Source organism: Triturus cristatus, chromosome 9 (genome assembly GCF_964204655.1).
Source record: "Triturus cristatus chromosome 9, aTriCri1.1, whole genome shotgun sequence".
NCBI classification, from domain to species: domain Eukaryota; kingdom Metazoa; phylum Chordata; class Amphibia; order Caudata; family Salamandridae; genus Triturus; species Triturus cristatus.
The window spans coordinates 723545196-723689374 of record NC_140592.1 but is presented as its reverse complement, the minus strand read 5'-3'; the positions used below and the strand labels follow the sequence as shown (position 1 = coordinate 723689374).

The window sequence follows — 144179 nt, the reverse complement described above, 5'->3', positions numbered from 1 at the left end:
TCCACCCTCTTTTTCGTTGGCCTTAGGTCTCCGAGCGCCTTTCCATTGCTAATCAGTGTTAAGGTGCAGGTGCTCTCTTCCCCCAATATGGCTGCCACAGGCCCCAGTTGGGGCGACGCAGACCTGGGGGAACCTACACAGGAGTTTTAGGCGGTAGGGCCTAGTCAGGGACCTATGCCACTGAAAGTGACAGGGCTTAGGTGCTGCCTTTTAAGTTGAGTGAGGGATCCTGAACTAGCCCACTGATCTGGCCCAGCGGGAGGGGAACCCAGGGACAACCTACCAAGCCTGACTGAGAACTCCCTTCAGTCACCAACTCAATCTACCCCCCCCCGCCCCCCCCAAGGAACAAAACTACTAAGGGCGCCAGGACCAACAAGCGCCAAGAGGACCTTCCAACTTACCACCAAAACTTACCACCGAACTGCTGGGGGATCGACCAGGTACCTGCGCTGCGCTACCCCTGCGCTCCCTGACTTTGTCTGTATCCCCCCCTAACCGGGGCTGCCACGGGCGTGTGGCCTGCCCCTTTACAACCTGCCTCCCCGGATCCATAGTGCTCCCCTGTGGGAGTAGGGGGCGCTGGGCACCTACCGAATTGCCCCCACACTGCAGGCCAGACCGTAATTTTCCCCCTCCCCCCCCTGCTGGGGGGCCTGAAGATCTCTCACTGCTGCGGTCCTGTGCCACGTAGACTGCACCCCGTCATCTCCGGGGCCCGCGGGGAAGACCGGGACCCCGCCGCTGCCGTCGCAGCCTCCGCAACGCGGCCCTCCACAAGGAGAGGGCCGCCGGAATTCGAGGAAGGCCTCGCTGGGCTGGAGGCCGCGCACTGAGGACACATGACGGGGGCGGACTGTCAAACGCCGCCTCCGCCGACTTCTGAGGAGGAGGAAGAGGCCGCGCCCCCGCAGGTCGCGCTGCCCACGGCGGCTGCGGGTGCGCTCCAACCCCCGCTTCTGAGGAGGCCCTCGTCCCGGACGTCGCCGGGAGGCCAGGTCGGCTGGCGGGTGGGGCTCCCCGGAGAGCGAGCTCCTGCCCGGCCGGGGAACCATCACCAGGGCCTTCGGAAGGCCAAAGAGCAAGGTAACCCCCCGGGAGGAGGGAGAGAGGCCCGGAGCTCGCCCCTCCCCCGAGGTGATCCATCGTGGGTCTGCTGGGTCCCCTACTACCCAGAACGGGCCCCCCACAACGGCCGACGGCCGCAGATGCTCTTGCCCGGTGGAGGGGCTAACCGTAAGCCATCACCAGAAGTAGGTCTGGGGAAGAAAAGGGGGGGGGGGGGCTGTGTATCGCCAGAGCTAGGCAGATGGCCTTCTCCCGCCGTGACTCTCGAACCTCGGATCTCCGACCCTGGTTACTACCCTAGGTCAAGACTCTGACTTAAGGCTGTGCTTAGCGCGGGGATTTCGTGCCCTAATTAGCGCTGTGAAAACTTGCCATGTCTAGCGCCTCGATGAATTAAATGGTTAGCGCTTTCGATTTGGGCTATGCTCCGACTTAACACTGTGATGACCTGACATGGCTATAGTGCCCTGAGTCCTTGCCCAGTTTAGCGCTTCAAGGAAATACAATGTTTAGCGCTTCAGTGATAGGCAATGTTTCACGCTCTAAGGAATTACCCAGTTTAGCGCGTTAATGAATTGCTATGTGCAGTGCTCTGCTTAAAATGTCATGTTGGATGCTTTAATGAATTGCTATGTGCAGCGCTATGCTTAAAATGTCATGTTGGATGCTTTAATGAATTGCTATGTGCAGCGCTCTACTTAAAATGTCATGTTGGATGCTTTAATGAATTGCTATGTGCAGCGCTCTGCTTAAAATGCCATGTTTGAAGCGCTAATGAATTGCCCTGTGCAGCGCTCTGCGTAAATGCTGTGTTTGACGCTTTCCAGGATCGCCAGGTGCCGCGCTTTGATTCACTGCCAGGTTTTGATGTTTTAACGAACTGCCAAATCTATTTCTACTGCACTGCTTGGATCCTAATGTTGATCTAGATAAAGCTGATTGGTTTTATTTAACCTACCGGTGTGGTGGCAATTATTGCGTACATTTCATGTCTCGGTGGATGTGTGTGCTGTATGGTCACTTTACACGTAAGCCTTTGGGTGCCTACCTGCTCGCGCCACGCTACGCCCATAGGGCCTGGTGACCCCCGGTCCTACACGTAGATATTGAGTTTCAGGTTCTGTCAACGCATAAACTGTACTGCAGGGCAGTGTTGCTCCTGGGAGGAGATCTATGTGGCAATCAAATGCTCTGTGTGGGGAAAGTTGGGTGGCTTTCAAGAGATCAAAAACATCTTGAAAGTCCTGATAATCTTTTGGTAGTTTAAGGTTTACTGTTCCTTGGACAAAGGCACAATGCAAAGGTATTTCCGCCTCTGGAGACTCTTGCTAACAGGTAGTAGTGCAGAATGGTGATTTCAGGGTTATGGTGTGGTGTGGTGTACCCAATCGATTTTTGGATTATGGTGTTCTAGCCCAGGTACTCCCAAAATTACCCCAAAGGTGGGAGTGTTTATTAGATCATAGATAAGTAGTTCAGTATGCCCATCAGCGCACACTAAGGTTAGTTCTTCTGTCTGAAAACGAACTAGTACAGAAGACAACTCTGAAACATCTACTGCTCACACAGGCTCAGGTTTTTCTTTGGGAACTTTTTCAAGCCTGAACTTGGCAGCTAGGGTCTGATCAAAGAAATTGCCCGAGTCAATAAGCATAGATATTATGTGCCTCCGCTGTGCGGATGGGATTACTGTGACTTGGATAGTCAGTTGCCACGGAATTAGTGTTCCTACATTGGTCTGATATTGCGAGATCTGTGTGGCTTCTCTCGACAAGATGATCTCCCTTCTGGTCAAGAGACTTAGTTTCCCTGTTCTAGATTGACCTCTACACTTGCCACAGACTTATTCTTTTTTGGCTTTGCAGAACATTCCTTAGTGAAATGACCAGCTTTGCCACAATAAAGACATAGGTTTAATTTGTGGTGACGTTCCTTTTCCTCATTAGATTGTGGACCCCTTATACCTCCTATCTGTATAGGTTCAGTATCAAGAGTCTTACTGTCTGACTCCTTCTCGGTTTTGAGAACAACTACTTTGGCGTCACTGAGAGATTGTTCACCCTTTCGCTTGCCTAATTGCAGATCTAGCTTAACCACAAGATCAATAAATTCTGCACAATCGTTGGGCAGATCAACGATGTGCGAGAGAGAATATTTAAGGTCATCTCTAAACCTCAATAGAATAGGGATGTTCATATCTCCTCCAGCCAGTGCGTTTCCGCCCCCAGTCGATTGAAAGTAGTGATATAAGTCAGCAGGTCCTTCGAACCTTGTTGTAGGTTTTAATAACTCATTGTCACTTGCTTAGATAAAAACATGTTTTGCAAATAACAGTCATGGCAGCCTCAAAAGCAGAATAGATGTACAAAAGGGGATCGTTTGTTTCTATTAAAGGAATTGCCCAGTTAGCGGATACACCTCCCAAATAAGAGATTACAAACTATACTTTAGCAGTATATTGGGGGAACGCCTGAGGTTTGCATAGGAAATGTAATAGCCACTGACTCATAAAGGCTGCAAATTATTACTGTTGCCATGAAAGCATTTTAGAGCTGCTAGAGCACAGGACTGGGTGTGGAGACAGATACATGCAGAGTCTGTTCAGTAGTTGTAAAAGCCCCTCACCGAAATGGTTCTCCAAACATAGGCTGGGTCAAAACTGGGTGACTATCCTTGGGTTTAGTATCCCTCCATTGTGTAAAATTTGCAACCCCTCCTCAAGTACGAAATAGGTCGCACACTGCTCGTCATACCAGCAAATAGCCGCATAGAACTCTGGATAATGTAGTGGCAGCGGTGAGTACGCCTATGCCACGAGTATGTCAGTATTATGCCATCCCTGGACACGTGTTAATGATTTTAGCAGCTTACACAGCAACCCCACACACTTTCCTACTCCCTGCTGACGAGAGGCAACTACCTCGAAACACGTGTCCAGGGATGGCACACGCCACGCATACTCGCACTCATGACTCGGGCATAGGCGTACCCGCCGACGCTGACCTCAGGGACCACTTTTCATTGGGGGAACACGCTTGGTAGGTGTAGCAGTGTGCGACCAATTAGCTTTAACCCCTCCTCAAGTGTAGTATTTTTTGCTTTTAACCTATTGAGATCTAGATCTAGTTGCAACTGCTGCATTAACTCATACAGATTGTTAGAGTCATTGAGGTCCACCGATAAGGCACATGATAGATCACCCGTGAATATTTGGTCTTGATTGGTCATGGCACCGCCCAAAAGAAATGTTGGAGGTGTGGCTTAGCCTTCTCTCATAAGCCATGTACCTTGATCCCAGATGATTTTAATGGGGCAACGCTAGTTCCCAAAATGCTCCCGAGACTTGCCCTCAGGTTACAGGAGTAGACATTGCTCCGGTGGCAAATCCCAATGGAAAAGGAGTTGGGATGGAAAGAGCATGTAGAGTCAAAGATGCTGTAGCTCGTCTACTCAACAGCAGGCATTCACACCAGTCTGATAAATGGTACAGGCAGATATGGTACCTGTAAACAAATAAGGCTTTAGTCTAGTATTAACTCTATCTCTTAGGGTATCACCTCACAAAAGCTTTTCAAATCTTAACCAAACCTCAGTTTGGTTTTCATTTAGATTTTCCGATGAAGCCTCTTCAAAGTTCTTGAAACTGTAGTGAGTATGATTTGAGCATCAAACCAGAAGCAAATTTGGATGGTGTTCGCCTCAGCCAAGCCCTCTTTGGCAGAGCTCTGCCAACAGTAAGTACAAGTTGAACAAAAACACTGGCTACCTTTGTTTGCAGCACAATGTTGTGTCTGAGCTCAGCATGTAATAAAATTAAGTCTGTTAATGAGTCTCTCAATTACTTCCTGATTTTTTTTCCATTTAGGTGCGAGACTAATGCGGGACGTTCTCTGCAGTGAGGTCGAAGCAGGAGGATATAAAGAGCTAGCAAGACTAAGTCATGTAAGCCAGGAAACAGGTAAGTGGCAGGCGAAGGGAAGGAGTGTGGACTGTCTTTAAATAAGGCTGCTTTAGAACGTTCATAAAATGTCACATTCTAATGGTTTGTAACAAGGAACAGGTGCGGATAATTAACTTGAGGCTGTCTTCTAGAAGGCGTTTTAGAATGTTCACAAAGGGCGTGCTGTAATTGCTTATAGCAAAGAACAGGTGCAGATTAATTGGATGGAACAGATGCAGGGCTGTCTTCTGGAAGGTACACATTAAGGTCATCCATGCCAGTTGTTTGGGGATTTTCTGGATGTTTCCATGGCGCCTGAAACCCGACCTTGAATATGCATAGTAAAACATTTGTAAAAGCTATTAAGCCTTTTCTAACAAACTGGGGGACATGAGCAGCAGCTAGCTATTACATACAGCATGTAATATGGCCAAACGTAAGGGTACAAGATGTTTGTTTATACAGAAGTGTTGGGAGGAATGATACGAGTCATGCCAGTATGTTGTGATAGTCAAAAGAGGTGAGCTGTGGCACGAATCCAAGCATACAATGTCAATGTACACCATCATCTATGCATGCATAGCAATGTCAATACCAGTAAAAACAATGTCGATGTACAGTATGGCAAATGTATGCATAGTAATGAGAATGTTGGGAAATATATCAATGACCACCAGGTTATATGTACAATTAATAACGAACTTGTATCATTGCTGTCACATTCATGCGAGATGACCTCCTCATCAACCCAGAGTCAGAGATACGTGGTCAGACATGCCCTGCAAACCAAGCCCACCGGTTGAAAGGTCACAGGAGGGATTACACTTAGCCTGAAGACAAACTCGCAAACAGAGAAAACTCTTATCAATCCCACAGATAAGCAATTACACAACACACGGGTATGAGGCGATTGGCCCCAGTAAAACCTGTTTGGCCAAAGGTGCACATTCCCAAAAAAAAAAAAAACACAAAGTCAGATGCCATGTGTAGTTCAGAACACTCAGCCAATCAGGACACGAGAAAGCAAAAGACACACAATTGATGGACGGAATGCAGAACAAATCAAAACATTCACCCCCAGTCAAGAGATCTGGGTTAAATCCATCATTCTTTTGCTCACCATGCCACCCCAGTTTAGACCTGGCCATATGCAAATCAGTCTTGACCCTGTGCCTCATGGGAACAGTCCAGCCAGAACTGCCAATCAGGACACAGCATGCACACCACACATGCTCCCCATGCTCGATATCTGGGGATACACACACACACACACACACACACACACACACACTGGCCCACACTAGCTCTCCTAGAGGTCGAAAGCTGCCTGTGTCCCCCTTATCAGATGGTTGTGTTTATTACTAGGCCCGGATCTACATACATTACCAAACGTGTAATCGTTTTATTGTACCTCACAAACTGTATATATTGCCAGCCAAACCGTCTGTACATGGAGACTGTCTTCAATCATGACTCAGTTGATTCTCTGCTGGCCACTGTATTTAATTAAATAAACATGTTCCTGCTTTGCCAGACACCTCTTGTCTTTTTATTTTTTCAAGGTAAATTCATATCTGAGCAACACATCCATTACCGCTGGATATGAGCCTTCTTAGCAGAAAGAACATAAGTTATCAGCCTGGCACCTTACTCCTCTGAAGCCAGCAAACTTATCTGCAGAGTGCCTCAAGGTTCTTCACTCAACCCCACCCTCTAAAGCATGGGTACTCACAAACATTTTCCTGGGGCCCGCAAAGTTTGCTCTATGATGTGATAGAGGGCCACACTGTTGCCAGCGTGGGTGTAGGGAAAGCAAAGAATATATATCTAGAGCCGGTCTTTAAAAAAATTAAGGTGTTCCTAAAGGTAAGGGCCTAGTTACTTCCTTTCCCTAACTGAAAATTAACCTTTAAATACGTCCTTGCTGTATATTTTAAAAAGAAAATTCATGCTAGTGCTGAGTCAAGTAAACAGCAGCCCAGTGCTGCTGCTGCCCAGGGGGGTCACATGTAAAGGTCAGGACGGCCGCATGCAGCCCCCAGGCAGTACTTTGAGTATCACTGCTCTTATGCATATATGATCTCTCAACACACCACTCATACTCTTCCCTCTCGGTCAAGTCCCCCAACACAAGAAACAAGTTCACAGCCTGCATGATGGAAGTCACTACCTGAATAAAGGCCAACTGTCTCAAGCTCAACAAAACAGAAAACAGGATCTTTGGCAAGAACACCTCACCATGGGACCCCAACTGATGGCTGGCCAAACTCTGCTCCACACCCAGAACGTTAGAATAATCAACAGCAAACTGGATCTGATCGCACAAATCACAGTCATTGTATCCTGCTTCTACACCCTGAAGATGCTGAGGAAGATCTACAAATGGCTTCCAAGCAACACTAGAGATCGGTCAATCGCACTAGTTACCAACAAGTTGTACTACAGGAACATCCTCCAAGCCAGAATCACCAATAACTCACTAGAAGACTACAAACCATCCCAAACTTGGCTGCCTGACTCATCCTCAACCTCCCACACACAAATCACTAATATCACCACACCTCCGGGAACTCAACTGGCTACCGATGCACAAACATACTTAATTCAATCTCAACACACACATTCAAGGTACTAGACCACTCAGAATCCACCTACCTCAACAGCCACGTCTCCTCCCACCTAACACCTCGACATCTCTGCTCCGCAGGACTCCTGCGCATACAGAGAACCAGATCAGGAAGACAGGCATTCTCTTCCATCAGTCCTAAAGCCTCCTCCCCTCTTAAATTCTGCAAGAAGCTGTAGCCTGGCTTTTCAATTATCCACCCTACCACTGGAAGGGCTAGTAACACACCTGCTCAGTGCCAGGATACCCTCATAAGTGATCGTGTGTGTTACAAGCACCTAAAATATAACTCTAGGGGGGCAGAGTGTATTGGTGATGGGCTGATTGCCCTTTCACTAACCCTTTATGGAACGAAGGGTGTGACTTGCTCATAAGAGCTGTTCTTTAAAAGTAAGCCTCCTTTTGGTAGGGATTTATAATGGTGTATGGGTACTCTTGGGAAGGTGTGGGGTGAGGATTTTCTCTGAAGGCAACTATATAAAACTATTCTTTTGTTTAGAGTCTGGGACCTCAGAGCTTTAAGATAATAGAACCCTCGCTCACATCTGACCTTATTGTCAAGGGTTCCTTTGAGGTGGTCCTGGGTGGTGGCCCGACTACTTCAGATCGGTGGTAGGTTTGTCAGTGCATGGAGTTGGCAGTGATCGGCACAGCACCCTTAGCATGGGTTTGTGCTGAGTAAAAGGTGGCTCTTGGGGGGTCAAGCAGTTTGAGCTGTCAAAGCAGGACCCAAAGGTTGGTGCCATTTGAGGCTAGGCCGTGTTAGAAAATATGCTATAGGCCACATTTAGTTTGAGCATTTGCTCCTCCATTTTCCTATGCGACGTGTTCAGTGTACATCTGTTTCACACATTTTGTTGTTTGCTGGGTTGCTGTTCTTGGTTAACCAAAAGCTAGGTCTTAACATTTCTTGTAAATCATGTGACTTCCGTGAGACAACCCAGCAGCACTTAGCCTAGAGAGCACTCTGCTCTTTTCAAAGGTGCAGTGTCGGATACTGTAAGAGCATCTGTGCTGCATCTGCAGATGTCTGTAAGGAATGACCAAGTTTGTGCTAACTGGAGAAAACCGGTTCTAATCAGTCTGTTACCACCTTCCGGTTTGTTCACTACTATAAATGTAGCCCTCAGATACCTTACATCAGAACACTCCTGTACACCTGTACGGACCTGGACCCGCTCCAGTGTATAAAAAACATTGCTTGTTATACTTTCCCTCCGACTACCTGGTTATTTTTCTATGAGTGGATTTGGAACCAGATGAGATGGTCTCGCTGTGTTATTAATAATTTCTAGTCTCCACAAATGGTGGCCAAACAGGGACCTCTTCGAAAAAGATCCATCAGACGAGTCCAGAGACAGGCTGAGGAGCGACAACCAGAGATGGCTGGATTACAGGGGTCCTTCACAAGGAGACTAGTTTCTCACATCTGAAATCCAAAGCTTCAAACTGAGGCTACTTGGCACTGGGTCATCCCAACAGAGGTCCTGAACCGGTAAGCTTGAAAAAGACAGTTTGGTCCCAGAACAGGTGGTCGGTCGGAGAGAAGAATCAGGAGACATTATCAGACAAGACTGTTCTGAGGAAGGAACCCCAGCATGTGACATGATAAAGAAAGGATATAATGCAGTATTGTTTAATTTTGTGGGACAAATACACTAAAAAGGATGTCGAGTTGCAATGGTCTATAGATGGTAGTTATCAACAGAAGCTGGATTACCTTGAGCAATGGCTATTTGATGGGAAGTCTCGACAGGCTATGTTTGAGATTCTGAAGTCATAGCATGATGAAGCAAATCCTCAAATATATCCAGACATTCAAACACTGACTGAAGTGGGAGCTGTAGGCAGGACTTCAGAGTCCTCTACAGCATCTCAAGGGAAGGTGGAGAGGAAATGTCTGAGGTATGGTTAGGATGATGCAGTTGCAGTTAGTTTTGACTCCGGAAGAGGATAGAATAAGGGATATATCCAATAATTGGATGGATTTAGATATCTGCACCGTTAAGGACATTATGCAAACTGTGGGAGACATGCCTTTAGCATCCCAAAATTGTCAGCGTGCACGGCTGTTAGAATAGAGAGAGGGTTTAGAGAGGTACAGGGAATATTGTCCGAGAAATCTGGAAAAGAGCTAGTGGGTGTCTTTGTGCACCAGAAGATAGAACAGATAGTGGTTGAATGTGTATGGCATAGGGAAAGGTGTTTTAATACCTATCGATAAGTCGAGAAACCCAACACTTCCCCTTTCAAAGTGAGGTAATACCCTATGTGGGTAGTACCTCTCATTGCAGGAGATCCTGCTGCAGAAAATGAGGCAGACAAGCAAAGTAAGCCCCGATTCATTCTTGTCCCTTGGAAACGCAAAGAGGTTATGTCCATAAAAAGAGACCTACCTAACCCACAGAAAAACACATCTGGGTTCTATAAAGAATTTAGAATGGCAATGTCCATGACCACAATGACCCTAGGAGATGTTGATTTTTTTTCAAGAGCTTATTACCCACTGAAATATGGAACTTCATTAGGACGAACAATGACAACTAAACATGGGACCAAATTGTTCAGTTTGAAAAAACTGACCAGCTGGTGCACCCCTAGAAGCGGATACTGTTAAATTACCAGAACGTATTTTGACAAAATTACAGACCATCAAACCTCCACAGACTATTAATCGGGATAAGTTAGCAATTTGCAAGCAAAAGCCAAATGAAGATGTGTGACTATTTTACCAGATTCAAAGACCCTTTCAGTGACCAAGACGTAGCGACGGAAGCTGGGAGAAGACAGTTTGTGGATAGTTGAAAACACACTGGCAATGTAGGCTATAAATGGCGCAGTAGTGTGGAATTAATTAGGGTTCTGTTTCTTCCAGCGCTCTACTTTTGTAATTCCACTGCCAAGGAGGGACCCAAAAACAAGGTCGGAACAAAAATTGAAAAAGAGCGTCAAATTATACCAGATTGTCAATTCAGAAATCACAGATGAATATAATCTTCTCCAGTAATAGATCAAATAATCATGATTCGGTATAAAGTAGATATTCTAGAGTCTTGCATGTTTCTTAGAATCCAATTTTATTCAACAAATGCATATGGACAGTAGCAGTCCACTGAGCTGAGCCACTCATTTTTTACACTCCTTTTCAATTTTTGTTCTGGTCGTAGATAGATTTGTTGGCGGCTTGTTGAAGGAGGTACATAAGTTAGTTCAGTCGGAAAGTTCTTGGGCCGTTAAGACACCTGCAGAGATTCTGCATATTGTCCCAGTATTATGAGAAGTGGAAAAAGAATGAGAACGAGAGGGCAGAGAAAAAGATTACGGATTTGTAGATGAAGGTACTCTTGCAACAAGCATTTCCCGATAGGGGACGCAGAATGGCAAAAGGCAGGGGTAGAGGGCAGGGCTATTCAGCCCCACAAACAGGTGGTACACTAGGACCTAACCAATGTGCCTACTGCAAACAGAAGGGCCATTGGAGTTCCGGGTGCCCTCAACTGGTTAAAGGAAAGGTTAAGTCAGCGCTAAGAGGACGTGGTCTGCAAACGTATTAAAGAAATAAGGGTTCAGACAACAAAAAAGCGAACATTTTTGACAATAAACAATACTACCAAGAGGACTATTTTGAAGACTATCACTGTTACGATTGCCACAGAAAGAGTAATGGTCAGATCAAAGTACCTGTTGACCAGTCAGGACCCTATGTGGATTTAGCAATATACAGACAGCTGCAGAAGTTCCTATTGGATACTGGGGCCAACAGAACGTCAGTAGCTCACCACTTTGTTCCGGGGGCTCCGCTTTCTGGGCATACAAATGTTTCTGTGGGATTCTCTGGGATTTCTTTAAAAAGCCCCATTTCTGCACTTATGACAGCAGCCATTGGTCCCTTTACTGTAGATACTCCTTTTGTGTTAATGACAGACTGCGGTAAAAATCTACTTGGATTAGACATGTTGAAAAGGTTCTACGCTAAAATCTATTGCACTCCAGATGGGGTTTATGTCACCATGGGTGCTACTGATTAAACCATATGTAGGTTTGTTTTCTAAACCAGACTCCTTGCCTCCTGAATTGCATGCCATACATACAGACCTCTGGGCAAAGGGCGAAAATGTAGTCCAAATGGATTTAGACCCTGTTCATATCAAAATAAAGGAAAATGTTAAATTCGCACGTATACCTTAATGTACCATTTCAAAAGGAGGAGAGGAAGGCCTAAAACAGGTGATGTCTGATCTAGTCCATGAAGGCATAGTTAAAAAAAAAAAATAACAGGTAGTACCTGTAATAGTCCTGTACTGCCTATGCTTTAAAAAAGGATAAGGAAAGAATGATACATATTGCCTAGTAGTTGATATGAGCCTTTAATAAAATAGTTGTTCCAGACATGAACACTATATTCACCATGATCCCTCCCACTGCACAGTATTTCACAGTTATAGATCTTAAGAATGCCTTCTTCAGTATTCCTATTGCCGAAGAGAGCCAGTATCTTTTGGGGTTTTGCTTAGCTGGTCACCCATTTACATTTTGTCAAGCCCCTCATAGGTACACGGAAAGGCCCAGTATTTACAGTCAGGCCCTGAAGAAACAACTTGATCAAATAAGTTTACCGAAGAATTCCACTCATACAATATATTGATGATATTCTGATAGCCTCCAACACTGAACAAGATTGTAGAGATGACACTGTGTCCTTCCTCCAGCATTTGTTTCAATTAGGGCATAAAGTGTCTTTCAAAATTGCAGTATTGTCAACAGGTCACCTATCTCAGTAACCTCCTGTCGAAGGGGGGTAGACGTATACATCCAGACAGGATACAATCTATGCTCTGCTCAAAAACACAATCAGAAGTACGTGGATTCATAGGCATAACATTCTTTTGTCGCCAATGGATCCCCAACTTTTCTTTAATAGTTAAGCCTTTGATAGCCTTAACCACAAAGGATGTGTGCAAACATTTGCCTTGGACAGATGAAGGAGAGTGTGCCTTTGTTCAACTGAAACCAGCTCTGTGCTGTGCCCCAGCATTGGGAAATCTGGACCTCAAACCTTTCACTTTGTTTGCACATGAGAAGGGGGGGCTGCGCACTCAGTTTTTACACAAGAATAGGGTGGGGAGAATAGGCCATGTGCATATTTTTCCGCAACCCTGGATCCAGTCGCTAAAGCTTTGCAGAGTTGCTTGCGCGGAGTGGCTTCAGCAACAACGAAACAAAGTAAAGGTTTTGTGGGAGGAAATTAACTCACCTTAATGGTGCCCCATGCGGTGAATAAACTATTAAATAAGACACAGACACTGCACCTCACCAGTGAACGCCTAACAGGATATGAATGGACTATATTTAGCTCTAACATCACCCTAGAAAGATGCAATGTCTATAATCCAGCTACATTACTACCCCTCCCTTCTGACTAAGAAAAAGTCGATTATGATGGTTTATTCACAATGGAAGAGACTAAGGGACGGGTAGACTTGACAGACACACCCTTATCTGACCCCAGGGCGTGCTCTTCGTTGACGGTTCATGCTTTAAGCTACCCGATGGAAAGACCACAGCTGCATATGCAATTACCACACTTCAAACAGTAGTTGAGACTTAGAAGATACCCCACAACTCCGCTCAGGCTGCAGAGTTGATAGCTTTTATTAGAGCGTGGGAATAGAGTAAAGATCTGGGTAAACATACACAGAGTCACAATATACCTTCGGAGTGTCACGTAATTGTGGGAGATTGTGGGCAGAACATGGGTTTCTTACATAACATGCGACTCGGATACAACATGGAGACAATTTTAAATCTGCTAGATGCACTTACCTTGCCTGCAAAAGTAGCTATAGTTAAATGTAGCGCTCATAAGATTACCGACGATGTAGGTCGAGGTAATTCTTTCACTGATGAGACAGCAAAAACCACAGCTAGTACTAAAAAGAACGGCATGTACATCTTTGAAACCGGTGGATCCCTGAAGACGGAATATGTGAAACTACAATGAAAAGTGAAGGGACATTCAGAGTCATGCATCCCCTGAAGAGCTGGAAATGTGGAAGGAGACAGGCAGGTTAAACAATAAGAATTGTTGTGTGGATCGCACTGAAACTCAAAGATGGCTGCTACTGAATGCTTATGTCCATGGAGTTGTTTCTATGGCTCACGGGCCAGCCCACATAAGTGCGAAGGGCATACAAAAGTTTCTAGATCCTGTTTGGTGTAATGCAAATATCACTAGAACAGCCACTGCTCTAGTTAAGAATTGCATGATATGCCTCCAGTATAATGCAGGGAAAGGTATGCAGACACCCTCAGGACATGTTGCTCCCCCTGACATACCATTTGAGGTTCTTCAGATAGACTATATAGATATGGAAAGGTGTAATAACTTGATACATTTTGGTGGTGGTCTGCATGTTTAACAAAGGCATCGAAGCCTATCCCCTCAGACAATACGTCTCTTAGCGCTGCTAAAGTATTGCTTAAAGAATATTTTTCTAGATAGGGGATGCCCAGAGTTATTTGGAGTGACAACGGGTCACATTTCATTGGTCAGGAAACAGACAAGGCGTCTTCTGGATTGCAAATCAAGCAAAAGTTCAAGGCTGCCAATCATCCTCAATCTGCGGGATTCACTGAATGGTATAATGGAACATTAAAGCACAAGTTACTTACTTGTGTAACAATATGTCTGTAAGACATTAGTTAGTGATAGATTCTTTACCTTAGAATATCCTCAGGCATCAGACTGGATCCGTAAAGTTTGTCAGCAGTACCCCAGCGTGTCGGTAGGCGTCTTCGTGCGGCTCCACGTAAGTCGCTGGCGTCGTATTCGCCGAGATGATGTAATCGGAGCTAATCAGATGCACCCACGCGTGCGGATGTCAGTTTGTACACAACTTTCCGCGCCAGGAACGCAGAGCCATGCCAGAGACTGACTACTGGTGCAACAGAACTAGGGCCCTGAAGCCTAGAGAACAGTTCGCAGAACGGGGAGGATAGGCGGGCGGTAAGGAATCTATCACTAACTAATGTCTCTTACAGATATATCATTACACAAGTAAGTAACTTGTGCATCTGAAAGAGGCACGTTAGTGATGGATTCCTTACCTTAGAATACCTACCCCAAGCAATACCGACACCGGAGGTGGGTCTGCGAAGTGAAATGACACCAAAAAGTCAGAGAACCGACCTGCCAAAGAAGCAGTCTCTCCAGACTTGACTGTCAAGGCAATAGTGCTTAGTGAAAGTATGCAGTAAGGCCCACGTGGCTGCCTGGCATATCATGCAGGGGGACACCGCGTCCCAATGCTGTAGTAGCTGCTGTTGCCCTGGTAGAATGGGCGTGCAGCCCTACTGGAGGTTCCATTTTAGCCAGAGAGTAACAAGCTTTAATGCACAAGACAACCCATCGGGAGATAGTCCACTTGTGCACAGCTCGGCCTTTCTTGGCGCCCACGTAGCCAACAAAGAGCAGGTCATCCACCCGGAACTCTTGTGTGCGGCTGAGATAGAATGAAAGCGCACGTTTTGGGTCCAGACAGTGAAGCCTCTCCTTCTCTTGAATTGTGCGGAGGCGGAAAGAAAGTGGGCAAAGTGACAGTTTGCCCGAGATGAAAGGCAGTGACTACTTTCGGCAGAAAATAGGGACGTGGTCGAAGCACAACCTTGTCCGGATGAATCTCCAGGAAAGGAGGTATACATGAAAGAGCCTGGAGCTCACTCACACGCCTAGCGGAAGTGATGGCCACCAGGAAGACAGTTTTCAAAGTTAATAACCACAAAGGACAGTTATGAAGAGGCTCAAAGAGAGCGCACATTAAGTATGCGAGAACCAGGTTCAAGTCCCACTGAGGCATCACAAAAGGAATAGGAGGGAAAAGGTGAGTAAAGCCTTTGAGAAATATATTGACAACAGGGGACTTGAAAAGAGTGGGCTGATCAGGCAGCCTGACAAAGGCTGAAAGAGCAGAAAGGTAGCCCTTGATAGTGCCCAGAGAAGACCCCTGCTGGGCCAAAGAGAAGGAATAATAGGACTACAGAAAGAGGGGCAGAAAGGGAATCTACAGCTTTCACTGTGCACCATGCCACAAACTTGTTCCATCAACAGGCATATATAGTTTTAGTTGAGGGACACCTGGCTGCCAGAATCACATTAGATTTCAGGAGGCAAGTCAAATGGAATCAACTGTCGCCGCTCAATCTCCACGCAAGGAGGTGGAGGCTGGACAGGTTCATGTGGAGGACTGTCCCCTGTTGCTGCGACAGAAGATACTCCTGAAGAGGCATTCGGATCGGGGGATCCACGCTCATACAGAGTAGCTCGGGATACCAAACTCTTCGAGCCCAGTCCGGTACCACAAGAATGACTTGGGCCTGGTCGCGTCTGATCTTCAGCATTCTGGGTACAAGTGGTATAGGCGGAAAGGCGTACAACAGACTGCAACTCCACTCGCGACGAAACACGCCTCCGAGCGAGTGCCACCTTGGAAACTCCAACGCGCAGAACTGCTGACAATGCGCATTCTCTTCGGTGGCGAAAAGATCTAACCAAGGTTCTCCCCACTGCTGAAAGACTTTCTGCAACTTCCGATTGAAGACGCCATTCGTGATCCATCAGGCACCGGCAGCTGAGTTCGTCCGCCCTAGCGTTCAACGAACCTGCCAGGTGTTGAACCGTCAAGGAAATGCCTTGACGTTCCAGCCATGTCCAGAAGCGCAGAGCCTCCTGACATAGGGTCCACGACCCCACCCCGCCTTGTTTGTTGCAATACCACATGGCGGTGGTGTGGTCTGTGAACACCTGCACAACCCCCGTAGGCAACGCTGGTGGGTCGGCAGGATGGGGATATGAAAATAAGCATCCTGCAAGTCCAACGCTACCACCCAGTCTTGCAGGTCTAGGGCAGACAAGACTTGAGCAAGCGTGAGCATCTTGAACTTCTTCCGGAGGAAGCGATTGACGTTCGAGGTCTAAGATAGGACGCAGGCCCTTGTCCTTCTTTGGAACCAGGAAGTAGTGGGAGTAAAAACCACGACTTACTTCTGGCATTGGAACATGCTCGATGGCCCCCTTGGCCAAGAGGGCCGCAACTTCTTGCTGGAGAAGCGCCAAGTGATCCCCGATATGCGGCGGTACTGAGGTGGCATGGCTGGAGGGGTAGTCTCGAAAGGAAGGGAGTAGCCCCTTCGGACTATCTGCAGAACCCACCTGTCTGAAGTGATGGTGTGCCAGTGAGGGAGGTGAAGGCGAATCCTGCCGCCCACTGGCGTTTGGTGGGCCTGAAACACCGGACTAGGAAGGTTTCGAGGCAGTGGTAGCAGGGGCGGTGGTGGACTGATCCGTCCGCTGGCCCCGTGTCCCACTTAGACGGGCCCCGACCGCGGCTGCGTTGAGACTGTGGCTGTACAGGCCGGCGGCTCTGAAAGGAACGTGTTTGGGCGCCTCGCCCCTAACCGCGAAAGGAGCGAAAGGCAGACCCTAAGGGAGCACGTGTGGTGGCAAGACCCAAGGACTGGGCTGTAGCCCTGGAGTCTCTAAAGCGTTCCAAAGTGCTATCCCCTTTGTCACCAAAGAAGCGCGTGCCATCAAAGGGCATGTCCAACAAATTGTTCTGGACATCCCCAGACAAGCCAGTTGTCCCGAGTCAGGCATAACGGCGTAGCGCCACTGTTGTGGAAATTGCTCTGCCGAGGGAGTCGGCTGTGTGAAGGCCACAACAGATAGTTAATTTTGCAGCATCTCTCCCCTCGGTAATGGCTTGGGAGAGCACCGCTCGAGCTTCCACTGGAAACTGAGGCAGCACCTGTGCTACAGTGTCCCACACAGTGAGAAAGCAGCCCAACAGGCATGCCGTATTCACCGCTCGCAACCCAGAACTGGCAGAGGTGAAAATCTTTTTCCTAAACTACTCAAGTTTTTAGATTCTTTGTCCTGAGGTGCGGAAGGGAATGTACTGGGAGAGGCAGAGGCCTCGACAACAAGACTCTCAGGCGTTGGGTGTTGCGTGAGAAAACTGGGATTGCCCGGGGCCGGGCGATGGCGTCGTGCCACACTGCTATCCACAGGAACCAGTGTTAGGCTTGGTCCTGGTGCTTAACAGAATGTTTGTAAGCGCGTCATTAAAGGGCAGTAGTGGCTCCACCGAGGAGGCCCGCCAGCTGCAGCACCTCAGTCAGGAGATTGGTCCGGATAGGCACAGAAGGGAGCTTGAGGTTAAGAGCCTCAGCTGCCCTACGCAACACCACAGAAAAAGTCCCAACCTCCTCCGTAGCTACGGAAGAAGGGGACAGTGTACCAGGGTGCGGAGAGAAATCCAGATCGCCTGGACCTTCCATATCACCCTCCCACTCCTGTTCATCCTCACATTGAGCTGCGAGAGGGTCCTCCGACCTCTTCCAGTACTCCCCTTCGTCCACCGGCTGTTTAAGAGGCCGGTAAGGGTGAGGGGCCCGGGGAAAGGGAATAAACTCCCCACCTGGAATAGGAATCAGAGGATAATAGACCAATCCAGGCTCGACGTACTCCGGCCCTAGAGGCAACGGCGTAGTGTCCAGCGTCGGCCCAGATGCCGGCAGCAGCGCAGAGGCCACAGCCAACGGCGCAGAGACTGAGTCAACAGCGCCGCAGGGTATCGCGCCGCAGGGTATCGTGCCCCGTGCCGCTGTGGCAGAACCACCCAATGGGTCCACGGGGCCCAAAGGCACGCCGGAGGGGCCAGATGGGGCAAATAAACAGCCCATGGGCGACAGGAATAACTATTTCTTTCGGAGTCACGTACCGCCCCGGGAAAGGCGGGTAGGCCGCAGGCAACAGCGGAGGCTGCACCAAAGCAGCGGGGGAGTGACCACCCGTCCCCTCCACCGCATCCCGCGACCGGTGAGGGAAAGACGAAGAGCGATATCGCTTCTTCAACTTATGGCGCTTTGACTTACCGGTCCCCGATTCCGATGACCTGTATTGTCGGCCCCGCAACCTGTCCCTTGATCTCCCACGGGAGCGGAACCTCGAGCATCGCGGAACCGATTGCCGGGCCTCCAACAACTTTCAGGAATGCTCCCACAAAGCTTTCGGCACCATAGCCCGACAATCGGGGCACGTCTCTGGGTCATGGGCGTGCCCCAAGCCGAAGAGACAAGTCATGCGGGTCCGCCACCGACATGTTCCAACGGCACCCGGGCATCTCTACTGCACCAGAAGTAGATACTCGACAAGCAAGAGAAACAAGTCTTAGAAGGAATATGCTACTTACCAGTATGCATCTGTTCTTGGCATGTAGAGCTGCAGATCTATACACTGTGCATAGATCGCCATCTGGTGTTAGGCCCGGATGTTTGCAGTTTGTTTTTCTTCTTGGACAATCTTTGGAAGTCACGAGTTCGGTGACTCCTCCTTCGGTCCGTACTGCGCATGAGCTTCGGCTCCATCCTCAGATTGTTTGTCGCCAGCAGGGAAAAGATGGAGCGTAGTGATAATAGTAAAGAAACCCATGTGTGTTGTATCTAAATAAGATAGACTGGAACGGATACAGGTAACCGGGGAGGCGGGTGGGCGTGTATAGATCTGCAGCTCTACATGCCAAGAACAGATGCATACTGGTAAGTAGCATATTCCATTCGAGGCATATGAGCTGCAGATTATACACTGTGCATAGATTATATAGCAGTACCCAACCCTAGCGGCGACCACCGGTATCCGTTGCAGTGGTTTGAAACATTGTCTTTAGTACAGCCTGGCCCACACTAGCTTGTTGTTTGGAGTGCACGTCTACACAGTAATGTTTTGTGAAGGTGTGCGGTGTTGACCATGTGGCTGCTTTGCAGATGTCATCTAAGGGTATGTTAGCTAGAAAAGCCATAGAAGCCCCTATCTTTCTTGTAGAGTGGGCTTTAGGTGGAACAGATAATGTTCTTTTTGCTTTGTGATAGCAAATTTGTATGCACTTTACAATCCACCTAGCTATCCCTGATTTTGAGATGGGGTTGCCTTTATGCGGTGGAGAGAAGGAGACGAACAACTGTTTAGTCTTTCTGAAAGGTTGCGTTCTTTGTATGTAGTAAAGTAAAGCCCTTTTAACATCAAGTGTATGTAGAGCCCTTTCCGCAACAGATTGAGGTTGCGAGAAAAAAAACGGTAATTCCACCGATTGATTGAGATGGAAGGGGGAAATGACCTTAGGCAGAAATTTTGGATTTGTGCGAAGTATCACCTTGCTGTGATGCATCTGTAGAAAGGGTTCTTGTATAGTGAACGCTTGTATTTCACCAACCCTTCTAAGGGAAGTGATAGCTACGAGGAAAGCTGTTTTCCAAGTAAGGAACTGTAGCTCACATTTATGCATTGGTTCGAAAGGTGGACCCATCAGCCTTGTAAGAACTACGTTTAGATTCCACACAGGTGAGGGTGGTGCCCTGGGCGGAATTACTCTTTTAAGGCCTATTAAGGCTTTAATAGCAGGCACTCTGAAAAGTGATAAATGCTGTCTGTTTTGCAGGTAAGCAGCAATTGCTGCTAGGTGTAGACGGATGGATGAGTATGCCAGGTTACACCGTTGAAGATGGAGCAGGTAGCATATGATGTGCTGTATGGATACAGCTAAAGGGTTGATTGTATTGTTACGGCAGTAAACAACAAATCTCTTCCACTTTGCGGCATAGCATGCTCGAGTGGTAGGACGTCTGGCTTCCCTGATAATGTTCATGCAATCAGGGGGAAGGTTAAGGTATCCAAATTCTAAGATTTCAGGAGCCAGATCGCAAGGTTGAGCTGAGCTGGGTCCGGGTGCCTGATTTCTCCATGGTTCTGGGTTAGGAGGCATGGGGACAGGTGCAGTTTTTGGTGTGGTACCACTGAGCTGTAGTAGTGTGGTGTACCACGGCTGCCTGGCCCATGTTGGAGCTACCAGAATGAGTGTGAGGGAGTGCTGTTGTAGCTTCCTTACCACTAATGGAATTAGCGGGAGAGGTGGAAAGGCGTATGCAAATTTGCCTGACCAGTTCATCCATATCGCATTGCCTTTGGACAATGGGTGTGGGTATCTGGCGGCGAGGCTTGGGCATTTTTTGTTTTCGTGGGTGGCGAAGAGGTCTATCTGAGGATGCCCCCACTTGTGAAAGAATGGGTGAAGAACTTGTGGATGCAGTTCCCATTCGTGCATTTGCTGCGTTTGTCTGCTGAGCAGATCTGCCATGGTGTTTTGTATACCTGGGACGTGTTGTGCCAGGAGAAAGATTCTTAGTGGGATTGCCCATCTCCATATGCTCTGTGCTAAGCGAGAGAGCTGGGGAGTGTGTGTCCCCCCCTGTTTTTGAATATAATACATTGCAGTCATATTGTCTGTGCGAATGAGGATTGCTTTGGCTGAGATTTGTTTCTGAAACGATTTCAGGGCTAGAAAGATCGCCAATAACTCCAGATGGTTGATGTGGAGTAACCTTTGTTGTGGCGTCCATACACCTTGCACTGTGAGGTGTAATTGGTGCGCTCCCCAGCCGGAGAGCGATGCGTCCGTCGTTAGAATCACCTGAGGAACCGGGTCCAGGAACGGTCGCCCTTTGGAAAGGTTTGTGTTGTTCCACCACTGCAGAGAGCGATGGGTGCGACCGTCCACCAACACCAGATCCGTCAGCTGTCCCTGGGCCTGGTTCCACTGGCGTGCTAGGCACTCTTGGAGTGGACGCATGTGGAGTCTTGCATGAGGCACTATGAAGATGCCATCATCCCTATTAGCTTCATAAACACTCTTGCTGGGAGAGAGTGCTGAAGAATGAATCTTTGGCGCAAGGCTTGTATGCTTGCGATTCTGGCTGAATTGGGATAGGCTATAGCTTTTGAGGTGTCTATAGTGGCACAGAGGCATTGCTTTGTGTGAGACGGTATTAAGTGGGACTTTTGGTGGTTCACCGTGAAGCCTAGCTGGTGGAGTAGTTGGATGGTAGTGTTTGTATGTTGCACATACTGGTTGTAGGACGTGGCTTTTATTAGCCAGTCGTCCAAGTAAGGGAAGACGTGAATGTGTTATCTTCTGAGGTGTGCCGCCACTACTGCTAGGCATTTGGTAAACACTCGTGGTGCGGTTATGACCCCGAAGGGGAGAACCTTGAACTGATAATGTTGGCCGTCCACCACAAATCTGAGGTACTTTCTGTGAGAAGGGTGTATTGGAATATGAAAGTATGCGTCTTTCAAGTCCAGTGTAGTGAGAAAGTCGCCCTGGCAGAGGAGTGGGAGAACTTGTTGGAGAGTTCCCATGTGAAAATGGTCTGAATGTATGTATGCATTTAGAGGTCGGAGGTCTAGAATGGGCCGTAGGGTCTAGTCTCTTTGGTATCAGAAAGTACAGAGTAGACCCCTAAATTTTGCTGATTGACGGGGACCTGCTCTATAGCTTGTTTTTGCATGAGGGAGATTACCTCTTGTTTCAGCAGTGTGGTATGTTCTTGTGACATTGTACGGTGCCTGGGTGGAATATTTGGGGGGTAGATGTTAGTTCGAGACAGTACCCTGACCGAATAATTTGGGTCACCCATTTGTCTGATGTTATGGTCTCCCAGGTTTGAAAGAAGTTTTGTAGTCTGCCCCCGACTGGAGTGGAATGGTCTGGGGGGAGCGGGGGAAAGTCATTGCGTGGGCGGTGTGGCAGAACGGGCGGTGTTGGTTTTGCCCCTGCCTTTATTATTGTTCCCTCTATATCCACCTCTTTGATAGCCCTTTGAGAAGGTAGTCTGAGGAGGGGACTTGTAGGACGTGGAGGCGTTATCGGAAGAGTAACCTCTGCCAGTGCCTCGAAAGGAGGAACGGCGAAAGGAGCGTCTAGGGGTGTGGGATTGTAATGCCCCCATAGACTTCGCCGTATCTGTATCCTTCATTTTTTCCAGGGCTTCGTCTAATTATGGGCCAAATAAGTGTTGTTGGTCAAAAGGGTGGTTCAATATAGATGCTTGGACCTCCGGCTTAAAGCCTGAGATCCTGAGCCAGGCGTGGCGGCGAAGCAGAACACTTGTGTTTATAGCCCTGGAAGCTGTATCTGCTGCTTCAAGGGCACATTTAATAGATGTGTTGGTAATGATCTTTCCCTCTTGTATCAGTTCATGAGCCTTATTTTTATATTTCTCTGGGAGATGTTGCATGATAGCCTCCAGCTCATCATAGTGCGCTCTGTCGTACCGTGCCAGCAGCGCTTGCGTGTTGGCGATGCGCCACATATTGGCAGCTTGCGAGGCAGTGCGTTTGCCTGAGGCATCTAAGAGCTTGGACTCCTTATCGGGTGGCGGAGCCTCACCCGATGACTGAGAATTGGATCGCTTCCTAGCTGTGGATACCACTAATGAGTCTAAGGGAGCAGGTCCTTTAATATAGGCAGGATCTGTGGGGGCTGCCTTATATTTCTTCACTATTCTGGGGTTTAAGACCCTAGCCCTGACTGGGTCTTTGAAAACCTCTGCCGCATGTTTGGTCACCCCTTTAAGCATGGGTAATATGGCAGTAGATTTATCTGCAATGTCAAAAGTGTCAAGTAGGAAGTCTTCCTCAACTGGATCCCTGTGTAACTACACCCCATGATAATGTGCCGCCCGCTGCAACAAGTGGTGGAACCCCAGGGAGTCCTCCGGTGGAGATGGCCTGGATGGATAAAGATCATCCTGAGGCACATCTGGGACATCTGGATTTTGATAATCCTCCTATGGGTCTGGTATTCCCGGAGGAGTGGGGTCCTGTGGGACATCTGTTGGATCATAATATGGATCCCCTTGGTCATCAGGGTCTGGAGACTGGGTTGGAGAGCGATGAGGCAAGGGTGGAGAAGGCAGAGATGGGGGAGGTGGTGGGGAGGGTACTCTGAAGGGGGATGTGGCAGAGTCCTTCCGTTTTGGCGGCAGAGGAGCTGGTTTGTCTAAATGTCTTTTCTTGGAAGACAAAGTCAAATGTCCAGTCTTTGGATCCTTTGTTAAAGTCTTTTGACGAGGATCTGGCGTGAAGAGCTCCTCCGGCGCCGATTCCTCTGTCGGTGCCGATGTTTTCGGAGCAGACGGCTTCGTTGGTTTATCCGTGCCATGCTTTTTCAGGGCCTCCGATTTTTTGTTCGGTGCCGAGGCAGGCTTCGGCACGGGAGAGTCGGTGCCGAGGGATTTATGCTTGGTCAGCACCGAGAGGCCAGGTCTCGACACCGATAGCTTCGGAACGGAGCTTGGTGTGGTTTTCTTCGGTGCCGAAGGGTGTTTCTCGGCGCCGCTAGCAGGCTGGCTCAAGCCCGAGCCGCCAGGAGACTTATGATGCCTCTTCACCGGGCCCGAAGGTGGGGTGATGGAGGCGGTATGCTTGATTTTCCCTAGGCCCGGAGGCGAATGTGTAACCGGAGTCTCTTTCGGTATGGGCGCGGGAGTGGGAGGGGGTAGAGTACTCACGACCCTCTGCGCCGGTGTGATCTCCACGTCGGCGTCGCCGGCTTCGGAAGCGCGGACGACATCGTCCTCCTGTTCGGTGTGCTGCTGTCCCGAAGCTCCGGTGTCTTCTCCGAAGATGTCAGGTGGAGCAGAGGTCGATGAGTGCGCCATGGTGCGTCGAGCTCGTCGATCCCGAATAGTTTTTTTCGATCGAAAAGACTTGCAGGCGGGGCAGTCTCAGGCCTCGTGTTCGGGAGAGAGGCAGAGGTTGCACACCTGATGTAGATCGGTGTGGGGAAATTTAGACCCACATTTTGGGCACTACTTGAAGGGAGTCCTTTCCATCGGCCGAGACCGGAGTCGAGATAGGCCCGAAGGCCGCTGCATGGAATCGAGGAAGTGCCGAAGAGAGAGATGAATAAGAGGATTCCGTCTGAAGAATCTCGATGGACGAGGATTTTTCGTCGAAGGTCGAACTGGAAAGGTTCGAAGCCGGAGCACGAAGTATTACATCCGAGCCCGATGGTGGAAAAAAACAATCTGAGGATGGAGCCGAAGCCCATGCGCAGTACGGACCGAAGGAGGAGTCACCGAACTCGTGACTTCCAAAGACTGTCCAAGAAGAAAAACAAACTGCAAACATCCGGGCCCAACACCAGATGGCGATCTATGCACAGTGTATAATCTGCAGCTCATATGCCTCAAACATAAAGTTAAAATATTAACTAGGAGTACTGCTCTCTCGGATCTGCGCTTGCTGGCGTGGAAAAAGAACTGAAATCAGCGCGCGTGGGCGCGTCTAAGTAGCTCCGATGACGTAATCGGCGAATAAGACGCCAGCGACATACGCGGAGCTGCACAACAAGGCCTACCGACGCGCAGGGGTACTGCAGATGAAAACTTTCCAGATCCAGTCTGACGCCTGGGGATATTCTAGGGTAAGGAATCTATCACTAACGTGTCTCTTTCAGATACTGAAATTAGCAAAAATATGTCCTTACAGGATTAACATGGCCAGATGCTTTGCCAATAGCCCTACTCCATAAGAACGACTGTAAATAGTCAAATGGGCCAATGAGGTGGTAATGGGTCAACCAGCAAATGTGTGGGGTGTGGCGAGACCAAAGCCATTTACAGAACTTGAATATCCTTTGCTTGTCGACTATTGTGAACAACTCACTAAAGACTAGTATTTAATTTATCAACAGGTCAGGTCCAGTCTACCTCCTTGTTTGGAAAACCCGGGACACAGCATGAGGCCCGGGGACTGGGTGCTGACGAACGTTCAGCGATCCAATTGCCTCCAACCCAGGTGGAAGGGCCATGCTCAGGTCCTCTTGGTGACAACCTACTGTGAAGGCAGATGGAAGGAAGAATTGGCTCCACGCAACACATTGTATGAAGGTGCCTTTGCCCCTCCCATATGATCAGTGGGTAAAGAATGGTCTCCCAGACGAGGAGTGGGAGAAAAGATCCACCTTTGTGCCATTCAGAGATGGCGTTTTGGTTGAGCATGCAAAACCGAGAGGCTCAGAAGGAGCTTCAACGGCCTTTGCCGCTTTCTGATGACACTTCGTTGTTTGAGGACCATGAGTACCCTGGTCTTCGGCATTACAATTTGAGGCCACATAAGTCAACTGCACAGAACACTTAAGTGTGAAAAATTGTTCCATTGCTTTGGACACCACCTTTATCCTTGTGGGATTCATTTGGGAAGAGCTGAGGGCGAAACAAGCTCCAACTGCCAGGTGCTCAAGAGCGTCAACTTTAATTGACTAACTTGTGCAGCAGGGTTAGTAAAATAAGTACGCTGTCAACATTGGTTCTCTTATCCCCCTCCTTTGGTACTCATATACCCTCCTGGTCCTTTTTCTTGTATGAATCTTGTGTGTATTATAATATCTGAGTTGTAATAGATGCTATTAGTATAAATTGTAAAGACCACTCCTTGCACCTATTCCTCCAGGAAGTGATCTCCAGAGAGCTAATGGAGTTGTACCCATTTGGCAGAAACGGGAATCTGGATAATGTAGGGAAAGGTGCCCCATTGATCCGACAAGTACCTCTTAATACATGGTCCCGTAAGGAGAAATGTGCTTCTGTTTTTATCTTACCGATAATAGTTTCCGGAATATTTGATAGGTCCTGGTTTTTAGAATTGAATTTCCCTGTTTAGACCCTTGTCAATCCCACTCAGACACCACAGGAACGCTACCACTTGACTCTTAACCCCACCCACGCAGACTCATAGGTTGGGTTATCAGAATAATACATTTATCCAGTCACTAACCACTATCAAGTTTTGGGTTTGGGTCAGTTGCCTGCCGCAGGTAAGAAGAGCAATAGGTTTATTACCATTTTTCACCCACAATGGGTGCATGGTTTCAGATTTTTTCCGGTGAGATTCAGCTTAGGCACTTGTACACTACTCCAGCAGATTTGATCTACAATAGTTGTTTTGTTAATGGGTCTGTATATGGTAATGAATTAGAGAATGAAACAAATATAGATTGGAGTACAACATTCAAGTATATACAGTGGTTTAAGGAAAACAGGACATTCCAGTTAGGGAAAGGAGTACCAGTAGTCTCCTCCTTAGCACCCCTCTGTATTAAGGGACAGGGATCCATACTAGTGGGTGACTGCAAATGTAAGCATGTACTCATTGTACTTCACCAATTAATTTGCATTCCTATCCATGGGAAATAGTTATTTCATATGCAGTAAAACAGCTTATACTTCTCTCCCTTTCAATTGAACAGGATACTGTTATTTGGTTTTTCTCTTGCCTTCAATATATGTTGCCCCTCTCAATTATCACAAAATACATCATCTCCAGAGAAGAGAAAGTAGTATGTCCAGGATCACTGAGCTAGAGCAAACAGATACCACCCTACAGCAGTTTGACGCTATGAAAGGCCTAGTACCTTAGTGGGGTCCTATGGCTAACAGTGTTCAGGTTCGTCAACTGAGTTGTTGACGCTGTAATAAAACATCTGGAGCCCTCGCTAATATTACTGCAAAAATGCAAGCTAGCCACATTACGATGCTTCAAAACAGAATAGTTTCAGATGTCATCCTTGCTGACCTGGGTGGAGTTTGTCTGGTAATAGGTAGCTCCTGCTGTGTTTATATTCCTGATAATGTCCCCAATGGTTATGCAGCCATTCAGAGCTTACACCTCATTTCCGATGAGACATCAGGATAAGGGGGCCTGGTCTTGGTCCGGATGGTTCATTAAAATACTTCATGGGGTTGGAAAGTTTTCCTGATAGCTGCCGCCGTGGGTGGGGTGGGGGGGATGGCGAGTATACTAGCTTGTTGTTTATGAGTCCAATGTTTGACTGTTGTTCCATGTGTTTGTCTACATGTAAATCAACTCCCTTTTTGGTTAAGGACACTAACAGCATGTTAATACAGCTGCAAGAAGTACATGATCTGGTGAATATTGATGGAAGGGTCCTAACATATGACCCCCAGCTAGGCGTGTTCCATATCCAGCTTTGATTTATGAAGTATGTGAGTTAGAGGATGTCACAGAGATAATGGTTGGATTCTCTTGCGAGCCAGACTGATTAGGACCTTGGCACGGTCTTGGGATAGTCAGCTCACTCCTGTAACCTCTTTGGAGGCTGTACGGACCTGTGCCTGCTTAAATGTATAATAAACATTGCTCGTTATTCTTTCCCTCCGACTACCTGGTTATCTTTCTACAAGTGGATAGAGTGGTTTTGGAACCAAACGAGATGGTCCAACTGAGTTACTAATAATTTCTCGCATGTGGTGAGGATTTTCTCTGAAGGCAGGTATATAAAAATATTTTGTTTAGAGTTTGGGACCTCTGAGCCCTTCAAGATAATGGAATTCCTAACTCACATCGGACCTCATTGTCAAGGGTTCCTTTGAGGAGTTCCTGGGTGGTGGCCTACTACTTCAGATCTGAGGTAGATTTGTCAGTGCATCAAGTGGGCGGTGATCGGCACAGCACCCTTCGCATGGGTTTGTTTCGAGTAAAAGGTGGCCCGTGGGGGGGGGGGGGGGGGGGGGGGGGGCGGGAATATAGTTTGATCTGTCAAAGCACGACCCAAAGGTTGGTGCCTTTTGAAGCTTGGCCCTTGGCTTAATGCTGAACTGCCTCTGAAGTGGTGCTCTGCCTAAGCCTTTGGATGCTTTCGAGTTACGAACCATCTTGGTTTGCCTGTGAAGTTTAAGTACAGAAGCTTCACAGTTCATGGCATGTTTCCTTAATGTAGAGCGAGAGATTTTATCTTTGTAGTTCGATTGTTGGGCATGAAGAGCTGGAAAGTGGATCAGCCTAAAAGATCCCTTGCCCTCTTTCCCACAACACTTATTTCAGCTATGATCTTCAAGAACAGACAGCCAGTTTGTGTGTTGGTTTTTATTAATATCACATCCATTTATGCAATTTTACATGAAACCAAAAATTCTGCAGCTCCATAGAATGCTGCTACTGTAGTTTGCTGCACGAACAAACATGTAGAATACAGATACACACAGCTTATTTAGTAAAAGGTTTCTTCGTTCTCTTTCTACAATCAGTTATTTAATAATAAAAGAAATAAACAGTCTGGTGCAGATATCTGTCCTGAAGGAAATTCTAGACACAGCAGTACCAGAACAGACTTGAGAGCTGAGCAAAAAAGTTTCCAGTGCAAAAGAAAAAAAAAAATCACCAGAGACAACACAGGCCTTCAGTGCATTTCTTCCATTAGGGAGTGGGGAAAGTGTGTATTGGGAAGCTTAAAATCTAGGGAATGAAAACTAGATTTTTATGGAGAAAACTGTGAATAATAAAAAGGTAGGAGACAAAGGGCAGACTATGATGTTAAACAAGGCAACCTATTCCCAGCTCCATATTAGTACCGTTTGGTCATTTCCTCACACAGAGAATCCTAGTACTGCACAAATTGGATTAAGAACATTGTCAAACCAGAGTCCCATATTCAGACTAATACGGCAGACTGCATTCTCTCTGATAATGGACCCCAACGCCATAGTTCTTTTCTCTCTGCAGCTGTGGAAGCCCAAAGAACATTTGTCTGGCATTACATGTAGCGGCACTAAAGTGGTTAGCTAGTACATATGAGCCAACTAACTATTTGTTCCAAAAAGAGACTCCACAGCTGCTGGAACCCCCATAATAGCATCCCAAACTTTATTCACATGCAATGGAGTGGAGACCACCCCTCATCTCCGCCAATAAATTTTTTTTTTTTTTTTTTTTAAAAGGGTTCCATTGTGCACAATCAAAATTCAAAAAAGGCATTGCAAGGATACTTGATAAAAAAAAAAAATATGAAGCTTTGGACAGTGGCTCTATCGTACAAACAATCCCTTACTTTAAAAAGGTGAAACTTAACAAGCTTAAAACTCAACTCCATTGAAATAAGAAATAAAAAAGACTGCCCCTTCTGTACAACTTGGGAGATTATCTTACTCTGAATAACGACTGGTAGCTGTGTTACTATCATTCATGTAGGAAGTTCCACTCCCTCAAATTAGAGAAGAACTAAGGATTTAGAAGACTAGCAGGATTTTCAGTCTCATTCTTTGATAAGAATCTTTACAGCAGTTAGAGACTATATGTTAACATTTTACAATTAATAGGGGGAAAAACAATATCACTGTATTAAATACTAGAGGGCAATACTTTGAAAGAGACGCTATCTAAAGCAGAATTGGGATGAGGCAAAAGGACAGATCAGGCCTAGGTCAGCATTAATTTCCAAGAAGGGCAGATGAGAGGACGGCACCTTCCATTAACTGTTTTTCAGTGGCTGGTTATTACTTATAAACGTACCATTGTATTGTGTTAACTGGGGCTCAGCCAAAAGGAGTAAAGGTTTTGTATTGGTTGCTCCCCAAAAATGTACCAATTTATGTGCTCCCTGGAAAAGGAGTAATTCTGTGCATCATAAAAAGCCAACAAACCTATATAAGGTGGGTAACACGTCATTATCCATGAAGCTATTTTGCACTCTCACAAATGTAAAATTGTTTTCCCAGCTCTGTCATCACTGTAGACTCGTGAGGAGCTGGGTACATTAGGTAGGTTACTTAAGCCACATCTGTGCAAACAGGTATTATTTACAGCCAAACTGATAGAACATAACAGCTAGGTGCTTTGTGAAAGGAAACCAGCCACTACATGGTGTTCGCTGGTGTATAAACACAAAAGGATGGTCTGTTTGAATTTATCATGACAGCATGTAAGCACAACAATTAAAACACTTCATAAAACTTCACAAAACCATGAGCAATGTTCAACTGTTCTAGTACAAATGCACATTTGTTGTCCTGCGATACGTGTTCACTGTCTGCAGCTGCCTTGATCGTCAACCCTTTCGGTTCTATGGTGTTGTCACCTATAATGTTGGCATACAGAAAACTAGAAGCAAAGGCACTCCATCCAGCAAGTAGCAGCATGCATATGGATAGGATTAAAATGTTGTGTGTTCCGCTTCAAGCAACACAAGGTGTCATCCAATCCTCAACTTATAGTCCATTCCCACAGGTGACACTAGGGTTAATCCTGGGGCAGAGCAGAAGCCCAAATGAGAAACAAATGTGAGGAAAGGGACACTGCTAACAAAGGAATGGATCTAGTACTGTCGAAACCTGGCCTGCCCCTCCCCCTTTCCAAACAACCCTCTTCCAAAGGTTGTTATTCTGCCTTCTTCTTTGCAAGTCCGGGTAGTTTTGCATGGACTCTGTAAAAACAAGAAAAGTAACAGATTAATAACCTCACTATGTCAATGCAGAAAATGGTATGTTATATACATGCTTATATACGCTGGTACACTAAGACAAACTCACTTAGAAACCCAGTATTTCCACTGTGAAAGCCACCCAATCTGATAAGCATCAATATTGTCTGGCCAGAGATGCTCAGCTTTTTGTAAATTAAATACTGTAAAAGCTAAAATGTAAATGCTTTAGTATTGTTTTTTTTAATCAAGTATTGTTTGACCAACCAATTTAGATCCACGCGGTCATTAAATGCGCCTTCCCCACTTGCTCCTCCTTACCCCTAGATGCATTCAAATACCACCTAAACTATTTTACCTTTTCTAAAAGGGTGGTTAAGGATGTCTTCCCAGTTTGGACACGTAAGGGCTATCTCCTATCACTGGCTTTACTCCGCAGAGCCTTCCTTCAAACTTTTTGCAATAATATTTTGGTCACCCCAAGTAAAAACAGTCTGCATTTAAATGATGGAACCTGAGGGCATCATCTACAGTACACCAGTGATCCCTACATGCTACTTAATGTATTCACGGACACTTTAAGACAAACAGCAGATGTGTTTTTCTATATAGATGTAATGTCTTAGAAAATAGTTTTTTATGATGTATGTGTTGTCACTGCACACGAGTTATGCTGATGTGAGCAATATATTTTTTGAGATACTAGATTAAAGCCATGTATATTTTTTGTAAAATTCTGATATTTAGTGTGGGTTGTGCTTTATGGATAATTGCTAAATGCATAGGGACTGTTGTGTGAATGATTGCTTCTGAATTGAACAATCACTGAGGGGAGTTTTTGATTTGTTGGTTTACAAGATGCACAGCAGTTCTATTGTTGGCTGCGGTAAAAATAACTCCTTCCTTGCAGACTTTCTTTAGAAGCAAATCATTCAGGTAAAAAACCACCTTCACTCTTTCTAATCAGATAAGTTTGCTGCTGCCGCCACCCACACAGGGCATGTCTCTGGGTTGAAAATGCCTACCAACCACCCCAAAATGCAGGCATTTTCTATGCCAATAAAACTAATGTGGACATTTTAGATATATCTTATTGGACACCATTCAGCAGCCTTCTATTGGTGTCATCAGGTTTTTCAGCAGATAGACAATAAGTAGCCCTAGTTTTCACTTTACAAAAACAAAAAAGGTCTATAATCTGCTTCCAGCCATTGCCTCGATATTTGACAAAACGTAACACTTAAATGATCACTGGGCAAATCAGAGTATGTATTATGTATCTTTTGAGTCATCATTAAGCAACATCAAAATGCAATAAATGATCAGGTGAAACAGACACCATAATAGTCCAATACTTCCTTAGAGCTAATCGATCATGGCTTTTGCCTGATGTGGGAAACCGGAATCTCAAACACTTACTGGTCTTATCTTTAAGCCAACTGTGCAAAAGGTCAATAACCTTAGCATGCAAGATGGAATTCAGGGTAGATGGTCGCTGCACACCCAAATAGAATAAAGTAAGTGCCAAAAGTACAACTTAAAAACCGAATGCCCTGCATGTTCAGTACAGATGTAACCAGTAAACAATATAACACTGATTTCTCAAAATGGTAAGATCTCTCAAGTCTCTAGGCAGGAACTATCATCTCATTACACTGCTTCGGCCCGAGAACCAAAAACTCCGCCATGGGTGTCAGTAATCATGGAATTTCCAGAGGACACAAATGAAATGCCACAAACTGAATGCTCCACCTCCACTTCCCAAAAGACGCTGATCAAATAAAAGAGCAGACACCTTTACAGTCCTGTGGTGAAGGCAATTTCCTTTTCCCTCATCCAGTTAAGTCTTTCTTCCCTCCATCCATTGAACTCCTAGGGGACATGGAATTTTATTAGGTCACTATGGAACAGAAGGTTCTTTGGGTAGTCAATCGGTGAAACACCCCGACTGAACAGGCTGTTCTAGGACAAACATTTGCTGGATTAAACAGCTTTCCCTGCATCCTAAATCAGCAACTCGTTGTTGGCATGACTTAACATGCTGTCTCACTGCTTGTGGCACCTTTTCCTTGTCTGTTTTGGGGAACCGGCAAGGTGGGGATCATTAGGGCATATAATGTTTTCAAATGGTTTTAAAATCCAAACTCACACATTGGCCATAGCGGAGATCTGCTCCTGGGTCATCTAGACTTTGGGGCAAAGTTGCTTAAGCAATTTGCAATTTTCTTTTAAGGTGCTAAGGCTTTAAGATTAGAGTTTAAGTCTTGCACTATACTTTGTCCTTTTCAATGCGCAGGCAGCACATACTCCAGTCAGCAGATCAGATATAACAATACCATGGTACACTTGCTCCTACTATTAAATCGGACTCTTTTCCTCACAGTGAGAAAAGATTTATAAAAATGCCAACATGTAATTTTGACTTTTGCAATCCTAGGAGATGGTTCCAAGTATGTTTGAGTCAAGGAATTTGCAACAGGGACAGTATATACTAGAATGCTTGATTAACTGGGCAACTTTGATCAGCAGTATCTGAAGCCACCACAGATGCCAGAAGTTTCCAAAAGATGCAAATAAAAGGAAGCTAGACTAGCTTTCACAGACAGCAGCACAACTCTGAAAATATAGCCCAACCTTCAGCATCTTTGCTGTTATATTACTCGAAACCTGCAACTCATTTGTAGTAGCAACTGCCATCACTACCTTATTTTCAAGAACCCTCCTAGAGGTACAGAATAAGCAAACCCACTCCCAAGACCATATTGTGTCTGCATTGACACAGGTCTGAAAATCATATCTTGGTCTACAGCTTTTCAAGAATTAAATTCATACCTAGCACTGCAAATTTAACTGCATTTTAGTGTTCAGTAGATCCAACTTCCTCTGGCAAAAAAGCTAATCTGCAAAATACACCTCGATCATCGGTTCCCGCTCAGAGAGGTAGAGGTAACCCAGAATTATAAAACCACTGACCTATGGCACAAACTTCAATTTGGAGGAACTCCGAGATGACTACGGCCCTTAAGTGCATCTTCCAAACTAAACGGACAGACTCAGTCAATTTAATTTAAGACCTGCAGCAGGCTTATTTTAAATGTGGCCTGCTTCACTTATTTCCAAGATTGCAATTACTGAACTGATTCAGTACCTTGAGCTAAATCTTCAGTGCTGCAGTGGATAATACTCACTTTGCTATGATTGCCTTGCTCTGATCACGAATGATGGAGACATAGTGGTCAATCTGCGTCTGAAAGAATAAATAATGTAAACATTTTAATATACATGGACAAATCCAACGGTTTCAGTATTCACGCAGCAAAAACGTTATCTAGGCTTTTGTAAACACAGAACCTGTATCAGAGGCACATGGGCACAGAGTCCAGATGGATGAGGCAGGGCACTGAAGGCACAGCTCGGTTGGCACTAGAGTTAAGCAAGGGAGACCATGCAGGAACACAGCAAATGGGACAGATGCACGAAGAGGTGAGAGGGGCACACAGTTGCACAAGAAAGGCCAGCAGCCAAAATCAAGTTTGACTGGCATAAGTACACATAGGAACAGGCCCACATAGCTATGGACTTAGAACAGGGTAGTAAACTTGAGGACATAACATTCAAGAAGAAAGCATGGAACCCGACACTTCATCCAGTAAAAAAGTAAAGTAATTCAACATCACTGTGAACTTCAGCCTGGGAGATTAGCAGAGGTAGGGAGAAGAACATCCGGCCAGATGAAGAAAAAAAAAAAAAAGACGACTTGGAAAGGGTTGAGACAAAAGCAGGGAGCAATAGAGGGTATTGAGAGCAGAGGCAAGGACTGGCCAGAAACACGTAAAAAATACAAACTGAAAGGAGGGGAAAATGCAGATGATTAAGATCTTGAGTGCACGTTTTAGAGGGCAGTCACAGAGAAGGTGAGGTGATAAGGGACATGCGGACTAAAGCAGCTGTTCACAAGCACACCATGGCGCATCCATATTCATGCACAGCTTTAATCCCTTAACAGCAGACACACCCAACAGTGCTGAGCCCTTTCTTGGCTATTTTGCGCTTGGGGCTCCATAGCTTTTTCTTTCCCCACATGATGTACCCACGCCAAATTTGTGTCCCGGGACGGAATAAATAGGCAAAATATAGCTACATTTTGAGTTCTCGGGAAAACAATAGGAAAAAAAGTGCTCTGGATAAAGTTGTGTGTTTTTCCCCCCTAAAATGACATCAACAAAAGGTTTGATGTGCCAAAGTCACTATCGTCCCAGCTTCAGGGACATGCAGACCTGAATAAAAAAATTAATTAAAACATTTTATTTTTTACCGCAGTTTTGACATTTTTTTTTTTAAATCAGTAGCCCATCTATCCTATTTTTTGTGCTCTCAACCTACTTCTAGTTTGGAGGTGGAAACCAGTGTGAAACCCATGGATAATCCAGAAAATCTATAGATTTCTGGTAAGTGGACAAAAATCTGAATTGAGCAAGGGGTTCGGCGTAGATCCAACAAGGATTTCGCAAAGAAAAGTACTGTTGAAATAAAGAAATAACTGAAAAGAAGTAGGAAATCTGCCATTTGGGACAACGTTTTCATCTGTGACAATAGCCAATTTACAAAAGCAATACAGCATAACGACCGATACGGTTCTTGGGGAATATATATATATATATATATATATATATATATATATATATATATATATATATATATATATATATATATATATATCCAGGCTCAAACTCCCTCCAGTCGCAAAGGAAATAGGCACTCACGGGAGATGTTTAGAAGATTATTTATTCCGATAAATCAAACAGACGCGTTTCGGCGAATTGCCTTCCTCGGTGTTTGATCGCACACCGGGAGGACGCCATTTTAAGTGCACGCAAAGGCTGTCATCATGAAACAACAATCATAGAAAGCGGACTTGCACATAAACAAAATAAACGTCCGCCATTGCTAAATACGCAATGATAACTCTTTCAAGTGGTACATACATATCAATTTATACCATTGAATTATTGAATATGTTATAGAAAAAGTCATATATATGTTTGCACGCACTTGGCCATATAACAAAATTACGCCATATATTGGCTGCGGCTCCTACGCAGCGTTGCTAAGCACAGATTCTGCAATAGATATTAGAGAACCCGTCATCTATGCACGAGCAAGGCTATAAATCAGGTAATATTTGAATTTGAGACAGTGCATTGCAACGTGAGTGTCATGGGTCCCAATATTAACAAAGTAAGCATATAGACCTCCATCCCATGCGTGGCAGATATTTCATCAGATTTGGCCATATATTGGCTATCATTGCCACCTCATCATACATAATTATAAGGGTACCTAATCAAAATCACGTTATCTAACATTTCATAACGCCGTGTATCGGCTATAGTGCACCATACTAAATGCAATTTATAAAACCTTGTCATCAAGCAATCCTGATACATTGCATTTTTCAAGTTAGTTCGTTGGAGATAGCTCTACTGTCAATACGACAAAAAAGTACCGATGCTACAGTTGAAACACTACATTTACTCTCTAATGACATTCTCATGTGCCTAAATGTGATGCCAGTTCCTCCCCACTATTCAAACCCTTCGGAAATTTGGTTTGGCAATCTACTATGTACCGAGATTCTAGTCTGCGTAATTTTCTCAATCTATCGCCTCCTCTTACATTGTCTGGTACAGAGTCTAAACCAAAACATCTGAGTAGATTTCGATTGCTAGAATGTTTCTCGGCATAGTGTCTAGCTACAGGATATGCCGTATCTTTATTGGCAATTGCCCTTTGATGTTCCAATACCCTGATCTTTAGTGGGTGCAAAGTGCTGCCTATGTACCATAGATTACACGGACATACAAGACAGTACACTGCATAAGGAGTACTGCAGGTGATGAATTTGTTGATAACTCTAGTTATCTGTGTTCCCGGTAGATTAAACGAAAGGACTCGTCTACTATAGGAGCATGCTTTGCACTTTCCGCAGGGAAAGAAACCTTTCATTTCCTTAAGGGTTCTAACCACCGATGATGCTCCCTCAAGATGACTGTGTACTAGATGATCTCTTAAGGACCTAGCCTTTCTGAATGTCACTTGTGGATAGTTTGGAATATCATCATTTAGTACCGGATCAGTTTTCAAAATATGCCAGTTTTTCCTCAGTATACGTTTTAATTGATTAGCTTCTGCTGAGTAGGTAGTGATCATCCTAAATTTACCTTGATCACTATCCTCTAATTCATTGACTGGCTTCTTTTTGTGGGCAAGCAGAGTCTTTCTAGGAATGCTTTTAACCTTGTGTAGTGTGTTATTCAATAGAACAGGGTCGTAGCCCCTTAAGGTAAACCTCTGTAAGCATTCACGTGCTGACACTTCAAAGTCGCAAGGACGTGTGCTATTACGTTTAAGACGCAATAGTTCCCCATATGGGATACTTTGGATCAGTTGCGGCGGATGATTACTGGTGGCAAACAGGGTGGAGTTGCCTGCAGTATCTTTGCGGTGCAGTGTTGTGTGTAGCTGATCTTCCATTACAAAAACTTTCAGGTCCAGATAGTCCACTGCCACTGAACTAACTACGCCTGAAAATTGCAAATTAAGATGGTTGTTATTCAAGATACTAATGAAGCCATGAGCAGATTCGATACTGCCTTGCCACACTATGAATAGATCGTCTATGTAACGATACCATTCAACCACCCTTCCTGTTAGATTTCCACACTTGTACGTTTTCGGCACCTGCTCCTCCCACCAGCCTACGAAAAGATTCGCATAGCTGGGGGCAAAGCAGGTGCCCATCGCTGTCCCTGATACTTGTTTGTAATAGCTGTCCTCAAACAAAAATATATTATTCATCAGACAAAATTCTGTGAACTGTATGATCATTTCATTGTGTGCAGCGAATCTCAACTGCCTTCTATTTAGAAAGTGCTGCAATGCTTTCAAACCATCATGATGATTAATGCAAGTGTACAGGCTAGTAATATCTAGCACCATCATTAGATACGATGAATTCCAATTGATTGCGGAAATTTTGTTCAGAAAGTCTTTAGTGTCTCTTATATACGATTTCAGTTCTATCACAAAGGGGAAGAGGAAATGATCAATGAACATTGATAAATGTTCCGTCAGACTGCCCTGTGACGAGACTATAGGTCTTCCAGGGGGGCAGGCAGCATCCTTGTGTATCTTTGGGATGTGGTAAAACGTAGCTGTCACCGGATTAGGACACCTTAGAAACAAATGTTCGTCTTTACCCAACATTCCTTTCGAATTCCACGTTTTAATCATGTTATACTTTTCCACGCTTTCCAAATATACTCCTCGTGTTGTCGGTATGTAGTATTTAGTATCCGTGAGTTGTCTTAATGCTTCTTCACGGTATTGTGATTTTGTTTGCAACACTACATTGCCACCTTTGTCTGAAGGTTTTATGATGATCGATTTATCTTCCATCAAATTGGTTAATGCCAACTTTGCTTCTTTGGATAGGTTGTCTCTACCAGTAGTACGGTACTGTTTGCCTCTAAAGTTCAGTAAATCTTTGACCATAGCTTCAGAGAATACATCAATTGAATCAAAAGGCATTTGCGGAACAAACAACGATTTGGGTTTGAATGGACTCTCTTGCATCCCTTGTTCAATGCCAGCTTTCGTTGCCCTTTCTGCCATGGACAAACTTGTATTTGCCAAATCAGATGTGCTTAAATTTTGCAAAAGTTCCACTGCATTGATATCGTTGCAGGTCAATGCGTCAGTTGCCGTTATTCTTGACGGGATGCCTTTGACATCTTTCATGGTGGGTCGTAGTTTAAAATATTTGTGCAATTTGAGTTTTCGCACAAAGCAAAACAAGTCAATTCTGGTTTGTGTAAATTCCAAGTGGTTTGTGGGACAAAATGTAAGTCCCAATGATAGGACTTTTATTTCATTGTCAGACAGTTTTCTCTGGGTAAGGTTGACGACTGTGAGATTGCTCATATTAGTTATTTCTTGTTGTATCTCTTCCTCCGTGGTGTCCACGTTCTTCCACCTCTTGCCCCACCTTGACCTCCGCGTTCTTCGGTTGCTCTTTCTGGTGGTTTGTTCTTGCCACCCCTTAGCCATGACTGCCTGATAATTTTGAACTCGTCGAAAAAAGGAGTAGTAATGTTTCCGACAGTGGCTGCAACCCGTTCATCTTCAGACTCATTTTCGGTGACTTCCGATTCAGATGTTATCAACTGCTCTGTTTCCGGTTTCCTTGTTTGCAGGGACAGTTGTTTTCTGGGGATATCAAATTTGCGTGCAAACGTTAGCACTCTTCCATGGAGGTAATCCTGTTCGTCCCTTTCGTATTTCTCTTGTTTCCTATTTTTGATTTTACTTTCATACTTTAGAAGACGTGTCTTCATTTGTCCCATAAGTTCTTCCACTTTGTTTTTATCTTCTTCTTTGACTAGCATGTCTTCAATTTCTTTTATCTCTTGTAATGCTTTGTCTCGGTCACTCCATGCGTACTTCACTAGGATCTGCAGTGTGCCTTTGCAGTAGGAGGCTGTGTGTTCTGCCCATTCCGTCAGCAGTGCCGGATCCGGGTTCTCATAGGAGGGAATTGTATACACTCTTAAACCTCTTGGTACCCTGTCGGCCTCGATATAACTCTGGAGTGAAGTCGCCTCCCACCACTTCCTTGTTTCTCTTTCGTAGAGTCTCTCCAACTTAACTAGCATGGCATGCATTCCACTCGTCGATTTTCCATTAGTGGGTGTGTCTGAAGCATTCGTTGCTTTCGAAGCCTTGCTTTTGAACATGCCTTGGGCGGCCTCACGGCGTTCTGAGTCACTAAACATCTTAGTGCTCGTTCGGAATATTATTACTTCTGGCGCGTCTCCCTCACCCTGCCAAGTCTTTACTTAATCACGTAGCGCGAATGTAACGCGCTCACATTGCCATTGGTTACGCGGCGTCTTACTTGTATTGTTGGTTTCCGACGTCCGCGTTCACTCGGCAATACTTGTGACGCTGTTCACAGTTGGCGGTGCACTCCCATCAATAACAGCTCAGCTTGCATCCTTTCAAAGTCGGGAATTCACTCGCGGGTGGGTGCCCTCCCGCGAGTGAATTCCCGACTTTGAAAGGATGCAAGCTGAGCTGTTATATATATATATATATTCTGTAGTTTCTCCAAAAATACAAGGTATCCAGAGCCAACAATTGAGCTGCACTGTACAATGGTTTTTCATTGTATACAGAGTACAGACCAATTCATATGGTGAAATATGTAGAGTGAAAAATAGTAGTCAAGTAAACCTATGCATTTCTGAAATGGGCACAAGATACGGAGTTTAGGAGCACTGGTTATTTGTACATCTCAGAATTTCTGGGTGCCCGTACTAGCATAGGATTTAGAGCAGAGGTCTTCAAGCTTTTGGAGGTTGAGCCCCCCAGCTGAATTGTTTTAAATGTCAGGCCCCCCACCACCTAACAAATTTCTGGAATCTGGTACACTAAATAATCGACCGCCACCCGCATATCCCATGCCATATCCGGCAAATAATGTTCAACGCAATAAGAGTGTTTAGTAAACTGCAGGTTTGTGAGTGGGTGTGGTTAAATGGCACAGGCTTATTACACAGCTCAAAACAGTTTTCCAAGATAAAATGTGCACAAATTGTTTTTACTAGGATGCTTTGTTTTACACACGACGTAGATTGAAAGTAACGCAACCAACATTAATGTGACAAGTGTGCCTGTTTTCCGCCACAGAGCCGGTCAGTCTGTGGATGGATTTTTGCTACTGCCATCCTCAGGTTGTGCTCCACATCCAGAAATTCTAAAAGTGTTTACATCCAATATTCAGAGATAGTGATGTGCGTTTTCACTGTTGTAACAGCAGCAGCCCACTAATTTTACAGCAAATATCTGACATCCTTCAATTTCTCATATGTGAGGACCCGTTTTGATCGAAAATAAACTTTATGGTTGTTGCATCAAACAAACATTTCTCTGCACATAGTAATAGACTCTCACATCAATCACATACAAAAATTATGGTATTTACAAGAATCTGTTTTGGGATTATTCCAGGCCATCAGGGCAAAAACAGAGCTGTTTCTATCAAGGGGACCGCTGAAATGCTGGATTGCAGTGCATGTAAATGTGTACTTTTGTAATTTAGGACGCAAACTTTGATGGCGCACGACATGCCAATACGTGTGTACAGGGGCGCAACTAGACCTGAACTTCGGGGGGAGCTAACACTCAGCCAGGGCTGGCCCTAGCACTGGTCGCACACAGTGCAGTCTTTTTTGGCGCCCCATCCCCCATTTCATCTTTCTCCATGAATTCTCTCACTACTACTAACCAACAATGCACCTTATCTCTCAATTGCCCCTTTCTGACTAACATTTCATTTTTTTTTATAGCTCTACTCAGTTCTTTAATCTGCATGGTACACATACTTTGTAGCAGGCACATTAACCTTCTGCGCTGTGTGGGGGTGCAGGAGTGCCCATGTGAGTGCACGGTGAGATGTGAGAGTAGGGTAAGAGGAGTGACTGCAGGGTGAGTGAGGTGACCATATGAATTTGGGTGCCGATGTAAGTGCAGAGTGGGACGAATAAATATATGGTTAGTGAGGGGCTTATTTGAGTGAGATTGCAGATTGAGCAGTGAGGGGGACAGGTGAGTGAAGTATCACATAAGTGCAGGGTGAGTAGTGTGCTCGTGTCACTGCAGGGTTAAGTACAGGGTGACCAGCGCAAGTGCATTGTGAGTACAGGTGGAGGAAATAAATGTGCTGATCTTGCAACAAACTTCCAGTCTTGTGATTAGGGTTGCCAGCTCATTAGATCGATGTCCCTGGCTGTACAAAAATAAACAGTCACCTAAAGAAGTATTTTCAGCACTTATCTGTGCATACTTCCAACAGCAAATATAAACAGAAAGCATTTTCAATCATGATCTAGGGCTGCCTGAATGATCCATGACTGATAATTAAAGGGAACAAACACAGAAAAGTCACATTACAAATTAATACATACTATTTTGTTTATACCGCTATCATTGTCAAGATGAGGCATTTGCAGGCTCTTTAAACAACAAATTGCTGGTATTTTTCTTTTGGCAACCCTACTTTATATTCTTTTTCATGAAAAGCATTCTCACACTACAGCAGTAAATGTAAAATACAAATGTAAGGAATAGGCAGAGTGGGAGCCCAGGCGGTACTGGAACCAGAAAGAAAAAAATTAAAAACTTTGCCTCAGTAACCAGTTTCCAAAGGTATGTAAATGGTCTTTAAAGACCTGCGAAAAACTGGGGTGTGCGGGAGAGAAGGTTCCAGACACTGCCCAGCCGAGTTCACAGCAGTTTGAGCTGTAGCAGCCCAGAGACACGACACGGGGGGGGAGGCGGGGCGGTCTGAAGCCCTTTTAGCCCTATGGACTTTGCGCGCCTGATGGTGTCCTACTGCTCCAAGAGACAGCACAGCTCGAAGGGCCAGGGGCACTGATACAGAAGCGCAGACATCACATGTAGGACATCACCTGCAAATGTGCAATGCATTGTGGGAATGGCATGTAAACCATGTTTAGGGCACATTTTACAACAAGAGTCTATGGGTGTTGCTGCCCCTCTGTCCTATATTGAAGGAAGATGTGCAGTAACAGAAAGCAAGACAAACCATCAGTCTCACTTTTACTCTCCTCCCCTTTTCTCCCAGTATTTCTCAGGTGCAGGCCTTGGATGCTGGTAATTACACCTGCATTGCCTCCAGCCAGGTGGGCGTATCCTAGAGGACATTCATCGTTCTGGTCCAGAGTAGGTGCCTGTCGCACTTCATTGGATGACATACTTAAGTATGAAAGTCGTACGAGTAGAATAAATAGCAAGGTTATAGAAACCCCAGCTAGAAGCAGTGGAAAGGATGGGGTTCTCTGCAATTGTCCAATTATTCCTGTAGAGCAGGCAACCGATTTACCGTTTGGATACATTTTGAAATCCCTGGGTTTCGGATGGCGCAGGTGTAGCACAGTGGACGCCTCGACTGATGTGATCTACCTGTTTAAGTATTGTATTTCAGTGATGGGACCTTTTCACCGTTTGGCACTTTGAAGCACTTCAAGACAATGCGAGAAACAAAAATGTGCAAACTGAGATGGAACTAGGTAAATGTAGACATTCATAGCAGGCAAACCGTGCATGGCGTGTTGAAGGTGGACGCAGAGGACATGCATTGCAGTATAATCAGTGGAACTCCAGGGTGTGGTTTATTTTAAGTGCCCTGCTGGAATTGAAGTTGTTAAAATCTGAGGTCCAAGCTCTTAGTGCAGAATTCATAATTCTAAATTTGGCACAAATACTGTTTTCTGCAGATTTTGAAGTTACTACAGCCCTAGAATGAGGCTAGAAACAGGGGCATTGATACCATAGGAGATGCCTGTATAATTTGAAGACTGACTCCTTTCTGGTAAAGGAGTCAAACCTTTCCAGGCTAATCGTCCTTGGACAGGGTTAATTCCTAGAGCTGAAATGTTATTTGCTTTCGGTTTCATAGCAGACGAGACTACTTAAATCCCACTGCAGCTGAGGCATTTCGGCCCTAGAAATTAACCCCGTGCTGGGACCATTAGCTCTTGATAATACAAAAACTACATCGTGCCCCATCGAATTCACTTCCCTCCCCCCCCCCCCACCTCTAAAGCCCTTCGTTACTGCCGAACCCCGCTGATTGGTTGCTGCTCCGTAGTTCTCTAATCGACTTAAGACCTGGAAAACAATGGAAAGAGATTAGGGTGAGAAAGCCCCCCCGCCCGGATGTCGCGCGTCCCACATATTGATAGAACTCTGATTTAGAGGGTATTTTTCAAAAGGTCTTCTTTCTTGCACACTGGCTTGCATTTGGAAGGCACAGATGCAGCACAATCGAAAATAACAAATGTTTTACTAGTCTATGATCCCACGTGTGTGCCTATAAAAACTTTAACTCACTTGTGTGTGTAGGATTAGTGCCAGAAACATTTAACGGCCCAAAACACAACATGGAGGCATCACAATTCTCCGCTGAAAACTGACTTTTGCAAAGTGGGTAGGTGTGCATTTTAGGCCCTAGTTCAGCCAGCATCTAGGGAAACTTATCAAGCATGCACATTTTTTAAAACTAGACACCTGGGGGAATTCAGGATGGGGTGACTTGCGTGGCTCACCAGGTTTCTTTTTTACCGAGAAGCCCTTATCTAACAGATTTTTTTTTTTAATCTTCACATTTCATGAAACCCCTTGACGAAGAAGTGGGCTGACCTCCAGCAGAGTTGTCATATGGAAATGTTCTGATATGATGCAATGGTTGAGGGCCCGGAGATAGAGGATAGGCCAGAGCTGTCCTTCGCAATAAGGAAGTAGGACTCCCCTGCTGTTGCAGTGGTATAGCCGCTAAGGCCCTCTTTTGCAGAAGTGCATGTACCTCTTTATTGGAGATGGAAGAGATGCTAGTTGCTATTGGAGTCAGTAGCCATGCCGTGTGATCCCTAGTACTTATCAGTTTACTGTAAATGCCTGCCAACAGATGGAGGACATCGAAAATCTACCCCAACAGGTGTGTGATACGGGGAACAGGGTGGGCCAGGTTGAGGAATGCTGGGCATTAAACTACTTGGCTTAAGTTGGCCCCTTGCTGGAACCTCCTTCGTCCTCAACCCCTGTTCCGTCTGTAGGATCTCATTTCGGCTCAATCTGGATCGTGTTGTGGCACCTTATATTTCTTCAATAGGCTTATAGTGGAAGCTTTTATATTGGCAGGGTTGAGGAACTTTTCCTTTGCAATGTTATAGCCAGATACTAATGGCAGCAACGGTTTTGGAATGTCTTGTGGAGGTAAAGTTCCTAGAATCACGGAAATTGTCAGATCTGGAGCCTCAAAATGAATGCTCAGTTAACCACTAACCTGGCTAGTACTTTGCGAAAGGTCATAATGTTGTCAATGGGAGGGACACGAAATGGTGATGCAGCTGACAAAGTCAAAGTATAGGATGTATTAGAATAAGAGCCTGACAGAGGAGACCCGAATCTGGAAGGAAACCTATCTTTTTCTCCCTCCTAAGATGATAGAGACCTGTGGGGAATACCAAGTACTTCGAGAATAATCTTTGACTCACTTTAAAGAATGGATTTTCTAGTTGAAGATTTTCTGTAGGCTGTAATAGCATCCAGACAAACCTATTGATGTGAATTACAGATTGGTTTGGGCTTAACAAAGCAGGTAAGGCAAAGGGGTTTAGATGATGCCCTTATAATCGTTTCTCTCAATGGATAACAGCCTTGTGAAGGGGTGTTTTGTATCTTTCAATATTTCCATACAGACTGGTGGAAGATTCAAATGCACGTACAGTCTGAATTCAGAAGCCTGGCAGCCAAATTCAAGGCTTGCAAGGTTGGGTATTGAATATGTCCCTAAAGTAGGGTCACAAGATCTTGTTTGCACTGAAACCTACTGTAGGGATCCAAGGACATTTGAACAAGGTCTGGGAACCACCACTGTCTCAGTCAAAGCGAAGCTATTAATATAATTTTCACGAGATAATTCTGCAGCTTCAGTATTACTAAGAGGATTAGTAGAATTGGCAGAAAGGTGTACAAAATGGACTTTACCAACTGATCAAAAGGTTATTTCCTACAGACCCCCGATAGTCTGGATGCAAAGACTCAGCATTTTAAGTGTTTGGCTGTTCAAAAGATAAGTAACTAGAAGGTGTTCCTCACTCCAGAAAGATGCATTTAAGACTTCGTCATCAAGGACCCATTTGTGAGACTTTTTTAGCAGTAACTTAGAAAGTCCGCTTGCTGATTCATTGTCCCTGGAATGTGCACCACTGAAAGGGTTTGTTCCCTGGCCAGGACCAATGACAGACAGACTGTGCTTCCAAGGAAAGAAGACTCGACAGGACGCCTTCTTACCTCTTCAGGTAGAACATGTTGGTGGTATTGTCTATTTGTACCTAGATTGATTTTTACAGGGATGGTAGAAAAGCCTTGGGGACCAGGTGAACTACACGCCGTTCCACATAGTTTGTGGTACAAGGCTTCTTTGAGTGTCCACCGCCTTTATACCTCCAAATGTTAATGAGCTACCCATTCTGACAGGGACTCATCTGCCACTATGCTCTACAATGGTAGCTCCTGAAAATAAACTCTTAAGTTGTGCGTCTTGCACTACCATGCTAGGGATTGTTTTGGTGCAGGGGGTAAGATTAATTTGTCTTTCCAACTGTTTCACTTTTTAAACCATTGGTACTCTAAACAGTGCTGCAGAGATATAATTTGCTGCAGTGGCAATGTAGATACAGGATACCATAGAGCCTAGAAAGGAGGCCATTTGTGTTGCTGCTGGAGATCTTCTCCCAGATGGATAACACCCTCTACTCTTTTTTTTGTTTATATATGGCATGTAACGTGATCCTCAAATAATATAGTCTTTGCACCTGTGTTTATAGAATGATATTTGATGGTGGACCTGAAGACCAGGACTGCACAACTTCACCTTTTCCTGACTGAGCTTACAGTATCCAGTTGTACAGGTAAGGATAAATTAGAATTCCTTTAATTTGCAAGTGGGTTGCAACTACTACCATACATTTGGAGAAGGAGTGGGGAGCAGACTTGAGTCTGAAAGGTAGGACTGTGTACAAGTAGTTTCCCAACACAAAATGGAGGAATTTTATGCAGGGCTTTGCTACAAGAAAGTGGAATAATGAGTACACATCTATTCCCTGTGCCGCAGATATGGATAGATCTGATGTAAGGTCAGCACCCGAAATTTTTCTTCTTCATAAATTTGATTGTGAATCATAGGTCTAATATTAGTCTATATTCTTCATTTGGTCCTTTTTACAATCCATGTTTCTTTTCTGGAGGATGGATATCTGATTCTTCGATGTTTGTTTTGGAGGTACCAGTGGTGAAATGGCTTTGAAACGTAGAAAGCATGCAACTACAAATTTAACACTAGTCTCTTGTTATTGAAATCTACTGTACCAGATGCAAGGATCCGTGGGAAAGTAAGGGAGGGGTGTGGGTTTGGTGGTGGTGGTATCAGATTGTCACTGTTACCAGAGAAATGTCTTCTTCTAGAGGTGGGAGGATTTCTCGATCAAGATTTAGAGGTCTATGACCTAGGGGGTATTATTGTTGCCCAGGTTTTAAAGTTCTTGCAAGGTGATGGAACCCTGCATTGATAATACCTCCCATCTATCATCTTGAATTGCTGCATAAAAAACTTTTTTTCACAGCCCACTGCCCTTAGAGACTCTGCTGCATTCATCTTTAGTACCTCTTTCGCTGTGTTGCTCAAACAAGGCAGACCCTGAAAAGTGGAAGTTTATCATTTTCAGCAGTGCCTCCAGCTTTAAGGTGGTAAGGCAGAGCATGGAGGGTCTGCGAATGTATATACTATGATAGTATCCAGTAGCTACCAATTGTGCTGAATCCAATGCTACTCCTACAATACGGTTCGAGGCCAATGAACTTTCACGCAGCATTTCATCCAAGTCTCGCTGCAGATGTTAACAGGTCATCAATAAAGCTTTGTATGCCCCCACATATTTCTCAGATACCTTTCAAGAAGTGCTATCACACTGACAGTTCAAGTGTGTAGGTGTTGTACCACTTACTTTTCAGCCAGTAGCACCCAGACCTTTGGTTTTTAGCTTTGGCAGTGCCGTAGTTTTCAAAGCTGAAGCTTGCCTGATTCTCAGAGATTACTATAATTGAATCCTGTTTCGGCTCTATCTGGATCGTGCTGTGGCACCATACATTTCTTCAATAGGCTTATAGTGGAAGCTTTTATATTGGCAAGGTTGAGAAACGTTTCCTTTGTAATGTTATGCAGGCCAGGTACTAATGGCAGCAACGGTTTTGGAGTGGCTTGTGGAGGTAAAGTTCCTGGAATCACAGAAATTGTCAGTTCTGGAGCCTCAAAATGAATGCTCAGTTAACCACTTACCTGGCTAGTACTTAGTGAAAGGTCATAATATGGTCAATGGAAGGGACACGAAACGGTGATTCAGCTGACAAAGTCAAAGTATAGGATGTATTAGTATCAGAGCCGGACAGAAGAGACCCAAATCTGGAAGAAAACCTATCTTTTTCTCCCTCCTAAGATGATAGAGATCTGTGGCGAGAGGATGGAGTGGTATTTTCCATAGCAGAGAGAGGGATATTGGCCTTTATATCTTGGATGAGACAGCTGTAAGGATTATTGGCCTTAAAGGTTTGAAAGGTAGTTGATGCGGAACGGAAGTGACAGCATGAGGCATATTTTGAGAAAGCTTAGATAAGTCCTCTACTCCATTTTCAGAGAATGGGTGAAAGAGGTTGAAAAGGAATATGCTACTTACCAGTATGCATCTGTTCTTGGCATGTAGAGCTGCAGAGTTGTACACTTAGCATAGATCGCCATCTGGTGTTGGGCCCGGATGTTTGCAGTTTGTTTTTCTTCTTGGACAGTCTTTGGAAGTCACGAGTTTGGTGACTCCTCCTTCGGTCCGTACTGCGCATGGGCTTCGGCTCCATCCTCAGATTGTTTTTCGCCAACAGGGAAATGATGGAGCTTGGTAATCACAGTGAGAAACCCATGTGTGTAGTATCTAAATAAGATGTACTGGAACGGATACAGGTACCCGGGGAGGCGGGTGGGCGTGTACAACTCTGCAGCTCTACATGCCAAGAACAGATGCATACTGGTAAGTAGCATATTCCGTTCGAGGCATATGAGCTGCAGATTGTACACTTAGCATAGATTATATAGCAGTACCCAACCCTAGCGGCGACCACCGGTATCCGTTGCAGTGGTTTGAAATAGTGTCTTTACTACAGCCTGGCCCACTCTAGCTTGCTGCTTGGGATGCACATCTACACAGTAATGTTTTGTGAAGGTGTGCGGTGTAGACCATGTGGCTGCTTTGCAGATGTCATCTAAGGGTATATTCCCTATAAAGGCCATAGAAGCCCCTAACTTTCTTGTAGAATGGGCTTTAGGCGGAACAGATAATGTTCTTTTAGCCTTTTGGTAGCAAATCTGTATGCATTTTACAATCCACCTAGCTATCCCTGATTTAGAAATGGGGTTGCCTTTATGTGGTGGAGAGAAGGAGACGAACAATTGTTTAGTCTTCCTGAAGGGTTGCGTTCTTTGTATGTAGTATAGCAAGGCCCTTTTTACATCGAGTGTGTGTAAGGCTCTTTCTGCAACAGATTGAGGTTGCGAGAAGAAGACAGGTAATTCCACCGATTGATTGAGATGAAAGGGGGAAATGACCTTGGGCAGGAACTTCGGATTTGTGCGAAGTATGACCTTGCTGTGATGTATTTGTATGAAGGGTTCTTGTATAGTTAACGCTTGTATTTCACCAACCCTTCTAAGGGAAGTGATAGCTACGAGAAAAGCTGTTTTCCAGGTGAGAAACTGTAGCTCGCATTTATGCATTGGTTCGAAGGGCGGACCCATTAGTCGTGTAAGAACTAAATTTAGGTTCCATACAGGGGAAGGTGGTGCCCTGGGAGGAATTACTCGTTTAAGGCCTTCCATGAAGGCTTTAATAGCGGGCACTCTGAAAAGAGATAAATGCTGTCTGTTTTGTAGATAAGCAGCGATCGCTGCTAGGTGTAGGCGTATGGATGAATATGCCAGGTTACACCTGTGAAGATGGAGCAGATAGCATATGATGTGCTGTATGGATGCATCTAAAGGGTTGATTGTATTGTTACGGCAGTAAATAACAAATCTTTTCCACTTTGCGGCATAACATGCTCTAGTGGTAGGACGTCTGGCTTCCATGATGATGTTCATGCAATCAGGGGGAAGGTTAAGGTATCCGAATTCTAGGATTTCAGGAGCCAGATCGCCAGGTTGAGCTGAGCTGGGTCCGGGTGCCTGATTTCTCCATGGTTCTGGGTTAGGAGGCATGGGGATAGGTGCAGTTTTTGATGTGGTACCACTGATAGTTGTAGGAGCGTGGTGTACCACGGCTGCCTGGCCCACGTCGGAGCTACCAGAATGAGTGTGAGGGAGTGCTGTTGTAGCTTCCTGACCACTAATGGAATTAGTGGGAGAGGTGGAAAGGCGTATGCAAATCTGCCTGACCAGTTCATCCATATCGCATTGCCCTTGGACAATGGGTGTGGGTATCTGGCGGCGAAGCTTGGGCATTTTTTGTTTTCGTGGGTGGCGAAGAGGTCTATCTGAGGATGCCCCCACTGTTGGAAGAATGGTTGAAGAACTTGCGGATGCAGTTCCCATTCGTGTAGTTGTTGCGTTTGTCTGCTGAGCAGATCTGCCATGGTGTTTTGTACGCCTGGAACGTGTTGTGCCAGGAGAAAGATGTTTTGGGGAATTGCCCATCTCCATATGCTCTGGGCTAAGCGGGAGAGCTGGGGAGAGTGTGTCCCCCCCTGTTTTTGGATATAATACATTGCAGTCATGTTGTCGGTGCGAATGAGGACTGCTTTGCCCGAAATCTGTTTTTTGAAAGATTTTAGGGCTAGAAAGATCGCCAAGAGCTCCAGATGGTTGATGTGGAGCAATTTTTGCTGTGGCGTCCATAGACCTTGCATTGTGAGGTGTAGGAGGTGCGCTCCCCAGCCGGAGAGCGATGCGTGCGCTGTTAGAATCACCTGAGGAACCGGGTCCAGGAACGGCCGCCCTTTTGAAAGATTTGTGGTGTTCCACCACTGCAGAGAGTGATGTGTGCGGCCGTCCACCAACACCAGATCCGTCAGCTGACCCTGGGCCTGGTTCCACTGTTGTGCTAGGCACTCTTGAAGTGGACGCATGTGTAGTCTTGCATGGGGCACTATAAAGATGCAAGACGCCATCATTCCTATGAGCTTCATGAACACTCTTGCTGGAAGAGAGTGTTGGGGAAGGAATGTTTTGCGTAAGGCTTGAATGCTTGTGATTCTGGCTGTGTTTGGATAGGCAATACCTTTGGAGGTGTCTATAGTGGCCCGAGGTATTGCTTTGTGTGAGATGGTATGAGGTGGGACTTTTGGTAGTTCACCGTGAAGCCTAGCTGGTGGAGCAGTTGGATGGTGCTGTTTGTATGCTGCACGCATTGATGGTAAGACGCGGCTTTTATCAGCCAGTCGTCTAAGTAAGGGAAGACGTGAATGTGTTGACGTCTGAGGTGTGCTGCTACTACCGCTAGGCATTTGGTAAACACCCGTGGTGCGGTGGTGACCCCGAAGGGGAGAACCGTGAATTGGTAATGTTGCCCGTCCACCACGAACCTGAGGTATTTCCTGTGAGAGGGGTGTATTGGAATGTGAAAGTATGCGTCTTTCAGATCCAATGTTGTGAGAAAATCTCCCTGACAGAGGAGCGGGAGGACTTGTTGTAGGGTGACCATATGGAAATGGTCTGAATGCATGTAGGCATTTAGAGGCCGGAGGTCCAGAATGGGCCTGAGGGTCCCGTCTTTCTTTGGTATTAGGAAATATAGGGAGTAAACCCCTAGATTTTGCTGATTGATGGGGACCTGCTCTATAGCGTGTTTTTGGAGGAGGGAGAGTACCTCCTGTTTGAGCAGTGTGGAATGTTCTTGAGACATTGGGCGGTGCCTTGGTGGGATATTGGGTGGGGTAGATGTTAGCTCGAGACAGTACCCTGACCGAATGATTTGGGTCACCCATTTGTCCGATGTTATGGACTCCCATGCGTGGATAAAGTTTTGTAGTCTGCCCCCGACCGGAGTGGAATGGTCTGGGGGGAGCGGAGGGAAGTCATTGTGTGGGCGGGGTGGCAGAACGGGTGTTAGTTTTGCCCCTGCCCTTATTGTTGTTGCCTCTGTAACCACCCCTTTGGTTGCCCTTTGAAAAGGTATTTTGAGGAGGGGATTTGTAGGAGGTAGAGGTGCTATCGGAGGAGAAGCCTCTGCCTGTGCCACGAAAGGAGGAGCGTCGAAAGGAACGTTTAGAAGCTTGTGTTTGGAGTGCCCCCATAGACTTTGCTGTGTCTGTGTCCTTTTTCATCTTTTCCAACGCTTCGTCTACCTTGGGCCGAAAGAGCGTTTGTTGGTCAAAGGGGTGATTGAGTATGGACGCCTGGACTTCAGGCTTAAACCCTGAGATCCTGAGCCAGGCATGGCGACGAAGCAGGACACTGGTATTTATGGCTCTAGAAGCAGTGTCGGCTGCATCGAGGGCACACTTAATGGAGGTGTTTGTAATGAGTTTACCCTCCTGTATTAGCTCATGAGCCCTACGCTTGTGTTTCTCGGGGAGGTGCTGCTTAAGAGCCTCAAGTTCATCGTAGTGTGCTCTGTCATAGCGCGCAAGTAGCGCTTGTGTGTTTGCAATGCGCCACATGTTTGCAGCTTGAGAGGCGGTGCGCTTGCCAGACGCGTCTAGGAGTTTGGATTCCTTGTCTGGCGGTGGGGCTTCTCCTGAGGACTGGGAGTTAGCCCGCTTTCTAGCTGTAGAGACAACTAGGGAATCTAAGGGAGCAGGGCCCTTAATGTATGCAGGGTCTGTGGGTGCCGCCTTATACTTTTTCTCTATTCTAGGGTTTAGTACCCTGGCCCTGACAGGGTCTTTGAACACCTCTGCGGCATGCTTGGTGACACCCTTAAGCATGGGTAAGATAGAGGTGGATTTGTCCTGTATGTCGAATGTATCCAGTAAGAAGTCGTCTTCCACTGGTTCAGTGTGCATGTCCACCCCATGGTAGTGTGCTGCTCTCTGCACTAAATGATGGAACCCTAAGGAGTCCTCTGGAGGAGACGGCCTGGATGGGTATAGGTCGTCCTGAGGAATATTTGGTACATCAGGGTTATTGTAATCCTCCCACGGGTCTGGGGTCCCTGGTGGAGTGGGATCCATTGGGGCGTCCGCCGGATAATTGTCCGGGTCCCCGTCGTCCGGATCTGGGGCCGGAGAGTAGTGAGGTAAAGGTGGCGGAGACCTGGGAGGGGGAGGGGGTGGAGGAGGTGGAGGAGGTAGGGGAGGTGGTAGTGGGGAGGGCACTCTGAGGGGAGAAGTAGCAGAGTCCTTTCGTTTGGGTGGTGGAGGAGGAGCCGGAGTATCAAGGCGTCTTTTCTTGATAATTAAAGTCAATAGTCCAGTCTTTGGATCTTTGGACAGAGTCTTTTGTAGAGGGTCTGGTGTAAACAGAGCCAGTGGCGTCGAATCGTCCGTCGGCACCGGTGATTTCGGAACCGAGGACTTCGATGGTTTGTGTGCGCCATGCTTTTTTGGGGCCTCCGGTTTTTTCGGCGTCGAAGGAGTTTTCGGCGCCGGAGCGTCGGTGCCGACAGATTTATGTTTGTGTTTGGTCGGCACCGAGAGTCCAGGCTTCGGCACCGGTGGCTTCGGAGTCGAGCTGGATATTGCTTTCTTCGGTGCCGGATGCTGTTTTTCGGCACCGGGCGTCGGCTGGCTCGATCCCGAGCTGCCGTGAGACTTTGGATGCTTCGACACCGAGCCCGAAGGTGGGGTGATCGAAGCTTTGGTCTTGGTTTTGCCCAGGCCGGCAGGCGAGGGAGTAACCTGAGTCTCTTTAGTTTTGGGCGCGGGGGTGGGAGGGGGCACAGTACTCACGGCCCGCTGCGCCGGTGTGATGTCCTCCACGTCGGAGTCGTCGGCCTCGGAAGCGCGGACGACGTCTTCTTCCTGCTCGGTGTGTGTTTGCCCCGAAGCTTCGGCGCCGTCTCCGAAGATGTCCGGTGGAGCTGCAGACGATGAGTGCGCCATGGTGCGTCGAGCTTTTCGATCCCGGATGGTTTTCTTCGATCGAAAAGACTTACAGGCGGGGCAGTCTCTGGCCTCGTGTTCTGGAGAGAGGCAAAGATTACACACCTGATGGAGGTCGGTGTGGGGAAATTTAGACCCACATTTTGGGCACTTTTTGAACGGAGTCCTTTCCATCGGCCGGGACCGGAGTCGAGGAGGGCCCGAAGGCCGGTGCCGATGTACGGGATGGAGAAAAGTGCCGCTTCGAGAGATGAAGATGATGAAGAAACTCGAAGAAACGAGGATTTTCCGTCGAGGCTGGAACCGTAGAAGTTCGAAGCCGGAGCACGAAGTATCACATCCGAGCCCGATGGCGGAAAAAAACAATCTTAGGATGGAGCCGAAGCCCATGCGCAGTACGGACCGAAGGAGGAGTCACCAAACTCGTGACTTCCAAAGACTGTCCAAGAAGAAAAACAAACTGCAAACATCCGGGCCCAACACCAGATGGCGATCTATGCTAAGTGTACAATCTGCAGCTCATATGCCTCGAACATGAGGTTTCGCATCAGGGGACACACCTTGATGACCAAGAATTGTCAAAGTAGAGGGGATATGCAGGCCAAAGACATAAGTGACTGAGACAGAGTACTCGTCATAGGTAATAGGTATCCACAACATAGGTTATTGTGACAGTCTTAACCTTTTCAATGGGAACTTAGACTCCTATGGCGCCTCTATTTTGATGTTAAGATGCGACATCAATCTGTGATCTTTTAGATGTCAGTGATAGTAATACTATAGACCTGAAATATTGGCCAGTGTAGATACCAATTTCACTGGCAGCTTTGTTGATTTAAATCGCCAGCTTTCTATATTGAATGCTGGAAGTAGACAATGAGGATCTTTTAGACTAAGGGTGTTTGGCATGCTAATCATTACATCGTTGGGAAGTAGAAAGGGATCAATAGAACATGTCGGAGTCTATAGTCTTGACGTTGACTCTTCTACCTTTTACAACACTCTAAAGATGTCGAGAATTATGTGGTCTATGATTTCCTGAAGAGCTACCATCTCTGCATGGCCCTCTACTTGTGTCCTTCTCAGGAGCAGGAAGCATGAGAGGATGATTTCTCCATGCTTTTCCTCTTCCTTTCCCCCTCATGCCCTGCATCATTCCTCTATTCTGATGCCTTCTCACCATTCAAAATACTCTTGAAAATTTTCTTACAGATGTCACAGTCCTGTATAGAGGACGAGATTCTACCTTTTCATGCACTTTCACACCTTTCTTGAAATCAGAGTCAACAATGCAGGCTTGACCCTGCTCATTAAGGGCTCAAAGGTTTACCAGAAAATATTTAGCCCTGGAAGCTATCACAGTGTGTTGGTCATAATAAGGACATATATGCACTAACACCATGTTTGACAAGTCAATAGGAAATGTATGCATGAAAAGCGCTAACCGGTGCACCCATGCAGCAGGGAATTATTCTAGTGTTTATGACTATCATTTAAGATCTGCAATGCAAACTCTACCTTCAACAAAAATTACATCCAAGCTGAAGTCTGTGGCTTTTGTAATACCCGGCTCACCCTTAAGTCAGCCATGCACCAATGCTCCACCACCTTGCCCTAGTTCTTTAAGACCGCTTCTGTGTGCTGTGGTCTGAAACAGAAGTACAACTTTATCAGTGGCTCAGAGTCAAGGGCACAGTAACCATAGGGACTTGGTGGCAAGTACAGAGCATCCATTGGAGTGATTGTAAAACTATTCTCCGCTGATCAGTGCCAGCTGTGCCCTACACAAGCAATGCCTGTATCCCTGTATACCCTTGACAGGCATAAATATAAAAAACACCACTGTTACCTGCCATGTTCATACCTTACTGGGGGGAGCAGTGGGGTACACAAGGGCTTTAACCTTTTTCGTCATGGCTTTCTCACTGAATCAAGATGGAAGAAAGTCTATGTATGACACCTCAGGTAAGTTCGCAACATTTTAGCACAGCGGATCCAAAAATGAAATAAGCCAGAAATAAAAAGCAGAATGACTGAGCTTCTTGTATATTAAATGTAAGTATTAACCATAAAAGCAGTTTGTATCCCCAAAACCTTGCAATATTTAAGATTTTCAAAACCCCTCCAGTAGTATGTGCTCCATTCTCTCACAACCAATTGCTCAATAACAAGTACTTGGCATCCCACAAACTAATGAATACATATGCATGATCTGTGTGCAACCTCTACAGAGCGCTCAATTTCTTACTCTACCCAATTAGGTTGTCTCGCACAAATCAGACATCTCAATATGTATGCCGGTGTATACATGAGCTGTGTGTGCATCACTGTACTCACTTAATTCTGTATTGCTCATTTGTACTAGACAGCTTTATTTGCAACTCAATTTACTCACAGTTCTGTACACTTTTTTTCCTGATGGGGCCTTATTTGAAGCTCTGCAAGTATCCCTCTTAGTGATATGGATTCTGGGTCCATATTACAGATGGGTCGAACTGTGCTGGTCTGCAATGTGGAACACCTTGAACTGGATGCCGAGGTTGCAGACAAGATCAGTGCACTATAGCAATGAATGCGCTGCTTCCAGCACAGCTGTAAACACACGTTTGCTCTTGGGAAAGAGTATTCGAGAAAGAAAAACTGACCAGCCTTATAAAGCCACCAGTCTGCCTTTCACTGCAGGCAGCAACCTGGCCTGCCTTTGAAAGGGAGACTAAGATTCTCACCTTACTCCCCCAGGCACGTGCAGAGAGTGACTGAACTGACCTGCAGGAGGGTGTCTGGTGGTTCAACAAAATCCTCTTTGCCGCTTTCCAGTATGCTACCTGACCGCTCCTTTCTCTCTGCGTTCAGCTCTAATACGGTGCAGTAAGACGGTGTTTCCCCATTTGCATGGGGCAAGGACACCAACCAAATAACCCCTTGAGAAAATGTGAGCATGATCTGTAATACCAAAGTGGCTTGGGAGCACAAACAGCAGACAAGCTCATTTTAGACTTGGAGCTCCTCAATACACAGACTGGTTATTGTTCCACAAGATAAAAATCTCCACTCCATATCTAAGCAGAGTGCATTTTTCTCGTGGTTGATTACCAAACAATATTACACAAACACCCAAAGCTTCTGTTACAAAGTGTTTGGTACTATCCACAATAGGCCATAAATGTGTCAAAATACTTTGCCAACCAAGTACCTGGTATTTTTCATAAATGACTGGAACTGTGAAAGCCAGCAACAGCCCTGGGGGGGGAAGAGGAAAGAGAAGAGTTTATCATCAGTCACATTTGCTAACCATCAGACAATGTTCAAAAAAGGTTTTCAGAAAGGTAGTGATGCGTAAATGTGAAATACAGAGCGATGCATAAGAAAAGTTTCATTGTCAAAAAAATAAAAGCTTGGCTTCAGGATCAACCATTACATTTGTAAACACTGAATATCTCAGCCTAGGTGTGGCAACTGGAGGCACCATCTTAAGATAAAGAATTCCAAAGTCTAAAACAACCCTGCCTCCCAGGCCTTTGCTTTTTTTTCCTAAAATCAGTTTGTTAACTTTGGGTAAAAGGAAACCGTGCACTATTTTAATCTCTGGTCCAAACTTCTAATTTAAAATTATATGTAAAAGGGAAAAGCTGGTCAGTTTAAGTCAACAAATTGGCAGTCTTGAAGCGGACTGATCAAATTTAAATCCTTACATAAAACATTAAGCAACTGCAACACAAAATAAAAATAAAAAATAAAAAGGTTTGGGGCCCTAGCTAAAACAACGAAGAAAGGAAGCAAAGAAGATAAAAACTAACTATGCAACAAGAGTTTTAGGCAAGTTTGGCTGGCTCTGGATTTAGGTTCTAGACACTGTCAAGAAACATATGGATCAACCCCCAAGAAGCAGCCATGCAATTCCCAAAAGAGACACTCTTGAGAAAGTCAGCAGGGTATGTTTTCACAGGTTCACTAGAGTGGTTTGTGGACATTCATTGGCATTTAGTAATGCATAATACTATCAACAAGGACATGCTCTATTAAAAGTGGATAATTGTGTCAATACCCACAAAGGTTACAAATAGAAGCTTGGGTTTCCTTGTAAAGAAAATAATCCAGATTCCTGTACTTTGGATCTAAATAGATCTCGTCTGGAGATTGCAAATCAGGAAAGCAGACGGAGGAAAATTAGTTTAAGTGAAAAATATAAGGTTGCCTCCATCATTTCCTAGGCGTGCACTTGAGGCAACGTACATTGATGAGCCTACACAATAACACAGCCAGCAGCCGCATCATATCTTTTTTTTTCCACGATGCTGCACAAAGCCAACAATATTGTGCAAAGCCAACAGGTGACAAGGACAGTCCTATTGGCTTTGCCAATGCCAGTTTCTTTGAGAGTCTACCACAGAGTCTACGACACAGAGCATATACTCAGTTTCTAATGCAGTTTGATCCTCTCTCGATTCACAAGCCTTCCACTGATAGTGTGTGCCTCTTTCCATTTATCTTTAATGCAAGATGGGTGGGTAGTGCTATATAGAGGTCTTAAACATGGACTACTCCCTCTTGGGCCAGATTTCCTGTCTGAATGTCCAGAAAAATGTCTGACAGTGTGAAAGACATTGTATAATTATATTGTAGCTGTGCATTAGTCTTTCGGAAAAACATAACCAAGATATGCTAGGGTTGCTCTTTAATGCGCTTTAGGTTTTCCTTCCATTTAATGGCATGTTTGAATGGTCTGTATCATCCTTCTGGCTCTAGATGCTTTGGATACTGGCTGCTCCATGGATTGTAGTGCATGTCACAAACATTTAGATTCTTTTCAATTTTCTTTGTAGCCTGTATCTAATATATTATGGGCTCCCTAACATTTAGTGTTTGCTGGGCCCTTTAAGTTGGATAGGTTAATTTACAAAGATGTCAGATTTAATTTCTAGGGTTGAATTTTGGGTTAACTCTTTACCAATTTATCTTTATGTATTTGAGAATATTGTTCCTGTATCATAACAGCTAAGAGATTACTTATCTTGCAAAGCAATGCAATTGTTACTAAAAACCCAGTTTTTAAACTGTTTCAAGGTAGCTTTGTGCAACTGTGCAAACGGAGCTTTGAATAGTTTTACTAGAAAACTGTGCTTAGTTTCAAAACTGGTGGTTGAACAGATCTTCAGGGTAATTTTGAAAAGCCCATACAAGGAATGTATTGATAGCTAGTAGCATGAACAGATGTCAGTTATACTGTCCTTCTGTTGCCTGCTGCGATTGCGGATAAACACCGGAGTGATGTGCGCCAGACTGCAATCTAGCCAAGGCATTAGGTATTCAATAACACTGGTTGTATTATTTCCAGATCTATACTGTTTGTGGCAGATGAGAAACCTTATGCATTTAGCAGCAGATCATCAGGTTTTCTGTCACTACAAGGGACTTTAAGGTGTTAAAATTCTATAGGTTTTTGTGGTTTGGATGCCTCTCTACCAGTCCCCTAAACAGTAAGTACAGAGGACTACCATGGCTGCATTGCCCATATTGGTGTCATCACAATCATACGCATTTTTAATGTTTTACATTGGTGGATTGTGGTTGGTAATACTGGTGTGGGGAGACAGGGTAGTAACAGACTTCACCGACAGTCTGTTGCCATTTGACGATGCAAAGTTTTATCATTTTGCATTTTCTGCTGTTGCAAACAGGTTCAGTGTTCCCTATCCTTTGAATATGTCCTAAAAATATTATTGCGATGGAGCGGTCCTTAGTGAGCGATGCCCCTCTGCCCTTAATCCATCTGCTTGTAGGTTTAGCTGTCCTGCCAGTGGAGTGCTGCAATTGTGATGTTCAGTACAGAGTTATAAAACGTTTATGCGTTGAATCTCAGCCACTGGTAATTACATGGTACGCAGCCCTGATCCCACTCTAACTGAACAATGCAGCCAGAATAGTTAGGTTAGAACGCCTTTGACTGGGAGCACATGCAACCCCAGACCGATTTCAGCCTAGTAAATAAAATATAGCTTCCTGCCTGTGACATAGTGACCATGTGCCCCAAATCTCACTCATTGCAATTAAGACAACGCACAGAGGAGCACAAAAAAAGGATCTGAGGAATATTTCAATTATTCTCAGCCACTAGCACTATTCGGCTCACATTCCAGTCCATTGTTTTTTTTGCCTTCATCACCGTTCTCTAAGTGAGACTGCCATCTTCCGTAGACTAATCTATTCCTGCAATGCCAGAATTCTCGTCGTTATAAGTACTGCTTGGGTAGACATGTCTGGAAATATTTCTGCTGATCTGGCACCGGGGATGATTTTCTTTTGATACTGAATCTCAGTTTGGGTAACAATTGGATCAATGCGTTGATGCTCTTATGGCATTGCACAAACTTCCTCTCTCAGACAATGATGCGGGTATACATAGGACCACTGCCACCTAACTTGGGTAGCTACTATCACAAGAGATTTTGAGAGCACTTGTAGAGTGAAACATTTTTCACAGGGTAATACCTTGAATAGATAACTTATCTCCACCAGTACAGACCATACCCACTTGCAGTAATTTAGTGATGCAGTGATAGAGATTCACTGGCATATAAAAATAGGGAACTTTCAAGTAGATAGTTGCTAAGTAGTCTCCAAATTCTTGCAGGGTCATTTTGATCTTTTCGTCCTTTAAAAATGGTTCAGTAATCAGAGGTCCAGTATTAGTATCAGAGTTCGATCTAATTTCAGTTAAAGTAGATAGAGAGTAGGCCCTTGCTTTTTTTCTTTTTTTTAAAAAAGCAGTACACTTTCTAAAGCTTCCTATACTGAGCCTCCTTGTACTTCAACACAGCTCTTTGAGTTTTGTACATGTTTTTTTCTTTTGTGATGTACTCTCAACTGGTTTTCATGAAAAAAGGTCCTGCATTTCCAATTTTCCACCCTAGGGTTATGTATTTCACAACACAAGGTTCTCCCTTGAACAGTAGTCATATGGCTCTGTCAGCTTCTGGAGTTATTTTTATCTGAAGACCAGTCATTATTTCCAACTGGTTCTGGTACATTAAAAATGGGCTGTTACTTAGGTTTACTTCTGCAACCATCTTGAAACCAGATATACGACTCCTTCAAAGAACAATGCCAGTATACAACTGTCTCCAGTCGATATTGCGTAATCTAGAATGGATTTTAAGGACAGGTTGGATATGATTTTCCCCTCCTAGGCTACACACTTTTTGAAAATATTTAGGGAGGTGTTAAGATTAGACCCATCTGATCTCCTTGTTGATGGCCATATCTTGAAAAAGCAGTAAAGTTTGCTATTCTAAGTCTGGTCATCACAGAACACTCCATTTTCGGTACCAATGCAGCCAGCATCTCTGTAGTCGGAGTATACTAGCAGCTACATTACTACCCCACTTTCTGGCTGGCATTACTATTACTGTAACTGGTTCTTCATGTACTATGGTATATGTGGGATCCAGTGGAAAGGATCTATACTTCTCCACTCTAACTGTAGTAATGTGTTTCCAAATGGCTAGTTTCTTGAAAAGCTCCTTAACCTGTGGTAAGTAACACTTGGCTCCATAAGGAGCTAGACGTTTTTCCACTTCTTAACAGACCGCATGCCTCTTCCACTTCTTCCTCCAGTTGTACAACGTAATTGTTGTGCTTCAGATAATAGAGAGTTAAATGAAAGTATCATCTATAGGGAGTGGCGTCAATATGTCCATTTCTTTTTATATGGATCCTGTGTGCCGTCTCCCTCACCGAACCCCCCTCTAGCTATACCTCTAAGGCGTTCAGGTCAGTCCTTCATGGAATTTTGAATGGAGTCATTATTATTCATAAAAAAAAAAAAAACCTTTGTCTATGGGCTGTCACTTCAGTTTCGCAACTTTGCTTTCATTTTGTAACCTCAAACCAGCTTTTATCATGGAAGGTCTTCATGGCATTCAGTATTGCAGAGAAGCCGGCTTTTTGCCCCCAACGTTTCTCCCATTTTGATTCTTTCAAGACCATACCAGACGGTTTAGGCTTCTTCAGCACATCAGGACCTTTTGATTTTGAGCTGTGTGTTGAGTCTCTACTGGTTTGTCATTATCTTCAATAGCACTGGTTTGGCCATAGGTCTAATTTTCAGCAACAAAGAGTTGTACTCCGGATGAATTTGTTGCTTTTATAGCATACAAATAATTTTTCAATGGGGTTTAGACTAAATCAATGTCTGCTGGAGTTGTATCTTCAATGTCCAGATCATGGATTTGCTGTTGTGCCGTATCTGTACCCTCCAAAGTGTCTTAGCCCTCTTCAACTAAAAGTTTGCGTGGAGACAACCGACACGCATTTTCCTGGGCCATAGCGGTGCTCTGCTCTTAATTTCAGAATCTGAGCTCCAGTCTTGCATTTATGTTCCTTTGGTAGGCAGATTACAGAGGCTGTGACCATTCAGTATGAGCTAGTTTTTAGAGACTCTGGGTAAAATTTAAATGGGGTGCTTTCCATGTGATAAGACTGAAGGCAAAGTAGAGACCAAGGAATCACCCTAACTTCCAAATAGTATATTCTGTGATACCACGTGGATCGAAGCTCTTAAAAAAACAGGATTTCCTCAGATGCCTTGGGTGTCTCCTCTGTCGAGGAGAATCTTTTCTACTGGTTCTGGGATCAGACCTCATGCCCTCTGGTGAATCTGGACCTGGTGCACAACAAGTTTTTTCCTTCCAAACCCAATAGCGGAAAAAGAATATCAAGTTGGAAAGAAGGCGAAGGGGTACGGCAGGCTTAAACAGGTCAGACTTCACTTATGTTCATCACACAAAGCTAAAGAGTTTCTCAGTCAGGATTTTCCCAACCTAACATCTGGATGGTGGAGTAATGCAAACCTTTTAAAGCTAGAAGAGGCTCACGCCAAATAAAGTTGGCACCCAATATAACCATCTAAGGTAGAATAAATCCTGTTGTTTCTAAGAAATTACCTCACCCACATTTGAGCATTCTTTAACATAGGGAAAATATAACACCCAACAATTATTCCTGTTTAGGTGGAGCTCATTCCATCCTTAGGAGCACAAGGTATTATAATATGAATCAAGAAAACTCCAAATTTTTTGATGTGTTCTTTAGCTCCCTTTAAAGGATTAAAATAACAAAGGTAGATGGGCCTGGTTTAACACCCTACCATTTGGTCAACATCAATAGGTTTTGGCTGGTACCATGCGCCCAGTTTGGGTCGACTGCCTCTACCAGGACTGTTAAATCCTTAAATTTATGTCAGTTGTTCATAACATAATTCAGCATTTGTTAATAAGACGTGAAATATTACATGGACTGGATGTGCTAAACCCCTATCTGAAATAACCCATTGTGTTTTACTTTACTCGGGCATACAATAGTATAATATGTTGCAGTCTAGTGTTTCTAGATACCAGCCATGTTTTTTATGACAACATATGACACTTCCTTATGTGACAATGAAGTGATTTTAAATTTGGAAACCCTTCTATTTCAGAAGAGTGGCAGGTTTAAAAATGATCAAAAACTCACTTTGGCTCATCAGCAGAGGATCGGAGACCATGAAGTTTGCAATAACGATCACTTGACATACGTCTGGCTCTATGATGCGTAATGGGGGCTTACCCCTATGAACACTCTTTAGGAATGAAAGTATAACTGACATTTTAAAATGGCTTGTTCTCGCTCTTCTACTCATGTTATCTAGATAGCAGTATAAACAGATTTTGCATGACAGTTGAAAAACCCTTTATACAAGGGATTGTGTCACCAGAAGTACCCTTTCAAAACACAGCGTATTAAAGAGTTGATCTGACAAATGCAGGGCCAATGATTACAATTAGCCAATTAAACATCAAAACATGTAGGAATAATCACCTCGGACTAATTAGTATGCTGTATTTTTTCTTTTCCTGAAAATGTTTGACTTGGCTAAGCATATGTGGCTGTGAACAGTACTTGGCAGTGAGCAGAAAGGGCAAAAGGTTGGATATAAAACATTATGTAGTTGAGACTACCCTACAAGCCTATGTTTGTCCAGAATATTCCAATCTATATCCTCACAAGTTTGTCGCACCTCACTGTAAATGGATACTCTAGCATGGCCAATAAAAAGGTGCTGCTCTCCAGAAGATTCATCTCTGGGCGTTTGCTAGGGAATTCATGCAATTTAGTTCTGTATTTAAAGCCTCAGCCAAACGAAACCTAGTTTCCCTAAACAAACCCGCATGGCTGTATATTTTCTGGTGCGGAGCCTGAAATCAGGTTAAATTTGCCCTTTTAAACTAAGCACCAGGTCTATTTCGACACAGGATGTAAATGTTGATTTTTGTATTTGCCGAACGCTTTTTGACTAGAGGTAGAGGGGCTAAGTTTGAGCCTCAACACATTCCAACTGGTGGATGCCCTACGTCCAATAGCATAATTGGAATTTGCACTCTTTTGGGAGATTTGTCAATTTTTTCCTGTGTTACTTGTCTTAAGGGTCCTGGGCTTGGGGGTTCTCAATTGACAAAATGATCTGGGCTGACGTTCTCACTAAACCTAGGGAAGGAAACTTATCACCCCAAGGCTCAGTGTCTTTCTTTTCTTGGGGGGCATTTCCTCTTGGTCCAACTTCTTCTACATCTATTATGCCTTCAAGACTATGGTAGAAGCAAACAAGGGAGTCTCTAAATCTGCATCTCGCTCGACCTGTGGCTCAAGTCTCAAATTCACTACAACCAAGAATTAAATGGCACATTGACCCAGTCATGCAAGTCCGAGAAAGGTTAAAAATAAAAATCACCTGTGTGTGGTGTGTGAAGACCTTATTTACCAAGCATCTTCACCATACACTGGCATGCTGATACCATTGATGTTTCCTGGCCACGGGTCATAAAAACCCACAAATATACGAAGATTGGAGGGAGGGGGGGAGGGCATTGTACTGGAACTGTAGGCACCAGGTCTACAACAGGGATTCATTTTAAGCACGCCTATCTATTGTGAACACATACATCATGGACAACATTCTAAGATCAACCAATAAATCTCAAAATGATGCACAGCATCTGACTTCTGGTTTCATTGCACAAACATTTATGCAATGTTGCACCTTGCTTAAAACCCACAAAAAGGTATTAAGGGTGAAATCTGAAAATTCACAGGGAAGTGTTTTTACGTGCCATTTCTCAGTCACTTACCGAGAATAAGGAGAGTAATTCCATTGAAGACAGCACCTATGTATGTCATAAGCCACATAAAGACAGCCAACTATGGGGTGAAACAAAAGACATAGGTAAGTGGCTACAATACAACAGTGTAGCCTATGTTCAACTGTGCTACTAGCCACAACAATAAATACACATTACAAAGGATGGTAAACTGCAGTGGTGGATCATTTCCTGGTTTGCAAGAAGTCTACAACTCCATGGCCGTTCATGTCAATATAGCTGGGTACATTACAAGATATAAATCTGGTTTTAGCATGCTGTAACACTGTTCAAATCAGATATTGGCAATGTACAATCACTACTATATTCATACAAGGACCAGAGCAAAATAATCAAGACAACATAAATTACATCATTCAACTCCCCATCCCTCCTTTTCCAAAAAGCTGTGGTTCATAATGAAAGTTCCAACTGCTTTCTTTGAAGACCAGAACAGGCTACCTGAATCTGAATGGCTGTACCTCATTGTTTTAGAGTGTTTGCTTGCACATACGGCAAGAAGAACTTCCATATGAACAAATGTTACTTACCTGTAAACTGTGGTTCTCCAGTATTGGTGTCTTTCATAGATTCACATGCTTGAATATTCCCCGTCGTCGAAGTGGGAGTCCCACGGTATATATAAAAAGCAATAAGTATCATGTATATATACATATACACATACCTAACCACATAAGAGTATATACATACCCAAATAAACATATATATATAGTTCAAATAACATATCAAGTTAAAAATACCATAGGATAGCATTGAGACATAGGAAAGCATAGAGAAAAAGAATCACTTTGCTAACATATCACTGTCACTTTATAGTCCAAACTCCAGCCAATCAGGCGCTAGCACCCTCTAGAACCTTCTCCTCAGAGGCTCAGGCCCTCAGATTTTCGAGCACGAGAGTGACCATAGAGCCGAAAGAGGAGAAGAGAGCCTCTGAGGGGAGGAGGGTGGGTCGCATGTGAATCTATGAAAGACACCAATACTGGAGAACCACAGTTTACAGGTAAGTAACATTTGTTCTTCTCCAGTATTTGGGGTGTCTTTCATAGATTCACATGCTTGAATAGAATAGTAAGCAGTAAACAGTATTCGGCTGACCAAGCCGTATTGATATTGCATGTAATACAAACAATGTATTTAAAGCGCAATAATAATAATAATACCCCAGGAGGAGGGAAGTAGCAGAGGCTCACCTTATTTAAACAGATTTCGTAGAACTGCCTGTCCCACAGCCGTGTCTGCTTCGTTAATGGATTCCAGACAGTAGTGCTTCGTAAACGTGTGCCTGCTGGACCACGTAGCTGCCCGGCATATTTGATGGATGGGCACACCAGCGAACAGGGCAGTGGAAGATGACATAGCCCTCGTTGAATGGGCTCTCACTCCCGAAGACAGAGGCTTACCAGCCTTTTGATGGCAAAAAGAGATTGCTGATGAAACCCAACGGGCAATAGTAGGTTTGGTGACAGATTGTCCTTTGCAAGCACGCCCGTAGGCCACAAACAACTGGTCAGATTTGCGAAAGGATTGAGTCCTGCTAATGTAGAATTTTAGACATCTCTTCAAGTCCAGAGAGTGTAAGCTTTGCTCCGCCGGGGTTTGTGGATGCGGGAAAAAAGTCTTTAAGAGCACTGGTTCGTTAAGATGGAAATCGGATGGCACTTTAGGTATAAAAACCGGATTAGTGCGGAGGATGACACAATCCGATCTGAATTGAAGGAACGGAGGCTTTATTGTAAAAGCGTGAATGTCACTGACTCTGCGGGAAGAGGTCAGAGCAAGGAGGCGGGCCACTTTCCAAGTTAAAAATTTGACATCCGCTGAGTGGATAGGTTCGAAGGGCGCCTTCATAAGCTGAGCCAGCACGATGTTCAGGCGCCACGTGGGTGGAGGACGCCGAATGGGCGGGAACATGCGGAAGAGACCCTTGAAAAATTGTTGTATGACTCTGGATGAATAGAGAGAGGACGAGCCATCTTGTCGGAAGCGAGATATTGCCGCTAGAAAGACCTTTAAGGTAGAGTGCGATAATCCAGACTGCGCTAGTTGTAGGAAGAACGGCAGAATGTGTTCTGGAGGAGCGTGCACAGGATGAATGTGGGCAGAAGCACACCAATGACAAAATCGCTTCCATTTGAGCTTATACGTTTTCACTGTGGATGGAGCTCTTGCCTTAGCTAACACCTCCCTGCAGGCTGGAGGAATGTTCAAATGAGCAAATTCAAGGTGCTCAGGTTCCAAGCCGACAAGCTGAGAGATCTGGGATTCGGATGGCATATCCGACCATCGTTCATTGTGAGCAGATCCGGCTTCAGGTGGAGAAGGATGGGCTCGCGTTGGGATAGGAGAAGCAACTCCGAAAACCATGCCTGCCGAGGCCACCGTGGAGCTATTAGAAGTACATGGCACGGTTGTTGTCTCATCTTCCGCAGCACTCGTGGAATCAACGGAATCGGCGGAAAAGCGTACGCAAATATCCCGTACAAATTGATCGAAAGGGCATTTCCGCACGACCCTTCGTGGGGAAACCAGCTTGCGTAGGACTGGCATTTTGCATTCTGCAGGGTTGCGAAGAGGTCGATTGTCGGGTGACCCCAAAGGTTGAAGACGAATTACAGCGTCGGTTGATGTAACTCCCACTCGTGGGTTGATGATGCTGACCGACTGAGTGCATCCGCCAGAGTATTGGAAATGCCGGGCAGATGAATTGCTTGTAACGTCATCTGATGGAGTATGGCCCAACTCCAAATCCTCTGCGCCAGACTGGAGAGCAGTGGAGATCTTGTCCCGCCCTGTTTGTTCAGGTAGTGCATGCACGTGGTGTTGTCCGTCTGAATGAGGACTGACTTCCCTTGGAATTGCAGGCGGAAGGATTTCAACGCCAAGAAAATGGCCATCAGTTCCAGTCTGTTGATGTGCCAGCAACGCTGAGCCGCTGACCATAGGCCCTTGACGGATAGATCTTGAAAATGTGCGCCCCAACCCTCCATGGATGCGTCCGTGGTAAGGACGAGTTCTGGGGTTGACGACAGAAAGGATGTTCCTGCTGCGATGTTGGCAGGACAAGTCCACCAATGCAGCGCTTGAGCCATGCGGGGTGACACCACGACCTGATCGTTGAAGGAACCGGAAACCTGGCGCCACTGCTTGTCTAACTCCTCTTGGATGATGCGACTTTTTAGTCTGCAGAGAGGGATCAAAGCGATGCATGAGGACGCCATTCCCAGAAAGGATTTTAATATGCGGACTGAAACTGACTGCTTTGCTGCGATGGAGCTCGCAAGCTGTTGAATCCGTTCCTGACGTTCTGCTGAAGCGAAGGCCATGGTTGTGCTCGTATTGATAAAAGCGCCGAGAAAAGTCTTGCACGTAGTCGGCGTGAGTTGAGATTTTTGTATATTGATCGACAACCCCAGGGACTGAAACAGATCGAGACAGCGCTGGGTATCGAGGGCCGCCTGGTGAGAGGATTGAGCTTTGATGAGGCAATCGTCCAGGTAGGGGTATATCTGAATACCCTCTTGTCGTAAGTGAGCCACCACCGGGGCTAGGAATTTTGTAAAGACCCGCGGGGCTGAGCAGAGTCCGAAGGGTAGGACTTTGAATTGGTAGTCCCTGTGGCCCACTCGAAACCGTAGGTATTTCCTGTTGCGTGGTAGAATGGGCACATGGAAATATGCGTCCTGCAGATCGATCGTTGTCATGTAATCCTCCTGAGAAAAGAATTGGAGGATGTCCTTCAATGTGAGCATCCGAAAGGACTGAGTCTTGAGAAATTTGTTGAGCAATCTGAGATCGAGGATCGGACGCCATTCCCCTGATTTCTTTAGTATGAGGAAAAAACGGGAATAGAATCCCAACCCTCTTTGATATTTCGGAACCACTTCGATGGCACCCTTGTTTAACATTATTTGGATTTGTTTGAAAAGTTCTCTGAGATGGGCGGGTGGTGGCCCGGATGGAGGTGTGCGTGGAGGAACCTTCACAAACTCTAGGGCGTGGCCCCTTGAAATTATATCCAGGACCCAGCGGTCCGAAGTGATTAAGGACCAGGTTGAAAAGAACTGGGAGATTTTTCCTCCAACAAGAACTAGAGGACAACTGGGAAAAGGAAGTTCTTTCCGTACAGAGTCACTGCTTCTTGGTTGAATTTCCTCTGTAATTCGACTTTCCTCTGTATGACTTGCTAGTTTGCTGTCTGTAGGACTGCTGCGGTTGTGAATTGTACCGCTGTTGCCCCTGATTGTACGAGCGGTATTGGGACGAGGAGCCACGAAAGGATGATGATGAGGAGGAGGTGCCGCGGCCGCGCGCACCTCGAAAGGGCTGCTTCTTAAAAACTGTAGAGTGCCGAGGGAACGAGCCGTATCCGTATCCTTTTTAATGGTTTGCAAGGCATCTTCTACATGCTGGCCGAATAATGACTCCCCGTCATATGGCATGTCCAAAATCTTAGCCTGGACCTCTTGTCGAAAAGAGGTTGACCGAAGCCAGCCCTGTCTTCTTAGGACGGCTGCTCCCGCCAATTGGCGAAAACCGGTGGATGCGATGTCAGAGCAGTCAATGATCTCGGATGACGCCCTTTCTCCCTCTTGCAGGATTTTCTGAGCTTCCGCTCTTGAATCCTCCGGTATAAGTTTGACCAATGCAGCCATGTCCGACCACATCTGTCTATCATAACGGCCGAGGATAGCCAAGGAATTCGCAGCCCGGACCGTTGTTGACGCCATGGTTGAAAATTTCTTGCCTATAGCATCCAGGCGACGGCCGTCGCGGTCCGGAGGCGCCGAGATTGGAGATGATGGATTCTTGGAGCGGCGCTGTGCCGCTTGTGTGATCACTGAGTCCGGCTTAGGTTGAGACACCAAGCAGGCTGGGGAAGAATCCGGAGCTTTATATTTTTTCTCCAGGCGTGGGAGCACCGCCGGAATAGAATTAGGTGTCTTCATTAATTTTAGGCTTTCATTCCATATGAAGTCTATGATTGGCACAGCTCGTACTTGTTTCTGAGGCTGGGACTTGAAGTCATATAAGAAACAGTCCTCTTCCCTAACCACCATGGGAAGGTGAAAGCGTTGTGCTGCTCTCTCCATCAGCTGATGGAACCCTGTTATGTCGACAGGTGGCGAGTTGACTGGTGACCTTGGCGGTGATGCGGGCGAATTGATTTGGTAATCATCCCAGTCCGCCATAGTGTCGTCCTCTGGGAGCTCGCCCTCTCCGTATCCGGATTGTCCATATTATCATCCTCTGCATTGAAAGGCAGTGCAGGTGTGGAGGGCGTGGGTATCGTTGGCAATATAGGAGGTGGAACCTCAGATGGCGCTTCACGTGGAGTATTTTGAGGGGATGCTGGAAAACTACGATTATAGTCTTCCAACATATACTGGAGGTTGGAAACAAGCTGCACAGGAAGCTGCATCATAGGAACCGGAGCAGAGGTATTTTGCCCTTCTTCCTGTTCATAAAATTCATCCTCCTCAGACTCTTGGCATTTTATATGGAGCTCCGAAGGACTATGAGCATCCCGAAAAAGAGACTGATCGCCTTCATCCGAATCGTCCTCATCCCCTGAGGGAAATAGTTGACGAGGTGGCCGTGGTCCAGGTGGTAACATAACTGGGTCTAGCATGGCCTTACGACGAAGCATTAAGGAGCTGTCCACAGACCCCGGTGCTGGTGTTGACATTGGCACCAATGGCATTGTCGCAAAATTTGACCCTACCGTCGTCGAGGCGACCGTCGACGAAGCGATCGTCGACGGAGCTGCCGTCGACGAGGTTGTTGCCGTCGACGGGACTGCCGTCGACGGGGTGGCTGTCGTCGACGGGGTGGCTGTCGTCGACGGGGTGGCTGTCGTCGTCGACGAGGCTGTCGTCGACGGGGTGGCTGTCGTCGTCGACGAGGCTGTCGTCGTCGACGAGGCTGTCGTCGACGACGAGGCTGTCGTCGACGAGGAAGATTTCCTCTTCTTCTTTTTACCCATCGTCGACGGAGTTGTGGACGTCGACGGAAGCGCCAGCTTCCCAGTCGTCGACGAAGAAGTGAGTGGTATCGTCGACGAGACAGTTCTAAGAGACACACATACTATCGTCGACGGAGAAGACGTTGACGAAGTCAGTGTCGTCGACGAAGGATATCTACTCGATACCGTCGTCACCGAGGCTGATGAAGTAGCCGATCTCGTCGACGGAGGTGCCGTCGACGGGCCCGTCGACGGTTTTGAAAGTTTCTGACTGGAAACATGTGCTGACGGAGTCACAGACGCCTGAGAGCTACGTCTCGGGGGCGCAGACGTGGAGACAGAGACTTTGCCTGTAGACACTTCCTCAAGGTGAAGTCTCTTCTTTTTCAGAAAAGGAGATGGCAAGTCCTGGACACTTCCACGCTTTGAGGAGACTCCTGTTTTGACAGAGGCTACACTTTCCACCTCAGAAAGTGGGTTGTCTGTGTCCTTTAGTTTTTGAAGTCATATTAAAAGGCGACCTTCTCTATCTTTCAAAGTTTTGTGAGAGAAAGTTCTGCAGATCTTACAATTAGCCACCTTATGATCAGGATACAGACAATAAATACATTTCTCATGGGGATCCTCAGAGAAAAGTCTTGACTTTCCGCAAGATGAACAAGGACGGAAAAGAGATTTTACTTGCAGACATGATGAGAGATAAAAAACCTCAAACCAGATGAACTGAGCAGAGCTCAGGGAGACTCCCTTCACACGACGTGCGGTAGAAAATCTGAGGGCCTGAGCCTCTGAGGAGAAGGTTCTAGAGGGTGCTAGCGCCTGATTGGCTGGAGTTTGGACTATAAAGTGACAGTGATATGTTAGCAAAGTGATTCTTTTTCTCTATGCTTTCCTATGTCTCAATGCTATCCTATGGTATTTTTAACTTGATATGTTATTTGAACTATATATATATGTTTATTTGGGTATGTATATACTCTTATGTGGTTAGGTATGTGTATATGTATATATACATGATACTTATTGCTTTTTATATATACCGTGGGACTCCCACTTCGACGACGGGGAATATTCAAGCATGTGAATCTATGAAAGACACCCCAAATACTGGAGAAGTTAAGTATTCATCCTAGAATCTTCACCTGACCAAGTGAAGACATCTCCAATGCGAGTAATGAACACATCTTTGCTGGTGACCACACCATCAAGCTCACTGTAAAGGGAATTCTAGGATTAAGTTCCAAGCCTTTTGTTCCGTTTTCCCAGATCCATTAGGGGACCTTGCTCACAAGCAACGTACATTATATTGCAATATTAGACAGTGGGGCTGTCAAACTGATTAAAAATCACTTACAGCATCATTACACTTTTTCAAAGCAACTTCAAAAAAGATTATGGACCCGAATCCATATTTATCAAGGACATTCAAATTTTACAGACATTCAGTAGAAATACTGACCCTGTGGCAGGGAAGATTCAGACCAATCCATTAATGGAATGGTTTAATAAGTTAGCCATGAAGAAAGGTTAAGCTTTCAATTTTTGTAAACAATGTCAGCTACATATTTGGTATTCGGATCACTTCCACGTATATTAAATAAATAGACCATCTGAACCATTACAAGGTGTGTATAAAAAAAAATGACTGTCTGCAGGAGATATAAGCCTGTGAATTGATTAAATACCCCAGGTTTCAAACCGTGGGGTTATTCCAGCAACCTACAAATTGGGAACAGGAGGATCACCCCCTACATACTAAACAGATTTAAAAACAAAGCTACGCAAGAATCAGTGTTGAACAAACACTGATCAAAAGGCAGGATACCATTACAATATAGCTTCTTCACCTACCTTTAAAGAATCTACAAGATCTTCAACCAGAAAGAGGCGGATGACCTTCTTGAGGGCTTTGTTCACATACACAAGGCTTGTGTTCATGTGGTTATGGAAGGCCTCCGAGGACACAGTGATGTCCACATCCAGCCAGGGTCTGAAATGAATACGAGACACAAAGCAATGGTAAGAAAACTGCACAGAGGAAGTCACTAAAAACAGAGGACAGACTATACAATTTTTTTTTAAACCTTTTGTAAAAACATTTTTTCCTTCAGAAAGGAAAAGGTGGGCATGTGTAAACTTTGGGAAGGAAATGTAGCAACTGGAAAATTATGAAATGTAGATCACTTGATTCATCACAATAGATAAAAAAAAACGATATCGGAAAACAAACAGATACAGATTAAGCAGGTCTGTTAATTACAAGAGCTTGCCAAAAATGTAAATTAGCCACAGGCAACGACAGGATGAAGGGCCTTACCTGAATGGATGTCCCTCTTCTGACTTTTGAACAGCCTGGATGACAGATCGGTACACACGGAAGCTAATGGTGACTGAGAGCAACGCCAGGATAAGGTATGCTACCACACTTATGATGCTGAACGCTGCCAACGACAGCAGCAGAACAAGGCTTGTGCCAAAGACAACACCAGACTTTTTGACATCTCTCCAAAAGACCAGATCACGTGCTGAGTAAAAAAAAAAAAAAAAATCTGGTTAATGATACACTTTGGCGCAGATAGAAGGCAAAAGGGCATTCTGAAGAGAAATCATGAAAAATGAGATTGAGCAGATGAAGACGCCATGCATGATCACACACACCAGCAGAAAAATATAAAAAGGAATATAGTACAGAGTTGATGGGGTTAGGCAAAAAGCATGAATGGGGAGCAGTGATTGACTTGTGCAGTGGAATTATGATATGTAAAGTGTCACACAAACCGAAATAAAATGTTCGAGAGCATAGAAGGTACGACAATCAAAGAATATGCCAGATTGGTATAGGTCACAACTTCAAAACCAGGAAAAAACGGATATGTGCTAGTTTGGTAGCATGAGTAACTTAACGCTGGTTTCAACAGTTAAGCAGCACAGGATTCGCTTTTATTATTATAAATTATTGATGTTTTAAGTTCTAAAAATGTACAGGATGGGTCTGCAAATTGGATACATTATCCTCATTACATCTTATGTTAGAAGAGCACAAACTTGTCTAGAAAGGGGGTGGAGCAACGTTAACTACATATATGCATATAGAGAAGCATAAAATATATGAATTAAAGCATACAAAAGCACAAGGTATCAATTTTGATAGGATGAAAAATATATACAGCATATAAATAAAACAAATGGGTAATTTGAGGACTTAATTCAATTCAGAGCTCTAGTTATCTGTGTTGAACCATTACAAAACGTATAAAGGACTATTATGTAAGGCGGTGCTTCAACTAACCTTTTTTTAAAGATATTTACAAAGGAGCATATTTATAAAACTGTGAATCACAGAATTGCGTTATGTAAAAGTGCCATACCAGATTAGCAGGTCCTGCTCTGGAAACTCAGAGTAGTCTTTAAAAAAAAAAAAAAGGAGGACTAGAGGACGTGGATATTCATTCTCTCGAGGTTACCAGAACTACCCAAGATTGTGAGTTCAAATAAACCATGCAGGTGTGTCGAGTTTCAAATCTTTAGGGGAGGCATCCGGTTTTGAACCCCAGGCCTAAATGGTCAAATATCGGAGGGTAACTAGGTTAGGCGAGATGGTCAGATTTATTAGGAATCCACCTGCCAAGTTTCGGAGTCAGCAACTGTGTATTCTAGTTAGCTTCCTCTTTGTTTCAAGAGTAGAAGGATCTGATGGGCAAGAAAGGATGAAAAACAGAAGATGTCAAAACCGCACCTTTCCTCAGCACTGCGAGAATGTATTCATACTTTGATAAGATTCCCGTTAATGTTTTGCTTTAGCTTAACTTACACATTATATTATGTGCGCCCATGTCTGACTGCTCAAACGGTGCAAAAAGATTGTGCCAGCTGCCTCTGGCAGCGTATACTTGGAAGCCAAGTGCTTTGCATCCCTCAGGCTGAAGCTTAAATATACCTCCACAACTGTGCTTGATTGCAGTCTCATTAACAGACAAGTGTACCCAATGTGTGCGTTCACAACCCTACACTATCTAATCCCCGCCAGCCTATTTATCTCACAAACCATTCACCTGAAGCCACCTAGCCCTTACTAATGATAACACCCAAATGGTATTAATATAAACTATCACAAATTAACTCCGGTAAATACTTGTCATTTTTTTGTAGAGCACTCTACTAATCACAATAATTAAGAATAACCACAGGACAAAACCACTAACATTGGGTTCTGGAGTAGCCTGCTACTTGCCAAACTGTACTTCAAAGCCTCGTTAGGGGTAGTAAGCGCTATATATAAACACTATAAACTACAAATTTACATTACTCTGTTTGCAGACCTAGGGAAACAAATCCATAGCTACCCATGTGACCCGATTTCCATTTATAAACGGATGCCTAGTTTGGAAAGTGCACTCAACCCAGACTTCACATGTGAGGTTCCTCTTTTCCTTTTCCAAGGACATAAAATAATTCAAAATCCAGACAGCAGGTCATTCTTTCTAAGTTATTGGTTACGATGGCTCAGATTTACCTAAATGCATAATGTGTGGACATTTCTTGGGTTCTGACGGAGAAATTACTTACCATTGGTAGTTATCTGGTAGAGACATGATCTTGTCTCAGATTTCTTACTTTAAAATTGTTCGGGCATCAGACTGAATCCAGAAGTTTTTTTTTTTTCATGCAATACCCCAGTAGGTGGTGTCGGTCGGCTCTGTGTGACGTAGTCTGTGCCGGTGTGATGTCTGCCTCACCTATATAGGCACCACCTCGGAGCCCTGATGGCAGTAATTTTCTACGACTTTCCACATCAGAAGCGCAGAGTCATGAAGTGCATAGGCACTGGTGTGTTTCTGAACAACTAGGGACCTGAAAGGGATCAGCCCTGACCGTAGAAACCTGTCCACAGTGCGTGGAAGATGGGTGGTTGGGTGGCCAAGGTATCTGCAGCTAGATCAGGTCTTTGTCAGATACAGTGTGACTGAAGGCAAGTAACTTGTCCATCTGATAAGACACATCTAGCTGCGAATACCCGAAAAATCCCCTCCCTAGAAGAAGGACTGCAGGCAAGTTTAGACCAGGAAGTCCTGCAGGACAGAGCAACCTAAAAGGCACTCCCTGCGGACTGGACTGTCCTGGCAGTAGTGCTTGGTAAACGTGTGCTGGGACACCCACGTTGCTGCCTGATAAGTGTAGAGAACTGGAACTCCACTTTGCAACACCGCAGTTGCAGACTTAACTCTGGTGCAATGAGCCCATAAGCCTTCAGTAGGCTACTTTTAGGCTACAGCGTAGCTCATTTTGATGCACAGGGTGACCCATCGCGAGATTGTCCTCTTCTACACAGCACAACCTTTCTTCATTCCAACGTATCCCACGAAGAGCTAGTCGTCCACCATGAACTCTATAGTGCGGTCAAGGTAAAAAGGCAATGCTCTGTTTGGGTCCAGCGGAGCCGTTACTCTTTGGAGGGGTGCGGAGGAGCGTGGAAAGTGGGCATGGTGGTAGATTGCCCCACATGGAATGGCACTACCACTTTCGACAGAAAAGAGGCCCTAGTACGAACCACTAATTTATCAGGGAATATGGTCAGGTAAGGAAGCTTGGATGACGAAGCCTGCAATTCGATCACCCTCCGGGCAGAAGTAATTGCCACTAAAAAGACAGTTTAGATGGTTAGCAGCCGGAGGGGGTAGTTGTGCAGACACTTGAATTAAGCACACATCAGGAAGGCAAGAACCAAATTAAGGTCCCACTGAGGCATAATGAAAGGGGAGGATTCTATTTACAAAAGGATATTTAATAATGAGGGTTGGTCTGGCAGTCTCAGAAAGGCAAATAGAGCCAAAAGGTACCCTTTGAGAAAGCCTAGTGCTCAGCAAGGGTCAAAATAAAGAGCAACATTTGAGGGAAGCAAAAAGAGGATCAATACACCTTTCTGTACAATATTGTAGACATTTTTTCCACAAGCAGTTGTACACTATCTTAGCGGAGGCCCGCCTGGCCACCAAAATAACATTGCAAACTTTGGAAGGAAGGTAGAATGCCATCAAATGCCACCGCTCAATCCCCACGCAAGAAGGTGTAGAGTTCACAGGTTCGGGTGTAGGAGCCTAACCTGCTGCTGTGACAGAAAATGCTCCCGAAGGGGGAGGATGATTGCAGGATCGATGCTCAATTGGAGCAGCTCTGGATACCAGAATCTCTGTGCTCAGTCCGGAGCCACAAGAATGACTTGGGCCCGGTCGCTCCTCATCTTCTTGGGCACTCTAGACAGGAGTGATATGGACATAGGTAGGTATACAGCTGGCTGAGCTCCAATTGAGACGAAAAGCCTCTGAGTGAGAGCCGCCTTGGAAACTCCAGCATGCAAAACAGCTGACATTGCATGTTCTCAGCAGTGGCCAACAGATCTAAACTAGGCTCTCCCCAGTGTTGAAAGAGACCTTGCACCACCACCTGATGGAGACACCATTCGTGATCTGCTACGCATCAATGGTTGAGTTAGTCTGCCCTAGTGGCAGAAATCCTGCCAGGTGTTCAACCTCCAGGGGTATGCCCTGCTGGTCTAGCCACGTCCAGAGATGCAGGGCCTCTTGACAAAGGGATCACAACCCCACCACACAGGCTTTCAATGCAAAAAGAATTGCTTGGAGCATAAGCAAGTTGATGTGGAGTCTGGATTCTGCCAGAGACCAGAGTCCTCTGATCTCCACCTCTCACAGATGGCACCCCTTATCTCAGGAGTAATGCATCTGTCACTACTGTGTGGTCTGGTTGGGGAAGGGAGAGGGCTCTTCTGACTGAATCGCGGTTGGTCAGCCACCTTTGCAGGTCATGTGCAGTTCCCTTCGAGATCTAGACCATGTAGGAGAAATTCCTATGATGCTGCGCCCACTGGAACTTCAAGTCCAAATGCAGATAGCGCATATGCCATCTGGGATGCATTACTAGCAGGAGGCCCAGCAACCCTAGGGTCAGTCTCATTGAAATCCAGGATAGAGGCTGAAACGGCATCATAGCCTGATAATCCTTGACTCGCTGCTCAGAAGGACAGGCCCAAAACAGCTGTGTCCAGAACAGCTCCCATGAAAGGGAGCGTCTGAGAGGAGTCAGGTTTGACTTCGACAAGTTGATAGGGAACCCCAGAAAATGCAGGAGGTTCGCCGTAGTCTGAAGGTGGTAGAAGACAGCCTGGGGTGAGCCCGCTTTCAACAACCAGTCATCATAATAGGTAAAGACTGGCACCTGTGATCTATCCCAATGAGCTGCAACTGTCACCTCGGTAAACACCAGTGGGGGCGCTAATAAGGCCAAAGAGGAACACAACAAACTGAAATTTCTCGTGGCCTACAGTAAACCGCAGGTAAGGCTGATGAGCAGGCAGGACGGAAATGTCAAAATAGGCGTCCTTCAAGACCAACGCTATCATGCAGTCTCCCGGGAAGACAAGACATGAGCCAGAGTGAGCATCTTGAACTTTTCCTTTTTGAGGAAGTAGTTGAGGGCTCGCAGATCTAGGATAGGTTGAAGACCCGTGTTCTTTTTTGGACCAGAAAGTAGCAGGAAAAACAACCCCAGCCTACTTCTGGTCTCAACCAGGCGTGGCGTCAAACAGCCACGGTCGATAGAATCGCTCTGCCTCGTGAGCCAGTCGGGTCAAGACCACAATGTAAGGTGAACTTTGATGAATCTCTCCAGACATACTGAGTGGGAGAGGATGGCCCGGGCCTCCTCCTCTTTTCCTAGCCCTTCAGAATAAGGCTGAGGACCCGAATTAAGACCTAAGGGTTCTGGCGTTGCCGGCATCGGTAGGCGGTGATCTGCCTTTGAGTCGTTGGGGACTATAATGGGGCTGATGCCGGAGTCTGTCGGCACCTGGGAAGGTCGCAACGATCCAGAACCTTAATGGAGGGATGGAGGATCATCTGTACTGGAGCCATTCGGAACCCAATGGAGCCCCCCCCTACCCCGCCCCCCTGAGCCTCCGAGGCCAGAAGGTGCACCGGTAGGTTCAGACTGCCCAAATATTAGGCAAATGGCGTCATAAAATTCCTTGAGCTGGCCGGGGATTGCTCTGGCTCCTGGGAAGGCAGGGAAGCACTTAGATGACCCCAGCACAGGTTCAGAGGAACAAGGCCTAGCACACCAAGTTTCCTCGGTCACGTGGGCCAACGGTCGTGGAGAAATCAAAGCATGATTTGACATATGCTTTTTGCGCTTCTTACCTGACGGACTCTACGACTTTGAGTGGGAGGACGAAGACTTAGAACTCCCAGAACTGTAAACGAGACATCCGAAGAGAACATGGTGCAGACCCCGAGGCCACAAGCAGCTTTAGGGTCTGCTCCCTCAAAGCTTTCAGCACCATTATCCGGCAGTCGGATCACGACTTTAAATTGTGGTCGCACCCCAGACACCAAAGACAAACCGGGTGCGAGTTTGTCACCAACATGGTGCGATGACAGGGGTCGACATAACATCGAAGAATGCCTGTCAAAAAGTGAGATGGTAGTTCTCTTCCCGGGTCTGCGCCTGCTGGCATGGAAAGAAAAGGACCAACGCCATCACACCGAGGTGGTGCCTATAAAGGTTGCGAAAATCACTACAGTGCAGATGATGCCGAAGTCACCTGGTGCTGACCGATGCCACCTACTGACGCACAGGTGTATTGCTCAAACAAAAATCTTCACAATCCAGTCTGACGCCCGAGCCATTTAAAGGTAAGAGTTCTGCAGCTAGATGTCTGTCAAATAGGGTGCTCTAGAAGAACTGTTTTTTTTAATTAATTTCAGTTCTGTACTACCATGATACTAGCAAGACGAAAATATATATTCAGTGTAAAACAAAAAAACATTGCAAGGAAAGCGCTTTAATTAGGTTAACATTAACTTTACGTGGCTCTGAATGCGTTATTCTAATAAGTGCCGTTCTTGCTAGATTAGTCCTCTCTCCCATTGACATTACCTTCCCGGTTGCCCACGCACTCTTTCACATCGTTGCTTGCCATGCAGGGTTGGAGCAGAGGAAGTTACATGCAAGAATTTGCTCAAAATACAGCTGATGTTGCCCCAGCTCTCTTGGTCTGTTAGATGATCAGCAGACTGCAGAGAGAGCAACTTAACGGGCAAGTTTTAAAATTCCTGCAGGGCCATCCAACATGGGTAATAGATGAAGTCACTATCTCTCTCACTGCAGAGATCTACTGTCTTTGCTGAAGCTTGTTATGGCAGCCAGCCGCTCCACTGCCTTACAGTATCTGCAGTGGCAGACGCATCAGTTCTTTGAGGGCTAGGAGCTTTTTCCATAGATTTTAAAATGAAGCGTTTCACATTATTTGCACTTCACACCTTCTCAGACATGATTTCAGTGTATGTGAAAAGCCTCGACTAAGGATAACCTTCCTGTTTCGTTGAATGAGAAATATGAAGTCGATCGCAACCTGTCAAAGAGGACTATCAGAGAAAATCGAGAGAATTAGACTGGCAGAGGCAGAAGGCCGTCAAAAAATAGTATTGCTTAGAGCCTAAATTAATCTTGCAGCATCCAGGTATGACAACAAAGGACGTCCAAATTATTTTTTACCTCGTATTAATCAAGTCAACCAACACCAGCTTACAGCTCACCATTAATGCATTTAGCATCAAAGACTGACACTATGTTGAAGACCTAAGTAATGTTGAAAATACATTCAGCATCAAGGCATACAACACCAAAGCAATTACATCTAAAGCACTTCCCTTCTTCAGAGTAGGAATATGGAGGTAAGCATTCCTCATCGAGAAAAAGGTTACCAACGGTATCTCTGCCCATCTTCCTGTATCTGCACCTAAACTAGCAGACCCACTTTCGCCATCATATATTGTACAGATGTCAGAATGGTCTTTCCAAAAACAAATGCAATAGAGGAGGCAGTTTTGATCATTTCCTCCAAAACGCCTCCGACCAGCTGTTAATGGTTCAAAGAAAGAACACACACCAAGTTGGCTTAGAGACAAGTGCCCGAATTTCCAAGGAGACCGCACTTCGCTAGAACACGGTCACAAAAACTGCAAACCAAGACATGACCCCAGACTGAAGAACATACACTCTAACCTAGTCAGTCTAGCATGCCATCACTAGGGCTCACTGCTAAATTTCATGGTGTTTTGGAAAGCGCAGCAAAGCTAAATTCCCACTCTCAGCTACACAAGCAAAGATAGTTATATTTCACTCCAGAAAAGCAATATCTCAAAAGAACAAGTCCCAAGAACAGGATCCACTAACAAGAGTTGGTCCAAAACTAGACTGACAGTCTCAGCTATAAAAGTAAATATTCCTTTGTCCCATCAGTCACGCTTGACAACAAAAGCAAGAAACTGAATTCTGTAGGACATAAAGAGCATATGGTTACAGCCAAGAAGTTAACTGGCCTCTGTGCTTTGCTCAGTCATTAGGGCAGGTTTCTCTGAAGGACAAAGGAAAGCTTAGCAGCTTCTCCAAAAGACAATCAAGGTTTCTAGGTGGATAGAAACGATGGTAGCCTGGTATTAAACCCAAGTTGTTGGTGCAGTGGCAAATTTGAGCTGAAGGTTCAGGAAATCGACCAAAGTGCAAGGAGGGGTTGATGAAAAGGCCAATGGTTACGGCAATTTTTTCAATATTTCTTTGCAATACTGATATCTTGTGAGCAACCCCTTCCAGGTTTCTCAATTATTAGAATTATGTATCTAACAGATACTAAGTTCTAAAAGTGGACTGTTAGTGAAAGACCATGACCCCACTGGGGCAAGGGTATAGCTCCATGCCAGAGCAAACTGCCCCATTTTTTTTTTTTAACACCTCTTTGAAATCCCTGGTGTCTAGTGGGGTTTCAGCCCATGGGGAGCAGCTTGGAGGGTGGGCAGAAAGTATTTGGTCCCAGGGTAGACCCCCCCCATAAAATACTGAAGCCCCAAGTGGGCATTCTGCACCCAGGGTCATTAACCTCAACTGCCTCTTCAAGGTGGGTAGAAAGACTGCTGCCCCAACTAAACCTCTCCCAGGAGTGACCATGCTTTGGGGTGGCGAGATATGCCCCCCAAGCACCAATTCATTAAAGGTAAAACAAGCCTGACTTTTACATTTACTGCAATAACATCAGTGCACCAATCAACATTGCAGGGGGGCCCCCCTCATCCCCAAAAAAAGACCAATCGGGTCGCACGGGAAGCTCTTCCTAAGCAGCCTAAACAAAGTAAAAAAACAGTTACTTACCTGTACACTATGGTTCTCCAGTATTATCTTTCATAGATTCACATGCTTGTATCTTCCCCATCGTCATGGTGGGAGTCTCACGGTAACAGAATGACCACAGCAGTATAAGAAAAAACTGCATAGCAAAATCCCATAGGGAATCCTCTTATTTGGTAACCAAATCTCATCATTATTTGGTCCAAGACTCAGCCAATCAGCTGCCAGCCCTGACATCACACTCCCCAGCAGAGCCTTCCTGCCTCAGATTTCCAGCCCCGAGTGCGAGACTACAATACATCTAGAGACAATGAGGTTCTGCCTGAGAAATGGGGAGGTGGGCGGGCCCGCATGTGAATCTATAAAGATAATACTGGAGAACCATAGTGTACAGGTAAGTAACTAGTTTTTTCTCCAGTATTCAATCTTTCATAGATTCACATGCTTGTATCAGAATAGCAAGCAGTACTTATCCCAAAATGCATTTCCAGGCTGAAACCCCCAATAAACAGTGGGCTCTGCTTCTTTGTATAGAATGGTAACATACATCACAGTTTTCAAAATATATGTGTCTAAATATACATATAAATATATTTCTACATATACACCTCCAAATATTCTATGAATACCACCTTAATGAAATAGATGCCGTAGAACCGCCTGTCCCACTGCTGCATCCTTTGTCCATGCCGTGTCCAGACAATAGTGTCTAGTGAAGGTGGGCGCATTCTTCCATGTCACAGCTCTACAAATATCTGGCAATGACACTCCTGCGAATACAGCCGTAGAAGTTGCCATCTTCCTTGTGGAGTGCGCACGTACCTTGGCTTGTAAAGGTTTTCCAGCTTTGACATGACACAAGGAGATCGCCGCAGTTATCCATCTTGAGATACTAGATCTGGAGAGTGCCAAACCTTTCCTGGGGCCAGAAAATGCCACAAAGAGTTGATTTGTCTTTCTGAACGGTTTCGTCTTATCGATGTAAAATTTTAGACATCGTTTAATGTCCAAAGAGTGTAGAGCTCTTTCTGCAGATGTTGAAGGATCTTTAAAAAATGTAGGCAAAACCACCGGTTCATTCAGATGAAAGCTAGAGGGGACCTTAGGGATAAACTTGGGGTTCGTCCTCAGAATAACTGTCCTGCCTGAATTGAAGAAATGGTTCTGCAATTGAGAAAGCTTGGATCTCGCTTACCCTTCTTGCCGACGTGAGCGCTAATAGCAACGCTGTCTTCCATGAGATAAATTGCAAATACGCCTTATGTATTGGCTCAAATGGCGGCTTCATTAGCTGTGCAAGAACCGTATTAAGCTGCCAAGGAACCACTGGTCTTTGAACTGGAGGGAACATTCTGAAAAGCCCTTTGAGAAATTCTTTAATAACCCTTTGGGACCAAAGAGATGGGTGGTCAGGAACTCTTGTGTACCTTGAAATAGCGGCCAAGTGTACTTTTATAGACATATGAGAGAGTCCAGATTTGGCCAACGTTAACAGATATGGAAGAATTTGAGCAGAAGAGACTTGAAACGGATGTAGATCCTTAGATGCACACCAATGACAAAATCTTTTCCATTTAGCCGAATAAGTTTTGTTTGTCGAGATTGCTCGAGATCGTGACAGAATCTCTCTGCATTCTTGAGGGATCTTCAATAGTTGGAACTTATGTTCGTGAGGTTCCATGCGGACAAGTTCAGTGATTTCAAATTTGGATGCAGTATCTGGCCGCCGTTCATTGTTATTAGATCCTGCACTAATGGAAACTGTATCCTGGGTGTCACTGAGAGTCTGAGAAGTTCTGAGAACCACGCTTGTCTCGGCCATGCTGGGGCAATCAGAATCAGATGGCACGGCTCCGATTTAATTTTTCTCAAGACTTTCGATATTAGAGGGAAGGGGGGAAATGCATACGCAAACATCCCCGTCCAGCACATCTGTAGCACATTGCCCCACGACCCTTTCTGTGCAAACCTGCTTGCAAAGTTTTTGCATTTTGAATTGACGATCCGCGAACAGGTCTAACTTTGGAGTGCTTTATCTCTTGAACACTTTGAAGAGTTGCTTTTGGTTCAGTTCCCACTCGTGAGAAATCTTGGGATGATCTGCTCAGAATATCTGCTCTTGTGTAGTCTACGCCTGCAACGTGTTGTACTTGAAGCGAAATGTTGCGATACAGAAGCCACCTCCAAATTTCTTGTGCTTGCTTCGACAATATTTTCGATTTTGTACCCCCTTGTTTTAGAAGGTAAAACAGATGTTGAGCTGTCTGTCTTAACAAGTACTGTTGAACCGCGAATCCTGGGAAGAAATGCTATTAGGCCCAAGAAAACAGCCCTTCGTTCCAGCAAGTTGATGTGGAGCTGCGTTTCGCTCTTTCACCAGTGACCCTGAATTTCGAGCTCCTGCAGATGCGCTCCCCAACCTTGAAGTGAAGTATCCGTCATTACGAAACTGTAGCTCTGTGGTTCGAAAGTCAGTCCTTCCGCTAAATGATCTCTGATCTTCCACCATGACAGGGCCCTTATGATCTGAGGAGTGATAACTATTCGATCTTCGAAGGATCCCTGCGAGTGAATCCATTGCTTGTCTAGCAGTTCTTGGATAGGTCTCATGTGGAGTCTGCAATTGGGAAGTAGGGGGGATACAAGAGGACATCATCCCCAACAACGATTTGTAGGTTCTTACTGTAACGGACTTTTTTATTTGCAATTGCTTAGTCAGCTTTATGGTCTTTTGAATACGTTCCTCTGAAGGATAAGCCCTCGCCTCCTTGTTGCAAATTAAAGCTCCCAGAAATTGAAGGGACTGCGATGGCCTGAGATGTGATTTTTCTAGGTTGACTCTGAGACCTAGGCGATTGAAAAGGTTCATGCAAACTTGAAGAGAATGTTGGGCTTCCCTGAACGAGCCACCTTTTATGAGCCAATCGTCTAGATATGGGTAAATTTGGTGACCTTGAATTCTTAGATGTGCTGCCACTGGCGCCATACACTTCGTAAAGATTCTCGGCGCAGACTTTAGGCTGAAAAGCCAATACTTTGAATTGATAATGGCGCCCCGCCACCATGAAGCGCAGAACTTTTCTGTGATTTATATGGATTGGGATGTGAAAATAAGCATCTAAGAGGTCCAGGGATGCCAAATAATCTCCTTTGCCAATCAGAAGGAGTATTTCCTGCAGCGATAGCATTCAAAACTATTTCTTTTGGATGAATTTGTTGAGACCTCTCAGGTCCATTACTGGTCTCTATTTTGATGTGTCTTTTTTCTTTATGAGAAAGAAATGCGAATTAAAGCCTTTCCCTCGTTGAAGTTGCGGAACTTCTTCTATTGCCTCTTTTTGTAGTAGAGCTAAAACTTCTCTTGAGGGCTGATAGATGTTCTTGTCTCCTGTGTAGAGGAGGCTGAATTGGAGTCTTTTGTACGAACTCCAGGGTGTGGCAATGTTGAATCACATCCAAAACCCATCTGTCTGTTATTGACAGCCAGGCTGGATAAAATGAACAGGTAATGATTGCTGCTTCTTGAACAAGTGGCGGGTGCCTTGACAAAGTCATTGTCGTCGATTGGATTGCTGCGATTTGCCTCTCGCAGATGATCTCCCTCTGGACTGTTGCTGATAAGTATTTGTTGAACGAAATTGCTGATTATTTGAGTATTGGCGATATCCCTGCTGATTGTATGGCTGATATCTATTTGATTGAAAAGAAGACCTTTGCATGAACTGTCCCCTGAATCCTCTCCTCCGAAAGGACTGGAATCTGCCCTGTTGAAGGGATCCTAACGCACGCGCTGTATCAGTGTCAGTTTTTATACTTTGGAGGGCATCATCCACATGCTTTCCGAATAGGTTCTCTCCATCGAATGGCATGTCCACTATTTTAGCTTGCACTTCTGGCCTAAAAGAAGTGGCTTCAAGCCATCCTTGTCTTTGCAGGGCCACTGCGCCTGCCATTTGCCTGAACGCCACTGAGGACAAATTCATAGCGATATCTATGGATTCTGAGGCTGCCCTAGCCCCATCTTGCAAGATAGCAGCCGCTTCTTTTTTATCCTCTGGCAGGTGAGCTAGAAAAGGTGCTATATCAATCCACATCTGCGTATTGAATCTGCTGAGGGCTAACGCATTAGAGGCCTTTATGGAAGACGCTGCCATCACAGCAAAACGCTTCCATGCACCATCCATTCGCCTCCCCTCTTTATCCGGGGGAACTGCTGATGTAGACACTGGATTTTTGGAGTGCCTTTGGGCGGCCTGCATCACCACAGATTCCGGTCGCGGATGTCCAATTAAACAGGCAGGAGAAGATTCTGGGGCTCTACATTTCTTCTCTATTCGAGGAACTGAAGCAGCCACTGAAGCCGGGTTCCTCATTATTTTGAATCCTTCCTCCCAAATGTGAGCGAATATTGGTATGGACCGAATAGCCTTCCTTGAATCCTCCTTGAAGTCAGAGGAAACATTTGGCTTCTTGTACTGGAAGTGGAAGGTCAAATCTTTTTGACGCTTTCTCCACGATATCATGGAAACCTCCTATATCTTGTGGCGGAGAATGCGCCGGTGACGGAGATTGAGACGGAGCAGTTGGAAGAATATATTGGTCCCATTCATCCCCAACCTGAGTATCTTGAAGAAGTTCTCCTTCTTCCGGTTGATCCACGTCACTTTCCTCCAAATCGTCTCTAATTGTCACAATCAGGGGAGATTGAATTTTCTGAGAAGTAGTCTTGGGAGAGGAATGAGGTGGTTGAACGTGTGCGGGCTTATCTCAAGTTTTTGACGCTTGAGTGTTAGCTTCAGGAAAGCGCCAATAGTAATCATTTATCATAAGCCGCAAGTCAGTTACTAGGGAAATCAACATCGAGATAGTATCCTCTCTAAGATCAGGCTGAGGTGCTTCCTCTTCTTCATAGTCATATGACTGCTGGAATGACTCATACCTCCTTGAATCCTGTGGAGGACGATCTTGGAAAGAGAAGACTTCCTGAACCTCCTGATACTCTTCATCGTCAGTCTCCTGGCTCTTGATCTGAAGTTGGGACGGACTATACGTCACTCCTGAAGACTCTTCCATCTTCTGACTGCAATTCAAGCTGATTAGATGGATGAAGCGGAGAAATCTTTGTCCAAGCCGTAAAATCTGATGATTTAGTCTTCTTCGACGAGCCCGTCGACGATTGAATAGATTAAGGATATTGTCTTTGCCTTTGGAGATTTAAAAAATGCCGTCGACGGAGCTGCCGTCGACGGAGATCTCGTTGACGTGGAAAGCTGAATTATTGTCGACGAAGTGGTCGTCGACGAAGTAGTCGACGCTGTCGCTGACGATGGGGTCGTCGACGATGTCGGAACTGGCCTCCCCGTCGACGGGATAGTCGACGAGCCTTTCTTCGACAGCGATGTTTTAGTCGTCGTAGCTGTCGTCGAAATGGTAGTCGTCGACGGAGTCTACTGTGTCGTTGATGATTTTACTGAAATCAAAGCCGGCGACGCCCCAATTTTCGTCGACTGAGCTGAGGAGACTTCTCTAGACTGTTGAATTCTTAAGAGGAGTATGAGGAAGTGAAGACGAAGAAGCCTCTTTGCCTTTTGCTTTTTAAGTTCTGTGTTATCTTCAGAAGCAGAAGACTTCCTCTTTTTTGAAGTTCTAGGTTCCTCTTCAGAGTCAGATTCTGAAGTGACCTTCTTTTGAAGCCACAACAGAAGTCGTGCCTCCCCGTCACGCAGGGTTTTCGCAGAAAAGGTTCTGCAATGCTTACAGTCCTTAGGCACATGTTTTGGGTGCAGACAATATAAGCAGTCCTTGTGGGGGTCTTCAGAAAACAATCTAGGCTTTCCACGGGATCTGCAGGGCATGAAGAGCCTCTTTTTAGAGCTTTCAGCCATAGTAAGCAAAAAATATGAAGCACAGTACCTCAATCAAGTAAAGAGAATGAATCTCCAGATGAACAAGAGGTCAAAAGTTCACACAGGAACAAAACTGAGCAAGGCTCAGGGAGACTCCTCCTCACACGAAGGCGGTTGGAAATCTGAGGCAGGAAGGCTCTGCTGGGGAGTGTGATGTCAGGGCTGGCAGCCGATTGGCTGAGTCTTGGACCAAATAATGATGAGGTTTTGGTTACCAAATAAGAGGATTCCCTATGGGATTATGCTATGCAGTTTTTTCTTATACTGCTGTGGTCATTCTGTTACCGTGAGACTCCCACCATGACGACGGGGAAGATACAAGCATGTGAATCTATGAAAGATTGAATACTGGAGAAAGGGCCTTTATAACTCTCGCAAGTGGTGGTCAATGGCCAACAGATGCCCGAAGAGGTAGTGCGGCTGCCGGCTGCACTTAAGACATTGAGATCAACTTTAAATTGAAAAATATTTCTGAACTGACTTGTGTATAACTTGTTGTAGTAGTAATAGGACTACCAAGTACCAGGGTCTTAATCACCCACCTTCCCCCAATCCGTACCCCAGCAGTTGAAGGCCATGATTACTGCACCACTCCCTTTTCTTTCAAATTACCTGGTACATTCCCATTCTGATTTAGTCAGACAGTAGCAATCACTGATCTGACACTGGACTGATCGGTCATGTGCATGAGCTGGTGATCTTTCTTGGAAAACTACCACAAATGGACCAATCTAAGAGCGTCTTCCACTCCTTGCTCCACAATGCTCATTCCTATGGGTCTCATTTCTGCTACTTTACCCACGCTTGGTTGCATTATACCCATTACTATAGGTCGATTACTATCACACATACATTCACTTGTTAGGTATTAATTTGCACCGTTGCAGCCACACAGTGAGGCAATTGCCTCTAGGTTGGAAAGGTTTCCCAATAATGAAACGTGGAAATTCTAATTTCAGTCACATGCTCCCAGGCTTGGCCTAGAGGGGTAGCCGAACTTACTTCATAATCATCCGAACAGAACCAGCTAGCAATAGGACTAATAAAAATAAGATATCTTGAGCATGATCTAATGTGAGAAAGAACACCCATTTTCTTGAAAAGATCTAAAGCTGACACCAGCCTCTAGAAATTATCTATGAGCACCTAGTGTTGTATCCAGCTGGACCCACAGGTTCAAATCACCAGCCTGAAAGCTTCTGGGCTGTAGAACATCATGACATCTATTAACACGACAACAAATTATTCTGTGCAGTCTAGATAACTGAAGATTGATGAAGTCTTTTATAATCAGGGCCAAGCCTGCTCTCATCTACAGCCCCTTCAAAGGGGAGGAGGAGGGAAACAATCAAAATCTTGCACTTCGATGACTGTCAATGTAACTGTAGGAAAGAAACACTGAAACGAGATTGCAAGTTAAATACTGGTATGCCACAAACCATATTAAATATGAATATGTATTCCTATACCATTATGGTTGTATGTACCACACTATGTCCTACTTCGTTACTCCCAACACATATTACAGACTCGTGGCATTTTACTGACCTAGTACTTTAGGTCTACTGCTGCGTTAAAAACGAGACCACACATTTCAACTTTTTTGCAAGGTGTAGAGCTGGATAAAAAGAACAATTGAATCCTGAAGTCGCCGAAACTCTGTCGAACTGTAAATTGAGGAGTACTCAACTTGAAAATTCCTTGTTAGCCAAGTTTCAAGCGAACAGTGCCCAACCAACAGAAACCATTTGACTACTGTACTTGCTTCTTGCACCTTCTCCATATCAGCTGCTGCCAAGGTAACTAAGACATTTTTGGAGGGATAACTGATTAAATCAGAATGGCAATGTACAAATATAATGCAGGAAGCCTATTAGATTTGTTGACTGCCTCTGATGCGGTCAACCACTCCATAATTCTGAACGGTCTTAAAGATGAAGGTATCAAAAGGTGCATTTAGTTGCTAGTGAAAGGACAACTCCGGTAGCTGCGATTTCATCTTGCTGCTTATCACAGTTTGATCTGTAGTGTGTCTCAGGAATCCAGCATTTAAAAAAAAAATATCCACATTGGGAGACAACTTGAGGTCAACGTAACTAAGCAGATGACACCCTTATAACACCACGATTACAAAGGCCTGAAAACTGAATGTCCTTAAGGCCTCACAGAGACCACAGTAAGACAAAGACAGACATCTCTGGTCATCGATCCAATTAGGACTTTTGCCTGCTAGCCTAGTAATCTTGAGGACCTTTTGGCAAGTAGCAGAGGAGAAGAATACATACTCAAAACTGGACAACACTTTACGTCCCATGTCTCGTTACCTTGCCCAGCAGGTGCAAACATTCGCCGTCCTGGGTTCTAGACTTTGAAGCTAAATAATGCTAACTTTTTCTCTGTCTGCTCCACAGCACCATCACACTATCCCAGGAGTCTAAGTGACAGCCTTGAAATTACATAACAGATCCTGGCTTGTAGCCACTTCAGTTCTTTGCAGTCTCCTAAGGCTATCAATAGTACAAAACCCCATATTCAAACCAGAGGGGTCCAAAAAGAACGAACACTATTGTTAAACTCCACAGATATACTCCATAACGCACCCTGCACTCCTTGGAGGGACATGTGCTTAAAAAGTCATGATTTAAGAAAGAAAGAGCAAGCAAATAGGCATACCTGGAAAAACAATGATGATTTATTTTCTTAATCGGGGAGACTGGAGACCCTGTGGCTGAAGATCTGTACATGATGCCACCCGAGGGTAGTTATTAGACAATCGCCAAAAACGCCTGGCAAATGCAGATCTAAAATACCCCAAAATTACTGGTAACTTAGTTCACCTGGTCCATCCCTACCCCCTTCCAGAATGCCTTCACCCAGCCATTCACCACAATGTGTACTGATGGGGTTAAGTGGAATAAGCCTTTTTGCTAGCTAACTGGATGATTCACTTAACACTCAAGACAAATCAGCATCACGCTGAAGTGACAGAGCAAGCATTTAAATGCTAGACAATGGCTCCATTATAAAACTGGGCCAATGCTTCCTCCCCTAACTGAATGAGGGGGGGGGGGGGGGGGCTAACACTCTGAAACTGTAGAGAAATGCACCAACAATCAGATCTTCCATACTAAGCAAATTATTCCACACATCTGCAACCTCTTTTCATTCAGGTACTCTGCGCCTTTCAAACTCTCAACTGAGAAAAAGTACTAACAAATCCAACTGCTGCGGTTATCGTACTTAACCGTCCCACAAAACCATTAAAGTGATGGCGTAGACTTTTAGAACTTCACTCAAAGTGGTGTTTTTGTGAATGAGGTGACAGTAGAACTGAAGGTGATCAGAATGGTGGCTATGTTAACGAATTGGCAGATGCAGGTCCCTTGGAACACTAAGAGCTGCAGCACCACTTAACCTGAAGTCAAGTCAACACTGATCACCACGTTCCATTCTGAGATTCTACTTCACAGAAGTACCTTTCCTTTTGCTACTCTCTTATCCCACTCATGCCGTCTAGACTATACTCTTCCTCAACATTCTAAAACAATTCTCAGCAAGGGATTTTTAGCAGTAAATATGCATCATGGCGCTCATCTTTCAAACCAAAGTAATTACATTTGCACAGAAATCCTATACTGGTCCTCGGCTTTCCCTACAATGTACCCATGGAATGGCACTCCAATACTGCAGCAACAAAATAAACCACTGGATACCCCAAAGCCAGACCCTTTAAACACACTGCAGCGCAAAGGTGAAAAGCGCTTGTCAGGCCACAGACTGTGGATATGGAAATGGACAAGGGTCATGCTACATTTCAATTACAGAAATTGCAGCTTAACAATAGTAAGAGTGAGTTTAGATTCACGTGGTCTAAAAACCAGCCTTCCAAGAAGATTCAGACTCGTTACGAGAGCAATATTTGACAATGTATTATAAAGTCCAAACATTGGAACTGTGCTGGATTGAGGCATTTTCCTAGACCTATCAATGAGAGTAGTACATCCCAGTTTCTTTCAACTCAAAAGTAGGGGTGGGCAGAACTCGTGGAGTCTAACTTTGTAGAATTCCATGGAGTTGCATGAAAACTCAGCAAGATTCAGGAGTTCTGCAAATGGGCAAAAAGCAGTACGCTGCGCTGCTCGCTCAGATGTTTAGCACCGGGAGCTTGGTCAGTGTTAAAAAATCTGCACGAACTGCACCATGTGGCACTGCTTCTCAAATTGCTGTTGGTGCTGCTAGAGTAGATTTTCTACTCTAGCTTTCTCACCGTAAATAGGAAAATCTTGCCAGGTGCCCTCCTAGTGCCTGAAAATTGCACTAGGGGGAAGCACAAGAAATATAAAAACCTCTGCCAAGCAGCAGTTGGCGGAATTTGAACCCAACTCCTAAAACTCCGCCAGCGGCCTCTATTCAAAAGCTACCCACAATCCAAAGAGCACTAAGACAGAAGGCTGAAATTAACTTCCGCCTATATTATGTTAACTCTATACACAATAATATAATGATCTGATCCAGCGATCTCAGACAAAAACTTTGGTTAGCTCATAATCTGAAAACAAAAAAAATACACCATTAGATTTTGCAAAAATGAACATCTATTCACTGGTTACCGGTTAAAAACCAAGGTCAACTCAACTGCTTTGCCTATAAATATGTGAATTGTTACCTATAATCTCTACAAAACTCTTCCGATTTCCTGGTGTTGACCAAGTAATTTGCAAAAGTTGCGATTGCTTTTAAACTAACGTTTTAGAGTGGAAGGCACATCTCTGTTTAATAGGCTAGGTGTGGCCATTCTCCTCTACTCCCACCAAGTCCTCTCCTACAATTGCAGACTCCATATTTAGGCAAATAAATACCTCCTTTTCTAATGAAAAGTACAACTACAGTCCCAGTTTGCCTGTGCCTGGGTAACAGTATGTGCTACCAAACATAGTAGCTGAAGACATTCCACCTTTAGAAGAAGAAAAGTAAAGGTTCACCCTCTCTAAAATTGCAGGTACATAGTTCTCCAAGCCAAAGCTTCCTGCGTTCAATTTGGTTTACTTTAGCGCTGCAGTTTAAATGCATTTTCATTCATGCATTCACTTATTTTGTCTTTCGCACTTTAGTGATCTCCAACACCACTTCTAGATGCAGCTTATGTCCTCACAGGATATGGAACCACTGCTCTTCATATCACTCCCCACTTGCTCCTCTTTGTTTTGAGGTGGGAATGAGATGGGTAACCATTTTCTTTGCTACCACTTTAGAAACTCTGTAATTTGAGCTAATTGCAGATTTTTCAGAACACAAACTAAAGACCCCATGCCTACTGTTTCTATGTGGGGAAACTGTTCACTGGTGTCACTTTAGAAATAGTGGACCCTATGCTTAAAGGCTCTGGTATACCCTGCAGGTAGAAAACTTCTCCTACAACAGCAGTGCTTAATTTGAGCAGGGGGTTACAGGCGGTGATCACCGGCACTTTCATCAACAGACTTGGATCCAGATCAAGAAAGAGAACAAGCATTTGCAATGCAATAGGTCTCGCATTTACGCGAGTTTGAGCTATTGACATTGCAAATGACAATGCCTTTTATTTTTGATTTATTTATTTTTGATTTTTGAACATAAATAAAAGGCATTGTCATTTACATTGCCAATTGCTTAAACTCGTGTAAATGCGAGACCTATTGATAACGGCATCTATGTGCCTCTACTCAGATACTTGTAGTGATTAGGGTGGATAGGTAAATAGAAACTGGCATCCTGCTGGACTGTAGAGACTATGAACTCTTTTTTTGAAGAAACTGTGGAACTTATTGCATCGATGCCATTCTAAATGACCGTTTCTGTAGATACCGTTGAGCTGTTTGAGTTCCAGGACTGGTCACCAGTCTTCCAATTTCCTTTTTGCTGATCAGGAAGAACCTTTGGGTGGCCCTTATTTGGGTACAGGCTCCATAGCCTCCTGTTGGAAGCATTAGCATTATCTCTGCTTGCAGGATATTAGATACTAATGAGTGATTTTCTTCACTGGAACTTGAAGAAGCCTCGAGCGTGTGCCCGTTTTTTCAACCATTGGTCGTAGATTGCAATCAAGAGTAACAAGCATTGGAAATGCAATAGGTTTCGCATTGGTTTGATTTTGAGCTTTTGGCTTTGTAAATGGCAATGTGCTTTACCCATGTGTTATGGAGTAGGTGTATGTAGTGGAATCATATGAGTTGGATTGTAATTGTTATCTGTGGAGCAGCATGAAACATAAGGAAGGAGAGGGATGAGGTGAAGAGCAGCATGACGCACACGTGAGGAGAAGAGGAGCGTGAGGCACAAGGAAGGAAAGTGAGAAGAGAAGTGTGAGGTACAAGGAAGGAAAGTCAGGAAAAGAGCATCGCGAGGCACAAGGACAGAGTGAGGAGGAGAAGGCAAACGCAAGGCACAAGGACGGAGAGTGAGGAGGAGAAGAGCAGCGCGAGGCACATGAACAGAGAGCAAGGAGAATAGTAGGTTGAGACATCAGGTAGGAGAATGAGGAGAATAGCAGTGTGAGGCAAATTAAGCTCTCCTTTTTGATTTTTTTTTTTTTTAAAGAAAGAGGTTGAAGCAGAAAATTCGTTTTTGGGAGTTTTACATAGAGTGAACTAGACCCGTATTAGAGTGCTTTACAGGAGCACCAGTTGTGCTACAGATGGACACATTAAATTTTTTTTTTAGGCACGGGGAGATTAAGTGATTTGCCCAGAATCACAGGATGTTGATTGTCCCTGCCAAGACTCGAGCCCAGTTTCCCAGCTCCGAGGTCGACTGCTCTAGCCGTTAGGCCACGTACTCTTCCCCAAGTTTGCTACTGAAATTCTTAACAGGAGTACAATAAGCATGTAAGTAAAAACATTACTCTTTAAATATAATGTATGAAAATGCCTTACATTAGAGCCAGAAATTAAATGTATGTTACCCATCTTCCCCCTATTCTTGTACCCAAGCAGCAATAAATCAGGCTGTAAGGAGAGTTAAGAAATTGTGTATCCTCCTAAAACAGCAGGCCGTCTGAAGTGCCAAACGTAAAAGAAAAATGCATCCATTTTCTTCTGCATGGAAGGAAAAGTGCAAAAGAAAATTGCTTCGCTTTTATATGCATGGAAGGAAAAGGAAGTCCCTCAATCACCATGCTTTTAGCCAAACCATGGCTTATCCTGGCGAGCATGGTGGCTGCAAAGCGCCAGGACAACTGAGAATTGGGCAGAAAGCTCCAGAGATTGACACCCTGCCCTGGAGGTTAAGGGCGTGCATTAGTGTTCATGGTGGGGTAAGATTTAATAACTTTGGCATTTAGGATGAAGGCATTGTGAGCTTTTTATTGTGGCTGCCAGTGGAACAGGAAGCTGCACATTTAATCCTTGGCCTCTGCAGAGTGCACAGAGCAATAGTTCCATATTTTCCATTTTAAATCAGAACTACACAGGAAAGTGTGCACACTTTATGCGGACGTATGGAGTTTAGGCACCAGGAGTTCAGGACCGATAATCTTTTTCAATTTTTAAAAATGCACTATCCACTTTTAATACCCTCTGCGGCTTCACTTTTGTGGAACAGAAGTTTGCAGAGGCTGAAAATTACAGTATGCCATACGGCATGACAGCAACAGTCGCCCGCTAAATATGAAATCTCGGTAAAACAAAACATACATGTGGGCACACCACAACAAACAGAATCATAAAGAAACACATATAATGCGAAATAAAGAGTAAGAAAACACATGGATCCTGCCACTTAAAGCAGCAGCAATGAGTCTGTGAGTATAAATAAGAAAACTGACCACTTACTCAGCATTTGATGGTGGGGAGATATCGTTTTTTTAAGAGCTCTCCTCCAGAGAAAGTCCCGGCACTGAAAGCGGCAAGAGACTGGGGGAGTAAGCAGGCTTGTTGATGGATTGGGACCGAGTGAGGTGATGATTGTGGATGCGGGGGTGGGAGGGAGCTTGAGCCTGCAAGCTGCCACCCCTGGAACTCATCTGCCTTCCCCTTCATTTCCTGGACCCCCCAGCACGGGGGTAAAGTAAAATGCAATACTAGTTTGATATTGCATTTTAAAAGAAACAAGTTTGGCAAAAAAAAAAAAAAAAAAAAAAAAAAAAAAAAAAAAAAAGGAGTTGGACAGCTGCAGAAGACTAAAGAAACGGTCGCAGTTCCGGTATTGTAAAAGAGCCAGCTGCATTTTTAACCATCAAAGTTTGATAAAATAGTTGACCGGCTACGCAAAAGTAAACAAAGGGGCGTGGCCGCCATTGTTGAACTGGTTTGGGTTCCGGCATTGTTAAAGAGCCCGTTGCGTTTTTAAATGTACAAGTGTGAAATAAGTGTTGGGAGGCCGCACATTACCACGCTCTTTATAAAGCATTTAATATTGGAAATGTGTATTTGGGCAGCCTCGCAGAAGAAAAAGAAAGGGCGTGGCCGCCATTATAAACAAGCATTGGCCGCACGCGCGCCTCGCGCTTAAAGTTAAAAAAAAAGACAAGCCCGGCGGAGCGTGGCGCGCGCGCGCGCTTGGGGGTGGGGGAGCGGACCCTTTGAAGTGCTCCCAAAAGGCGGATTGCATGGCGGCACGATGCGCGTGATTGTGCGCGTGCTAGCCATGCAATCCGCTTTTTGGGAGCACTTTTCAAACCCGCTCTCTATAGTCTCGCTTTGCGATCGCTTACGCGATAGCAAGGTCGAGACCTAAAAAAGAACCCATGGGGGAAAGTAGTAGGAAGAAAAAGGTGGAAAAACACAATGTGAGAAAGTACAGATAAACATGAACTTGCAAAAATGAGATAAAGTGTCTGGGAGTGTCTTTAGTGGTTTAAAGAGGCAGGAGAGGAAATTAGGATGACAAAACATTGGTATTAGGCACGCCAACATTCAATTGTACGGCCACGGACTTAAGCAAAACTTCCGGATATATTTTTAGTTCAGATTATGAAAATTCACACAACTTTACTCCTGGTCTGTTGAGTGGGAGCTAACTTGACAATTACACAACCTGGTAGAGTTCCCGGGCCCTTGTCTGTCAGGGCCCCAACGACCCAAAATGTAAATTATAACATATGCTCACCGCATTCCTCAGTAAGGCTGTACTTGGATAATCACAGAGCTTTAAACGGCGTGCTTGGAGTCCGTCCCAATCCAGGTTATTGTAGTCTCCACATGAATAGTACAAACGCTTAGGATTAGCTACTTTAATAGTCGAAATGCGTCAGTTTTGTTTGTGATGTGGATGACTATTACCATTAAATAATTTGAATATGTAAAGCTCCCGGGGGAGTGCAGTGTTATTCCTTTGCATTGCAATGACTTTGGGGGATGTTGGTCTACCTCCACGTTTGCACCTGAAGTTGAACGCATCACCTTGTGACCATGTTGTGTGCGTAGTGTGCAATAGCTCTATATCTATCTCTCTCACTCACTGGTAAACTACTACCAAATTGACAGTTGCTGAGCCCTCTAACCAAATAGTACTCCAGGTGGCGGATATGGCATTACTAAAGGAGCCAACAGCTTTGCAAAATGAACATTTGGGTTAAATGCACCTATTGTTGAACAGGAGTTTGTGGAACAGGAAGTATTGGAGATAAGGGGCGAAGCAGAATCGCCCTTCAAACCAACGTCAAAATTCTTACCCATTACCTCACATGATGCCATTGATTTATTCAGTGACCTTCTCATTAAGGAAAACAAATGGGCAGTAAAAATTTTTTTTGAAATGGAATGGTCAACAGCGAAGGTATTTGACACTGATCAACAAAAACAAAAAAAAAAAAAAAATCACCATGACATTGTCACAACTATCACTGATAAAGGAGGAAACCTCATTGTCTGGCCAGTTGCAACATATAAAGAGGAAGTTAAACGCCAACTACAGAACAACTAATGGACTGGCTTAACGATGGACTTTTGACACAAGAAGAATATAATTTCCTACTCAATGACCATCCTAGGATACCTGTATTGTATGTAATCTCCAGAATTCATAAGGACCCTGTCAAACCAACCGGACGACCCATCATTTCCTGCTTTTGGAGGATTACATGAAAATGACCAAATACATTGACCATTTCTTGCAGCCTTATTTCCACAGTTTACCAATAATTTCTCAAAATCCTTTAGGCCTTGCCATGCGAGGACAAATTCATCTTAACGTCCCTAGATGTTTCATCCCTTTATGCAAGCATTCGTCTCAGTGATGGGTTGATAGCTATTTAACATTACTTCAGCAACAGACCACTCACACTGCACAAACACTCAAATGTCAATCAATATGATCCAGGAATGTCTCTTTAATCATTTTTTCAATTAAATGTAGCATCAGATACGGTGGGTGGGGGACCACAATAGGCATCTGCTTCTCCCCCAGCTACGCATGTTTACACATGGGCTGGTGGGAGGAAAGGGTGCTCAGGGTAGAGCACTCCATAGAATGGCATGACAATTTCGTGGTCTGGCTGCGATGTATTGATTTTTTGTTATACATTGATGATATTTGTTATTTTGGGGGTGCAGAACAGAGTGCTAATGACTTCATAGCAAACATCAATGTTAATATTCTGAACCTACATTTTAGTGAGGAGGTTAGCACCAACATGATACTCTTAGATCTTTAGGTGCTATGGAGAGTTTATATGGGCCAAAAGGAATCGCAGTCTACCCCAACATAGACCATCTTGCCAAGCAGACACGTTGAACAGATTCAGGCAAAGGGGATATGACATGGAAAAGTTCAAAACTGCACAAGACAAGGTCAATAATTTGACCAGGGCACATTCTGTTTAGCCAGCCTAGAAAACCTGAAAGGGATGGTGCAGTCAGGATGATAAGTACATACAGCAACCAGAACAAAGAACTAGCAAGGGTTGTTAGGAAAAACTGGCACCTAATTTGCTCCGATTCCACCATTGAGGCATTAGTTCTAAAAAAGGCAGGAATTTCTCATTGGAGTGCCAGTTCTATGAGGGACACTAGTCAGATCTATCCCAGAAATCAGCAGATCATCTAGCTGGCTGACTGGGAATAATGGGTTCCATAAATGTTCCAGATGCAGTGCGTGTTCAATAGGAATCAATACCATGGAATACCTTTACCCTTTTTAAAAAAAACACATATTGCTGTCAAAGGTAATTTCAGCTGTAAAAGTGATCATGCTCATAATATCCTCACTTGTAGCTACAAATTAAGATATGTGACCCGGCACTGCACAAACTCAAAGGGATGTCACACAGATTACGTACTTTGTCATCCACACAGTGTCACACAACAAAAGAGGGGGAGATGGGGTGAAAGCATTGAGCTAACTGGAAAGTATGTACATTTTAAATCTCGATTCCAAACCCCCAAATGGGCTGAATATCGAAGAAGATTTACATAATTTTTGGTAACTGGGGTTCAACTTCGGTTTGATAACAATTAGCATGGCCCATGCTCACACAAGATACACACGTATATAACATTTTAGGGCTGTCAACCTCACAAATGTTGTAGTATTTGGGTATTTTGATCTCACATGTACTTAGTATTGCCCATAATTACTCTGGGTGGCGCATAATTAATTTTTTATCACAATAATCATGCGATGTACACCACACCTACACTGAGTTTGCACTAGATGAGCAGCATCAATACAATATGATGTGATACTGATAGTGATTATAGAACTAACTTTGTTGGGAATTTATGTATGCAATTATAGCAGGGTAGCATCCCAGTGGATTACTGTGTATTTTAATGATGTGGGGTGTATATAGTATTTTAGGTCTGTGCCGGCTTAGATGTTATAATCCCCCCCAAAATGCCGCTGCTGCGTTAGTGTGACCAAGGCCACAGCCGAATCCAATAACTGCGATGATGAAAGTTTCATACAGCTTGTGGAGCATTACTCAGACCCTCCAGGATTTCGGAATTTGCAAAATAATCGCAAAATCTGCACTTTCGTTAAAAGGCCGCGCTGCGCTTTTTACAAAAGTGCCTGCGAAATCAGGGCTTGGCGACAGAAAGCTGCCTCTTCTCCGTTTAGTGACTCGTATGCTCGGAGTCAAAAGGCGATTAAACTTGCAGAAAAAATGAAATGGAGAAAAGTTTGCTCCAAGGAATGGTCACAGGGACAAGCATCACAATTGCCGTCTTTAGAGAAACCAAATGAAAAAGGAGCAGGCGGTGGACTGCAACTGCTCGTGGTGTTTAGATTCATTTAACGTATTGCAGCTTTATCAAATTGGGTGTTTTTTTATTTTTACACAACTTCACTGGCATAAGGAGTGCTTTTTGTGCAAACAAAGTGAATTCTCATGTGAATTCTTCATTTGAGAAGAACATAATTTGCTTAAAATGGTTTTAATATAGCTGTGTTTGCGGTTTTGTGCTACAATTCTGATGTTTATGGAACTTTTCACTCCTATTTTTCGACAAAGAGCTGAAGAACGTTCTCCAGCTTCGTACACACACATTCCATTTCCACTGCCCCAAAAGTCTGATTTTGTCAGTGCTAGTCCATTTTATATCCCTGGCTCTCGTTTTATACAGCATCTAACACCCTACACCTCACCAGGGTTGTGGCACAGTTTGCTTTAAAACAAACCCTCTCAATTTACATCAGATAAAGAAAAGTAAACACCATTGCCATGTTAAAAGAATAAGGAGCTATTTGTCAGAAACCCCTGACCTCTGTGTTCAAGATAGTGGCCAAGTTAAGGGGTCATAAGGCAGCTCCTTTTGATCGAGTATCCGGACTGGACTTGGCCTAGGAACTTCACTTAAATGTAAATACAAGGGAGGGGAAGCAAAAGCACACCGTTTGTTAGCTCTTCACAGGTACTTAAGAGATGCATGCTTTTGACTTTGTTTAGTCCCTTTATGCGAGTGCATGCACTGTAAGAATGTCATGGGTGTTGGTCTGTCCAAGTTTTTGTACAAAAATAACAGTTTAAATAGTACTATTTTATTTCATTTTTAGCGCTACTCATCCCAATGCAAGGTGTCGAGCGCTTTACATAACACACATTAGACATTGATACATCAGGTAAGTGTGAAAATTACCTAGATACATAAAATAAAAATCTCATCTGCATGTTACGGGATGTTCTTTGCAGGAAAAACATTAACCTTCTATACTACTTTGATGCAAATCTGGGACTACACAAAACACAGATCTCTAACAAATGCTTTAACTTACAAAGTTAATTCACCATTATTCCCTGTGATGTACTGGGCACCTCTGTAGCAGATGCCTTAACCCCACAAAATATTTTAAAATGCAGACTTTGCAACCAATTAAGCAGAAGAGATTTACTGCCATGCTACTCCTTGTTGCCAATTTCTTTGTGGCAAGTCTTTGAAAAAAAAAATATTAGTTGAGGCCTATATTTTGCGTTGGGATTGCACCACTTTTTTTGTCACAAGCCCAAAGCAAAATCTGAATTGTTAAACCTCAATGAGCTTACATGTACTCATGATATACATGCGTGAGGTCTTAATATCGGATGTCACTTCCAGAGAGATCACTTCCTGTGATCCCATGTGCAATGTCAAGCGTTGTGACGTCGTGCTATGGTGGCACGCACCATGATGTCACTTGCAAACTACCCAACTTGGTTAGTCCCCCCCACTTCTTTAAGGACTTATGCCCTGGAGGAGGGGTTGGTGTTAGGTGAAAGGTGGGGGGCGAGGGAGGGTCAGTAAGTGTAATCACGTGTGCAACTTGTTGTTTACTGCGCAATTTTAGTTGTTTGAGCAGCCGGGAGAGAATCTAATTACAGCAAACCATGATGTAGGCATGTAAGCAGGGTGGGCGGCAGGAGAGTGGAAGGGTTGATGCCACTGGTCAGAGTAGGGGTGTCTGCACACTGTTCTGGGGCAAGAGTAGACAGGAAGCGGGAAGCAGCGTTAGGCACCAACACATCCCCTCTCCTAGTTTCGGGACCCAGCAGGGGTGCATTTAGGCTTGCAAGAGTGTCTTAGACTCTCGCAGGCACGCCAATTTAAAAGTAGAGAGTTATGACTGGCCCTGGTATCTTTATTTCCCTCAGGGCATCTCACTGCTGCGTTAGTCAGAGTCACGCAAGTTCTCCGATTGGCTGTCAGCAACCAGAGAAAAATGTTGCTGCCAGCCATGAACGGACTCGGGGACTTAGCAAACAAATACTCGTAGACACTTTAAACATGCCTATTTGAAAGTGGAATACTCTGCTAAAACAGTTTCCATTGATTTAAGAATGAAAAGGAACGATTACGAGTAAAATAAAGTGCCACAATAATGCTGCAAAATTTCATTTTTTGTACCGCAAAATTTCAATTTTTGTGCCACAATATCCTGGAGGGTCCTATTACTGGAGGTCTGTTTTCAATTCTGCGCAGGGAAGTGCATTACTACGAATTGATCGGAGATGTATATTCACACACAAACGCGCGCACACACACAAATCACCGTTAACTAAACTTTGTGCTGAGTAGCTCTTGTATGTCAGACCTCTGTTTCCGAAACACTGCAATCCCTACTTCTCAACTGAGTGCAAAACCTAGTATAGATTTCTGAATAGTGTATCTCATGGTGGGCATACATAAACACTCTTTTAACAAGGGTTCCAGTGGGTGTCTAATTGGACGTAACATCTATCCCAGGGTCAACTTAAGCAACTACATGGTGCGCACATAGGGGGATGAAAGAATTAGTCGGGTGCATTTCCTAAATTAGGTCTTACAGAACTAATCACTACACTTTGCTGAAAGGCGTGCATTCACAGGTTTTTAAAAAGTTGACAAAACATCAACTCATTAGGGGTTCAACTATGCCTTCACCAGTTTGCTTTTGTGTGCACCTTGCTTAAAGATGCACTTCCTGGCTGTGAAGCAGAAGAGCAAAGACGCGGGAGATAAATCACTAGAAAAATACACCCTTTATTTCTCATCAGCTAAACGAATGAAACAGTGTGGCTCAAAGCAGCACAGTCAGCAACTGAAGTGATGCAAACAGCCCACAGAGCACTACCATTTAACAGAAAACCAACTTATCTCTCTCTACTCTGCCAAACCACCATTTACATCCTCTGCACGGAATTTTGGGAGAGTGGAAGTAGTCAAACTGGTTGCACATGTAAGATGTATATGACAAAAAACTAGAGTTAAGCATAAAATGCTTTACCATTAGCTAAGAGACCGCATCATCATATTGCCATGTACTTTATCAAGCATTTACAACAATGATTGGATGGGCGATGTTGGTTAGGGGCCAATAGTAAAGTTTAGAATAAGTCAAGTTGCAAAATTATGCTCGAGTCGATCAAATAATTAGGATAATACCCTGGTACAACCGATCCTGATCAGAACCTTGCTGACATGCACCTCAAATGCACAGCAATGAAATCTATTGTTTAAAAGAGTTTAAACTATGTTTCCCTCCCAACCACAGACCATGTCATATTGGTCTGTTGGTTAACGAGTTTGGAAATTTCAAGTTGAGACCCAACCAATCCGAATACATTTTATCCATAATACATGCCAGAATTGATTTGTTTACCTGAACCTCTGGTCAGAAGTCTGGAGTCTTTTGTAAGCTTGGAACTGGAACCGACAGGTACTACATCCACCTCTTCTTCATCAATTGTCTCAATAGGTCGGGCCTGAGAGATGTACTCATGAGAACATACATATGCCTCAGTCATTTGGTTAGTGGACAGAAGTGATGACTCCTCTTTGGGTGATGGGCTACCACTCTCCTCAGCAGACACTGGGCTCTCGTCTGGTATTGTGTTAAGCTCTCTGAGGGCTGTTATTGTGAGCTGCTCCTGATCAAGATCTAGAAAGAGCTTTGTTCCTTCAGGAGATGCAGGGGACGGCTGAAGTTTGGCCCCATGGGATGAGGATCTGCCTGCTGCCACACCCGCTTGAGCAAAGATGCAATAGTCATCTTCATACCTTTCAGAAAGTGGTAACTTTCTAGGAACTGCTGCCTTTCCAGTATATGCTTCTGTAGGTTCAGCAGCCACACCGCCTTCTTTAATTTGAGAATGTCTTTCCAGGAAATCCTTGTTCTCAGTACTCAATGGCTTCATAAAATCCATGTAACTTTCCCCACACATGGAGTCCTGGTGTTTTGAAGACACAGTGGTCTTGTCAAAAGACAAAAAGAATGGTTCACTCTCCTGAACAGATTGGGTGTCATCCTTCCTCAGAAATTCAGGAGACATTCTAGAGACTTGAGATTCAAATTTATAAGGCATCTCAAATTCCTTAACTTCCCGATTTGACAATTCCTTCTGCAAAGTATCTTCACTTTCAGCAGAATCTACTGGTGCCTGGATAGTCTCAAAGTCATCCATGAAATCCACGTCCTCTTCTGGTATTGCATATGGCAACTTGCTTTTTTCATGGTAGGCTAACTCCTCAGGGGAATATTCAGCATCCATTCCTTGCCCTGGCACAAGGACAAGAGTGAATGGTGGAGAAACAATATGCGCCCCTTGCGCGGGGTCAACTGCCACCTTTAGGGATTCAATCTTTTCAGTCTCTTTTTTCCCAGCCATAGCTAAAACAGCCTTTGTATCTTCTATGACCGTATCATCTGACTCTCCAGAACTGTCCGCGTCTGCATTCTCAGCAGCGTCAGGCCAGGCTGAATCTGCAGCAAGTGGAAATGAGTCTAGGATACACTTAAGGGGTGCTCCTTCTGATGTGGAACTTGCCAATCCAGTTGACTTGTTCTCTATTGCCTGCAAGTTGACTGAATGTTGCTCCTCATCTTTCCAAGACTTTACATCTAACAGCTCTGCCTTCTTGGTCACTCCAGGGTTTTTTTGTGGGCTATGTAGCAATGTAATTTCTTCTGGTTTGCTTGTTAACTTATTAACAGGATATTGTTCATCCATCTGAAATTGTGGCATCTTTTCCATGGTCTCTGGAGACAAGTTACAAATGCCAACTCCTTTGAAATCTGTACTAGTATTGTTCAATTTTTTAGATGCTTCGGCAGAAACTTTGACTCCCTTAGATATATCCCAGTCTAACATGTCACCAGACAAACCCTGGAAGCTGTGGAAATCCAAGTCTTGGCATGTAGCACTTTCATAGGAAGGGGGCCCGGAGGGTAAACCCCCAGAAATTACAGCACCATCCTTTCCATATGCCCCACTGCTCCAGCTTTTTGTAAGCCACTCTGTTTCTACATATTTGCCAGACTGGTCCTCATTTCCACTGGTGTGGCCAGAAGAATGGTCAAACTCTGTTTTCCCTACAAGGACTTCAAAGGGTGAGCTAGGAGACTCCATTTCAGGCATGCCGTTCCCTGGGGCAGTGGAAGGAGATGACTGCTGGAGCAGCCCATCTTCTTTCTGGGACGATTTTGTAGGTGGTTCTTGCTCACTTAACATCAATAATTTAAGACCTGCAGCTGGTGCAGTTATGGCAACATCCCCACTTTCTTTTTCATCACCATGCATTGCTAGTTGCCCATCTCCTGCGGAAGAAAGTGCATCCTCCCACGTTGGTTGAATACTTCCCACAAATTCACTGGGAACGAAAGGGTTGTAAGAATGAAGTTTGTGACTGGTAAACAGAAAGTCTGTATCAGGAGTTCTCCTCGGTGAAGCCTCCACACCCACTTCCATCGCAGACACGTTCTGTGTAGATTCAGTATCTCTTTCAGGAAAGCTGGTTGCTTTTAATTCTGATGGAATGGGTTATACGTAACAAGCCAAAGAAAGAGAAGTAAAGATCTCAGACACTTAAGTTGCACTATTAGAATATAACTGTATGCACTCTCTAATGGTGGGGATGGAAAGACTGGTAGGGTGTTATCAAAATAAGAAGGCAATCTGCATGCTTTTTTCCAATTTTAAAGCAAAAAAATAATCTGGATTATCTAAATTGCTGGGATAAACATGCATGGGAAATAAAAAAGGATAGCCAGTGTAGGTGAATACATCAGGGAAGGATGTGCTTGCAACAGCAAAGATGGGTAAAGACCAAAGGAAAGCAGGTTTCAATTACTTTGCATGCCAAGGTGATAAACAAAAATCACCTCCCCAAGTATTACAAATGATAACAGCAAACCGAGGAGACGAAAACTTCAAATCAAGTAATTTCACAAACAAAATGTTCCGAAGAAACGATCAATATTGATGACTAGCACCAACCTGTGCCTTTACAATTCTTTTCATTTTTCTAAAGCGCTTGCAACCACACGTTTGGTGTTCCACAGTGCTACAAGTAAAATATGCTAGTAACACCGAATTTAAGTTAAGTATCAACTTCTTACGTGGAGCAGAGTAAATTCTGTCGGGATTCCAAATTCTTACGTGGAGCCTGAGAAACAGTAACAACTGCTGAACTCACCAATCCACAAAGTAAGAATCAACAGTTTTTTCCTTCCATTTTCTTATTATACAGGCCGAAAATGCATTGTTGAATTAAGAAAAGCCAGCACAAATAAGAGCCCAGATAGGAATAAATATGAAATTGAAAGCCTGTAAAACATCTCATTTGAAGTCATGGTGGGGGTGGGGGCTTTCCTCCTGCAAGCCCAAACGTGCATTTTGAAATAACTGAAGACCAATTGACTGCATAAGAACTGTGGGAGCAGATAGTTAAGGACTCCGCATTGAGACCTTCACGGGTGAGTAGCGAGCTTACAATTCCCTGATTGAGCATTACCATCTGTGGCACAGAGGCTTAAAAACAATTGTAATAATGGTATGGTTAACATACTAAGTTTCCAGGACTAACTGCTCGCATGGAGAAAGCTTAGAAACAACGGTGTGTAGATGTATCCTGTATGTTTAGACAGGCATTTGATACCAGTGCAGGCTGCACGACCAAATTATTAAATACCGAGCCAGAATTGCCGCTTTATTTATCCTTTGGGGCTTAATTAGGACCGCGTAGTATTGCCAGAAAACGATGGACTGCAATACCACCCAAAACAAAACACACTCGCCTTCTGCGTATTTAATTAGTTATCCTAATAGAACAAGGGTACGCCCAGATCTGAGCCCCCTGCTCGCTGTGCAACAGGATCCAAGCTGTAACTCACAGACAGGCCTAAAAGGCTTGAAACCAGCTTGAGGTTGCTTGGGTTTCTTTATGGAGGGGGCCTCGCAGGGAAGTTAGAGATGGACTGTTCCCATGAGGAGCAGGTTTACTACTGATCTGCCTAAAGCAGAGCTTTTGTGTGGCTCTGTGGGTGATAGACGGGTTGGATGGTACTCCCCAGAGCAACTGCACTTAGTTTATATCAGGGGGTTCTTAACCTGTGATTGGTGGTCAGCTGGAGGTCTATGATGCCTACTAATGGGGCCCTCGACTTTATTAATCTGCTAATAAAATGTAATTTTATGAAGTAAATACAATACAAAAAGCACACAAATGCAAAATTGGAAGTTTTAAAAAAGCTCTGTAAATTGTATGGAATTTTAAACTAGAACCTAAAAATTAAATTGGTATTCTGCGCTTGAGTCACTTGAGTAGCACCATTATAAGAAACAATCTAGCATGCATTACGGAAAAAAAAGAAAGGTACAAGTGAAAAATTTGAGAAAGATATGCTATTGCTTTGTTTTTTTTTTTAAAGAAATAAAAACACAGATCATGCGTGTGACCCATGATATAGGCCTGCAGTGCGGATTGTGGTCTTTATGGACCAGGAGGGGAAACAACAGTACTACATTGTTAGTGGTGGAAGGCTACTGCCTTCACAAAGTTATGCCAAGCAAAGTGTTGGCAGCATACTTTGTATTGATCAGTAGAAGTGAAGAGGTCCTTTTTAGGTCGAAGCCTACCACGTAACACAGCAGTCTGGTTTGCTAAAGACATCTTGGGGACATTCAGAAAGCTGACCTAGGAATGCATTCCGTCCAATGCAGAACATTGGCTTTGTGGTTTATAACTCACATTTTCTGTTTTTTTATTTGCTTGCTAAATTTGTTTTAGGCTGTCCTCCTGCTGCCCAAACCTCGTTTACGTGATTCTTCGACAAACTAGCTTCTGTAAACAGGTCTTTAAATTGAAATCTTATCTGGTCACATTTGCTTTTGAATTTAATGACAAGAGATCAAATGTCAAGCTGTCTTCCGAGGGAGCTTGGTGCTTACCTCTTTCTCCAACTTCAAAGTGAGAAAGGCTACGTGACAGTCCAGCTAAGTGCCAATGTAAGAAGAAATAGTGTACAGTGTTATTTTTTAGCCCCCAACAAAAAATAAGGATTAACAAAGCCAATATGTCTAGCCAAGTGAGAGCTATCGGCTTTGGCAGGGTGTTTTAGAAAGGTTATACACCTTTCACCTGGTGTTCAGCATGGCTAGACATTAGTGGGGTGGCCTGAGAGGGGTAAAATTGGGGAAGACTGGGGAGCGGCAAAGTGGAGCGGGTGATGGGAGGGGCGGTGCAGAGTAGAGTAGATTAGAGTGGCATAGACAGGGGTAGAGTGGGGTGGAGTAAAGTGGGGTAGAGTGAGGTGGGGGTTGGGGTAGATTTAAGCAGTGGAGTAGAGTGGACTGTGCAGTAGTGAAGTGGATTGCGGTAGATTGGAATGGGGTATAGTGTGGTGGAGGGGGATAGATTAGAGAGGAGAGGCTTTGAATAGATTGCATTTGAGTCAGGAGTGGGGTAAATTGTACTGGGTAGAGTGGAGCGGGGCAGAGTGGGTTGGGATACATTGGAGTAGGTAGGGTAGGGTTGATTAGAGTGGAGAAGAGTTAGATTGCAGCAGAGTTTGGAGTGGAGTAAATTGGACTGGTAGGTTGGAGTAGAGCAGGGCGGAGTGGAGTCGGTTGATTGGGGAAAACTTCAGTGCTGCAGATTGGGGGGGGGGATGTGGTAGATTGGGGAGGACTGGACAATATTAAAGTGGAGTAGATTATAGTGGAGTGGGGTAGATAAGGGTACACTGGAGCGGGGTAGATAAGGGTACATTGGCGTGGGTACATACTGAAGTGAGGTAGATCGGGGTACACTTGAGTAGGTGGTGGGGTGAAGTGGACGGGATGGGGTGGAGGGTCTTAAGAGTGGAGGGAAGAAGAGTGTCTTCGAATATAGAGTCCTTGGCATATAGTGGAAAGGCACGGAGTGGTATAGTGTGAAGTATGTATAGTGTGGTGTTGTAGAGCACTGCCATTACAGACAAAACTTTTTCAACTTGAAATTGCCATAACATTTGCACCGAAATATGGTTGTATTGCACCCAAATGATAATGACTGCAATGTCATCACCTAGTGTATTGATTTATTTTGATCGTACTCAAATATTTGTTTCCACTACACTTAAGAATTACAAAACAAATGTGCTTTATTTGTACTAACTGATATATTCTGAAACATCAGCAGTTTTTTAGGTTGAGCCTGCAAGGCAGCGCACATGTGCCGTCGCTATGGCAACGACTGGTTGCATCTTATTAAAAAAAAAAAAAAAGTCTGAAAAAAAGCAGCCTTTACTTTAGCCGCCCCCATTACTTACCATTCGCTGTAATCATTATCACTCTTATTTGCTGCTTTACAATTCAGCAGCGTGTACAATGGCTTCACTTAATGCTCTTTCTGTGGGACATGTACCAAGTACATGCTGATTTCCCATATTTAGTGCACACCCGCTGTGAGTGATGTACCATTTCATTTTTTTTTTTTTTTGCATTTCTGGACAGCTTCACAGGAGCACCACATTTATTACACATGTTCACTTTTTTTTCAGGCACGGGGCGATTTATCGATTTGCCAAGAATCACAGGATGTTGAGGCGATACAGAGACTGGAACCTGGTTTATCAGTTTAGACGTCGGCATCTTTGCCCATAGCGTCATATTCTCCCCCCTCCCATCCACTCCACCACTCAGGTTTTGTATGGTAATGTACAGGTCTGGATTCTGCACAATTAGTCGGTGCTACAGCATGCACTGTTATTGTGTGGCACATCATGTGTATTGTACTCTCCCTGCTTCAAACTCAGTTTACATTTATATAGCGGCTCACTTGGCACTAGAGTTACCTCTGAATGCCGGAGCACTTGTACAAAAGCTACTCTTTGTGCCTTATCGTTGGAACAGCCAAGTTTTATAAACTAGGCGTGCTTCCAAAAAGGAATGGATTACTGTAAACCGTTGGTAAAGCAGAGCCCCCTCCTTGCTTTGCTTGGGGATGCCCCTTCCCCCTCTACAGGAGAATCTAGCAGACCTTAGCTCCCAGCCCCCTTAGATCCCTGGCTGGATAGCAAGCCCTGATCAGCAGCCCTGATAGCGCTCACATATCCCATTAATGCAGCGGCGCCGATAATATCTCAGTGAGGACAGGGGCCTAGGGTCCTAACCTGGCAACCCTGGCTCCCATTGATTGCATTAAACAAAGCACCTAACAGTGGGAGGAGGCTTGAAAAATGCAACGCTCAATAATTTATCTCCCTCAGGTCTCTAACAGCAGCACAATGTTCTCATGCCTACCACAAGATATCACTATTATTTTTCATATGGTCCATATCCAGGGGTGGTATGGGCCTCTTCAACAATAATGACATATGGCAGGAGCATGGCCAAGATGGCTGCCGTATCGGACGCTTGCTAGAGAGCTCTGTGCCCAGCCCGTTTGTAATCCTTTAGTCCTCCTGCCCATCCTACCACAAACTGTTGCAGTAAGCCGTATTTGGCAGCACCGCTGCACTGAGGTAACAGCGGTGGCAAACAGTTGGTCTGCAAGTTGGGTCTGCTGCCTAGGTTGCCTAGACAATAACCTATACAGGCACGGGGGCTGTGCTACCGCCCCGCTGGTACTTCAGTAGGTCCCCTAGGTGACCTCAAGGAGTCCAGGCCCATCTGCTGCTTCCCACCAACTGGATTCGGAGCCTCGGACTCCCACTAAGAAGGGGCCTGCCACTGCGAAGACGTGCTGCGGAGAGTCTGCCTTCTACTCGCCGACCCTGCCTGGTGTGTTTCAACTGGCGCCTGAGGGTACGCGGACTCAAAAAGCTTTGTTCGTGCTTGGAGCTGCGGTGGCCTCTTGGTGGCCAGTTGGTGGCAGGATTTCAAGGCCTGCTGGAGGGTTATTGTGGGGAGCAGCTGGACCCTTTATATTGGAGGCGCCTGGGCCCTACTGTGCCCCCAGCTGGAGCTCCCCCATGTAGCAGTGGGGGTTGTACGCAAGCCCTGGGAAAAAACGCTCGAGGTACTTCAACCTGTAGGCCTGCCTGAAGACTGCCTCCCTCCTCCTGCAGTGCCTGGGATGGTACCTGGCCTCACCCACTGTGACAGAGACCCTGGCATCATTGGAGGTGCCACCCGAGGGCCTGCCTTGGTGGCAGCATGCGGATTGTGACTAGTGCTTGGGGGCCAGTGGTGACTGCGCTGGGTGGCACCCTGTGGACATTGTTCCGTGCCACGCAGTCTTTGCACCTGTGGCTGCAGGTGTGACCAGGAACTATGCAGCCGCCACATCTGACCCTGCCCTCCCCTATTTTGGTGAGAGCGCTGCTGGCACCTGCCTGCACTTTAAAACAGATGTCTGCTCGCCGGTCTGGGCCTTACTGTAGCCTGGGTCAATGCGGTCGCTGTCATTTGGAACTTAACTCCATCTCTTGATGGTACTGTTGCACAATGAGGGTAGTGCCCCGTGCATCTATGTCCTGTACCCAAAGCGTCTGTGCTGGGAGAGCCTTTGGAGTCTGCTTCGCTGGGTCTGTGTGTCCTCGGACTCAGTGGCCTTTGCGTGGGCTCGTCGTTGTCGAGGGACCGGCAAGGCATGGAGGGGCCAACTATTGCCAAGTGAAAGCGCTTGGTGTGTTGGATTCTGCTGGTTCAGCATGGAAGCTTTGGAGGGAGGCCATCTGACCACTGCGGGGCTGCTCATGCTGCACTCCCACTGGAGGCGCGAGCGGACCCTGCCTGGCATGGGTGCTGTCCATCGGCTAAAGTAGTGGTTCAATCAACCTGCCTGACCAGCTGCCTATCACCATGGGGAAGGATCGACCTCAGAGAGGGGCTCAGCAAACCAAGGTGGACCAGTGATGCCAATTCCAATGCGGGACGACACGGATCACGTAGTAGAGATGTCAGGCCCAACCAGTGCCCAACTACTATCCACCATTGAGGTCTCAAGAGTGACTATTTAAGGGGGGGGAAACCGAGGCTGTCTCACTGGATGTGGCCAGACTGCGTGGAGAGCTTTGTGGAGTAGCAAAGCACTCCCTGTCTACTGAACAAGAGGTCTCGATGTTGAAGGGGGAGGCTGCCTCAGAGCTCTGATGGATTCCATGTCGGCCAGGACGATCACATTGGAAGCTGGAGTTGAAGATGCAGAGGGCTGATACCGCCGCTGTAACCTTCGCTTCCTTTCTTTTCCAGAGGGTGTGGAGTGGCAGCTTCGAAACACTTTTTTCCCTGTATCGTAATTCTTTTTTGAAAGTTAAAGGAGAACATAACAATTAAGTAAGTCATGGCTTAACATAGTCGCAGAAGTTTATCATTACAGGAATATCTGTGCTGTTACTCCAAGAAAAACTTTGCACATAAATAGGGGGGCATCAAGAACAGTGAGGGAGGAGCAAAAATGGGAAGAAAGGGGGAGGTAATAGAGGAGAGAGGGGGGAAATCGAGGAAATGGGTATTGTTAAAAGTGCAGGACTATTGGGCAGATTATGTAGGGAGGGACTCCAGTATTGTGACCTGTGACAGATTAGATTAGGGTGGGGGGGTTGGGTACAATAAACGATGAGGGGTCAAAATCCAGCTGAGATCATATGATGGACTGTAGTTGTGATTACCTGCACTGGAGGAGGCAAGGGGTAGGGGAGATTAAGAAGTAGGGTCAGGCAAACGTCTTTTAGGACTGAACAGGATTGGAAGTATGATGTGTGAGACGTCCTGCACCTCCAATTATACTACATCTGAAGGATTAAGCAGAGTGGATCTTGGAGGGGGAGGCGAGGTTGGACAGATACAGTAAAAAATATGTGGGGGAAATATGTAATACTAGATGGCAAGAAATGAGTGGGATGTCAGTCTCCTTATCCAGGGGTGGGGAGGGGGGAGGTTGTGAAGTGAGGGGGTAGGGGTGGAAGGTGGGGGGGGGAGGGAGGGAGGATAGGGCGGAGGGAGGAATAGACTGTTTAGAGGGGGCAAGGAGGAAGGGAAGGGGGGGGTGGGGAGTGCACAGTAGGGAAGGGGGTGGAATGGATCAGGAGGGGAGAGGGGTTGGGAGGGGAGGTGGAGGTAGGGGCAAGGTGGGGGGTAGGGTCTGAAGCTATTCAGTATCTGGAGGGAAAGAGGCCCTTGTTTGTTGGAACTCCTCCGCCTGATCTTGTAAACCATATATTATAAGTTCATGCAACGCCTTTGGACCTCTGCTACCATCCAGCCCTTCTGCGAGGGAGGAGCAGGCGATCTCCATTGTCGTAAGATTTAGATTTTGGCAGTAGAGACTGCTGTGTGTATAAGGCACCGTTGAGGGCACTTAAGGCTGGGTGAGTCGCTGATATCGTGCAGTAGGATGGTAGGGGGTAAGGGGGAGCTTTAGGGGAATTGTTTCGCTGAGAGTATCTCCTACGTAAGCCCAAAAATGCTGTATAGAGGGACATTCACAAAGGATAAGGGGGGAGGTTGCAATTTACTCCAGGACATCTCCAGCATTTAGAGTGTGGCAGCAGTCCTGCTCGTTGCAATTTCAGAGGTGCCCAAAACCAGTCATGTAAGGTTTTGAACAGACAATTTCAATTGTGCTTCCATGGTACCTTTGTCTAGGGCTTCTAAGGTATCTGGCCAGTCCTCTTCCTCGATGGTGACATGCAAGCATGTCTGCCACTTTTCACAAAGACCTCTAAGAAGAGGTAGCAAGTATAGGTGGTCAGTTAGTGCGCTGTAGACCCAGAATTCTTTCTTGAAAGCAGGATACCCTCATACCAACTGGTTGAGAGCTCCCCGTGCACTGGTACCGAAGCCACCTACCGGGTCCCCCATCCCTGCACACAGTTATTACAAAGGTGCTTAACTATAGGGAAAGGGATGCGATCTTACAAGTGGTGCGCCAAGACGGAGACCCTAAATTCAAAAATCAAACAGAAGCTGTGGGCTATGGGACTCCGTTACATGCTCTTGTAGCCTTCAAAATTAAATGGTACTGCACAATGAACTTACACACTTTCACCAGTCTTGAGACACTGTGGGTCTGTCTGTAGATCTAAGGCAACAGGATCCTGGCGCTGCCTCGTTGTGCTACGGACAGGAGGATCTCACAGCAGTCGGGTGCTTGGATAAGGCTGAAGTGGATGGTGCCAAGTAGAATGGGCCGTGCCCCCCCCCCCCCCCCCCCCCATTTCTTCGGTTTCACCTTTGGCGGATTGATTCTGCTTTGCAAGGGTTTTCTTTTGAACTTAATGTCAGAGCAGTATGAATGGGAGAGCTTGGTGTGATAGGAGTGTGCACATGGAGTAAGCTGGGCCTGGTGACTGACAGAATGAGGTCCCCCATCTCTGGCTCCCCAGCTAGGTTATTACCGCCGACAGTGGATTAACGATAACGCAGAACTGGAGAAGTGTGTCTTTAACAAACTTTGTTTTGTTTGGGGGAATATTATGGAATAGTGATGATTGGGAAGACAAGTTGTTCTTGAGTGTTTACCCAGTGGGTGGGATGGGTTGATCTACTTGTTTAGCATATGTTTGTTACAGCAGCGGCACACAGGTGGGCAGCAGGGGAGGTTGGGTGAGACATGGCGGTCTACAAATCACATTGGCTACACGTATTAAGGTGTTGACATGGAATGTGAGGGCCTGAACTACTATGTAAAGAGGTAAAAAGTCCACGCATAGCTCAGAAGGCAGGGTATACAGACTGCCCTGCTACAGGAAACTCACTTCTTGGACAGTGATGCCTAGAAGAAATAGAGGGAGCAGTTTTATTCAGCTACATATGCCAACTATTCTTGGGGAGTCTCCGTATTGGTGGCACTCCAGGTCCCCTTCCGGTTGCGCATTTTTAAGGTGGATGTTGAGAGCAGATACCTTCTGTTGTGATTGACTTACTGGGCAGACAGGAGGTGTGCTTGCTGAATATGTATGCACCCAACACAGATGACAGGACCTTCTATCTAGACGTGGAACGGGAACACCTCCCCTATGTCGGCACCCCCTTGATCTGAGCTGGGGGATTTTAACTGTGTATTGGATAGTGATTGGATCGCCATCCTCCCAAGTTGGGTGCCATGCCTAATATACTGAGACTGCACGTCGTTAGTTAATGGACCGAGTGGGCTGTGTGGATGTCTGGTGCACCACGCACTCAGAGGTCAGGGAATACACCTGCTATGTACCGACCCATGATACACAGTCACCTAGACAGGTTCTTGGTCACGGCAGATGTTGCCACTGATGTGCTGCAGATGCAGACACTGAGTAGGGTTCCTCTCCAACCATGCTCCGTTGCTTTTAGAGTGGGGGATGATGGGGGACAGACCTTCAGTGCCCCTTTGGCGCCTCAAACCGGAGGCACTCCCCGATTTATTGTCCTGCAAGGAACTCAGTTCAGAAACCTTTGAATATTTTGATTACAACTGGCCAACAGTGTCACACAGGAGTATAGAACGTGCCGCGCTGAAGACTGACATGGGGGAAATGATCGTCACGTATTGGTGGGACAAGGCGTCGGTTGGCGGCGCAATTGCTCGAGGAGGAGACAGGACTGCAGAGCCTTCAGCAGGTTGTTCCTGCGTAGGGATCTAGGCGAGAGTCACAGACTCCAAGGAGGGCAGGGGAGGAGACCTGGGACAGGCTGGGCTGGTTGGCCCAGAGTGAATATCGCCAGTTGCTTCATCATGAGCGGGACAAATCAGAACTAAAGGCTTGGTTACTTAAAAGGGAACGCCCAACCTCGGTGATACTGTCTCAGGCACCGCAATGGTCCCATTGCGGGGTTCCAGGCTGCGATCAATCTCCTTCTGCGGGACAGTCTTGAATCTGTTTATAGCACAGTGAGGGTTGATCACTCGGAGGGGATTTGCAGTTTACTATATTCACGGTCACTCCCTCGCTTACAACTGAAAGACCGAGGGTCTTGAGGGGGGACCCATCGGTGGAGGAGCGGAGAGGGTGGTCCGGGAGATGACGCGGAGTAGGGCACCGGGCACAGATGGGCTACCAGTGGAATACTACCAAACATTCTCAAAGTTACTTCTTCCCGGTCTCCTAGATACCATTATCGAGGCGCTGATCTTAACGCAGACCATGCAAGAGGCAATTATAGTCATGCTCCCCAAACCAGGTAGGAACTCATCAGATCCCAGTTCTTATTGACCCCTGCATTGAGTAGATGCCGAGATATTAGGGAAGGCTCTTGCCACCAGACTGCGCGACATGGTTATCACTCTGGTTCACGATGAGGAGTGTGGTTTTATGTCAGGAAGGGTACACAAATTAACTTAAGGGAGGTTGTCTCATGAGATGAGCTCCATCGCTGATAGTGAGATGGAAGCAGCTTTAATTGTTTTAGACCGTGAGAAAGCACTTGACACCATAGATTGGGAGTACCTTTGGGAGGTTCTTCGGAGAATGGTGTTTGGACCATATTTTTTGTCCTCCGTGAAGCTGCTCTATGCTGGCCCGGTGAAGCGGGCTCCTTAGTGTCAGACAATTTCCCTACTCGGCGGGGTATGAGACCTGGCTGCTCTCGGTCGCCACTCCTTTTCACCTTGGCGATGGACTCTGGCCATACACCTTCACTGCGACATGGACGTGTGGGGGGGGGGTTGAGGTAGGGGACATCACTCATATTGGTTTACTCTATGGGAACGATGCATTGGTATAGGTTACTCGCTCTGAGCAGTCTGTAGGGACCCTGCTGCAAATCATGTCCGAGTTCAGTGCGGTGTCCAGCTTCTTTATCCATAAACAGAAAACTGTTGTTCCCACTGGCCACTCTGGCTCCCTCGTGGCTGTTAGAGCTCCCTGTAACTAGGCTTTAGTGGGAAAGGGGCCATTATCAATATTTGAGGCTTTAGATAGCAAGCACCCCAGTAGCCCAACATGAACTCAATCTAGGTAAAGTCCTCAGTGGCCTAGAGGAGTCCATCCATTTCTGGGTCCGTCTGCCGCCATCGGTGATGAGTAGGGTTGTGTTGAGCAAGACAGTTCTTCTGAACTGCTGCTTCTTTTCCCTACATAATACAATGTATGATAATTCGCTGTCTACCTTTAATATAATTAATAGTCTCCTAATGTCCCTAGTGTGGGCGGGAAGCGCAGCACAGTTAAACTGGATCTTCTAAAGTTACACTGCCCTGGGTGGGCTGAGTCTCCCAGACCGGAGACTGTAGTATACCACTCAGTGGTGTTCCAATGGTCTAAATGGGGAAAAAACTATTTGGCATGTGGGGCGCTGCAGCAGACCTCCTCCCACATTGTCTTATGTTGGAAAGGGAGATTCCCAACAATCACCTTTTTGTCGTCAGACAGGTAGCAGTGGCCTGGGAGAGTGCCGTCACAGGTGTTGCACTGGGCCACCTATGCTAGACTTTTACTTCTGTTGGTTAAAACCCATTCGCACAGTCCAGTCAATGATGAATTTGACACAATGGTTTGAGAGTGGTTGTACTTCTGTTAGGAACCTGTATGCTAACTGTGTGTTTCTCACATTGGTGGAAACATGAGATGTGTTGGGCCTCCACGAAGGCCTATTTCTACAATATGCCAAACTATGCCGTTCGATCCAGGAGATATGGCTGTCCTTTCCCACTGAGCTGGTGGAGTCTTAGACTCTGCGGATTCTGTTGGACCCTGGGCCAACCCAATGCCTGATCTCGCACATATGCAAGGTCCTTAAAGAGGAGTGTCATGCTGATGTGACAGTGGTTCGGGATAAATGGGTGGGGCAGTGAATACGCCCCCTTAGAAGGGGCCTGGAAAAGAACATTCACTTAAGTTCAGGAAGTGGCAAGCAATGAAAGGTTTAAACTCATGCAGTTTTACTACGTAGACCAGGCCTACCTGACTCTCTATAGTTACACAGGATGAACAGCTCTCGCTCAGAGGCTGTCATTTCTGTGGGATGTGGGACAGTGCCTAATTGCGATGTTGCTGGGGGGGGGGGGGGGGGGGGGATTGGGTTCACACAAGTGCTGCTAGACTTCTGTTGAGCACAGTTTGCTGAAAGTGCTCCAGACGCCTAAACTTCGGGCCAAATACACCATAGGTTTGTACTGTTCGGGGATTGGTGCTAGCCAAACTGAGGGTGTCCATGCATGACACAGGTAGCGGCCTAGATGAGCAGTAAATGATTGGTGGACCAGCAGGAATCGGGAGTGGCGGAAGAGAAGTCTGCGAGCTGTGCGCACAGATGAGCATGCTGAGCAGGATTTAGCAATATGAGCAGCTAGGTTTACTGGCCTGTTGGATATAGATGAGCTGACACCTACCCTCCCTGCCAGTGCACAAGATTCAAAGCAGGGGACACTTGGCCTGGCAAGTTTGCGTGCTGGTCCGAAGCTGGAACCCAAATGAGTGGCAGCGTTCTTGGTGCGCTACAGAGACACCACGATTGTGCGCCTCCCCTCCTGCCCCGGGGCTGGTTCCTTCTGCACAACCCTCGCCTCTTGGCCCCTTCGCCCATCTTGATATGTATTTTTCTTCACCATCACGCACTGTGTGTGGTGGGATGCTGGGGCGAGTTTCCCTATGTTATCCAACAGCCACCTCCCTATTGTTGTGCGGTGTTTAATGTTTGATTTAGACGTATTGATTGGTTTTTTCCCAAAACAGTTCTTGGCATATCTATGATTGCTTAATCCTTATGTGACCAAGTGGGCTGCGATGCCGGGCACGGTGAAGGAGTGGAACTGACAGCTAGTCCAAGATTTTGGTAATTTCCGTTTATGATAAACCTTATTCTAAACAGGCTTTGATGCATGAAGGTACACAGATAAAAAAAAGAAGAAAAAAAAATTAAAAATCTGCACTGGGATCTACTCTCCGATACGTACACGAAGAATGTGAATCCGTAAACAGATGTGTCTCTCCTGCATATTTCAGACAAGGCTACAAGTCCGAAAACTTTTAGGCAACATCTAAAAAAAAAAATTGTAAAGGCTGAAAAACCGTCAAGCAACAATTAGGATGAAAAACATCAGGCCATCAACAAACTATCTGTGCTCTGTGTCTGGTGGATTAACCAACCTCTGGTTAGCTTTTTCCAGACATCTGCATTCCTTTAGGTAGTCGTTTTGTAGTCAAGTGCAGCAAAGGAGCCCCCCCCCCAATAGGTCCATGAGAAAGTAATCTAGCTCTTGAACTTTACAAATTCATTGATTCACTAATGACAGGTAATGGACGTAAAATAAGCACAAGTGGCTCTGATGTCCAGAGAGCCAACAGCACATGGGAAACGGCAAATGATGCAAGGGAACTTTTAAAAACGCACGCTGCATTCTCAATCTGTGTACAAGGTACTCTATGCGGGTACCAAATCTAGGGCACCAGAGAATTCGTTCTCTATAGCTTGACTCTGACAACTCTTTGCGGTCCAAGTGCCTCTTCACACTTGAGAAAGCTCTGTGTAGTTTACATCTACTAAAATTACTAGTTGCTTGCAGTACTTTGCTGTAGTTCCAATTTCAGTAATCGTGTTCGTGCTGCCACCTTCATTTGGACAAACCAGGGTATTACAGTTGCATCAGACTGGCAGGCTACATACTCTCACGTCAATCAAGTGTGTGCCTATCTACAAAGCAGCACCGATGAGCCAGAAGCAGGCAAGTTACAACTTTAGTATGTGTCAATGTGTCATGGAAAAAAATCTTTAAGACCAAAGACCTTTCATCCAGTGAAGGTGAAACAACGGATACTACGAGGTGCAACCTTTGTGCCCAAACCATACACCAAGTGTGAGAACCCCACTGGCAGGAGATAGGTCGATGAGACCCTGCCAGTGAATTTGGTGCCAAAGGAAATTTGAGAAAAGAAACATACCTTCAGGGTTCAACACGTCAGACAAGAAAGGAACAGCTGTAGTGCAAAGAACAAATGGTGAGGATTATGAAAACAGTAATTAAGTACAAGTATAATTAAGTCGCAGGTATGCATTCTATATAAGTTACAAAAATAATATATATTGAAATTATGTGTTTGGTTAAAGGCACAAGCCCAGCACCTTTTGGTAATTTGCAATGGGCTTGGCAGTACATATCACAAAAGCGTACCAGCCAAAGGAGGAAATTCAGCTTTACAAACCATTAAATGTACCCAGCAAGGACAAACTCTTATTACTAGAGCAAATTATCAGTAATTATGTCCAACGACGAAAGAGAGAATGGTGCCGAGATTAGGTTTTTGTGGACCCATGGCAAGCTAATTTACTATAACTCCAGTATTAGAAGATCTGGAGGAAGTGCAACATTTAGCGAAATAGTCCAGGACTTTAACTTATCTTAGTCAAGTGCTATAACATTTTAGGTAAAGTGAAAAATGTCCACATTTATTTTTTCTCGAAGTGTGAACGCAAGTTGACACTGCCAGTACGTGCTGCCACAGAAAAGTTGTTTAAAGCAAAAAACTAGAAATATCAAGATGCATTTAAAAAAAATTTACATTTTAATAACATGCACTGCCTGCTCACGATGCAGAGCAGTGGATACCACCCAAACCCCTTCATCCAAGAGTTTTAGTTCAGACTTAGTGGGGCTGAAAAGGTGCTCCCGACTCAAGCCCGTCGCCATGACTCAAGCCCGTCGCCATGAAACAAGCACACCAATCCAATACAGACAGGCAGTTTAGGTTTTATTGGCAACATAACCAGGTGAAATATCTGAGCAGCCCTCCCCGAAAAAGCAGAGAGGTTAGGTAGGAAACAAGCAGGTTTAGAATTTGACTAACAGCATCTACTTATTTTACTGATCATGTGCTCAAGGTTGTACTGTAAAAGACAATTGATGGACGGAATGCAGAACAAATCAAAACATTCAGCCCCAGTCAAAAGATCTGGGTTAAATCCATCATTCTTTTGCTCACCATGCCACCCCAGTTGAGACCTGGCCATACAGAAATCAGTCTTGACCCTGTGCCTCATGGGAACAGTCCAGCCCGAACTGCCAAGCCAGGTCCTCCCTGGACCGGAAACAAGCATCCTAGGACCGGTTTCGGGGTTTCACCCCTCTTTCAACCAGGATAGCTTGATTCCAGTGGCACAGTGAGCCCAGGACCCACGTCTGGGCATACCTGGCACACTAAGGGCGAGAAATTGTGTGTCTTTTACTTCATCGCACTAAGTGCGCTGGGTATGCTCAAACGTGGTTCCCGGGCTCACTGTGCCATGGATTCAAGCTATCCTGTCAGAAAAGGGGTGAAACCCCGAAACCGGCCCTAGGATGTTTGTTTCCGGTCCAGGGAGAACCTGGCTTGGCAGTTCAGGCTGGACTGTTCCCATGAGGCGCAGGGTCAATACTGATTTGCATATGGCCAGGTCTAAACTGGGGTGGCATGGTGAGCAAAAGAATGATGGATTTAACCCAGATCTCTTGACTGGGGGTGAATGTTTCGATTTGTTCTACATTCCGTCCATCAATTGTGTGTCTTTTACTTCATCGCCCTAAGTGCGCTGGGTATGCTCAAACATGGTTCCTGGCTCACTGTGCCATGGATTCAAGCTATCCTGTCAGAAAAGGGGTGAAACCCCGAAACCGGTCCACAGGTTCAAGACTCATTTGCATAAGGCCAGGTCTAAACAGAGGGTGGCATGGTGGGCAAAAGAATGATGGATTTAACCAAGATCTCTTGACAGGGGGTGAATGTTTTGATTTGTTCTGCATTCCGTCCATCAATGGTGTGTCCAAGGTTATACTGTGGCCAAACCACGGAAATTGCTATTTCCACATTAAGGATTGCCACAGAATGGAGTACACCAGGCACTTGTGCTCTCCTGAGGCAGCAAATGGTACACAGCAGTCTGCCAAAAATAATTGTGTACCCTAACGTTTGTATTATTTAAAATCAAAATAATGCATCCCATCCAGACACTTTAAACGGTTTAAAAGACAACCAGTGACAAACATGGTGCATGTTTCGCAAGGAGAGGATCACTGGGTGGTCTGCAACTTTAAACGCCATAATTATTATAGTCCTGTTAAGTTTGTGATTTTCTAAAAGTCTCCAACGTTTGCTGCGCTTTAAAGATTTGGCAGCTGTATCATGATGTTGCACCTATTTATATACTTTTGCACAGTAATGCCCTGTCAGAATTCCCAGCAGGGGCATTTGATGCAGTCAACTAGAGTTGCAACAAGCTCTTCAAAGGGCAACGCAGCAAGCTGTAGCCAGATTTAAATTTTGAAAGGGTGGACGCAAATAACCGAAGGTCACGACAGTCTGCTGAGGCAGGAGGAGTCGAAGCCGATTTCAGCACAGCTGCTGACATGTCACCTAAAACCCAAGGGGCCTTTACGAGTTGCACCAGGAAAAAAAGCATGTGATGAAATTTTAAGACATGACCAGCTATGCCAGGCCCAACTAGTTGCCATTTTATATTTATTCATGCTCATACTTATGACAACTATAATTGTGCTCTATACAGTCACAAAAATCTGAAGAAACAGGTCAAACGGTTCCAGACTTTCGTGTCAAGGACAATACAAAGTGCTAGCGGATCAAAATGCACCAGCAAGCTCGTTTACACCAAGGTAATGCAATCCTTCAAAAGGCCAGTTAGTAGAAAAGGAAATGTGGGATCCCAGAGGAAAAGGGGTGCTAGTAATACAAGCTGAAAGAAAACCAAAAGGAAGAGTATATATAAATAGGGACATTTGCAAAAGAAAAAATACATTTATGTTTTAAAGCATTGGAAAAGCCAATCGATACCAAAGGAGAGATCTACTGGCTTTGCGAATGTTAGTTTCCATTTTCACATTCTGTTTTGATAGGCTATACAGCAACACTAAGCTCTAGATAGGGGTGTTGTGCCACAACCATCCTCTGCACACGGCCTCCTGTTCTCAGTTTGCTGAGACATGGTCTCTATAGCTCTATCAGGTGTACATGGAGAACAAGGTGAACTCCACACTTCGGGGGGGAAAGGTTATATGGTGTGAAGAGGCAAATACGGAAAAACTAGATGAAGTACAGAGTGTCTCTATGGTTAATAAGAATGCACTATTCATGTAATCTTTTCAGCTTCAAACTCACTAGCCACAAAACGTGCATTAGGAGTCGAAGGAAAAGTGAGCACGGGTTCATACAATATTTGCCACAGGTAACTTGTTTTTGGTGGATTCAAATGTATAAGCTAGAAAACAGGCATTTCCAGAAAATGGGAAGGAATCCCTATGGGTGAGCCAAACATTGTCAGTGCCACAGAGTGCTTAGGAACGTCAGGTTGAGTGAATGCCTCAATCTAGCCATTTGAATCACTGCAGAATGAAGCCAGTCTTTCTCGTCTTGGGCAGCCTGTACTTCGAGCATCCCCCCCCCCCCCCCCCCCCCCCCCGCATCCAAGGCATGTTTCAGAGGACCATATTCAACTATGTACAAGTGACGCTATAATGAAAAGACGGCCCTACGACTAACTTCTCCTGCCAAATAATCCAGTCTCCAGAGGGTAGTTGAAGAAAGGAGGATTGGATTGGTGAACGAGGATTCCTTCACAAGAAAAAATCATGCATTCTACATTCACCAAAGATTTCCGTAAAAGCTCGCCAGTATCCAAGTAGGAAGCAAAGCTGGCAGAGTCAACAAGTTAAATTTACTCCGATTTCAATAGTCCCTCACTTGAGTACTTGTTCAGCCAGTGATGGGAATCTCCCATTTCATGGTTCTGATCTATCAGAATACATCCATCATTTAGATTACTAACACCCTATTCCAAGTTGCAGGTGCAACATGCTCTGTGTGCAAACCAGACCTGCGAAATGTTTAAATGGCTGGTTCTGAGCAGGTGGGAGATAACTAGTTGTCTTAACCAGCGGGACACACCTATACAGAGTTTGGCATTTCAGAGCAGCTATCTAAAGCAGCATGTAAGCATTCCCTTACAATAGGAATACTCCTCGAGTGAAAACATTTTCAGCACAGGCGGAGTACTTGAGAATACAGTTAAATTGAACCGATTGCACCGCATCTACAAGTATGCCTTAGGATGACAGATGGCATTTTAAAGGTCTGGTTCACACACTGAACAGGTTGCGCCTAACTTCACAAGTACTGGGAGTACTTTGATTGTTCTTTTGTGTTACAGTTTACACGAAGACTATTCTAGATTAAGCTCAGCACTCTTACTGTGCCAAATTATAAAAAGGCTGCCCTGGAGTGGGACTAGCTGGTCTGGGAAGCAGGTGCTCCAAATGGTTGTCCCTCGTAGAGTTAAATTCTTTTTGGAAGCCTTGAGCACCAAGCTATGGCCATGGAACCAGCGTCAGCTTCTTTATGTGTAACCAGAAAGGGCTGTGATTCTGCTTTAGATCTATTCAACACTGGTGCCTGCAACAAAGGCCTTGGAAGCTGTAATCTTGAAGAATGTTACCAAATAATGTTGTCATATCCTGAGAGCTGCACTAACGAAACGCACTCCAATAACTTGTATCTGGCACATCAGTAGCAGAATCATTAGTGTTTTATATGCCAAACGACTTGCACCCTACAAAACAGTATTTTAGAAAGCAATGTGTAATTTGAGCAAGCTGTCTTAAGAAACTTGTTTATTTTCGTTACACCCTGCTGTATGCCGACTTTCTCCTATGTTTCCCATTCTGCTCAAAGGTTCCGTGCCAGAGAATTTGAATCAAAATCAGGAGCTGGATACATTTACCTTTATGAGAAGTCCACTATCCTAGCCTGTTGGCCATTTCCTATTACCCAGCCTGTTCCTCCCACCTCGCACAATACAAGGGTCTGTCGTTAAAAACAATTAGATGCCGCCCCCATATCTCTAGCTTGAACTATCTAAGCTTGGAGACAAAGTATCCCAGGTTCACGCCCATGGTCCATAGAAGACTTCTAAAGCTCCATCAGCCTCAAACTAGCTTTCAGGTCAGTCTCTTGGGCCATATACCTCTCAATCCTAAAATAGCACCTAAAGACCATTTTCAGGCGATAGTGTAGAAACTATTATGTCATCAATGTAAAACTTGAACACAATATCAGACAGACTTCTTTTTAAATATTAAGCAAGGATGGAGAAGCATATGGTTCCATCGATGGCATGTGTGAAATACAAATATTCCAAAGCAATTCCTTGGATGCTGTGTAAAGAACCATGTACGGAGTGTCATTTTGAAAGCGCATTTAAATTATTTCCAGTTAGCCGTCAGCCATCTCAGACTACAACAGTGAAATCCATATAGTCATGATAGCACTAATCCCCAACTGTATGCCTAAAACATGCTGCAGCTTCCAGGCATTGGCCGGTTAACGCAACTCCTAACCAGTTCTTCGGCCCTGACCAAGCAGGTCTTTAAAGACAACGCAGGCTTTGTGTGCATGTATGTATGTATGAATGATAAGCACAATAGAAAAAAACCTCAAACTGAAGCACACGTCTCATCAATAAGTAATCATAATGGATCCACGCATTAGCCAAGATGCATTAATCTTGGGCAGATGGCTGGTAGTTAACATTTTCCATTCCCCAGTGACTCACTGCATGCCGACATGGGCCACGCACAGAGCTCGTACATCTTCGCAGCGAGGAGTATCCTCCTGGATGACACCTCGGCACTGCACATTTCCCTAAAAATGTACAGATCTTTTCACAGCACAGAGACTAGCACGGTAGAGAATGACAATCCAGGCAGCCTGCACCATAACCATGTGGAAAGGTGAGCAGGTTGCGCAAAGCACTGGGATTCAAAAGAACAGGCATAGCTCTGGAAAGGAACGGTATGCTCACCTCAAATAGTCCCAAAAATATGTTGCAGTAAAAGAATCCACATTACCCTGAATTATGGATGATGGGGGCTTGAGCAGCAAGCGCAATGACGTACATACAGAACACGACCAAGGCTGCACAAGAAGTGCAGAACGCAGCAGGTTCACAAAATAAAAGCTCTAGCCGGCAGTAAAAGGGAGTACATTTTGCAAAACAAATCACAAAACGTTCATCTCGTGTAAGAGTGAACATGCAAGTTCCGGAACTAAGCATCCGCTTCCTGTCAGCGGTCATTAACGGGATGTGAAAGCTGCCAGTCTAATCTGGAAAGACATCGCTCGAACATACTACAAAATGCAAACATCTTTACATTCAAAACAGAGTAAGCGCGCACATCCAAATGTTTAAATTCGAACATCGGGCCGAAATTCAGTTTTGGTGTTAGAAAAGCCAACTGAAGACGCCTTATAAAACTGCAGACCATTCGTGGGGTCAGGAACTGACTGGGAGTGCTAGACTTTAAATTGCTTGATGCAAGTCTGCTTTCTAATCTGTACTATTAGATGTAACTACTATTTTTCCTCGTAGATGCATACATCATGGGAAGTTTAATAGGTCACATTTAAGAAGACTTTAGTGGTCTACACTCCGTGATCAAAGCTAATTTTACACCTGTCCCCACGGCGTTGCCATTACAGAATGTTGGAATAAGTGCTCAATTGACTGGTGCACATTTAAAGTATTCCAATGGCTGAAACTATCAACCTGCCGGGATTTCGATTTTTAGACGGACTAAGACTGCAGTAAAAAACATTACCCACAAAGCTGTACTTGTGCCTCTTATGTCGAAAAAAAAATGTGCAGCTTTCAGTGGTGCTCAAGTTTATTCTAGGATGCATTGCTTTTATGCAATACGAGCATGGCTACAAAGGAATGGGGGTACGGTACAAAAACAGAATGACATGAGAACAGACGGTGAAAGGAGGGATACAGGCAAAGCATGGACTTTCCACCGGGGGTCGGTCATCCTAAAATTTACTCGTGGTGAAGGTACTGCCAGAAAGAGAGAATATCCTGGCCCCACACACACGTTTCCAAGGCTTTGTGTTTGTAGGATCTAATAGAGCAGGAAGGTTTATAAATACAAAGGGTCTATACTGGGCAATGAACATGTAGCACAGGTTAAGCCGCGTCTATGGTCGTTATTTCTCAATTTATGTTAATGTAGGGCAGTTGTTACTCTTATCTACCAACCCTAAATATAATTGTTCTCTAGCCAAGTTCACCTATACTTCAAAGTTTCTAGCAAGAAAAAGTGTCCAGCTGCCTTCTGTTGAGCGGTTGGGTCTGGAATAGTGGGTGGGAATTTAAGATATTAGATTATTATTTGAGGTGGGTAAACCAAATGATCCCAAAAATTCAATAGGCGGAATTTCAGATATGATTTTAGGTAGAAATAGCACAAAGAACCAATGATGGTCAACAAACGTAGTAAACTCGGACTATGCGCAATATGAGGCAGATCGCCGTGGAGCACACGTCAAATAGACCAACCTGGTTTGTACTAGTCAAAGATTTTTCCTTTGGACTTAGTGCTTTAGATGCAATCCACCAGGAGTACACTTCACAGCCCCCCAGGAACTCAGGAGAGACACTTAAGACTTACAGGGTGGCAGACAGAGGCCAACAGCAGGTTCCAATACAGGCCCAGTTACTACTGCTCTGCTAGATACTTCCAGGAAATGGGCTTTTGTAGCTTCCTGTATTCATGAGGCTTGAATAGAAGATCAACCTTTTGGAATAACTTTGTCCTGGGTGTAAGGAAACAGGCTTTTGTGCAGGCGTCGTCCCACTTTTTGCCTATTTGGACTGTTAGCACTGGATTTTTCGACTTTGAAAGTGCACGGAGGCCTGCTGTCTAGACCGCTGTGCCAGTGTTCTGACCCATTACAAACGGTATATTTAAATGGATACACCCAATTGGCAAGGACTGCACTTACCTATAGGTCCCTAGTATATGGTACCCAGGGTTCCAAGGGCATGTAAGGTAGTGTGTTCACCAAGGGCTGCAGCAATGTTTGTGCCACACTGCATGTGACATGCAAAACGGCCCGAGCCAACCACTACAGACTGACAGGGCAGTGTGCGACACCCCTAGTTAGACTTTGCCATTACCCTTATCAGCAAGTCCACCACTTCCCTTAAGGATATATAGTATTTTAATAGGTCTCAGCAGCAAACCTTCTAAATTGTCGTTTTGCTGTGGAAAGGATAGAAGACACATGGTTAACACAGAATTGAACAGTTAGCACCCCAACTCGTCTAACTCCTGAGTGGGACCACCTAACAGGGCAAGGTATCAAATTAATTGGGACATTAAATCTAGCCTGGGCATCAGTTCAGATTTAAAGTCACTATTAAAGCTAGGCAACTTTTGGAAATTTGCCACTATGCACTCCAGCTAGTCCAGTGGCCTCACAAAGGCACCGACACAGACTGGTTTCAGACCACCTGGGCTGACGTGTGAACGACTCCCAGGTCACGGAAGAAAGGCAGTTGCCGCAGAGCGAGGCGTTGCCTCCTCTCCTAGAATGGCCACTCAGGGGAAAAGCCGATTCACGACCCTAGTCAGAAGCAGAGACTCCAAGGGTCAGTTGGCAGACCTCCCAGAACGGCACTGTGGACAGTAAAGCTTAAAGAGCCCAAGTTGCATCCCTGGTAGCCAACACAGAAGTTTTGCCACTTGCTGGATTTGGTGTACTTGCACTAACAATTCAAAGGTTTTCAAACTTTACATTTGTCAATGCTGGTTTGCGGTTGCATTTATAAGTGGTAAAATGCTAAAAACTATCTCCGGAACCCTCCAATGGATTTTAATGATCAAGGTCTCCAAACATACATTAAAATATGCTCTATTTTTTATAAATTGTTGAGGCTTTATATTGGCGTGTGGTGATCTTTTTCTGTTGTGTAGTGCTGTTAAATGCTTCACTCTAAGTTTAATTGTCAAGCCTTACTGCTTGCAGCCAAAGCTACCCAGGGTTTAGCTGCGGTTAAGTATACGATTCTGACTGGACCCAAGACTGTATATGTGAGTGTACTCCACGATTAGACCCCAGAGCCAAATTATATAATACACCCAGATCCTCACACTGGGTACCAAGGGGAACAGATCCATTCAGACTTCCTCTCAGGTCACACACACAAGGCCCAGTCCTCTTCTGATTTTCCACAGGGCCAGAAAGTATTCTTTATTGAGTGTCCAGAGGTGCTGCATTCACATGTGATACTAGCTATTGGCTGGGAATGACATCTTAGCACACCCTAAACAATGAAATACAAGTTCCAAGGGCCAACCCCAAATTTGATTTGACTTCACAATTGAATTGGATTTTTTATAACTATTAAAATAGTTGTTTATTTTTGTAATATGTCCCATTCCTGAGATACAGTGTTCATATTTGAATCTGTACTCTGGTTTTCTCCATAGGACGGCTACCTGTCACATTGAAAATAGCTTTTTGGTGCTAGTCACTGTAAGGGCATGTTGACATTACATTTCTACATGCGTTACTTACCAAGCACCCTGAGTTGTGGGCTAAAAGGCCTGCATTGGGCTGACGTTTGGTACTTAAAAAGTGATATTAACCAACCAGAGTTTGTTTTGACAGACTGAATTGACGTTTTTATACTGCTACAGCTGGGCTACAATGGCAGGCCAGAAGCATGTTTGCACTGACAGTGTAGTGGATGGCACAATAGGTGCTGAAGTCCACTGCAGGCATTTAGCTCACAGGCCCCAAGTAGACCTTGTACCATTTACTTTGGATTCCTAGGTAAGTTAAATATACCAATTAGGAATATGCAAAATCGACGATGTTTAAAGGGGGAGCGTAGGCACTTTACTGCTTGTTAGCAGGGGTAAAGTGCAGAGTTCTAAAGACAGTTAAAATATGGGGTCCAGCAAAAAGGTGTAAAAAGTGGAGTGAAAAACAAATAAAAGGTAGATTTCCTACAGGCCCTAAGGGCCCAGAGGAAGAGACGGTTGCCATTATATGTCACAATTAATCCCACTATCACTTACAGTGGACAGTGAAAGTTGCTGCATTTAGACAAATTTAAAAAAACAAAATGGTGAGCAATGCCTCACGTCCAATGCCCAGGACAGAACGTTCTTGAGGGATTTGAAGGGTGGGGATACTCAAAGAAAGCCACTCACAAATGTGAACCTCTATGTATATGACCTGCCCAACTTCTAAATAATCCCCTTTTCGCTGGTTGCATCTCATGTGACCATTTCCCTTTCCCCGTTTACAGTGTTCTTTAACTTGGGTGGAGGGGAGGGCACAGTGTTATGTATAGGACATTCAGTTGAAAATGTATTAGTAAATGATTTGGGATGAAGTCAAGACCTTGGTAAAAACACTTTCTTCTCTTATGAGGACTGTTAAAATACATTAGCTTGTTTAATAGGGAATGGACACTGTGCCTACTCTAGTTATGTTGCTCAATGTACAATGCTTTGTGTCACGTGCAAAATATGGTGTATTTCGACCACCACAGCCTGACGGGAGGATCTTAGTACAGGTTAGACACAGACCTCAAATAAATAAATTGGAACAATGCGAACGAGGGGAGTCAAATAGCTTTGTTTGGTCAGAATTATCCCAAGCAATGCAATATTAGGAAAACTGGGGGTGTTGCAAGGACTTACAAGGCCACAGAATAGGCATTTAGGGATTTTACAAGGCACTGTTCAGCTGTAGATTAAACGAAAAGTACTCCCTGACACAATGCAGTTGTACTGGAATAATTTAAACTAATACCAGGATTGTTGCAACTTTAAGGTTTCAGAAGGGCATCAAATATATTAGGTTGTATACTTTTAAAGGGGCTACTTTTCAATAGGTAAACCAGTTACATTTAAGATATTTTGTTTTACCACCAATTAGCTTTAATAAACTGCTTGGATTTTAATTACGAGATGGAGCATCCATGACAGTCAGCTGCGCTGAAATTCAGACAAAAGCTTCAAACATGCCCGATTAATCAAGAGAAGCCTGCGAGCAGTCCAAACCTATGCTCTTAAATTGCCAGAGTGCTGAGATCACGTAATGCACTGTAGGTTACATAAGCATTTAACTCCAATCGGTAGATGCGATCAGGAGTCGAGTGGCCAATCTCTAGTTGATAACTGTGAACTTTGATCAGCTTGTAGTGGCTACTAAGGTTCATCAGCCACCACAATAAGTTCAGAGTTTACAGTTTTATCAGTGTATTACCTTCTTGGTTATCCAGAACTTGTTGGCAAGAGTGGCAACAAAGCCTGGCTCTCGTGATAACCACTGTATGCAAATGGTTCGGCATTTAAAGTAGATTAATGGAAAATTCTCACGGTGTATTTACAAAAGGTGCTTGCACCAGCGGTGGCTCTTTTTCATTTACAAAATATTTCCATAACTTGATGATTGCCTTTTATCTGCTCCTTTCTTAAGGCTCAGGAAGATGCTCAGCGAGGTCTCAAGATTCTACAAGACATAGGGTTGGTCATCAACTCCCCAAAGTACACATGAATCCGACACATGACAAACTGTTCATTGGCATCCAGTTCAATGCAGTTCTAGGACTGGCATTTCTTTCTGCCCAGAGTGACTTAATTCCAATAGTCTGTCAGTCACCGTATGCAACAGCCCACTCTCTTTGGAAGGGCATGGGTAAAGGTGCAGGGGCTGATGGCTACTGCAGTCGTCCCATGGACAAGGTTCCACCTCAAGCCTCTGGTGAATCATGTCCTTCATTAGTGGCCGAGTTCTCAGGCTTACGAATAACTATCAGTTACATCTCACATCAGGGAGGAACTGCTTTGGTGGATGTCAGAGAGCAATTTGACAAGAGGCATCTCCTTGAACTATCATTCCCAGGGTTATCTCACTACCAATGCCACTCTGTGGGGCTGTCTGAGGGAATAGAGAAAAAAAGGGCCCCTTGTCTTCTTGGGAAGAAAGCCAGTCCTCGAATTGGTGAGAAGACAGTGGTGTGGCAGGTGCTAGTGGCACTTGCTCCCCAGCTGGTACAGTTGAATGTTGTGGGACGGACGGACAACCAAGTCACATAGTGCTATCTAAACAATCACAGTGGTACAAGGAATGTAAAGCTGAATCTTATAACATCGCACACCTTTGCCTGAGCCGAGGCTCATCCACTTGCCCCAACAATAGTCTCCAATGGACTCTGAACTTCAGGGCCAACATTATCAGTCGGAAAACTCCTCCATCAGTGAGGAATCGTATCTCCGGAAGGGAATAGAACCAGATATGTGCAAAGTTCGCAACTCCTCGTTGGATCTATTAGAGTTGCTACACAATACGATGATCACACTTTTCTGTTCAGAGGCTTGGTCCCCCTATGTATGGGTCATATATGCTCTCAGTACCCAGTCCCAGGAAACACTGCATTCCATACGCTTGTTCTCCTCCTGATGGTGCTCCAAAAGATTGGGACGAGTGATTCTCAATGCACTTTTTTTGGCCACTGGGCCATGGTTTAGACTGTGGATGGATCTCTGCCCATTCATCCACCTCCTCTCCAGTTCCCTATTCTTCTGGTTGTTCACGTTCGCCATCTCCAGCTGACTGCTTGGAATATGAAAGGATAGGGCATGAAAGATGGGGGCGTCTAGGTTAGTGGCTCTTGATATTCAAACATTGCGCAAACCGACAACTCTAAAGTCAAGTAAGAAACACTTGGGTTAATTTCAGAAAGGGCGTCTGGCTAAAGGTTTGGATCCTCTGTCCATCAAGATTACCGGTTCTAGATTTCTTAAAGGGAAGTTCCTTCTCAAATCCAGGGGCAGTCCACTGGGGGCAGTGGCTACATCATGGTCAGAGACATGTGGGCATCCCACTCACAAAATCTGTAGGACTGCAATTTGGCCGTCTCAGACATTTGTCAAAGATTCTTGATTGGATTTGTAAGATTTTGCGGGCACTTTTAGCTACAGTTTTTAAAACAGGAATGATGCAATCGTTTTTCATTAAAAAAAAAAAAATTGAAATAAAATCAGTCCGCTCGGCTGATACATTATCTGCCCAAATATGGCCATAGCTCCAAAGTGACGAAAGACCTTCCCTGGCTGCCAGTCACGCAGAGATCCATGTTAAGGGGTGGGCTGCACTGTCTTTAAGGCCTTGTATCTGCACTGTCCTGCTTTCGGGAAGGCACGGATCAGCAAGTATTGTCCTACCAGAGAACTGAGATCTAGCCATCTACATTATTTGGTGGTCCCTCCGTGTAAAAAACGGGCTGGAGGGCGCAGGTTCTGCATCATTGCTCTGCGAGTCTGGAATACTCTGCCATTGGACCTGAGGTCCACTTTTAACTACACCAGATTTGGGCAGCTTGGTTGTTCAAACAGGCTTACCAATAACCATGGATCAAGGTCGTATTAGCAACCCGGCGCCAAGAGACCGTTTGGTGAATGTGCACTTTAGAAATAATTATTAACATAACAGGTTATGCGTGGGTGAATTTTGTTTTACTTGGTAAATCCTCACAAGTACTGGGCTGAGGAGGACCGAAATGAGGGGGTAACGACCCTATTGCTTAACGGTACCCTTCATTACTCCAATTCAGAGTGATAAAAACTCTTCAGAGGCACAGTTGTCACAGAAGTAAGGACTGGGACGAGATAGATTTAGTCAGGGTATGGAAGACTGCTAGTAAGTAATATGGTAATTTACTTTAATGGACTTCCAGCATTTGCAATAGTGCACAACCACAGCTCAGACTGCAAGTTCCACATTGTAGCCAGACGCTAAACTTGTTTCTGCTCTAACAGTGAGGTTCTACATAAAGTGAGGGCTGAAATATTGCATGCCCCAACTGTTCCAATCATGCACTTATTTTTGATTTGTGTTATACTGAACAATTCCAATAACGCATTTTAACAAATATGATGCTACCAACAGCAACTTACCCGACATCAGTATCCTTTTACAGGAGGCAGCTGTACTAAAAACAGTGCTTCTAAAGCAAAATTTGTCAGTGTGAGCCACAAAAACAACTGTAGAATACCATGGGTGTCGAAAATGGCTTCATCATAGAGATTACAAAAACACTAGAGAAGTTGGGATAAACTGGCAAAATAAAAGTTTTGTAATAAATTTTTAAAAAAGAATAACAGAACTAAGTTTATCTCAGTGGGCACCTGACATACATACAGCGGACGCCTAGCTGTGTACAGCATGGGCAGAGTAGTGTTATCAGCAGTTAAGTTAAGAGCTTTATTTTTTTTCTCCAATTATGGCAAGGATTACTCGCTCTTGCGCAAGGACTATTTCCTGGGCCTAGAATGACCCAAGAGAAGTGTTGCAGCGACATATTGCATCAAGTCACTGAGTAACAAATGTGGTTAAGCATCAGAAGGTGCACATGAACAACTGGGATGCAGAACCATATTTTGAAATTGAAAATTGTGTTGGTTAAATAGTGACTGGCAATTATCTGCAGCAATCTCTATAGAACCAAATAACCCAAAATTACATCGTTCTGCGATCCAAGAGCCAAAAAATAATTTAAGAAAATATATATATTTATATTGTTATACGTTACCATTATCTGGGCAAAGGCTTTACTCCATTAGTACAACAATCAGCAAATTTAAGGTGACCATACTACAACTTTTGCCAATGAATGTTCACTGTGCTGCCATGCATGTTGCTGCGTTTTTAGTAACTTTTGAACTGTTCGAGCTAGAAGACTTTTTTTGTTATAATCCATTAGTACAATCTGCAGATTTTATGCCAAAACCATAATTATGTGGAAAACGGCATGGCCACGGAACAACATTTCTAGTGGCTCTGGTCATGTTATATAATTATAGGAGGCTAGTGCTAGTCTGCACACCCCATCGACAGAAAGGCAAGAAGTAAGACTATTATTAGCTCAGAAAACAGGCCTGCACGTAATCCCAGAAGGAGAGAACTATATCCAGGTCCTCAACGGGTAGTGGGCTAGTCTTACACTTTCTATCACCATCGCCAGACTTAACTGCACAATACCCCACTACGGATATACTTTTATGTTGGCGAAACAACGACCATGAGAAATTTGAGAATGCAAGAAATTTTGTTTAGCAATCCCTTCAGTTACAGGCAGGGCCATAACGCCTTTTATCATGCGCTGGGATGTGTAGCGACAGAAGGAGAACCTAAGCAGACCGCAGCCAAACGTGACAGACAAATGCCTGATAACTTTCAACTAACATAGGATGATTTAGACAAAACGAGGTATTGGTGCATGTTTAATTTGCATCCCAAAAACATGACTCCAGATTGTTTGGTGAGAACTGCTCTTCCTCATGACAGTACCTCTAAAAATGTCTAACAACGAGAACTTACAAAACGCCTTACTGGAGAGAAGCATTAAACCGTGTCACTCCAATTAGATAAAGAAACTGCACAGCCGACACCATATCTTATAAAAACCATTGTCTTACATGCATTTAAACAGTGTACCCAATGTGGATCCAAGCCAGATTATTGCTATATTTTCAAGACAGTCACACACAAATGTATATCCAGTTAATCGAATCTAAACGGAATACTTATATGACCAGATAGCATTCTGACACTATGCCCAGACACACACGCCGCCTGTAAATACGTAACATGGGGACTCCAGATTTAGACCACATCTATTTTGACAAATTATGTGCTGTATGTTCTAATTTTCAAACTGTCAGAACAAATCGAACCACATTTTTCGTTGATGGAAATAAAGAGGGATTGTGAAAACGCAATACCATTTATAGGTCAAACCAGGACCAGCAGAAAAGCCAACGTAGATATACAGGATAGGGATATACCCGTTTATGATAGGATTTGCCCCTCCCACCCAACAAAGAAGAATGCAGAGACGCTCCCATATTTTATTTACAGACAATGAAGGCTCCCAGCTCTTTAAGAGCCGTCATCTGCCCATTGCTGTTTTCCACAACCCACATCCGCACTGCAGACCTCTCCACCAGAAAAGGTGTCAGCGGGCAGAAAAGCAACTCTTCCCCTCCCAACGGGACAAGAGGGCGCTGGACTAGATAAAAACAAGCATCCAGCACCACTCCCTGCGCCGCACCTCGAAACCAGCTCCCATGCTAGGTTAGTATGAGGCATGGCATCCGCCTCGTGAAACGCTGGAACGACGCCGATGCTTTCCGACTGCTGACCATACTGGGATGGGCTTTCACCGACAGTACAAAGCCTGCTCAACCCCACTTGGAAATGAAAAGCGCCGTGCAGACGAAGAGGCAACCAGCCGCACTACCATCAGAATACAACACAATTTTACCCATCACATTCCCAACCACAGTTACGATTAAAAAAAAAACAGCAAAGAAGCACTATTAGGAATAGCTGAACGTAAGAGAAAATGAGCATGCAACTGGCAGGCGGGAGGCGAGCATGCAAGGCATGATGGTGTAGAGTGGGGGAGGGGAGGCGTGAGAGTATAACCACTTGTACATTTTTATTGCTGCGTCACATTTTAGACCATGGACAGGCAATAGATTGTGTCAGTATCTCGCTATCAAACCCATCAGCGGCCAAATACCCAAAGCCCTCAGATAAAACTCAACGATGCATATATATGCATTTTTTGTGTTCATCCCACGGCTCATTCGAAGCATTAAAAGATTGAGGACTGACGTAGCCTTAGATGGAAGCTGTACGAAGACAACCTCCTCGATAAACTAACAACGGGGCCCACAGACCATCATCACATACTCGTGAACGAATACCCTCTTGTCTAAGGTAACAGGTTTATAGTCTGCGTACATGACCAATGCTATTCTATCCAAAATGCCTGGCAGATTAATACATTACCCCAAATTAAGGAGCAATGAAAACGCACTGGACCCTGAACGACCCTGTTAGCCCTAGTCTGAAACACACTCCATTTGTTACTTGCAAAAACACTCTCCATGGACCCTGAGATAATCTATAATACCTCCCTTCCTCGGGCATACCATGTGCTGCTCCAGCCAAATTGCTTGCTAGTCTGCCGCCTACTTGTAAAGAATTCCACCACCCCACATAAACTCACTTACCCCTATGTATCAACCTACCTAACCGTCCAATAACTACATACTGCCCCGCTATACACCAAGAAGTAATACGATCTACGACCACAACAATACGCTTTATGTAATATGCCTACCTCATTGGGCACCTTACAAGCAATGAAACTCATAACTTGCATATTCTTTAGCACCAACTCTACGCTCTAACCTTACATGCCACCCCTACCATCTCTATGTACTAACTAGCCTCGCTTACCAGCAAGCAAACGTCCAGCTTGATAACGAATGTATAAACTACCTCGTGTAGGCTGTAACCTGCTTGATTCATCCAACCCTACGTACTCCCTAGCCTCTTCGTCACAAGCTGCACCGCTAGCCAGTAGTGACCAATGAAATCACACACCCAACGATTATTTATTAATATACTGTACAAGCAGTCCCATGCTGGAATCCACTGGGTGCCATATTAGCACTCCCGACCACATTTACCGTATGCTCTAGCCCTCACAAACAAGGACCACCTACGCCCCTCCTACCTTCACTACATCTTCCTAACTCCATATAGGCCCGCTGTTGCGTTTGAAGATGCCCGATGAGTCTCCTCCCCCCAGTAATTTCGTTTAAGAGCCACCTAGGGACATAATCGGAGCTACAAAATAGCACCCTGTCTCGCGCCCCTCCCGCCTTAGATTCCTCACCTGCGCAGGGACCCGAACAGGATCCAGCCTTGCCAGAGGCCTCCGCCCCGTGGGACGAAGAGATGTGTGTGGACTGCGTGGCGTTCTCGGCCATGGTGAGCTTGGGCAGCGGCCTTTTCTGGCGCAAGGATGGAGCCCGAACGAACAACGACCGACCACAGGAGCAGCGTTAGACTGGGGACAGTGAAGTCAAAGCGAGGCTCTGGAGTACACCCAGAGGACGATCTAACGAAAGGGGCGGGGCTACAGCGGGAGCAAAAATAGAGAAAGGCCTGGCGCTTTCGAGGCGGGGCCAACAACCAAACCAAAGAACGAAGTGAGTGCGCGAGCAACAAGGGGGCGGAGTGAGTGCCCGGGACTTGTGGGCGAGGCGGGGCCATACTGTGCCTGACAGTGGTAGAGGAGATAAAGCTTAGTGTATGCTGAGTACGGTTAATGACGTGCTTTGTTCTTCATGAAAACGTCTTGGGCACCCACGAAGGACAAAAGTGATCTCTTCTAGGTCGCAAGAGGACTACTGCCACGACCATTGAAGCCGAAGCCTAAGAACAATTGAGGCTCTAAAAAATAGAAGCCGGTTGGCCGTGATATTAGGCCACCGAGATAATGGCCGCAGAACTCGCACTGTGAACACGTTGAGGAGAGGCTTAAGCAGAGTGCTAGCCGCATACTAAGTGTACTAGGGGAGACTTATTGATTCGGGAGCGTAGCATGTGGTCATGATATCTGGCATGCGGGGAAAAACAAGAAGCCTAAGCATGTGCACTAAGGGAAACGCCCTCTTGTGCTGCCTGTCAGACCGTTTTAGGAGAACACCTGCAGGGTCGCTGAAGTGTTACGAGTTATAGGCACGCGCTTTCTAATTGGCAAACATACGGAATGCGGCAATGGGAGCCATAGACGGGTGACGATAACCGATCTCCTATAGCAGTGTTTATTGCTTTAGGTTGCGGCCCCGGAGAGTGGAGAGGGCAAGTGAAGCGATCAGCCATCTTGGATGATTGTAGTCCTTGCAATGGTCTAGTGTAGCGGTGGCGGGTGAAGAAAGCTCGCCAGGCAGACACGGTGAATTACAATTAGTAATTTTATTGTGGAAAGAGTAAGCGGTAAGAAGCCTACGAAGGGGAACTCGAAAAGCAGTTGGAAGCGCCGCTGTCCCGTCGGGAATCTGCCTAGGAATTCGCCTAGCAGAAGTACAGATCGTGATCATACGAGTGTGAAAAGAAAACGAGCGCATACCAAAACATTGAATACATCACAATAAAACATCTTCCTTTTTTACATAAAACCCCCCCATAAAATTAGGTAGAACATAATCTTGGAAATAATATTCCTCTCGTTTGAAGCCTCTAAACTAGCCACACTGGGAACAACCATCATTACACATGGATGATGTTGTTGTCTACTAGGCACTTTACATTTGAGCCAAAACGACGTGTTTTTTTCATACGGTGTATTTTCGCTGATATTGCGTGATATTTCATTTGAACATTGCCTTTGTGATACATCAGTATTGCATCAAGAGTTTACCGTCAAAACTCAACTCCCAAACAACATAATCATTCCTGTTAGTACTCTCATTTTGCTCTCCAATAATTCCTTTTGAAAGGGTTTTAGACTGACCACCGCTCCCTTGTTCCACCACCCCTTATTTAAAAAAAAAAACGAAGTGCGAGAAACTCTCACCACTTGCGCAGAATCTGAAATAATTGACCCTCCTTGGCAAACTTTCTTAAGTTTCTTTACTAAAATCCACTTGCCAAAATTTAATTGCCTGATCTTTCTTTGCAATACATTTGGTTCCAAACCAGTGGATTTGTACTTGCATTAAAAATGTTGTCTTACACTCATCCACACTGGAATGTCTTTATGAACCCTTTTCGATGCAGCGTTCACTTAATGTTTCATTATCCTACTGCGGCGTAAGACTAGTTCTGGCATATCTACCATTTAACAGGAAAAGAGTAACAAAGTGAGGATTATTAATATAGCTCCATAGTTTTTCTCAGAAATGTTTCCTCACATCAATCTCAAATGCTAAAGCAGTCTGTATGCCTTTTAAAAAAAAAATTGTTAGACCGTTCCACCAAACCATTGGCGACTGGAAAATAAAGGATTGTCCTTTCATGCTTTATGTCACATTTACTTAAAAAGTACAACATTTTCCTTGAAGTGAAATTAGTGTCATTGTCAGATACCAGTATCTGTGGAACTCCCTCAACCGCAAAAAATTTCTCTAAAAAATCTAGTACAATATCAGTTATGGGCGTGGCACAAAATCACAGCAGACCCATTTAGAGTAATAGTCATTGTGTACGATTACACATTTCATATCTTGCTGCAGTATTTTAAATTGCCCCGAAAAATCAATCGTTAATTTGACCCATGTTTGCACATGTAACAGATTCACACCTGCTTTAACCTTGTTTATTTTCAGTGTTTGTCAGATAACAAACATTCAGTGCACTTGTTGATATACAATTCAACACATTTCAGTGGTACTTTCTCAAAAGTTTCTTTGTGCCTGACATGCATGGATGTCCCTCATGCTCTACTTGGACAAGTTTTTCTCTTAACATTGCCAGTAGAACAAACAGACCTTGTCTGGTTAACATACCATTTTCTAACAATTCAGAAAAAATCTGCTGGAAAGGAACAAAACCCTTCGGCAAATTCTTAATTTGCGGCCAACCATTCATTACACTTTTTTAATGTCACACTGCACAGTGTCCTTCCCATATGCTTCTATCCATTCATTCTCAGTAATACATCCTACAGTTGTTGCTGAAGCATATACTACAGAAACTACTCGCTCATCCTTGTGACGTGGTCGATTTTGAGTCATCCTTCACTAGCATACGTGAAAGACAGTCCACCCTAAACAAAATTCTGCCTGGAATGTACTTATTCTCAAAGTTATACTCTTGCAACTTTGATAGCAATCGTTCCAGTCTGGAAGAAGACAACCCAGTACCATTACCATTCATGAGATACAAGATTGGTTTATGGTCAGTAAGCCAGTCTAAACGATGGCCCCAAAGGTAAGTTTTGAATTTTCCGATAATCCATGTAGATGCCAGTGCCTCTCTTTCAATGCTTCTATAATGACATTCAGGTGTTTTGAGGGTGTGCAAAATAAAGGCTATGGTGTGTTCTTTGCAGTTATGAAATTGAGTTAGAACAGTGTCTAACATTGTTGAGCTAGCATCCACAATAACCGCACACTTGTCAGAGCTGTTTGCAGGTGCAGCCTTACTCATATCTTTAATGACCTGTAGCGCTTCATCTTGTTCTTTTGTCCACACAAACTTCTCTTACTTTATGATTAAACATCTTAACGGCTCAACATAAATGGCATATACTTTGACAAATCTTGCATAATATTCACTCACCCACAAGAATCGCCTCAACAAATTCTTGCCACTTGAAGGTGGAGCATTGACAATGGCATCAATGAGATTCTTCTTGGGTCTTATACAGTCACTAGCGATGGTGTGGCACAAATATTCAAGTTCTTTCACTAAGAACTGATATTTCTCTTTTGACACAGTCATACCTCTATTGCATAGTATGCCAAGAACACGTTCCAAAATTATATTGTGTTCTTTAATACTCTTCCCAAAAATTTGAATGTCGTTTTGGAATGTTTGAAGACACTTGACGTCTTTAAATAATGTGTTCATGAGGTTCTGAAACACACTTGCAGCAGATGCCAATCCGAAAGGCAGTGTCAAGTATTTAAAGGTGCAAAAAGGGATTGTCAGTTGTGAGAAGTTGGCCTGGTATATGATGCTCACTAGTTAAAGTGATCACCTTGTACCATGCCAAGCAACCCTTATGGTGTGGTTGTAAGTCAACCTTTTCGGACTAGCTGCCCTAGTGGTAGCGTAGGCTAAGCAGTCTTTGAGGCTAAACTCGTGAAGCGTGTTAAGCCAGCTGTTTTACCAAATGTAACCCCCTTTTATACCAATGAAAGGACACCACACAGATATATATTCAAAATATATATGTATTTATTTCTCAAAGTAACACCTAGTCTCTTTATGAGCACAGGAGCATAAATCGTCAAACAAGATTACAGTAGAATACACAGAAGTTGCACTTTATATGGATAGGCCCTGGTGGCCACTCAAACCATATACTAAAATAGTGGTATAAGTACCACGAACAGAAAAGGGAAAAGGCCTAGGGCCTCTAGAATCGCTGGGCCTACAAGGAGCTAACTTCAGTTAGTGACCAGGAGGTCCACGGGTGGCGTGTGCAGAGCAAATAGTCACACGCGTGCTCCCATAGGTTTCAATGGGTGCGTAAAAAGTACAAAGTTACTGCAAAGAGGATCTTCCGGATGGACTAGGAACTCAAGATTTGGAACACAGGCACTAGAGATGTAATACTACACTTGGGCACAGGAGTGCCAGCTTTACCTCACCCACAGGAAGCGGGTGCATAGGCCTCGAAGTGCGTCGGGTTTCTTCTATCTGTTCCGTGGAGCCTGAAGACAAAGATGCTGCAGGCGGTCGGTCCGGGAGAGATGCGGTGGATCCAAGAGTGGATCGGAGATGTTGAAGACCTGTAAGCAGAGGGGACAGTGTTCACAGTCACTAGCCAGTGACCAGCGTGGCACCAGGTGGGTACCAGGCAATGTCGGGTGCAAACAGGAAGAAAGGTGTAGCTTGTCTCTGCAGCCACGTGGTCCCTGGAGGTCGACGACATCCAGGAGTCGGTTCACGAGCTGTCCCACGCAGGCTCTCGCTGTCGGCGGTGTCGGCGACTTGATCGAAGCAAACAAGCCTTGGCAAAAGCAATTGTTGTGGAGAACAAGATAAGCTGATTGTTCTGACCAGCAAGGTCAGAGGGACTGCTCCTTTGGAGGGGAGCAAGGGCCAGTCTGGAGCAACCAGACCAGCGGTGTATTTCGTGAAGTTCGTCGCCAAGATGGCCACTAGCCAGCGGGCCAGCAACCGGTTAGGCGCGTCGAGTGGCAAAATGCAGAAGGGCCCCACGCAGATCGTGGAGATGCTGGAGGGCTCACCTTTGGTGCAGATGCTGCTCGAGGGTTGGGCTTCTCAGATCCCAAAGCACAACTTGGAGGGAGCCTCGGTTGTTGCACTTGCAGCTTGTCGTGGTCGTTCCAAGATGGCTGGCTCCACGTGTCTCGGTGCCTCCACGGGTCTCCTCTTTTCAGGGACTGTGGATCGGGCGGTGAGAGGTCTGGAGGTCCAGGTCTTGTCAGTCTCTGGGCTCTGGCGGGAGGCGGCGGCAAAGCAGACGTTGATTCGCTGGATGGTGCTTGCGTTAGCAAGGTGGTCACTCCCTGACCACAGGGGAGATTTCCTTCAGTCTTCTGTGCAGCAGAATGTCGAAGTTCCCGTCTTCTTCTTAGTTTCAAGTTGATTCCAGGATGTCTGAAGTCTTAGGACACAGCTCCTACCTTTAAGCGGATTCTAGGGGCCGGACTACCTGCTAGCTCCCTCCCTATGGGTGGGACCAGGAAGGGGGGTGGTTACACCCCCAATCCTTTGTCCAGCTCGCCCCAGGCCCGGGACTGGTGTGCCCCAGGACCGGTTTGAACTGGCATATGCACCGAGGCTCCTCGTGAGCCACAGGCATGTCTGGTTTCTTTCAAGCCCTACCTGACCAATACACAAAATCCTGTCTGGGGTGGTGCATGCACCTCCCCTGGCAGGAAACCCTTTGTCCACACCTCCCAAGCTGGAAGGACTCCCAGCAGCAGGAGGGCAGACTTGTGTCTGTGGTGGCAGCATCCATTTTGTGGAGCTGAGGCTATGTCTGATTTTACCCGGGTTTCAGGTACTGTACATGTCGTGTCCCTCTAGAAGGGTGGAATGCTAACCCCGTCGCCAGAATTGGCGAGGGGTTAGTATTCCAATTCGTATGACACCTTACTCGACATGTTTTGATAAAGCCAAACCAAAGATAGCATTTAACCGCGAGGTTCATAATGCACTTAAGAGTATATGGTATGACGATATCTGGAAACAGTAGAAGGAAGTTGTTCCGACCACTGCAGACAGGCTCAGCTCATGCCAGAGCACCATCTCACATGGAACCAAGCACTCTGCCTTCAGGATTGTTAAGGCCTGCCATAGGAGTGACTTATAGGTTACCAGGTGTCCCATTTAAGGTTAGGTATAGGTATACTACACCTAAGTAAGAGGTGATTACACCAACTTACCCCAGCTGAGTGATCAGCCAGTTGTGTCAAATTGTTAGGCCAAGCCTGGGGTGGCATAATACATGCTTCAGCCCCTGGCAGGCCTTGGGTACACCAATGCCCTGGGTACCTAGTGTACACTGGTACAGGGGCTGACAGGGTGATCCACTTCCAATTGGTTATGCACCTAGGGTGCATAGTTTTAATTTAGTAGAGAGAACAGCAGGCTGGGGGTCTGATTGGCAGGCCCACAGCCTCAATATGTCAAAAACCAGTGAAGCAAAAAGCAAAAATTTGGGGTGACCATAGGATAGCAGACCCTACTCTCCTACACCAGTGTTGTTAGATCGGCAATGTTTTAGACAAATTAACCTGGGGATATGCTGATTTGAGATCTGTGATAGAGAAATTAGTAGATCCTCCTACAGCCATTAACATCCCTTGGTTTTTAGGGAAAGGATGCCAGTCAACTACGATGTTCTTATTAAAAGAACACAAATCGGCACACAAACGTACATTGTCAGTCTTTTTCTTTGCTAAAACAATCACAGAGACCCATTCCGAAGAGTCAGTGGGTTGAATGATGCCATCCTTGGACATGTCATTCAAAACTTTCTTTAAATCATCCTTAACACTAAGTGGTACTACCCTGACTTTCTGTTTTACTGGTAAAGCGCAAGCTTTAAAATTTATATC

The 144179-nt window shown here is 45.0% G+C and overlaps 1 protein-coding gene across 1 annotated transcript; it reads right to left on the bottom strand.

Annotated features, from left to right (window-relative positions):
- Nucleotides 1–28536: 28536 nt before the first annotated feature.
- Nucleotides 28537–137549, bottom strand: RTN3 (reticulon 3). Its single transcript, XM_085625912.1, has 8 exons — nucleotides 137309–137549; nucleotides 103255–105399; nucleotides 72942–73149; nucleotides 72476–72614; nucleotides 64630–64699; nucleotides 56661–56707; nucleotides 33931–33989; nucleotides 28537–30745 (listed from the first exon to the last, which is right to left on the bottom strand). The coding sequence occupies exons 1-8, from the start codon at nucleotides 137400–137402 to the stop codon at nucleotides 30700–30702; spliced, it is 2808 nt and encodes a 935-aa protein (XP_085482038.1). The 5' UTR covers nucleotides 137403–137549; the 3' UTR covers nucleotides 28537–30699.
- Between the last annotated feature and the right edge of the window lie 6630 nt (nucleotides 137550–144179).

Bases quoted from the DNA above. Each gene is read 5' to 3' on its own strand.
- RTN3 (XM_085625912.1), bottom strand. From the start codon at position 137,402: ATGGCCGAGAACGCCACGCAGTCCACACACATCTCTTCGTCCCACGGG. The intron at 72,615-72,941 runs GTAAGGCCCTTC...TATTCATTTCAG, and splicing joins GAAGAGGGACATCCATTCAG to ACCCTGGCTGGATGTGGACA. The intron at 33,990-56,660 runs GTACTTGGTTGG...TTATTCTTTCAG, and splicing joins TCATTTATGAAAAATACCAG to ACGCAGATTGACCACTATGT.